The following is a 136718-nucleotide window of genomic DNA, read 5'->3' as shown; positions in this document are numbered from 1 at the left end:
GGCACAGGGCGGCGGGGGAAGAGCAGGGACGCCCTCCACCTGCCTTATGCTGGGGCAGCGGGAGCTCATCCATTTTCCTTTCTCCATCAGTCCACCATCTTCTGACGACGACGGGGCGGATGCAGCAGTCAATGAGAGGCACAGGCGCTGCAATGCCAGCGAGTGCCTTTGTCCAGGAGGCAGAAAGCAGGCAGAGCGAGAGGGGTAAGTGTCCAACGCTGCACCCCGGGGCTCTGCACGGGATCTCTCTCTGGCCAAGGGCTTGAAGCCCAAAGACTGAGAGCAAGAGCTCCGCCAGACAATCCCGTGCTGCTGCGGTCGCTCTGTCCTCACAGCCACGGTCCCTTTTGCTTCCCCAGGCCCTGGCAACTGCTCCTCTGCTCCTCCTGCGGTGCCGAAAGCACCCACCGGCGATGCTCCTTTTTGAGCAGGAGCAGGGCCAGCTGGGAGTGCGACGGCTGTGCTGGCCTGGGCACCGGTAAGAGGCAAAGCACCCGGCTGCCCCGGGGCTGGGGCCAGGGGCCAGGCAAGGCCTGGCAGCGCGTGCCCAGGGTGGCCTTGGCAGAGACTCTCAGCTCCAGAGCCTCTCTGCTCCAGTGGTGGTCTGCCCTGACCACTCTGGCCTGCCCTGACCCATTCCTGGGCAGCCGTGCCCTTGACCTTCCTGCTTCCCCCTACAGCCTCCAGTGCCAGCTCGCAGATCGCCAGAGCCAGCACCGCCAGACAGGGGGGAGCGAGGCCTTCCCGTGGCTCCCCAACACCCAGGACCAGCAGCCCTAGCACCAGTAGCCAAGAAGCATCAAGGCAGTCCCACAGCTCTCCAGCGCTCGACAGCGGCAGCTGCTCCAACCCCCCTGGTCCTGACCGCACGCGAAACCGCTCCAGGTTGCAGCGTCGAGCCCAAATTCCATACAGCCGGCCTAGAGGACGCCATGAGAGCAGTCGCGAGCAAGCACGAAGCACTGAGAGCAGCACTCCCAGCCAGGCAGGGCTGGGGCCATCCCACGGCTCCCCGGCACCCAACACCAGCAGCCCCAGCACGGCTCCCCAGCTGCCATCGGGGTCCTTCGCCGACTCCACAGCAATCGAGAGCGGCAGCCGCTCCGGCCCCTCTGGGCCCGTGCGGATTAGAGAAAGCTCTCGCATGCAGCGTCGGGCCCAACTTCCCTACAGCCGGCCCAGAAGACGCCGTTCCAGGAGCCGTGTGCCAGGAGCAACTGAGGAGAGCAGCGCCTCCAGGCAGGCTGGGCTGCGGTCGTCCCACCGCTCCCCAACACCCGGGACCAGCAGCCCCAGCACCACCAGGCAGCTGCCATCACGGTCCTCCTCCGGCTCCCCAGTGCTCGAGAGCGGCAGCCGCTCCAGGCCCTCTGGGCCCGTGAGGACTCGAGAAAGCTCCCGTGTGCAGCGTCGGGCCCAAAATCCCTACAGCCGGCCCAGACGCTGCCGCCGGAGCAGCCGTGCCCGGTCCCCGAGTGCTGGCCCTGATCCCCCTCCTCCGGCACAATAAAGTTGGCCGTTAATCCCTGCACTGGGAGATGCCACGCTCATTTGTCAGCTTCCTCCTCCTCCTCCTCCTCTCCCTTTCTGGAGGGGCAGCGTTAGGGCTTGGCCCAGAGGGTTGTTCTCTCCCCGGGGCTTGGCAGCCCCTTCCCCAGACCTCCCTCCTGGCGGGCTGGCCTTGGCCGCCTGCCCAGCGCCATGGCCGTGCCCTTGGGGCCTCGCCGGCCCCACAGCCTGCTCGGTTTCCCCGGGGGAAGCTCACACCCAGCCCTGGGACCGGGGGTCTCTGCCCCTGCCCCCAGGAGAGCCGCCTGGCCCAGCACGGCCCAGCGGGTGCAGCCATCCTTCTCCCGGCAATGTGGGCTGCGCCCGCCCACCCGGCATGGCCTCGCGCCTCCCTTCCCAGCACCACGCACCCCGGGCCCTGCCACTTTGCACACGCTTCAACTGCTCTGCTCTGGACACGGCTCCAAACAATTCCCATCCTCGCTGCCCAGGTTTGATAGAAGTGTGGCAAAGCGGCAAAGCTGCTTTTCTTCCCATTTGCGTTCAGCGTCACGTCTGTGCTTGTGACGTGAAGATTTCTGTAGACTCTGTTTGTACGGTAGCCAGAGGGCGTTCCCCATTGCCCAGTTCCAGGGCCTCCTCACAGAATCACAGAAAGGCAGGGGCTGGAAGGGACCTTCAGAGATCATCTAGTCCAAGCCCCTCCCCAAGCAGGGTCACCCACAGCAGGTTGGACAGGAACGCGCCCAGGCGGGTTTGGAATATCTCCAGAGAAGAAGACTCCACACCCTCTCTGGGCAGCCTGTTCCAGGGCTCTGGCACTCTCCCAGTAAAGACATTTTCCCTTGCATTCAGATGAACTTTCCTGTTTTGCAGTTTGTGCCCACTGCCCCTTGTCCTGTCACCGGGCACCACTGAGAAGGGTCTGGCCCCATCCTCTTGACACCTGCCCTTTACATGTTGCTCAGCATTGATGAGATCCCCTCTCAGTCTTCTGAGAGGCTAAACAGCCCCAGGTCTCTCAGCCTTTCCTCATCAGGGAGATGCTCCAGTCCCCTGGTCATCTTTGTAGCCCCCCCCTGGACTCTCTCCTGTAGCTCCTTGGCTTTTTTGGACTGGGGAGCCCAGCCCTGGACACAGAACTCCACAGGTGGCCTCACCAGGGCAGAGTAGAGGGGGAGGATGACGTCCCTTGACCTGCTGGCCGTGCTCTTTTTAATTCACCCCAGCATACCCTTGGCCTTCTTGGCCACAAGGGTACAGCGCTGCCTCATGGTCCACTTGTTGTTAACCAGGACGCCTGCAGAGCTGTCTGCAGAGCTGCTCTCCATCAGGTCAAGCCCCAGCCCGGACCGGCGCACGAGGTTATTCCTCCCTAGCCGCAGGACCCGAGACTTGCCCCTGTTGAACTTCTTTAGGTTCCTCTCCGCCCAGCTCCCCCGCCTGTCCAGGTCTCACTGAAAGGCGGCAGAGCCTTCTGGGGTGTCAGCTGCTCCTCCCGCTTTTGCGTCATACAACACAAAACTGCTCCCCAACATGATTGCTGCCGTACCAACTGAAGGCTTCCTTCTTGCAGCGTAAGCCAAGGAATCCTTTTCAATGGAGATTCCAAACACCCAGGAAGGAATTTTCTCCACGGAGTTCAGGAGAGTCAGAAAGCAGTGCCTCTTCCCGAGGGCTTGAGTTCTGCCACACGCCCTCCAGAGCACAAAAATCCCATGTGCTCTACAGGGGGGCAACAAGGGGCCTGGGAAATGTCGGTCATCCAAAAGGATTTCCCTGCTGTCGGAGACCAGCAAGTGCCTTTCGAGTGCAGGAGGGAGAAAAGAGTTGGTTGCAGAGTGGCTGCTGAAGAGTTCTGTGGAAGCTGGCGGAGAGCTAGAAGGCGGAATCAAAGAATCATGGAGACCAAGCATGGAGGAAGTCTCACGGGGTTGCTGCCCAGACACAAAGAACCCTCTGCTCTTCAGGCAAACTACGCGTGGTCTTACGCTGTGCGCGTTAAGGGCCTTCCTGAGAGGGAGGCCTTGATGCCGCATGGAAGTTGACTCCTTAACCTAGGGAGCAGCTGTCCTCTCCGAGGAAGGCAGGGGAACCTGGGAGACCTGAGGGGCTTTTCTGCCAACGAAGAGGCAATGGGGAAGGAAAGGAGGTACACAGGGCCCAAAAGAGGACTCGCGGGCAGCACTTGGTCCTTCTGTTCTCCGCTGCCGTGATTGGGAAGCCGTGAGCTCTAGACAGGGCCACAAGAGGTAGCGCTCTTCAAGGAATGCATGGCGATGTGACCTCCGAGGCACTCCCGAGCAATGGAGCTCAAACGGAGCTGGCCAAAGAGCTGTGGCCACGCACAGCCTCCCTGCGAACCGAGGTGCTTGTTCCCTGGCACCGCTGGCCTCTGTCGGCATCCAGCTAACGCAGCTCCGTAAGGCCCTGGCGCCGGAAGGCCGAGGGACATCTCGGACAGCCTGGTGAGAAGGAAACCCAGAGTTTGGCTGGGAAGGGGGTGTTGCGTCAGGAGGCAAAATAGTTTTGGCAGAAAATAAACCCCCTTGCGTTCTAACGCTCCTCACCGAGGCGGGAGGCTAGGGGCGGCTGGGTTTAAATTCTGAGCGATGCCCAATTCACCGCTATCAGTCCAGTCGCGTTTAATATATATTAAACTACCGCGATTCGGGATGCAGCAAGAGTGGACTGCACCTTCAGTCTAGTCGTGCTCATGAACTAGCACGGCCGCACTTTAGTGTTCGGTCGCGTTCCATGAGAAACCGAAACGGGTAGCTACTTAAGCAGTGCGGTTTATTTAAGCAACAGGTCTAAAGGTTCTTACGGTTTGCTGGCGATAAATACACTGTCTGCAAAGCACGTGCAAGTGAAAAAACAATTGTTAATGGTACAAAGCGCGCAACAAAGTTACAAACAATACAGCCTGGCTATAAATGTAACAGGTAACCCTCTAGAGAGATTTCTAAGTTCCCCGAGGAAGCACTCAGCATAGTCTAAGTCTTACCCACCGGCGTCCCTATGGGGGGGAAGAAAGTCTCAGCCCGTCAACCGGTCCCAGGAGTCAAAGGCAGTCCGTGATGGGGTCCTCCCTGACTTGTTTACGATGGTGTCTTCCCTAGCACCCCCCCTTTCTCAGGCTATTTTTATATTATTTCTTACCTTCAGGGTGGAGTTTGAGTGACTTTAGTCATAAATACCTTTATTCTGATTGGTGTAAAATTCTCTCGCCTCGCGTTTAAAGGTATAGTTTACGAAAAATTCAGGGCGCAGGCTCAAGGAGGAGTGGTCGCACCTCGGAGGCGGGTAGCCTTCGGGCTGGAGGGGTGTTTTGGTATTATAACGACATTATAATGAGCAAAGTTCGCACAAAGGACAGCATTTCATCAAAATCTGACAGGCTGTTGGCTCAGGGTAGCAAGCATGCCGCTTACCAGTTCCATAGGATCACCTTGTTCCCATATCTGCTGTGTAATCACAGAGCTTGGCCGTGGAATCTTCACTCCACTCCATGCTCCGTGTTGCTTTTGCAAGCATTGTTGTTCAGGGAGTCATAGGTGTAGCGGATTCATCACATACCGGCTGCCGCTGTGTTCCACCCTGGAAACGTTTCCATTTTATACCTTTCCTTAATGTGTGAACAATGCCATATATTTTTAATAAAAATTACATTTTAGGAATTATTCCACAGGGGGCTGGGAGAAGAGGATGGCTGAGGACCCTCTCAAAGCCCTCCAGGCATGGGGACTCAACCACTTCCCTGGGCAGTGTATTCCAAGGCTTGACAGCCCTCAGCCCATGGACCAGACCTGTCCACATCCCTCGGTAGGGATGTTCCGCCCTCAAACGGATCCACACTCCCACCCACGGCCTCCAAAGCTGCCCCACAGCCTCTTCCAGTTTCCTACCCCACCAAGGAAAGGCTCACACTGACTCTTCTTTTTTTCCCATGGAAAAAGGCCAGGGTTTATTGCCGTGGAAGAAGGCCGTTTCTGCCGCGACTCCCCAGCTTGTGGTCCCGCTGCTTTTTCATCGGGAGGCAGCACGTCCCCAAAGCGCTGAGGAGTTCAGCAGAAAGATGTTGGGGTGGGACACCGAGGTGCCGTCCCGAGGAGCTGCGCTGTGCCCCGGCCACCCCCGCCTCGGCACTTCACAGCCCCGCTGTGAGGCGGTGGCCGTCTCAGAGTGGGTGGCGAGTGGCCGAGGGCGTCCCTGTCCATGTTTGGGGCGCACGCTGGCCAGCGGTGCTGACGTCACAATGGCCATTGTGACGGGCGGGAGCAAGCCCACAAAAGGGCTCCGTCGGGGCCTCAGTGCGACCTGGAGAGGTGAGGAGAGGGCAGGGGAGGGACGGGGCTTGCGAGGGGCTGCCGAGGGAGGAGGGGGTCCCACACCTCGGGGCTCTGGGCCTGCGCTGCAAGCTCAGCCGCCTCCTGCTTCTCCCGCAGGGTCAGCAGAGGAGCATTTGGAGGAGACAGCCCAGCGCTGCTGGGACACGGACTCTCCCAACGCTCTCTGTGGATGTGCGCCATGTCTGCTACGAAGGAGAACGCCCCCAAGTCGATGGAGCATGGTGAGAGCAAAGTGTCCCTCCCAGAGCCTGGCAGAGGGGCTGTCGGGGCGGTCAGCGTGGGGCCGAGGGCGGTGGCCGGGGGAGGCAGGAGCTCCCCGAGTGCCCCGGGGCAGGGCCCCCCCCCTTTCCTCAGCAAGCGGGGACCAGGCTGGGCAGTGGGCACCTGCTGGGACACCCCTGCCTGCCATGCCCCCTTCCTCCCCACGGCCTCCAGCCCTGCCCTTCAGCCGGCCGGGCAGGGACAGACAGGCCCTTGGGGGCAATGCCTCAGGGACGCTGCCCCCGGCCCCGCAGAGGTGCTCATTCCTGCGGCCATTTGCTCTCTCCCCTCCAGCGTGCATGCTGTGTCGACGGGCAAAGGCTGACCCCGACATCTGCGGGGCCAAGCTGGAGAGAGAAGGGATCTGTGCCCATGAGTTCTGCGTGGTGAGTTCCTCGGGGGCTCCCTCCAGCTTTCCGACAGGCAGTCCCTGCCCCTCTCCGCTTATCAGCTCCTTGTCTTTCCCTTCTGCAGGTTTTTGCCAACAAGGCTTTTCACCAACGGGCCAAGCGTGTAAGATTCATGGGAGACATCCCTGAGGATATTCGATATGTAATCGAGTGGGCAGAACAGAAGGTGAGCACCAGAGAAGAGCAGGGAGATTTGTGCCAGGAGACGTTTGCCAGAGCTTAGCCCAGACCCCAGGAAAGAAACCCCAGCCCTTCCAGGCAGCTCTGGCACAAACGTCTTGCTCCCAGCAGCTCCGCAGAGGCTGCAGCACAGGAGCCTCCTCCGCCAGGCGCATCTGCGGGCTGTGACCCAGCCATGGCCACATCCCACACCCTGACCGGAGGTGTGGGGTGGCTGTGGAGGCCCTGAGGCTGCCGCTGATGGGAGCTCCTGTGCTTTTTGCAGCAATGCTTTGTCTGTGGCGAGAGTGGGGCCACCGTCACCTGCCGGGAGACGGGCTGCGAGCGCACCTTCCATCTCCCCTGTGCCATGGAGGGAGGCTGCATCACCCAGTACTTTGGGTGCTACAGGTAAGGCCAGCCGGCCCTCGTGTGGGGAGGCCCTTTGCCCTCCCTCAGTGCCCTTCCTGCCAGCATCAGCCAAACCAGAAGGCAACCCCCAGTGAGAGTCCTATGCTGAGCCGGAGCAGGGCAGTTTCTGGGGCTCCTTCACAACGCCTCCAGCCTCATTGCCACCACTGGGGAAGAAGGACACAGCACTTCTCACCTCGCCCACCCCTTTCCTCTGCCCCCCAGGTCCTTCTGCTGGGAGCACCGCCCAGAGCAGGCAGTGGAGGCTGCGCCGGAGGAGAACACCGTCTGCCTGATCTGCCTGGACCCTGTGGGGGACACAAAGTCCTACAGCACCATGGTGTGCCCAGTTTGCAAAGACGCCTGGTTCCACAGGGGCTGCATCCAGGCTCACGCTTTCCACCTCGGCTACTTCAGCTTCTGCTGCCCGCTTTGTCAAAATGAATATCAATACCGGAAAGAAATGCTCACCATGGGCATCCGAATCCCTGAAAGGTTGGTGTCCTTCTGCCCGGCTCTCCAGACAGGAGGGCGCGAGCTCTGTGCCGTGCCAGGGCCGGCCCCAGCAGTCCTGGCCCTCCGCTCTCCCGTGACTCTGGGCTTCAGCTTCACGGAGGAGGTGGCACAGGGCGGCGGGGGAAGAGCAGGGACGCCCTCCACCTGCCTTATGCTGGGGCAGCGGGAGCTCATCCATTTTCCTTTCTCCATCAGTCCACCATCTTCTGACGACGACGGGGCGGATGCAGCAGTCAATGAGAGGCACAGGCGCTGCAATGCCAGCGAGTGCCTTTGTCCAGGAGGCAGAAAGCAGGCAGAGCGAGAGGGGTAAGTGTCCAACGCTGCACCCCGGGGCTCTGCACGGGATCTCTCTCTGGCCAAGGGCTTGAAGCCCAAAGACTGAGAGCAAGAGCTCCGCCAGGCAATCCCGTGCTGCTGCGGTCGCTCTGTCCTCACAGCCACGGTCCCTTTTGCTTCCCCAGGCCCTGGCAACTGCTCCTCTGCTCCTCCTGCGGTGCCGAAAGCACCCACCGGCGATGCTCCTTTTTGAGCAGGAGCAGGGCCAGCTGGGAGTGCGACGGCTGTGCTGGCCTGGGCACCGGTAAGAGGCAAAGCACCCGGCTGCCCCGGGGCTGGGGCCAGGGGCCAGGCAAGGCCTGGCAGCGCGTGCCCAGGGTGGCCTTGGCAGAGACTCTCAGCTCCAGAGCCTCTCTGCTCCAGTGGTGGTCTGCCCTGACCACTCTGGCCTGCCCTGACCCATTCCTGGGCAGCCGTGCCCTTGACCTTCCTGCTTCCCCCTACAGCCTCCAGTGCCAGCTCGCAGATCGCCAGAGCCAGCACCGCCAGACAGGGGGGAGCGAGGCCTTCCCGTGGCTCCCCAACACCCAGGACCAGCAGCCCTAGCACCAGTAGCCAAGAAGCATCAAGGCAGTCCCACAGCTCTCCAGCGCTCGACAGCGGCAGCTGCTCCAACCCCCCTGGTCCTGACCGCACGCGAAACCGCTCCAGGTTGCAGCGTCGAGCCCAAATTCCATACAGCCGGCCTAGAGGACGCCATGAGAGCAGTCGCGAGCAAGCACGAAGCACTGAGAGCAGCACTCCCAGCCAGGCAGGGCTGGGGCCATCCCACGGCTCCCCGGCACCCAACACCAGCAGCCCCAGCACGGCTCCCCAGCTGCCATCGGGGTCCTTCGCCGACTCCACAGCAATCGAGAGCGGCAGCCGCTCCGGCCCCTCTGGGCCCGTGCGGATTAGAGAAAGCTCTCGCATGCAGCGTCGGGCCCAACTTCCCTACAGCCGGCCCAGAAGACGCCGTTCCAGGAGCCGTGTGCCAGGAGCAACTGAGGAGAGCAGCGCCTCCAGGCAGGCTGGGCTGCGGTCGTCCCACCGCTCCCCAACACCCGGGACCAGCAGCCCCAGCACCACCAGGCAGCTGCCATCACGGTCCTCCTCCGGCTCCCCAGTGCTCGAGAGCAGCAGCCGCTCCAGGCCCTCTGGGCCCGTGAGGACTCGAGAAAGCTCCCGTGTGCAGCGTCGGGCCCAAAATCCCTACAGCCGGCCCAGACGCTGCCGCCGGAGCAGCCGTGCCCGGTCCCCGAGTGCTGGCCCTGATCCCCCTCCTCCGGCACAATAAAGTTGGCCGTTAATCCCTGCACTGGGAGATGCCACGCTCATTTGTCAGCTTCCTCCTCCTCCTCCTCCTCTCCCTTTCTGGAGGGGCAGCGTTAGGGCTTGGCCCAGAGGGTTGTTCTCTCCCCGGGGCTTGGCAGCCCCTTCCCCAGACCTCCCTCCTGGCGGGCTGGCCTTGGCCGCCTGCCCAGCGCCATGGCCGTGCCCTTGGGGCCTCGCCGGCCCCACAGCCTGCTCGGTTTCCCCGGGGGAAGCTCACACCCAGCCCTGGGATCGGGGGTCTCTGCCCCTGCCCCCAGGAGAGCCGCCTGGCCCAGCACGGCCCAGCGGGTGCAGCCATCCTTCTCCCGGCAATGTGGGCTGCGCCCGCCCACCCGGCATGGCCTCGCGCCTCCCTTCCCAGCACCACGCACCCCGGGCCCTGCCACTTTGCACACGCTTCAACTGCTCTGCTCTGGACACGGCTCCAAACAATTCCCATCCTCGCTGCCCAGGTTTGATAGAAGTGTGGCAAAGCGGCAAAGCTGCTTTTCTTCCCATTTGCGTTCAGCGTCACGTCTGTGCTTGTGACGTGAAGATTTCTGTAGACTCTGTTTGTACGGTAGCCAGAGGGCGTTCCCCATTGCCCAGTTCCAGGGCCTCCTCACAGAATCACAGAAAGGCAGGGGCTGGAAGGGACCTTCAGAGATCATCTAGTCCAAGCCCCTCCCCAAGCAGGGTCACCCACAGCAGGTTGGACAGGAACGCGCCCAGGCGGGTTTGGAATATCTCCAGAGAAGAAGACTCCACACCCTCTCTGGGCAGCCTGTTCCAGGGCTCTGGCACTCTCCCAGTAAAGACATTTTCCCTTGCATTCAGATGAACTTTCCTGTTTTGCAGTTTGTGCCCACTGCCCCTTGTCCTGTCACCGGGCACCACTGAGAAGGGTCTGGCCCCATCCTCTTGACACCTGCCCTTTACATGTTGCTCAGCATTGATGAGATCCCCTCTCAGTCTTCTGAGAGGCTAAACAGCCCCAGGTCTCTCAGCCTTTCCTCATCAGGGAGATGCTCCAGTCCCCTGGTCATCTTTGTAGCCCCCCCCTGGACTCTCTCCTGTAGCTCCTTGGCTTTTTTGGACTGGGGAGCCCAGCCCTGGACACAGAACTCCACAGGTGGCCTCACCAGGGCAGAGTAGAGGGGGAGGATGACGTCCCTTGACCTGCTGGCCGTGCTCTTTTTAATTCACCCCAGGATACCCTTGGCCTTCTTGGCCACAAGGGTACAGCGCTGCCTCATGGTCCACTTGTTGTTAACCAGGACGCCTGCAGAGCTGTCTGCAGAGCTGCTCTCCATCAGGTCAAGCCCCAGCCCGGACCGGCGCACGAGGTTATTCCTCCCTAGCCGCAGGACCCGAGACTTGCCCCTGTTGAACTTCTTTAGGTTCCTCTCCGCCCAGCTCCCCCGCCTGTCCAGGTCTCACTGAAAGGCGGCAGAGCCTTCTGGGGTGTCAGCTGCTCCTCCCGCTTTTGCGTCATACAACACAAAACTGCTCCCCAACATGATTGCTGCCGTACCAACTGAAGGCTTCCTTCTTGCAGCGTAAGCCAAGGAATCCTTTTCAATGGAGATTCCAAACACCCAGGAAGGAATTTTCTCCACGGAGTTCAGGAGAGTCAGAAAGCAGTGCCTCTTCCCGAGGGCTTGAGTTCTGCCACACGCCCTCCAGAGCACAAAAATCCCATGTGCTCTACAGGGGGGCAACAAGGGGCCTGGGAAATGTCGGTCATCCAAAAGGATTTCCCTGCTGTCGGAGACCAGCAAGTGCCTTTCGAGTGCAGGAGGGAGAAAAGAGTTGGTTGCAGAGTGGCTGCTGAAGAGTTCTGTGGAAGCTGGCGGAGAGCTAGAAGGCGGAATCAAAGAATCATGGAGACCAAGCATGGAGGAAGTCTCACGGGGTTGCTGCCCAGACACAAAGAACCCTCTGCTCTTCAGGCAAACTACGCGTGGTCTTACGCTGTGCGCGTTAAGGGCCTTCCTGAGAGGGAGGCCTTGATGCCGCATGGAAGTTGACTCCTTAACCTAGGGAGCAGCTGTCCTCTCCGAGGAAGGCAGGGGAACCTGGGAGACCTGAGGGGCTTTTCTGCCAACGAAGAGGCAATGGGGAAGGAAAGGAGGTACACAGGGCCCAAAAGAGGACTCGCGGGCAGCACTTGGTCCTTCTGTTCTCCGCTGCCGTGATTGGGAAGACGTGAGCTCTAGACAGGGCCACAAGAGGTAGCGCTCTTCAAGGAATGCATGGCGATGTGACCTCCGAGGCACTCCCGAGCAATGGAGCTCAAACGGAGCTGGCCAAAGAGCTGTGGCCACGCACAGCCTCCCTGCGAACCGAGGTGCTTGTTCCCTGGCACCGCTGGCCTCTGTCGGCATCCAGCTAACGCAGCTCCGTAAGGCCCTGGCGCCGGAAGGCCGAGGGACATCTCGGACAGCCTGGTGAGAAGGAAACCCAGAGTTTGGCTGGGAAGGGGGTGTTGCGTCAGGAGGCAAAATAGTTTTGGCAGAAAATAAACCCCCTTGCGTTCTAACGCTCCTCACCGAGGCGGGAGGCTAGGGGCGGCTGGGTTTAAATTCTGAGCGATGCCCAATTCACCGCTATCAGTCCAGTCGCGTTTAATATATATTAAACTACCGCGATTCGGGATGCAGCAAGAGTGGACTGCACCTTCAGTCTAGTCGTGCTCATGAACTAGCACGGCCGCACTTTAGTGTTCGGTCGCGTTCCATGAGAAACCGAAACGGGTAGCTACTTAAGCAGTGCGGTTTATTTAAGCAACAGGTCTAAAGGTTCTTACGGTTTGCCGGCGATAAATACACTGTCTGCAAAGCACGTGCAAGTGAAAAAACAATTGTTAATGGTACAAAGCGCGCAACAAAGTTACAAACAATACAGCCTGGCTATAAATGTAACAGGTAACCCTCTAGAGAGATTTCTAAGTTCCCCGAGGAAGCACTCGGCATAGTCTAAGTCTTACCCACCGGCGTCCCTATGGGGGGGAAGAAAGTCTCAGCCCGTCAACCGGTCCCAGGAGTCAAAGGCAGTCCGTGATGGGGTCCTCCCTGACTTGTTTACGATGGTGTCTTCCCTAGCACCCCCCCTTTCTCAGGCTATTTTTATATTATTTCTTACCTTCAGGGTGGAGTTTGAGTGACTTTAGTCATAAATACCTTTATTCTGATTGGTGTAAAATTCTCTCGCCTCGCGTTTAAAGGTATAGTTTACGAAAAATTCAGGGCGCAGGCTCAAGGAGGAGTGGTCGCACCTCGGAGGCGGGTAGCCTTCGGGCTGGAGGGGTGTTTTGGTGTTATAACGACACTATAATGAGCAAAGTTCGCACAAAGGACAGCATTTCATCAAAATCTGACAGGCTGTTGGCTCAGGGTAGCAAGCATGCCGCTTACCAGTTCCATAGGATCACCTTGTTCCCATATCTGCTGTGTAATCACAGAGCTGGGCCGTGGAATCTTCACTCCACTCCATGCTCCGTGTTGCTTTTGCAAGCATTGTTGTTCAGGGAGTCATAGGTGTAGCGGATTCATCACATACCGGCTGCCGCTGTGTTCCACCCTGGAAACGTTTCCATTTTATACCTTTCCTTAATGTGTGAACAATGCCATATATTTTTAATAAAAATTACATTTTAGGAATTATTCCACAGGGGGCTGGGAGAAGAGGATGGCTGAGGACCCTCTCAAAGCCCTCCAGGCATGGGGACTCAACCACTTCCCTGGGCAGTGTATTCCAAGGCTTGACAGCCCTCAGCCCATGGACCAGACCTGTCCACATCCCTCGGTAGGGACGTTCCGCCCTCAAACGGATCCACACTCCCACCCGCGGCCTCCAAAGCTGCCCCACAGCCTCTTCCAGTTTCCTACCCCACCAAGGAAAGGCTCACACTGACTCTTCTTTTTTTCCCATGGAAAAAGGCCAGGGTTTATTGCCGTGGAAGAAGGCCGTTTCTGCCGCGACTCCCTAGCTTGTGGTCCCGCTGCTTTTTCATCGGGAGGCAGCACGTCCCCAAAGCGCTGAGGAGTTCAGCAGAAAGATGTTGGGGTGGGACACCGAGGTGCCGTCCCGAGGAGCTGCGCTGTGCCCCGGCCACCCCCGCCTCGGCACTTCACAGCCCCGCTGTGAGGCGGTGGCCGTCTCAGAGTGGGTGGCGAGTGGCCGAGGGCGTCCCTGTCCATGTTTGGGGCGCACGCTGGCCAGCGGTGCTGACGTCACAATGGCCATTGTGACGGGCGGGAGCAAGCCCACAAAAGGGCTCCGTCGGGGCCTCAGTGCGACCTGGAGAGGTGAGGAGAGGGCAGGGGAGGGACGGGGCTTGCGAGGGGCTGCCGAGGGAGGAGGGGGTCCCACACCTCGGGGCTCTGGGCCTGCGCTGCAAGCTCAGCCGCCTCCTGCTTCTCCCGCAGGGTCAGCAGAGGAGCATTTGGAGGAGACAGCCCAGCGCTGCTGGGACACGGACTCTCCCAACGCTCTCTGTGGATGTGCGCCATGTCTGCTACGAAGGAGAACGCCCCCAAGTCGATGGAGCATGGTGAGAGCAAAGTGTCCCTCCCAGAGCCTGGCAGAGGGGCTGTCGGGGCGGTCAGCGTGGGGCCGAGGGCGGTGGCCGGGGGAGGCAGGAGCTCCCCGAGTGCCCCGGGGCAGGGCCCCCCCCCTTTCCTCAGCAAGCGGGGACCAGGCTGGGCAGTGGGCACCTGCTGGGACACCCCTGCCTGCCATGCCCCCTTCCTCCCCACGGCCTCCAGCCCTGCCCTTCAGCCGGCCGGGCAGGGACAGACAGGCCCTTGGGGGCAATGCCTCAGGGACGCTGCCCCCGGCCCCGCAGAGGTGCTCATTCCTGCGGCCATTTGCTCTCTCCCCTCCAGCGTGCATGCTGTGTCGACGGGCAAAGGCTGACCCCGACATCTGCGGGGCCAAGCTGGAGAGAGAAGGGATCTGTGCCCATGAGTTCTGCGTGGTGAGTTCCTCGGGGGCTCCCTCCAGCTTTCCGACAGGCAGTCCCTGCCCCTCTCCGCTTATCAGCTCCTTGTCTTTCCCTTCTGCAGGTTTTTGCCAACAAGGCTTTTCACCAACGGGCCAAGCGTGTAAGATTCATGGGAGACATCCCTGAGGATATTCGATATGTAATCGAGTGGGCAGAACAGAAGGTGAGCACCAGAGAAGAGCAGGGAGATTTGTGCCAGGAGACGTTTGCCAGAGCTTAGCCCAGACCCCAGGAAAGAAACCCCAGCCCTTCCAGGCAGCTCTGGCACAAACGTCTTGCTCCCAGCAGCTCCGCAGAGGCTGCAGCACAGGAGCCTCCTCTGCCAGGCGCATCTGCGGGCTGTGACCCAGCCATGGCCACATCCCACACCCTGACCGGAGGTGTGGGGTGGCTGTGGAGGCCCTGAGGCTGCCGCTGATGGGAGCTCCTGTGCTTTTTGCAGCAATGCTTTGTCTGTGGCGAGAGTGGGGCCACCGTCACCTGCCGGGAGACGGGCTGCGAGCGCACCTTCCATCTCCCCTGTGCCATGGAGGGAGGCTGCATCACCCAGTACTTTGGGTGCTACAGGTAAGGCCAGCCGGCCCTCGTGGGGAGGCCCTTTGCCCTCCCTCAGTGCCCTTCCTGCCAGCATCAGCCAAACCAGAAGGCAACCCCCAGTGAGAGTCCTATGCTGAGCTGGAGCAGGGCAGTTTCTGGGGCTCCTTCACAACGCCTCCAGCCTCGTTGCCACCACTGGGGAAGAAGGACACAGCACTTCTCACCTCGCCCACCCCTTTCCTCTGCCCCCCAGGTCCTTCTGCTGGGAGCACCGCCCAGAGCAGGCAGTGGAGGCTGCGCCGGAGGAGAACACCGTCTGCCTGATCTGCCTGGACCCTGTGGGGGACACAAAGTCCTACAGCACCATGGTGTGCCCAGTTTGCAAAGACGCCTGGTTCCACAGGGGCTGCATCCAGGCTCACGCTTTCCACCTCGGCTACTTCAGCTTCTGCTGCCCGCTTTGTCAAAATGAATATCAATACCGGAAAGAAATGCTCACCATGGGCATCCGAATCCCTGAAAGGTTGGTGTCCTTCTGCCCGGCTCTCCAGACAGGAGGGCGCGAGCTCTGTGCCGTGCCAGGGCCGGCCCCAGCAGTCCTGGCCCTCCGCTCTCCCGTGACTCTGGGCTTCAGCTTCACGGAGGAGGTGGCACAGGGCGGCGGGGGAAGAGCAGGGACGCCCTCCACCTGCCTTATGCTGGGGCAGCGGGAGCTCATCCATTTTCCTTTCTCCATCAGTCCACCATCTTCTGACGACGACGGGGCGGATGCAGCAGTCAATGAGAGGCACAGGCGCTGCAATGCCAGCGAGTGCCTTTGTCCAGGAGGCAGGGAGCAGGCAGAGCGAGAGGGGTAAGTGTCCAACGCTGCACCCCGGGGCTCTGCACGGGATCTCTCTCTGGCCAAGGGCTTGAAGCCCAAAGACTGAGAGCAAGAGCTCCGCCAGGCAATCCCGTGCTGCTGCGGTCGCTCTGTCCTCACAGCCACGGTCCCTTTTGCTTCCCCAGGCCCTGGCAACTGCTCCTCTGCTCCTCCTGCGGTGCCGAAAGCACCCACCGGCGATGCTCCTTTTTGAGCAGGAGCAGGGCCAGCTGGGAGTGCGACGGCTGTGCTGGCCTGGGCACCGGTAAGAGGCAAAGCACCCGGCTGCCCCGGGGCTGGGGCCAGGGGCCAGGCAAGGCCTGGCAGCGCGTGCCCAGGGTGGCCTTGGCAGAGACTCTCAGCTCCAGAGCCTCTCTGCTCCAGTGGTGGTCTGCCCTGACCACTCTGGCCTGCCCTGACCCATTCCTGGGCAGCCGTGCCCTTGACCTTCCTGCTTCCCCCTACAGCCTCCAGTGCCAGCTCGCAGATCGCCAGAGCCAGCACCGCCAGACAGGGGGGAGCGAGGCCTTCCCGTGGCTCCCCAACACCCAGGACCAGCAGCCCTAGCACCAGTAGCCAAGAAGCATCAAGGCAGTCCCACAGCTCTCCAGCGCTCGACAGCGGCAGCTGCTCCAACCCCCCTGGTCCTGACCGCACGCGAAACCGCTCCAGGTTGCAGCGTCGAGCCCAAATTCCATACAGCCGGCCTAGAGGACGCCATGAGAGCAGTCGCGAGCAAGCACGAAGCACTGAGAGCAGCACTCCCAGCCAGGCAGGGCTGGGGCCATCCCACGGCTCCCCGGCACCCAACACCAGCAGCCCCAGCACGGCTCCCCAGCTGCCATCGGGGTCCTTCGCCGACTCCACAGCAATCGAGAGCGGCAGCCGCTCCGGCCCCTCTGGGCCCGTGCGGATTAGAGAAAGCTCTCGCATGCAGCGTCGGGCCCAACTTCCCTACAGCCGGCCCAGAAGACGCCGTTCCAGGAGCCGTGTGCCAGGAGCAACTGAGGAGAGCAGCGCCTCCAGGCAGGCTGGGCTGCGGTCGTCCCACCGCTCCCCAACACCCGGGACCAGCAGCCCCAGCACCACCAGGCAGCTGCCATCACGGTCCTCCTCCGGCTCCCCAGTGCTCGAGAGCGGCAGCCGCTCCAGGCCCTCTGGGCCCGTGAGGACTCGAGAAAGCTCCCGTGTGCAGCGTCGGGCCCAAAATCCCTACAGCCGGCCCAGACGCTGCCGCCGGAGCAGCCGTGCCCGGTCCCCAAGTGCTGGCCCTGATCCCCCTCCTCCGGCACAATAAAGTTGGCCGTTAATCCCTGCACTGGGAGATGCCACGCTCATTTGTCAGCTTCCTCCTCCTCCTCCTCCTCTCCCTTTCTGGAGGGGCAGCGTTAGGGCTTGGCCCAGAGGGTTGTTCTCTCCCCGGGGCTTGGCAGCCCCTTCCCCAGACCTCCCTCCTGGCGGGCTGGCCTTGGCCGCCTGCCCAGCGCCATGGCCGTGCCCTTGGGGCCTCGCCGGCCCCACAGCCTGCTCGGTTTCCCCGGGGGAAGCTCACACCCAGCCCTGGGACCGGGGGTCTCTGCCCCTGCCCCCAGGAGAGCCGCCTGGCCCAGCACGGCCCAGCGGGTGCAGCCATCCTTCTCCCGGCAATGTGGGCTGCGCCCGCCCACCCGGCATGGCCTCGCGCCTCCCTTCCCAGCACCACGCACCCCGGGCCCTGCCACTTTGCACACGCTTCAACTGCTCTGCTCTGGACACGGCTCCAAACAATTCCCATCCTCGCTGCCCAGGTTTGATAGAAGTGTGGCAAAGCGGCAAAGCTGCTTTTCTTCCCATTTGCGTTCAGCGTCACGTCTGTGCTTGTGACGTGAAGATTTCTGTAGACTCTGTTTGTACGGTAGCCAGAGGGCGTTCCCCATTGCCCAGTTCCAGGGCCTCCTCACAGAATCACAGAAAGGCAGGGGCTGGAAGGGACCTTCAGAGATCATCTAGTCCAAGCCCCTCCCCAAGCAGGGTCACCCACAGCAGGTTGGACAGGAACGCGCCCAGGCGGGTTTGGAATATCTCCAGAGAAGAAGACTCCACACCCTCTCTGGGCAGCCTGTTCCAGGGCTCTGGCACTCTCCCAGTAAAGACATTTTCCCTTGCATTCAGATGAACTTTCCTGTTTTGCAGTTTGTGCCCACTGCCCCTTGTCCTGTCACCGGGCACCACTGAGAAGGGTCTGGCCCCATCCTCTTGACACCTGCCCTTTACATGTTGCTCAGCATTGATGAGATCCCCTCTCAGTCTTCTGAGAGGCTAAACAGCCCCAGGTCTCTCAGCCTTTCCTCATCAGGGAGATGCTCCAGTCCCCTGGTCATCTTTGTAGCCCCCCCCTGGACTCTCTCCTGTAGCTCCTTGGCTTTTTTGGACTGGGGAGCCCAGCCCTGGACACAGAACTCCACAGGTGGCCTCACCAGGGCAGAGTAGAGGGGGAGGATGACGTCCCTTGACCTGCTGGCCGTGCTCTTTTTAATTCACCCCAGGATACCCTTGGCCTTCTTGGCCACAAGGGTACAGCGCTGCCTCATGGTCCACTTGTTGTTAACCAGGACGCCTGCAGAGCTGTCTGCAGAGCTGCTCTCCATCAGGTCAAGCCCCAGCCCGGACCGGCGCACGAGGTTATTCCTCCCTAGCCGCAGGACCCGAGACTTGCCCCTGTTGAACTTCTTTAGGTTCCTCTCCGCCCAGCTCCCCCGCCTGTCCAGGTCTCACTGAAAGGCGGCAGAGCCTTCTGGGGTGTCAGCTGCTCCTCCCGCTTTTGCGTCATACAACACAAAACTGCTCCCCAACATGATTGCTGCCGTACCAACTGAAGGCTTCCTTCTTGCAGCGTAAGCCAAGGAATCCTTTTCAATGGAGATTCCAAACACCCAGGAAGGAATTTTCTCCACGGAGTTCAGGAGAGTCAGAAAGCAGTGCCTCTTCCCGAGGGCTTGAGTTCTGCCACACGCCCTCCAGAGCACAAAAATCCCATGTGCTCTACAGGGGGGCAACAAGGGGCCTGGGAAATGTCGGTCATCCAAAAGGATTTCCCTGCTGTCGGAGACCAGCAAGTGCCTTTCGAGTGCAGGAGGGAGAAAAGAGTTGGTTGCAGAGTGGCTGCTGAAGAGTTCTGTGGAAGCTGGCGGAGAGCTAGAAGGCGGAATCAAAGAATCATGGAGACCAAGCATGGAGGAAGTCTCACGGGGTTGCTGCCCAGACACAAAGAACCCTCTGCTCTTCAGGCAAACTACGCGTGGTCTTACGCTGTGCGCGTTAAGGGCCTTCCTGAGAGGGAGGCCTTGATGCCGCATGGAAGTTGACTCCTTAACCTAGGGAGCAGCTGTCCTCTCCGAGGAAGGCAGGGGAACCTGGGAGACCTGAGGGGCTTTTCTGCCAACGAAGAGGCAATGGGGAAGGAAAGGAGGTACACAGGGCCCAAAAGAGGACTCGCGGGCAGCACTTGGTCCTTCTGTTCTCCGCTGCCGTGATTGGGAAGCCGTGAGCTCTAGACAGGGCCACAAGAGGTAGCGCTCTTCAAGGAATGCATGGCGATGTGACCTCCGAGGCACTCCCGAGCAATGGAGCTCAAACGGAGCTGGCCAAAGAGCTGTGGCCACGCACAGCCTCCCTGCGAACCGAGGTGCTTGTTCCCTGGCACCGCTGGCCTCTGTCGGCATCCAGCTAACGCAGCTCCGTAAGGCCCTGGCGCCGGAAGGCCGAGGGACATCTCGGACAGCCTGGTGAGAAGGAAACCCAGAGTTTGGCTGGGAAGGGGGTGTTGCGTCAGGAGGCAAAATAGTTTTGGCAGAAAATAAACCCCCTTGCGTTCTAACGCTCCTCACCGAGGCGGGAGGCTAGGGGCGGCTGGGTTTAAATTCTGAGCGATGCCCAATTCACCGCTATCAGTCCAGTCGCGTTTAATATATATTAAACTACCGCGATTCGGGATGCAGCAAGAGTGGACTGCACCTTCAGTCTAGTCGTGCTCATGAACTAGCACGGCCGCACTTTAGTGTTCGGTCGCGTTCCATGAGAAACCGAAACGGGTAGCTACTTAAGCAGTGCGGTTTATTTAAGCAACAGGTCTAAAGGTTCTTACGGTTTGCCGGCGATAAATACACTGTCTGCAAAGCACGTGCAAGTGAAAAAACAATTGTTAATGGTACAAAGCGCGCAACAAAGTTACAAACAATACAGCCTGGCTATAAATGTAACAGGTAACCCTCTAGAGAGATTTCTAAGTTCCCCGAGGAAGCACTCGGCATAGTCTAAGTCTTACCCACCGGCGTCCCTATGGGGGGGAAGAAAGTCTCAGCCCGTCAACCGGTCCCAGGAGTCAAAGGCAGTCCGTGATGGGGTCCTCCCTGACTTGTTTACGATGGTGTCTTCCCTAGCACCCCCCCTTTCTCAGGCTATTTTTATATTATTTCTTACCTTCAGGGTGGAGTTTGAGTGACTTTAGTCATAAATACCTTTATTCTGATTGGTGTAAAATTCTCTCGCCTCGCGTTTAAAGGTATAGTTTACGAAAAATTCAGGGCGCAGGCTCAAGGAGGAGTGGTCGCACCTCGGAGGCGGGTAGCCTTCGGGCTGGAGGGGTGTTTTGGTGTTATAACGACACTATAATGAGCAAAGTTCGCACAAAGGACAGCATTTCATCAAAATCTGACAGGCTGTTGGCTCAGGGTAGCAAGCATGCCGCTTACCAGTTCCATAGGATCACCTTGTTCCCATATCTGCTGTGTAATCACAGAGCTGGGCCGTGGAATCTTCACTCCACTCCATGCTCCGTGTTGCTTTTGCAAGCATTGTTGTTCAGGGAGTCATAGGTGTAGCGGATTCATCACATACCGGCTGCCGCTGTGTTCCACCCTGGAAACGTTTCCATTTTATACCTTTCCTTAATGTGTGAACAATGCCATATATTTTTAATAAAAATTACATTTTAGGAATTATTCCACAGGGGGCTGGGAGAAGAGGATGGCTGAGGACCCTCTCAAAGCCCTCCAGGCATGGGGACTCAACCACTTCCCTGGGCAGTGTATTCCAAGGCTTGACAGCCCTCAGCCCATGGACCAGACCTGTCCACATCCCTCGGTAGGGACGTTCCGCCCTCAAACGGATCCACACTCCCACCCACGGCCTCCAAAGCTGCCCCACAGCCTCTTCCAGTTTCCTACCCCACCAAGGAAAGGCTCACACTGACTCTTCTTTTTTTCCCATGGAAAAAGGCCAGGGTTTATTGCCGTGGAAGAAGGCCGTTTCTGCCGCGACTCCCCAGCTTGTGGTCCCGCTGCTTTTTCATCGGGAGGCAGCACGTCCCCAAAGCGCTGAGGAGTTCAGCAGAAAGATGTTGGGGTGGGACACCGAGGTGCCGTCCCGAGGAGCTGCGCTGTGCCCCGGCCACCCCCGCCTCGGCACTTCACAGCCCCGCTGTGAGGCGGTGGCCGTCTCAGAGTGGGTGGCGAGTGGCCGAGGGCGTCCCTGTCCATGTTTGGGGCGCACGCCGGCCAGCGGTGCTGACGTCACAATGGCCATTGTGACGGGCGGGAGCAAGCCCACAAAAGGGCTCCGTCGGGGCCTCAGTGCGACCTGGAGAGGTGAGGAGAGGGCAGGGGAGGGACGGGGCTTGCGAGGGGCTGCCGAGGGAGGAGGGGGTCCCACACCTCGGGGCTCTGGGCCTGCGCTGCAAGCTCAGCCGCCTCCTGCTTCTCCCGCAGGGTCAGCAGAGGAGCATTTGGAGGAGACAGCCCAGCGCTGCTGGGACACGGACTCTCCCAACGCTCTCTGTGGATGTGCGCCATGTCTGCTACGAAGGAGAACGCCCCCAAGTCGATGGAGCATGGTGAGAGCAAAGTGTCCCTCCCAGAGCCTGGCAGAGGGGCTGTCGGGGCGGTCAGCGTGGGGCCGAGGGCGGTGGCCGGGGGAGGCAGGAGCTCCCCGAGTGCCCCGGGGCAGGGCCCCCCCCCTTTCCTCAGCAAGCGGGGACCAGGCTGGGCAGTGGGCACCTGCTGGGACACCCCTGCCTGCCATGCCCCCTTCCTCCCCACGGCCTCCAGCCCTGCCCTTCAGCCGGCCGGGCAGGGACAGACAGGCCCTTGGGGGCAATGCCTCAGGGACGCTGCCCCCGGCCCCGCAGAGGTGCTCATTCCTGCGGCCATTTGCTCTCTCCCCTCCAGCGTGCATGCTGTGTCGACGGGCAAAGGCTGACCCCGACATCTGCGGGGCCAAGCTGGAGAGAGAAGGGATCTGTGCCCATGAGTTCTGCGTGGTGAGTTCCTCGGGGGCTCCCTCCAGCTTTCCGACAGGCAGTCCCTGCCCCTCTCCGCTTATCAGCTCCTTGTCTTTCCCTTCTGCAGGTTTTTGCCAACAAGGCTTTTCACCAACGGGCCAAGCGTGTAAGATTCATGGGAGACATCCCTGAGGATATTCGATATGTAATCGAGTGGGCAGAACAGAAGGTGAGCACCAGAGAAGAGCAGGGAGATTTGTGCCAGGAGACGTTTGCCAGAGCTTAGCCCAGACCCCAGGAAAGAAACCCCAGCCCTTCCAGGCAGCTCTGGCACAAACGTCTTGCTCCCAGCAGCTCCGCAGAGGCTGCAGCACAGGAGCCTCCTCCGCCAGGCGCATCTGCGGGCTGTGACCCAGCCATGGCCACATCCCACACCCTGACCGGAGGTGTGGGGTGGCTGTGGAGGCCCTGAGGCTGCCGCTGATGGGAGCTCCTGTGCTTTTTGCAGCAATGCTTTGTCTGTGGCGAGAGTGGGGCCACCGTCACCTGCCGGGAGACGGGCTGCGAGCGCACCTTCCATCTCCCCTGTGCCATGGAGGGAGGCTGCATCACCCAGTACTTTGGGTGCTACAGGTAAGGCCAGCCGGCCCTCGTGTGGGGAGGCCCTTTGCCCTCCCTCAGTGCCCTTCCTGCCAGCATCAGCCAAACCAGAAGGCAACCCCCAGTGAGAGTCCTATGCTGAGCCGGAGCAGGGCAGTTTCTGGGGCTCCTTCACAACGCCTCCAGCCTCGTTGCCACCACTGGGGAAGAAGGACACAGCACTTCTCACCTCGCCCACCCCTTTCCTCTGCCCCCCAGGTCCTTCTGCTGGGAGCACCGCCCAGAGCAGGCAGTGGAGGCTGCGCCGGAGGAGAACACCGTCTGCCTGATCTGCCTGGACCCTGTGGGGGACACAAAGTCCTACAGCACCATGGTGTGCCCAGTTTGCAAAGACGCCTGGTTCCACAGGGGCTGCATCCAGGCTCACGCTTTCCACCTCGGCTACTTCAGCTTCTGCTGCCCGCTTTGTCAAAATGAATATCAATACCGGAAAGAAATGCTCACCATGGGCATCCGAATCCCTGAAAGGTTGGTGTCCTTCTGCCCGGCTCTCCAGACAGGAGGGCGCGAGCTCTGTGCCGTGCCAGGGCCGGCCCCAGCAGTCCTGGCCCTCCGCTCTCCCGTGACTCTGGGCTTCAGCTTCACGGAGGAGGTGGCACAGGGCGGCGGGGGAAGAGCAGGGACGCCCTCCACCTGCCTTATGCTGGGGCAGCGGGAGCTCATCCATTTTCCTTTCTCCATCAGTCCACCATCTTCTGACGACGACGGGGCGGATGCAGCAGTCAATGAGAGGCACAGGCGCTGCAATGCCAGCGAGTGCCTTTGTCCAGGAGGCAGGGAGCAGGCAGAGCGAGAGGGGTAAGTGTCCAACGCTGCACCCCGGGGCTCTGCACGGGATCTCTCTCTGGCCAAGGGCTTGAAGCCCAAAGACTGAGAGCAAGAGCTCCGCCAGGCAATCCCGTGCTGCTGCGGTCGCTCTGTCCTCACAGCCACGGTCCCTTTTGCTTCCCCAGGCCCTGGCAACTGCTCCTCTGCTCCTCCTGCGGTGCCGAAAGCACCCACCGGCGATGCTCCTTTTTGAGCAGGAGCAGGGCCAGCTGGGAGTGCGACGGCTGTGCTGGCCTGGGCACCGGTAAGAGGCAAAGCACCCGGCTGCCCCGGGGCTGGGGCCAGGAGCCAGGCAAGGCCTGGCAGCGCGTGCCCAGGGTGGCCTTGGCAGAGACTCTCAGCTCCAGAGCCTCTCTGCTCCAGTGGTGGTCTGCCCTGACCACTCTGGCCTGCCCTGACCCATTCCTGGGCAGCCGTGCCCTTGACCTTCCTGCTTCCCCCTACAGCCTCCAGTGCCAGCTCGCAGATCGCCAGAGCCAGCACCGCCAGACAGGGGGGAGCGAGGCCTTCCCGTGGCTCCCCAACACCCAGGACCAGCAGCCCTAGCACCAGTAGCCAAGAAGCATCAAGGCAGTCCCACAGCTCTCCAGCGCTCGACAGCGGCAGCTGCTCCAACCCCCCTGGTCCTGACCGCACGCGAAACCGCTCCAGGTTGCAGCGTCGAGCCCAAATTCCATACAGCCGGCCTAGAGGACGCCATGAGAGCAGTCGCGAGCAAGCACGAAGCACTGAGAGCAGCACTCCCAGCCAGGCAGGGCTGGGGCCATCCCACGGCTCCCCGGCACCCAACACCAGCAGCCCCAGCACGGCTCCCCAGCTGCCATCGGGGTCCTTCGCCGACTCCACAGCAATCGAGAGCGGCAGCCGCTCCGGCCCCTCTGGGCCCGTGCGGATTAGAGAAAGCTCTCGCATGCAGCGTCGGGCCCAACTTCCCTACAGCCGGCCCAGAAGACGCCGTTCCAGGAGCCGTGTGCCAGGAGCAACTGAGGAGAGCAGCGCCTCCAGGCAGGCTGGGCTGCGGTCGTCCCACCGCTCCCCAACACCCGGGACCAGCAGCCCCAGCACCACCAGGCAGCTGCCATCACGGTCCTCCTCCGGCTCCCCAGTGCTCGAGAGCGGCAGCCGCTCCAGGCCCTCTGGGCCCGTGAGGACTCGAGAAAGCTCCCGTGTGCAGCGTCGGGCCCAAAATCCCTACAGCCGGCCCAGACGCTGCCGCCGGAGCAGCCGTGCCCGGTCCCCAAGTGCTGGCCCTGATCCCCCTCCTCCGGCACAATAAAGTTGGCCGTTAATCCCTGCACTGGGAGATGCCACGCTCATTTGTCAGCTTCCTCCTCCTCCTCCTCCTCTCCCTTTCTGGAGGGGCAGCGTTAGGGCTTGGCCCAGAGGGTTGTTCTCTCCCCGGGGCTTGGCAGCCCCTTCCCCAGACCTCCCTCCTGGCGGGCTGGCCTTGGCCGCCTGCCCAGCGCCATGGCCGTGCCCTTGGGGCCTCGCCGGCCCCACAGCCTGCTCGGTTTCCCCGGGGGAAGCTCACACCCAGCCCTGGGACCGGGGGTCTCTGCCCCTGCCCCCAGGAGAGCCGCCTGGCCCAGCACGGCCCAGCGGGTGCAGCCATCCTTCTCCCGGCAATGTGGGCTGCGCCCGCCCACCCGGCATGGCCTCGCGCCTCCCTTCCCAGCACCACGCACCCCGGGCCCTGCCACTTTGCACACGCTTCAACTGCTCTGCTCTGGACACGGCTCCAAACAATTCCCATCCTCGCTGCCCAGGTTTGATAGAAGTGTGGCAAAGCGGCAAAGCTGCTTTTCTTCCCATTTGCGTTCAGCGTCACGTCTGTGCTTGTGACGTGAAGATTTCTGTAGACTCTGTTTGTACGGTAGCCAGAGGGCGTTCCCCATTGCCCAGTTCCAGGGCCTCCTCACAGAATCACAGAAAGGCAGGGGCTGGAAGGGACCTTCAGAGATCATCTAGTCCAAGCCCCTCCCCAAGCAGGGTCACCCACAGCAGGTTGGACAGGAACGCGCCCAGGCGGGTTTGGAATATCTCCAGAGAAGAAGACTCCACACCCTCTCTGGGCAGCCTGTTCCAGGGCTCTGGCACTCTCCCAGTAAAGACATTTTCCCTTGCATTCAGATGAACTTTCCTGTTTTGCAGTTTGTGCCCACTGCCCCTTGTCCTGTCACCGGGCACCACTGAGAAGGGTCTGGCCCCATCCTCTTGACACCTGCCCTTTACATGTTGCTCAGCATTGATGAGATCCCCTCTCAGTCTTCTGAGAGGCTAAACAGCCCCAGGTCTCTCAGCCTTTCCTCATCAGGGAGATGCTCCAGTCCCCTGGTCATCTTTGTAGCCCCCCCCTGGACTCTCTCCTGTAGCTCCTTGGCTTTTTTGGACTGGGGAGCCCAGCCCTGGACACAGAACTCCACAGGTGGCCTCACCAGGGCAGAGTAGAGGGGGAGGATGACGTCCCTTGACCTGCTGGCCGTGCTCTTTTTAATTCACCCCAGCATACCCTTGGCCTTCTTGGCCACAAGGGTACAGCGCTGCCTCATGGTCCACTTGTTGTTAACCAGGACGCCTGCAGAGCTGTCTGCAGAGCTGCTCTCCATCAGGTCAAGCCCCAGCCCGGACCGGCGCACGAGGTTATTCCTCCCTAGCCGCAGGACCCGAGACTTGCCCCTGTTGAACTTCTTTAGGTTCCTCTCCGCCCAGCTCCCCCGCCTGTCCAGGTCTCACTGAAAGGCGGCAGAGCCTTCTGGGGTGTCAGCTGCTCCTCCCGCTTTTGCGTCATACAACACAAAACTGCTCCCCAACATGATTGCTGCCGTACCAACTGAAGGCTTCCTTCTTGCAGCGTAAGCCAAGGAATCCTTTTCAATGGAGATTCCAAACACCCAGGAAGGAATTTTCTCCACGGAGTTCAGGAGAGTCAGAAAGCAGTGCCTCTTCCCGAGGGCTTGAGTTCTGCCACACGCCCTCCAGAGCACAAAAATCCCATGTGCTCTACAGGGGGGCAACAAGGGGCCTGGGAAATGTCGGTCATCCAAAAGGATTTCCCTGCTGTCGGAGACCAGCAAGTGCCTTTCGAGTGCAGGAGGGAGAAAAGAGTTGGTTGCAGAGTGGCTGCTGAAGAGTTCTGTGGAAGCTGGCGGAGAGCTAGAAGGCGGAATCAAAGAATCATGGAGACCAAGCATGGAGGAAGTCTCACGGGGTTGCTGCCCAGACACAAAGAACCCTCTGCTCTTCAGGCAAACTACGCGTGGTCTTACGCTGTGCGCGTTAAGGGCCTTCCTGAGAGGGAGGCCTTGATGCCGCATGGAAGTTGACTCCTTAACCTAGGGAGCAGCTGTCCTCTCCGAGGAAGGCAGGGGAACCTGGGAGACCTGAGGGGCTTTTCTGCCAACGAAGAGGCAATGGGGAAGGAAAGGAGGTACACAGGGCCCAAAAGAGGACTCGCGGGCAGCACTTGGTCCTTCTGTTCTCCGCTGCCGTGATTGGGAAGCCGTGAGCTCTAGACAGGGCCACAAGAGGTAGCGCTCTTCAAGGAATGCATGGCGATGTGACCTCCGAGGCACTCCCGAGCAATGGAGCTCAAACGGAGCTGGCCAAAGAGCTGTGGCCACGCACAGCCTCCCTGCGAACCGAGGTGCTTGTTCCCTGGCACCGCTGGCCTCTGTCGGCATCCAGCTAACGCAGCTCCGTAAGGCCCTGGCGCCGGAAGGCCGAGGGACATCTCGGACAGCCTGGTGAGAAGGAAACCCAGAGTTTGGCTGGGAAGGGGGTGTTGCGTCAGGAGGCAAAATAGTTTTGGCAGAAAATAAACCCCCTTGCGTTCTAACGCTCCTCACCGAGGCGGGAGGCTAGGGGCGGCTGGGTTTAAATTCTGAGCGATGCCCAATTCACCGCTATCAGTCCAGTCGCGTTTAATATATATTAAACTACCGCGATTCGGGATGCAGCAAGAGTGGACTGCACCTTCAGTCTAGTCGTGCTCATGAACTAGCACGGCCGCACTTTAGTGTTCGGTCGCGTTCCATGAGAAACCGAAACGGGTAGCTACTTAAGCAGTGCGGTTTATTTAAGCAACAGGTCTAAAGGTTCTTACGGTTTGCCGGCGATAAATACACTGTCTGCAAAGCACGTGCAAGTGAAAAAACAATTGTTAATGGTACAAAGCGCGCAACAAAGTTACAAACAATACAGCCTGGCTATAAATGTAACAGGTAACCCTCTAGAGAGATTTCTAAGTTCCCCGAGGAAGCACTCGGCATAGTCTAAGTCTTACCCACCGGCGTCCCTATGGGGGGGAAGAAAGTCTCAGCCCGTCAACCGGTCCCAGGAGTCAAAGGCAGTCCGTGATGGGGTCCTCCCTGACTTGTTTACGATGGTGTCTTCCCTAGCACCCCCCCTTTCTCAGGCTATTTTTATATTATTTCTTACCTTCAGGGTGGAGTTTGAGTGACTTTAGTCATAAATACCTTTATTCTGATTGGTGTAAAATTCTCTCGCCTCGCGTTTAAAGGTATAGTTTACGAAAAATTCAGGGCGCAGGCTCAAGGAGGAGTGGTCGCACCTCGGAGGCGGGTAGCCTTCGGGCTGGAGGGGTGTTTTGGTGTTATAACGACACTATAATGAGCAAAGTTCGCACAAAGGACAGCATTTCATCAAAATCTGACAGGCTGTTGGCTCAGGGTAGCAAGCATGCCGCTTACCAGTTCCATAGGATCACCTTGTTCCCATATCTGCTGTGTAATCACAGAGCTGGGCCGTGGAATCTTCACTCCACTCCATGCTCCGTGTTGCTTTTGCAAGCATTGTTGTTCAGGGAGTCATAGGTGTAGCGGATTCATCACATACCGGCTGCCGCTGTGTTCCACCCTGGAAACGTTTCCATTTTATACCTTTCCTTAATGTGTGAACAATGCCATATATTTTTAATAAAAATTACATTTTAGGAATTATTCCACAGGGGGCTGGGAGAAGAGGATGGCTGAGGACCCTCTCAAAGCCCTCCAGGCATGGGGACTCAACCACTTCCCTGGGCAGTGTATTCCAAGGCTTGACAGCCCTCAGCCCATGGACCAGACCTGTCCACATCCCTCGGTAGGGACGTTCCGCCCTCAAACGGATCCACACTCCCACCCACGGCCTCCAAAGCTGCCCCACAGCCTCTTCCAGTTTCCTACCCCACCAAGGAAAGGCTCACACTGACTCTTCTTTTTTTCCCATGGAAAAAGGCCAGGGTTTATTGCCGTGGAAGAAGGCCGTTTCTGCCGCGACTCCCCAGCTTGTGGTCCCGCTGCTTTTTCATCGGGAGGCAGCACGTCCCCAAAGCGCTGAGGAGTTCAGCAGAAAGATGTTGGGGTGGGACACCGAGGTGCCGTCCCGAGGAGCTGCGCTGTGCCCCGGCCACCCCCGCCTCGGCACTTCACAGCCCCGCTGTGAGGCGGTGGCCGTCTCAGAGTGGGTGGCGAGTGGCCGAGGGCGTCCCTGTCCATGTTTGGGGCGCACGCTGGCCAGCGGTGCTGACGTCACAATGGCCATTGTGACGGGCGGGAGCAAGCCCACAAAAGGGCTCCGTCGGGGCCTCAGTGCGACCTGGAGAGGTGAGGAGAGGGCAGGGGAGGGACGGGGCTTGCGAGGGGCTGCCGAGGGAGGAGGGGGTCCCACACCTCGGGGCTCTGGGCCTGCGCTGCAAGCTCAGCCGCCTCCTGCTTCTCCCGCAGGGTCAGCAGAGGAGCATTTGGAGGAGACAGCCCAGCGCTGCTGGGACACGGACTCTCCCAACGCTCTCTGTGGATGTGCGCCATGTCTGCTACGAAGGAGAACGCCCCCAAGTCGATGGAGCATGGTGAGAGCAAAGTGTCCCTCCCAGAGCCTGGCAGAGGGGCTGTCAGGGCGGTCAGCGTGGGGCCGAGGGCGGTGGCCGGGGGAGGCAGGAGCTCCCCGAGTGCCCCGGGGCAGGGCCCCCCCCCTTTCCTCAGCAAGCGGGGACCAGGCTGGGCAGTGGGCACCTGCTGGGACACCCCTGCCTGCCATGCCCCCTTCCTCCCCACGGCCTCCAGCCCTGCCCTTCAGCCGGCCGGGCAGGGACAGACAGGCCCTTGGGGGCAATGCCTCAGGGACGCTGCCCCCGGCCCCGCAGAGGTGCTCATTCCTGCGGCCATTTGCTCTCTCCCCTCCAGCGTGCATGCTGTGTCGACGGGCAAAGGCTGACCCCGACATCTGCGGGGCCAAGCTGGAGAGAGAAGGGATCTGTGCCCATGAGTTCTGCGTGGTGAGTTCCTCGGGGGCTCCCTCCAGCTTTCCGACAGGCAGTCCCTGCCCCTCTCCGCTTATCAGCTCCTTGTCTTTCCCTTCTGCAGGTTTTTGCCAACAAGGCTTTTCACCAACGGGCCAAGCGTGTAAGATTCATGGGAGACATCCCTGAGGATATTCGATATGTAATCGAGTGGGCAGAACAGAAGGTGAGCACCAGAGAAGAGCAGGGAGATTTGTGCCAGGAGACGTTTGCCAGAGCTTAGCCCAGACCCCAGGAAAGAAACCCCAGCCCTTCCAGGCAGCTCTGGCACAAACGTCTTGCTCCCAGCAGCTCCGCAGAGGCTGCAGCACAGGAGCCTCCTCCGCCAGGCGCATCTGCGGGCTGTGACCCAGCCATGGCCACATCCCACACCCTGACCGGAGGTGTGGGGTGGCTGTGGAGGCCCTGAGGCTGCCGCTGATGGGAGCTCCTGTGCTTTTTGCAGCAATGCTTTGTCTGTGGCGAGAGTGGGGCCACCGTCACCTGCCGGGAGACGGGCTGCGAGCGCACCTTCCATCTCCCCTGTGCCATGGAGGGAGGCTGCATCACCCAGTACTTTGGGTGCTACAGGTAAGGCCAGCCGGCCCTCGTGTGGGGAGGCCCTTTGCCCTCCCTCAGTGCCCTTCCTGCCAGCATCAGCCAAACCAGAAGGCAACCCCCAGTGAGAGTCCTATGCTGAGCCGGAGCAGGGCAGTTTCTGGGGCTCCTTCACAACGCCTCCAGCCTCGTTGCCACCACTGGGGAAGAAGGACACAGCACTTCTCACCTCGCCCACCCCTTTCCTCTGCCCCCCAGGTCCTTCTGCTGGGAGCACCGCCCAGAGCAGGCAGTGGAGGCTGCGCCGGAGGAGAACACCGTCTGCCTGATCTGCCTGGACCCTGTGGGGGACACAAAGTCCTACAGCACCATGGTGTGCCCAGTTTGCAAAGACGCCTGGTTCCACAGGGGCTGCATCCAGGCTCACGCTTTCCACCTCGGCTACTTCAGCTTCTGCTGCCCGCTTTGTCAAAATGAATATCAATACCGGAAAGAAATGCTCACCATGGGCATCCGAATCCCTGAAAGGTTGGTGTCCTTCTGCCCGGCTCTCCAGACAGGAGGGCGCGAGCTCTGTGCCGTGCCAGGGCCGGCCCCAGCAGTCCTGGCCCTCCGCTCTCCCGTGACTCTGGGCTTCAGCTTCACGGAGGAGGTGGCACAGGGCGGCGGGGGAAGAGCAGGGACGCCCTCCACCTGCCTTATGCTGGGGCAGCGGGAGCTCATCCATTTTCCTTTCTCCATCAGTCCACCATCTTCTGACGACGACGGGGCGGATGCAGCAGTCAATGAGAGGCACAGGCGCTGCAATGCCAGCGAGTGCCTTTGTCCAGGAGGCAGGGAGCAGGCAGAGCGAGAGGGGTAAGTGTCCAACGCTGCACCCCGGGGCTCTGCACGGGATCTCTCTCTGGCCAAGGGCTTGAAGCCCAAAGACTGAGAGCAAGAGCTCCGCCAGACAATCCCGTGCTGCTGCGGTCGCTCTGTCCTCACAGCCACGGTCCCTTTTGCTTCCCCAGGCCCTGGCAACTGCTCCTCTGCTCCTCCTGCGGTGCCGAAAGCACCCACCGGCGATGCTCCTTTTTGAGCAGGAGCAGGGCCAGCTGGGAGTGCGACGGCTGTGCTGGCCTGGGCACCGGTAAGAGGCAAAGCACCCGGCTGCCCCGGGGCTGGGGCCAGGGGCCAGGCAAGGCCTGGCAGCGCGTGCCCAGGGTGGCCTTGGCAGAGACTCTCAGCTCCAGAGCCTCTCTGCTCCAGTGGTGGTCTGCCCTGACCACTCTGGCCTGCCCTGACCCATTCCTGGGCAGCCGTGCCCTTGACCTTCCTGCTTCCCCCTACAGCCTCCAGTGCCAGCTCGCAGATCGCCAGAGCCAGCACCGCCAGACAGGGGGGAGCGAGGCCTTCCCGTGGCTCCCCAACACCCAGGACCAGCAGCCCTAGCACCAGTAGCCAAGAAGCATCAAGGCAGTCCCACAGCTCTCCAGCGCTCGACAGCGGCAGCTGCTCCAACCCCCCTGGTCCTGACCGCACGCGAAACCGCTCCAGGTTGCAGCGTCGAGCCCAAATTCCATACAGCCGGCCTAGAGGACGCCATGAGAGCAGTCGCGAGCAAGCACGAAGCACTGAGAGCAGCACTCCCAGCCAGGCAGGGCTGGGGCCATCCCACGGCTCCCCGGCACCCAACACCAGCAGCCCCAGCACGGCTCCCCAGCTGCCATCGGGGTCCTTCGCCGACTCCACAGCAATCGAGAGCGGCAGCCGCTCCGGCCCCTCTGGGCCCGTGCGGATTAGAGAAAGCTCTCGCATGCAGCGTCGGGCCCAACTTCCCTACAGCCGGCCCAGAAGACGCCGTTCCAGGAGCCGTGTGCCAGGAGCAACTGAGGAGAGCAGCGCCTCCAGGCAGGCTGGGCTGCGGTCGTCCCACCGCTCCCCAACACCCGGGACCAGCAGCCCCAGCACCACCAGGCAGCTGCCATCACGGTCCTCCTCCGGCTCCCCAGTGCTCGAGAGCGGCAGCCGCTCCAGGCCCTCTGGGCCCGTGAGGACTCGAGAAAGCTCCCGTGTGCAGCGTCGGGCCCAAAATCCCTACAGCCGGCCCAGACGCTGCCGCCGGAGCAGCCGTGCCCGGTCCCCGAGTGCTGGCCCTGATCCCCCTCCTCCGGCACAATAAAGTTGGCCGTTAATCCCTGCACTGGGAGATGCCACGCTCATTTGTCAGCTTCCTCCTCCTCCTCCTCCTCTCCCTTTCTGGAGGGGCAGCGTTAGGGCTTGGCCCAGAGGGTTGTTCTCTCCCCGGGGCTTGGCAGCCCCTTCCCCAGACCTCCCTCCTGGCGGGCTGGCCTTGGCCGCCTGCCCAGCGCCATGGCCGTGCCCTTGGGGCCTCGCCGGCCCCACAGCCTGCTCGGTTTCCCCGGGGGAAGCTCACACCCAGCCCTGGGACCGGGGGTCTCTGCCCCTGCCCCCAGGAGAGCCGCCTGGCCCAGCACGGCCCAGCGGGTGCAGCCATCCTTCAATGTGTTCCCCATTGCCCAGTTCCAGGGCCTCCTCACAGAATCACAGAAAGGCAGGGGCTGGAAGGGACCTTCAGAGATCATCTAGTCCAAGCCCCTCCCCAAGCAGGGTCACCCACAGCAGGTTGGACAGGAACGCGCCCAGGCGGGTTTGGAATATCTCCAGAGAAGAAGACTCCACACCCTCTCTGGGCAGCCTGTTCCAGGGCTCTGGCACTCTCCCAGTAAAGACATTTTCCCTTGCATTCAGATGAACTTTCCTGTTTTGCAGTTTGTGCCCACTGCCCCTTGTCCTGTCACCGGGCACCACTGAGAAGGGTCTGGCCCCATCCTCTTGACACCTGCCCTTTACATGTTGCTCAGCATTGATGAGATCCCCTCTCAGTCTTCTGAGAGGCTAAACAGCCCCAGGTCTCTCAGCCTTTCCTCATCAGGGAGATGCTCCAGTCCCCTGGTCATCTTTGTAGCCCCCGGCTGGACTCTCTCCTGTAGCTCCTTGGCTTTTTTGGACTGGGGAGCCCAGCCCTGGACACAGAACTCCACAGGTGGCCTCACCAGGGCAGAGTAGAGGGGGAGGATGACGTCCCTTGACCTGCTGGCCGTGCTCTTTTTAATTCACCCCAGGATACCCTTGGCCTTCTTGGCCACAAGGGTACAGCGCTGCCTCATGGTCCACTTGTTGTTAACCAGGACGCCTGCAGAGCTGTCTGCAGAGCTGCTCTCCATCAGGTCAAGCCCCAGCCCGGACCGGCGCACGAGGTTATTCCTCCCTAGCCGCAGGACCCGAGACTTGCCCCTGTTGAACTTCTTTAGGTTCCTCTCCGCCCAGCTCCCCCGCCTGTCCAGGTCTCACTGAAAGGCGGCAGAGCCTTCTGGGGTGTCAGCTGCTCCTCCCGCTTTTGCGTCATACAACACAAAACTGCTCCCCAACATGATTGCTGCCGTACCAACTGAAGGCTTCCTTCTTGCAGCGTAAGCCAAGGAATCCTTTTCAATGGAGATTCCAAACACCCAGGAAGGAATTTTCTCCACGGAGTTCAGGAGAGTCAGAAAGCAGTGCCTCTTCCCGAGGGCTTGAGTTCTGCCACACGCCCTCCAGAGCACAAAAATCCCATGTGCTCTACAGGGGGGCAACAAGGGGCCTGGGAAATGTCGGTCATCCAAAAGGATTTCCCTGCTGTCGGAGACCAGCAAGTGCCTTTCGAGTGCAGGAGGGAGAAAAGAGTTGGTTGCAGAGTGGCTGCTGAAGAGTTCTGTGGAAGCTGGCGGAGAGCTAGAAGGCGGAATCAAAGAATCATGGAGACCAAGCATGGAGGAAGTCTCACGGGGTTGCTGCCCAGACACAAAGAACCCTCTGCTCTTCAGGCAAACTACGCGTGGTCTTACGCTGTGCGCGTTAAGGGCCTTCCTGAGAGGGAGGCCTTGATGCCGCATGGAAGTTGACTCCTTAACCTAGGGAGCAGCTGTCCTCTCCGAGGAAGGCAGGGGAACCTGGGAGACCTGAGGGGCTTTTCTGCCAACGAAGAGGCAATGGGGAAGGAAAGGAGGTACACAGGGCCCAAAAGAGGACTCGCGGGCAGCACTTGGTCCTTCTGTTCTCCGCTGCCGTGATTGGGAAGCCGTGAGCTCTAGACAGGGCCACAAGAGGTAGCGCTCTTCAAGGAATGCATGGCGATGTGACCTCCGAGGCACTCCCGAGCAATGGAGCTCAAACGGAGCTGGCCAAAGAGCTGTGGCCACGCACAGCCTCCCTGCGAACCGAGGTGCTTGTTCCCTGGCACCGCTGGCCTCTGTCGGCATCCAGCTAACGCAGCTCCGTAAGGCCCTGGCGCCGGAAGGCCGAGGGACATCTCGGACAGCCTGGTGAGAAGGAAACCCAGAGTTTGGCTGGGAAGGGGGTGTTGCGTCAGGAGGCAAAATAGTTTTGGCAGAAAATAAACCCCCTTGCGTTCTAACGCTCCTCACCGAGGCGGGAGGCTAGGGGCGGCTGGGTTTAAATTCTGAGCGATGCCCAATTCACCGCTATCAGTCCAGTCGCGTTTAATATATATTAAACTACCGCAATTCGGGATGCAGCAAGAGTGGACTGCACCTTCAGTCTAGTCGTGCTCATGAACTAGCACGGCCGCACTTTAGTGTTCGGTCGCGTTCCATGAGAAACCGAAATGGGTAGCTACTTAAGCAGTGCGGTTTATTTAAGCAACAGGTCTAAAGGTTCTTACGGTTTGCCGGCGATAAATACACTGTCTGCAAAGCACGTGCAAGTGAAAAAACAATTGTTAATGGTACAAAGCGCGCAACAAAGTTACAAACAATACAGCCTGGCTATAAATGTAACAGGTAACCCTCTAGAGAGATTTCTAAGTTCCCCGAGGAAGCACTCGGCATAGTCTAAGTCTTACCCACCGGCGTCCCTATGGGGGGGAAGAAAGTCTCAGCCCGTCAACCGGTCCCAGGAGTCAAAGGCAGTCCGTGATGGGGTCCTCCCTGACTTGTTTACGATGGTGTCTTCCCTAGCACCCCCCCTTTCTCAGGCTATTTTTATATTATTTCTTACCTTCAGGGTGGAGTTTGAGTGACTTTAGTCATAAATACCTTTATTCTGATTGGTGTAAAATTCTCTCGCCTCGCGTTTAAAGGTATAGTTTACGAAAAATTCAGGGCGCAGGCTCAAGGAGGAGTGGTCGCACCTCGGAGGCGGGTAGCCTTCGGGCTGGAGGGGTGTTTTGGTGTTATAACGACACTATAATGAGCAAAGTTCGCACAAAGGACAGCATTTCATCAAAATCTGACAGGCTGTTGGCTCAGGGTAGCAAGCATGCCGCTTACCAGTTCCATAGGATCACCTTGTTCCCATATCTGCTGTGTAATCACAGAGCTGGGCCGTGGAATCTTCACTCCACTCCATGCTCCGTGTTGCTTTTGCAAGCATTGTTGTTCAGGGAGTCATAGGTGTAGCGGATTCATCACATACCGGCTGCCGCTGTGTTCCACCCTGGAAACGTTTCCATTTTATACCTTTCCTTAATGTGTGAACAATGCCATATATTTTTAATAAAAATTACATTTTAGGAATTATTCCACAGGGGGCTGGGAGAAGAGGATGGCTGAGGACCCTCTCAAAGCCCTCCAGGCATGGGGACTCAACCACTTCCCTGGGCAGTGTATTCCAAGGCTTGACAGCCCTCAGCCCATGGACCAGACCTGTCCACATCCCTCGGTAGGGACGTTCCGCCCTCAAACGGATCCACACTCCCACCCACGGCCTCCAAAGCTGCCCCACAGCCTCTTCCAGTTTCCTACCCCACCAAGGAAAGGCTCACACTGACTCTTCTTTTTTTCCCATGGAAAAAGGCCAGGGTTTATTGCCGTGGAAGAAGGCCGTTTCTGCCGCGACTCCCCAGCTTGTGGTCCCGCTGCTTTTTCATCGGGAGGCAGCACGTCCCCAAAGCGCTGAGGAGTTCAGCAGAAAGATGTTGGGGTGGGACACCGAGGTGCCGTCCCGAGGAGCTGCGCTGTGCCCCGGCCACCCCCGCCTCGGCACTTCACAGCCCCGCTGTGAGGCGGTGGCCGTCTCAGAGTGGGTGGCGAGTGGCCGAGGGCGTCCCTGTCCATGTTTGGGGCGCACGCTGGCCAGCGGTGCTGACGTCACAATGGCCATTGTGACGGGCGGGAGCAAGCCCACAAAAGGGCTCCGTCGGGGCCTCAGTGCGACCTGGAGAGGTGAGGAGAGGGCAGGGGAGGGACGGGGCTTGCGAGGGGCTGCCGAGGGAGGAGGGGGTCCCACACCTCGGGGCTCTGGGCCTGCGCTGCAAGCTCAGCCGCCTCCTGCTTCTCCCGCAGGGTCAGCAGAGGAGCATTTGGAGGAGACAGCCCAGCGCTGCTGGGACACGGACTCTCCCAACGCTCTCTGTGGATGTGCGCCATGTCTGCTACGAAGGAGAACGCCCCCAAGTCGATGGAGCATGGTGAGAGCAAAGTGTCCCTCCCAGAGCCTGGCAGAGGGGCTGTCGGGGCGGTCAGCGTGGGGCCGAGGGCGGTGGCCGGGGGAGGCAGGAGCTCCCCGAGTGCCCCGGGGCAGGGCCCCCCCCCTTTCCTCAGCAAGCGGGGACCAGGCTGGGCAGTGGGCACCTGCTGGGACACCCCTGCCTGCCATGCCCCCTTCCTCCCCACGGCCTCCAGCCCTGCCCTTCAGCCGGCCGGGCAGGGACAGACAGGCCCTTGGGGGCAATGCCTCAGGGACGCTGCCCCCGGCCCCGCAGAGGTGCTCATTCCTGCGGCCATTTGCTCTCTCCCCTCCAGCGTGCATGCTGTGTCGACGGGCAAAGGCTGACCCCGACATCTGCGGGGCCAAGCTGGAGAGAGAAGGGATCTGTGCCCATGAGTTCTGCGTGGTGAGTTCCTCGGGGGCTCCCTCCAGCTTTCCGACAGGCAGTCCCTGCCCCTCTCCGCTTATCAGCTCCTTGTCTTTCCCTTCTGCAGGTTTTTGCCAACAAGGCTTTTCACCAACGGGCCAAGCGTGTAAGATTCATGGGAGACATCCCTGAGGATATTCGATATGTAATCGAGTGGGCAGAACAGAAGGTGAGCACCAGAGAAGAGCAGGGAGATTTGTGCCAGGAGACGTTTGCCAGAGCTTAGCCCAGACCCCAGGAAAGAAACCCCAGCCCTTCCAGGCAGCTCTGGCACAAACGTCTTGCTCCCAGCAGCTCCGCAGAGGCTGCAGCACAGGAGCCTCCTCCGCCAGGCGCATCTGCGGGCTGTGACCCAGCCATGGCCACATCCCACACCCTGACCGGAGGTGTGGGGTGGCTGTGGAGGCCCTGAGGCTGCCGCTGATGGGAGCTCCTCTGCTTTTTGCAGCAATGCTTTGTCTGTGGCGAGAGTGGGGCCACCGTCACCTGCCGGGAGACGGGCTGCGAGCGCACCTTCCATCTCCCCTGTGCCATGGAGGGAGGCTGCATCACCCAGTACTTTGGGTGCTACAGGTAAGGCCAGCCGGCCCTCGTGTGGGGAGGCCCTTTGCCCTCCCTCAGTGCCCTTCCTGCCAGCATCAGCCAAACCAGAAGGCAACCCCCAGTGAGAGTCCTATGCTGAGCCGGAGCAGGGCAGTTTCTGGGGCTCCTTCACAACGCCTCCAGCCTCGTTGCCACCACTGGGGAAGAAGGACACAGCACTTCTCACCTCGCCCACCCCTTTCCTCTGCCCCCCAGGTCCTTCTGCTGGGAGCACCGCCCAGAGCAGGCAGTGGAGGCTGCGCCGGAGGAGAACACCGTCTGCCTGATCTGCCTGGACCCTGTGGGGGACACAAAGTCCTACAGCACCATGGTGTGCCCAGTTTGCAAAGACGCCTGGTTCCACAGGGGCTGCATCCAGGCTCACGCTTTCCACCTCGGCTACTTCAGCTTCTGCTGCCCGCTTTGTCAAAATGAATATCAATACCGGAAAGAAATGCTCACCATGGGCATCCGAATCCCTGAAAGGTTGGTGTCCTTCTGCCCGGCTCTCCAGACAGGAGGGCGCGAGCTCTGTGCCGTGCCAGGGCCGGCCCCAGCAGTCCTGGCCCTCCGCTCTCCCGTGACTCTGGGCTTCAGCTTCACGGAGGAGGTGGCACAGGGCGGCGGGGGAAGAGCAGGGACGCCCTCCACCTGCCTTATGCTGGGGCAGCGGGAGCTCATCCATTTTCCTTTCTCCATCAGTCCACCATCTTCTGACGACGACGGGGCGGATGCAGCAGTCAATGAGAGGCACAGGCGCTGCAATGCCAGCGAGTGCCTTTGTCCAGGAGGCAGGGAGCAGGCAGAGCGAGAGGGGTAAGTGTCCAACGCTGCACCCCGGGGCTCTGCACGGGATCTCTCTCTGGCCAAGGGCTTGAAGCCCAAAGACTGAGAGCAAGAGCTCCGCCAGGCAATCCCGTGCTGCTGCGGTCGCTCTGTCCTCACAGCCACGGTCCCTTTTGCTTCCCCAGGCCCTGGCAACTGCTCCTCTGCTCCTCCTGCGGTGCCGAAAGCACCCACCGGCGATGCTCCTTTTTGAGCAGGAGCAGGGCCAGCTGGGAGTGCGACGGCTGTGCTGGCCTGGGCACCGGTAAGAGGCAAAGCACCCGGCTGCCCCGGGGCTGGGGCCAGGGGCCAGGCAAGGCCTGGCAGCGCGTGCCCAGGGTGGCCTTGGCAGAGACTCTCAGCTCCAGAGCCTCTCTGCTCCAGTGGTGGTCTGCCCTGACCACTCTGGCCTGCCCTGACCCATTCCTGGGCAGCCGTGCCCTTGACCTTCCTGCTTCCCCCTACAGCCTCCAGTGCCAGCTCGCAGATCGCCAGAGCCAGCACCGCCAGACAGGGGGGAGCGAGGCCTTCCCGTGGCTCCCCAACACCCAGGACCAGCAGCCCTAGCACCAGTAGCCAAGAAGCATCAAGGCAGTCCCACAGCTCTCCAGCGCTCGACAGCGGCAGCTGCTCCAACCCCCCTGGTCCTGACCGCACGCGAAACCGCTCCAGGTTGCAGCGTCGAGCCCAAATTCCATACAGCCGGCCTAGAGGACGCCATGAGAGCAGTCGCGAGCAAGCACGAAGCACTGAGAGCAGCACTCCCAGCCAGGCAGGGCTGGGGCCATCCCACGGCTCCCCGGCACCCAACACCAGCAGCCCCAGCACGGCTCCCCAGCTGCCATCGGGGTCCTTCGCCGACTCCACAGCAATCGAGAGCGGCAGCCGCTCCGGCCCCTCTGGGCCCGTGCGGATTAGAGAAAGCTCTCGCATGCAGCGTCGGGCCCAACTTCCCTACAGCCGGCCCAGAAGACGCCGTTCCAGGAGCCGTGTGCCAGGAGCAACTGAGGAGAGCAGCGCCTCCAGGCAGGCTGGGCTGCGGTCGTCCCACCGCTCCCCAACACCCGGGACCAGCAGCCCCAGCACCACCAGGCAGCTGCCATCACGGTCCTCCTCCGGCTCCCCAGTGCTCGAGAGCGGCAGCCGCTCCAGGCCCTCTGGGCCCGTGAGGACTCGAGAAAGCTCCCGTGTGCAGCGTCGGGCCCAAAATCCCTACAGCCGGCCCAGACGCTGCCGCCGGAGCAGCCGTGCCCGGTCCCCGAGTGCTGGCCCTGATCCCCCTCCTCCGGCACAATAAAGTTGGCCGTTAATCCCTGCACTGGGAGATGCCACGCTCATTTGTCAGCTTCCTCCTCCTCCTCCTCCTCTCCCTTTCTGGAGGGGCAGCGTTAGGGCTTGGCCCAGAGGGTTGTTCTCTCCCCGGGGCTTGGCAGCCCCTTCCCCAGACCTCCCTCCTGGCGGGCTGGCCTTGGCCGCCTGCCCAGCGCCATGGCCGTGCCCTTGGGGCCTCGCCGGCCCCACAGCCTGCTCGGTTTCCCCGGGGGAAGCTCACACCCAGCCCTGGGACCGGGGGTCTCTGCCCCTGCCCCCAGGAGAGCCGCCTGGCCCAGCACGGCCCAGCGGGTGCAGCCATCCTTCTCCCGGCAATGTGGGCTGCGCCCGCCCACCCGGCATGGCCTCGCGCCTCCCTTCCCAGCACCACGCACCCCGGGCCCTGCCACTTTGCACACGCTTCAACTGCTCTGCTCTGGACACGGCTCCAAACAATTCCCATCCTCGCTGCCCAGGTTTGATAGAAGTGTGGCAAAGCGGCAAAGCTGCTTTTCTTCCCATTTGCGTTCAGCGTCACGTCTGTGCTTGTGACGTGAAGATTTCTGTAGACTCTGTACGGTAGCCAGAGGGCGTTCCCCATTGCCCAGTTCCAGGGCCTCCTCACAGAATCACAGAAAGGCAGGGGCTGGAAGGGACCTTCAGAGATCATCTAGTCCAAGCCCCTCCCCAAGCAGGGTCACCCACAGCAGGTTGGACAGGAACGCGCCCAGGCGGGTTTGGAATATCTCCAGAGAAGAAGACTCCACACCCTCTCTGGGCAGCCTGTTCCAGGGCTCTGGCACTCTCCCAGTAAAGACATTTTCCCTTGCATTCAGATGAACTTTCCTGTTTTGCAGTTTGTGCCCACTGCCCCTTGTCCTGTCACCGGGCACCACTGAGAAGGGTCTGGCCCCATCCTCTTGACACCTGCCCTTTACATGTTGCTCAGCATTGATGAGATCCCCTCTCAGTCTTCTGAGAGGCTAAACAGCCCCAGGTCTCTCAGCCTTTCCTCATCAGGGAGATGCTCCAGTCCCCTGGTCATCTTTGTAGCCCCCCCCTGGACTCTCTCCTGTAGCTCCTTGGCTTTTTTGGACTGGGGAGCCCAGCCCTGGACACAGAACTCCACAGGTGGCCTCACCAGGGCAGAGTAGAGGGGGAGGATGACGTCCCTTGACCTGCTGGCCGTGCTCTTTTTAATTCACCCCAGGATACCCTTGGCCTTCTTGGCCACAAGGGTACAGCGCTGCCTCATGGTCCACTTGTTGTTAACCAGGACGCCTGCAGAGCTGTCTGCAGAGCTGCTCTCCATCAGGTCAAGCCCCAGCCCGGACCGGCGCACGAGGTTATTCCTCCCTAGCCGCAGGACCCGAGACTTGCCCCTGTTGAACTTCTTTAGGTTCCTCTCCGCCCAGCTCCCCCGCCTGTCCAGGTCTCACTGAAAGGCGGCAGAGCCTTCTGGGGTGTCAGCTGCTCCTCCCGCTTTTGCGTCATACAACACAAAACTGCTCCCCAACATGATTGCTGCCGTACCAACTGAAGGCTTCCTTCTTGCAGCGTAAGCCAAGGAATCCTTTTCAATGGAGATTCCAAACACCCAGGAAGGAATTTTCTCCACGGAGTTCAGGAGAGTCAGAAAGCAGTGCCTCTTCCCGAGGGCTTGAGTTCTGCCACACGCCCTCCAGAGCACAAAAATCCCATGTGCTCTACAGGGGGGCAACAAGGGGCCTGGGAAATGTCGGTCATCCAAAAGGATTTCCCTGCTGTCGGAGACCAGCAAGTGCCTTTCGAGTGCAGGAGGGAGAAAAGAGTTGGTTGCAGAGTGGCTGCTGAAGAGTTCTGTGGAAGCTGGCGGAGAGCTAGAAGGCGGAATCAAAGAATCATGGAGACCAAGCATGGAGGAAGTCTCACGGGGTTGCTGCCCAGACACAAAGAACCCTCTGCTCTTCAGGCAAACTACGCGTGGTCTTACGCTGTGCGCGTTAAGGGCCTTCCTGAGAGGGAGGCCTTGATGCCGCATGGAAGTTGACTCCTTAACCTAGGGAGCAGCTGTCCTCTCCGAGGAAGGCAGGGGAACCTGGGAGACCTGAGGGGCTTTTCTGCCAACGAAGAGGCAATGGGGAAGGAAAGGAGGTACACAGGGCCCAAAAGAGGACTCGCGGGCAGCACTTGGTCCTTCTGTTCTCCGCTGCCGTGATTGGGAAGCCGTGAGCTCTAGACAGGGCCACAAGAGGTAGCGCTCTTCAAGGAATGCATGGCGATGTGACCTCCGAGGCACTCCCGAGCAATGGAGCTCAAACGGAGCTGGCCAAAGAGCTGTGGCCACGCACAGCCTCCCTGCGAACCGAGGTGCTTGTTCCCTGGCACCGCTGGCCTCTGTCGGCATCCAGCTAACGCAGCTCCGTAAGGCCCTGGCGCCGGAAGGCCGAGGGACATCTCGGACAGCCTGGTGAGAAGGAAACCCAGAGTTTGGCTGGGAAGGGGGTGTTGCGTCAGGAGGCAAAATAGTTTTGGCAGAAAATAAACCCCCTTGCGTTCTAACGCTCCTCACCGAGGCGGGAGGCTAGGGGCGGCTGGGTTTAAATTCTGAGCGATGCCCAATTCACCGCTATCAGTCCAGTCGCGTTTAATATATATTAAACTACCGCAATTCGGGATGCAGCAAGAGTGGACTGCACCTTCAGTCTAGTCGTGCTCATGAACTAGCACGGCCGCACTTTAGTGTTCGGTCGCGTTCCATGAGAAACCGAAACGGGTAGCTACTTAAGCAGTGCGGTTTATTTAAGCAACAGGTCTAAAGGTTCTTACGGTTTGCCGGCGATAAATACACTGTCTGCAAAGCACGTGCAAGTGAAAAAACAATTGTTAATGGTACAAAGCGCGCAACAAAGTTACAAACAATACAGCCTGGCTATAAATGTAACAGGTAACCCTCTAGAGAGATTTCTAAGTTCCCCGAGGAAGCACTCGGCATAGTCTAAGTCTTACCCACCGGCGTCCCTATGGGGGGGAAGAAAGTCTCAGCCCGTCAACCGGTCCCAGGAGTCAAAGGCAGTCCGTGATGGGGTCCTCCCTGACTTGTTTACGATGGTGTCTTCCCTAGCACCCCCCCTTTCTCAGGCTATTTTTATATTATTTCTTACCTTCAGGGTGGAGTTTGAGTGACTTTAGTCATAAATACCTTTATTCTGATTGGTGTAAAATTCTCTCGCCTCGCGTTTAAAGGTATAGTTTACGAAAAATTCAGGGCGCAGGCTCAAGGAGGAGTGGTCGCACCTCGGAGGCGGGTAGCCTTCGGGCTGGAGGGGTGTTTTGGTGTTATAACGACACTATAATGAGCAAAGTTCGCACAAAGGACAGCATTTCATCAAAATCTGACAGGCTGTTGGCTCAGGGTAGCAAGCATGCCGCTTACCAGTTCCATAGGATCACCTTGTTCCCATATCTGCTGTGTAATCACAGAGCTGGGCCGTGGAATCTTCACTCCACTCCATGCTCCGTGTTGCTTTTGCAAGCATTGTTGTTCAGGGAGTCATAGGTGTAGCGGATTCATCACATACCGGCTGCCGCTGTGTTCCACCCTGGAAACGTTTCCATTTTATACCTTTCCTTAATGTGTGAACAATGCCATATATTTTTAATAAAAATTACATTTTAGGAATTATTCCACAGGGGGCTGGGAGAAGAGGATGGCTGAGGACCCTCTCAAAGCCCTCCAGGCATGGGGACTCAACCACTTCCCTGGGCAGTGTATTCCAAGGCTTGACAGCCCTCAGCCCATGGACCAGACCTGTCCACATCCCTCGGTAGGGACGTTCCGCCCTCAAACGGATCCACACTCCCACCCACGGCCTCCAAAGCTGCCCCACAGCCTCTTCCAGTTTCCTACCCCACCAAGGAAAGGCTCACACTGACTCTTCTTTTTTTCCCATGGAAAAAGGCCAGGGTTTATTGCCGTGGAAGAAGGCCGTTTCTGCCGCGACTCCCCAGCTTGTGGTCCCGCTGCTTTTTCATCGGGAGGCAGCACGTCCCCAAAGCGCTGAGGAGTTCAGCAGAAAGATGTTGGGGTGGGACACCGAGGTGCCGTCCCGAGGAGCTGCGCTGTGCCCCGGCCACCCCCGCCTCGGCACTTCACAGCCCCGCTGTGAGGCGGTGGCCGTCTCAGAGTGGGTGGCGAGTGGCCGAGGGCGTCCCTGTCCATGTTTGGGGCGCACGCTGGCCAGCGGTGCTGACGTCACAATGGCCATTGTGACGGGCGGGAGCAAGCCCACAAAAGGGCTCCGTCGGGGCCTCAGTGCGACCTGGAGAGGTGAGGAGAGGGCAGGGGAGGGACGGGGCTTGCGAGGGGCTGCCGAGGGAGGAGGGGGTCCCACACCTCGGGGCTCTGGGCCTGCGCTGCAAGCTCAGCCGCCTCCTGCTTCTCCCGCAGGGTCAGCAGAGGAGCATTTGGAGGAGACAGCCCAGCGCTGCTGGGACACGGACTCTCCCAACGCTCTCTGTGGATGTGCGCCATGTCTGCTACGAAGGAGAACGCCCCCAAGTCGATGGAGCATGGTGAGAGCAAAGTGTCCCTCCCAGAGCCTGGCAGAGGGGCTGTCGGGGCGGTCAGCGTGGGGCCGAGGGCGGTGGCCGGGGGAGGCAGGAGCTCCCCGAGTGCCCCGGGGCAGGGCCCCCCCCCTTTCCTCAGCAAGCGGGGACCAGGCTGGGCAGTGGGCACCTGCTGGGACACCCCTGCCTGCCATGCCCCCTTCCTCCCCACGGCCTCCAGCCCTGCCCTTCAGCCGGCCGGGCAGGGACAGACAGGCCCTTGGGGGCAATGCCTCAGGGACGCTGCCCCCGGCCCCGCAGAGGTGCTCATTCCTGCGGCCATTTGCTCTCTCCCCTCCAGCGTGCATGCTGTGTCGACGGGCAAAGGCTGACCCCGACATCTGCGGGGCCAAGCTGGAGAGAGAAGGGATCTGTGCCCATGAGTTCTGCGTGGTGAGTTCCTCGGGGGCTCCCTCCAGCTTTCCGACAGGCAGTCCCTGCCCCTCTCCGCTTATCAGCTCCTTGTCTTTCCCTTCTGCAGGTTTTTGCCAACAAGGCTTTTCACCAACGGGCCAAGCGTGTAAGATTCATGGGAGACATCCCTGAGGATATTCGATATGTAATCGAGTGGGCAGAACAGAAGGTGAGCACCAGAGAAGAGCAGGGAGATTTGTGCCAGGAGACGTTTGCCAGAGCTTAGCCCAGACCCCAGGAAAGAAACCCCAGCCCTTCCAGGCAGCTCTGGCACAAACGTCTTGCTCCCAGCAGCTCCGCAGAGGCTGCAGCACAGGAGCCTCCTCCGCCAGGCGCATCTGCGGGCTGTGACCCAGCCATGGCCACATCCCACACCCTGACCGGAGGTGTGGGGTGGCTGTGGAGGCCCTGAGGCTGCCGCTGATGGGAGCTCCTGTGCTTTTTGCAGCAATGCTTTGTCTGTGGCGAGAGTGGGGCCACCGTCACCTGCCGGGAGACGGGCTGCGAGCGCACCTTCCATCTCCCCTGTGCCATGGAGGGAGGCTGCATCACCCAGTACTTTGGGTGCTACAGGTAAGGCCAGCCGGCCCTCGTGTGGGGAGGCCCTTTGCCCTCCCTCAGTGCCCTTCCTGCCAGCATCAGCCAAACCAGAAGGCAACCCCCAGTGAGAGTCCTATGCTGAGCCGGAGCAGGGCAGTTTCTGGGGCTCCTTCACAACGCCTCCAGCCTCGTTGCCACCACTGGGGAAGAAGGACACAGCACTTCTCACCTCGCCCACCCCTTTCCTCTGCCCCCCAGGTCCTTCTGCTGGGAGCACCGCCCAGAGCAGGCAGTGGAGGCTGCGCCGGAGGAGAACACCGTCTGCCTGATCTGCCTGGACCCTGTGGGGGACACAAAGTCCTACAGCACCATGGTGTGCCCAGTTTGCAAAGACGCCTGGTTCCACAGGGGCTGCATCCAGGCTCACGCTTTCCACCTCGGCTACTTCAGCTTCTGCTGCCCGCTTTGTCAAAATGAATATCAATACCGGAAAGAAATGCTCACCATGGGCATCCGAATCCCTGAAAGGTTGGTGTCCTTCTGCCCGGCTCTCCAGACAGGAGGGCGCGAGCTCTGTGCCGTGCCAGGGCCGGCCCCAGCAGTCCTGGCCCTCCGCTCTCCCGTGACTCTGGGCTTCAGCTTCACGGAGGAGGTGGCACAGGGCGGCGGGGGAAGAGCAGGGACGCCCTCCACCTGCCTTATGCTGGGGCAGCGGGAGCTCATCCATTTTCCTTTCTCCATCAGTCCACCATCTTCTGACGACGACGGGGCGGATGCAGCAGTCAATGAGAGGCACAGGCGCTGCAATGCCAGCGAGTGCCTTTGTCCAGGAGGCAGGGAGCAGGCAGAGCGAGAGGGGTAAGTGTCCAACGCTGCACCCCGGGGCTCTGCACGGGATCTCTCTCTGGCCAAGGGCTTGAAGCCCAAAGACTGAGAGCAAGAGCTCCGCCAGGCAATCCCGTGCTGCTGCGGTCGCTCTGTCCTCACAGCCACGGTCCCTTTTGCTTCCCCAGGCCCTGGCAACTGCTCCTCTGCTCCTCCTGCGGTGCCGAAAGCACCCACCGGCGGTGCTCCTTTTTGAGCAGGAGCAGGGCCAGCTGGGAGTGCGACGGCTGTGCTGGCCTGGGCACCGGTAAGAGGCAAAGCACCCGGCTGCCCCGGGGCTGGGGCCAGGGGCCAGGCAAGGCCTGGCAGCGCGTGCCCAGGGTGGCCTTGGCAGAGACTCTCAGCTCCAGAGCCTCTCTGCTCCAGTGGTGGTCTGCCCTGACCACTCTGGCCTGCCCTGACCCATTCCTGGGCAGCCGTGCCCTTGACCTTCCTGCTTCCCCCTACAGCCTCCAGTGCCAGCTCGCAGATCGCCAGAGCCAGCACCGCCAGACAGGGGGGAGCGAGGCCTTCCCGTGGCTCCCCAACACCCAGGACCAGCAGCCCTAGCACCAGTAGCCAAGAAGCATCAAGGCAGTCCCACAGCTCTCCAGCGCTCGACAGCGGCAGCTGCTCCAACCCCCCTGGTCCTGACCGCACGCGAAACCGCTCCAGGTTGCAGCGTCGAGCCCAAATTCCATACAGCCGGCCTAGAGGACGCCATGAGAGCAGTCGCGAGCAAGCACGAAGCACTGAGAGCAGCACTCCCAGCCAGGCAGGGCTGGGGCCATCCCACGGCTCCCCGGCACCCAACACCAGCAGCCCCAGCACGGCTCCCCAGCTGCCATCGGGGTCCTTCGCCGACTCCACAGCAATCGAGAGCGGCAGCCGCTCCGGCCCCTCTGGGCCCGTGCGGATTAGAGAAAGCTCTCGCATGCAGCGTCGGGCCCAACTTCCCTACAGCCGGCCCAGAAGACGCCGTTCCAGGAGCCGTGTGCCAGGAGCAACTGAGGAGAGCAGCGCCTCCAGGCAGGCTGGGCTGCGGTCGTCCCACCGCTCCCCAACACCCGGGACCAGCAGCCCCAGCACCACCAGGCAGCTGCCATCACGGTCCTCCTCCGGCTCCCCAGTGCTCGAGAGCGGCAGCCGCTCCAGGCCCTCTGGGCCCGTGAGGACTCGAGAAAGCTCCCGTGTGCAGCGTCGGGCCCAAAATCCCTACAGCCGGCCCAGACGCTGCCGCCGGAGCAGCCGTGCCCGGTCCCCGAGTGCTGGCCCTGATCCCCCTCCTCCGGCACAATAAAGTTGGCCGTTAATCCCTGCACTGGGAGATGCCACGCTCATTTGTCAGCTTCCTCCTCCTCCTCCTCCTCTCCCTTTCTGGAGGGGCAGCGTTAGGGCTTGGCCCAGAGGGTTGTTCTCTCCCCGGGGCTTGGCAGCCCCTTCCCCAGACCTCCCTCCTGGCGGGCTGGCCTTGGCCGCCTGCCCAGCGCCATGGCCGTGCCCTTGGGGCCTCGCCGGCCCCACAGCCTGCTCGGTTTCCCCGGGGGAAGCTCACACCCAGCCCTGGGACCGGGGGTCTCTGCCCCTGCCCCCAGGAGAGCCGCCTGGCCCAGCACGGCCCAGCGGGTGCAGCCATCCTTCTCCCGGCAATGTGGGCTGCGCCCGCCCACCCGGCATGGCCTCGCGCCTCCCTTCCCAGCACCACGCACCCCGGGCCCTGCCACTTTGCACACGCTTCAACTGCTCTGCTCTGGACACGGCTCCAAACAATTCCCATCCTCGCTGCCCAGGTTTGATAGAAGTGTGGCAAAGCGGCAAAGCTGCTTTTCTTCCCATTTGCGTTCAGCGTCACGTCTGTGCTTGTGACGTGAAGATTTCTGTAGACTCTGTTTGTACGGTAGCCAGAGGGCGTTCCCCATTGCCCAGTTCCAGGGCCTCCTCACAGAATCACAGAAAGGCAGGGGCTGGAAGGGACCTTCAGAGATCATCTAGTCCAAGCCCCTCCCCAAGCAGGGTCACCCACAGCAGGTTGGACAGGAACGCGCCCAGGCGGGTTTGGAATATCTCCAGAGAAGAAGACTCCACACCCTCTCTGGGCAGCCTGTTCCAGGGCTCTGGCACTCTCCCAGTAAAGACATTTTCCCTTGCATTCAGATGAACTTTCCTGTTTTGCAGTTTGTGCCCACTGCCCCTTGTCCTGTCACCGGGCACCACTGAGAAGGGTCTGGCCCCATCCTCTTGACACCTGCCCTTTACATGTTGCTCAGCATTGATGAGATCCCCTATCAGTCTTCTGAGAGGCTAAACAGCCCCAGGTCTCTCAGCCTTTCCTCATCAGGGAGATGCTCCAGTCCCCTGGTCATCTTTGTAGCCCCCCCCTGGACTCTCTCCTGTAGCTCCTTGGCTTTTTTGGACTGGGGAGCCCAGCCCTGGACACAGAACTCCACAGGTGGCCTCACCAGGGCAGAGTAGAGGGGGAGGATGACGTCCCTTGACCTGCTGGCCGTGCTCTTTTTAATTCACCCCAGGATACCCTTGGCCTTCTTGGCCACAAGGGTACAGCGCTGCCTCATGGTCCACTTGTTGTTAACCAGGACGCCTGCAGAGCTGTCTGCAGAGCTGCTCTCCATCAGGTCAAGCCCCAGCCCGGACCGGCGCACGAGGTTATTCCTCCCTAGCCGCAGGACCCGAGACTTGCCCCTGTTGAACTTCTTTAGGTTCCTCTCCGCCCAGCTCCCCCGCCTGTCCAGGTCTCACTGAAAGGCGGCAGAGCCTTCTGGGGTGTCAGCTGCTCCTCCCGCTTTTGCGTCATACAACACAAAACTGCTCCCCAACATGATTGCTGCCGTACCAACTGAAGGCTTCCTTCTTGCAGCGTAAGCCAAGGAATCCTTTTCAATGGAGATTCCAAACACCCAGGAAGGAATTTTCTCCACGGAGTTCAGGAGAGTCAGAAAGCAGTGCCTCTTCCCGAGGGCTTGAGTTCTGCCACACGCCCTCCAGAGCACAAAAATCCCATGTGCTCTACAGGGGGGCAACAAGGGGCCTGGGAAATGTCGGTCATCCAAAAGGATTTCCCTGCTGTCGGAGACCAGCAAGTGCCTTTCGAGTGCAGGAGGGAGAAAAGAGTTGGTTGCAGAGTGGCTGCTGAAGAGTTCTGTGGAAGCTGGCGGAGAGCTAGAAGGCGGAATCAAAGAATCATGGAGACCAAGCATGGAGGAAGTCTCACGGGGTTGCTGCCCAGACACAAAGAACCCTCTGCTCTTCAGGCAAACTACGCGTGGTCTTACGCTGTGCGCGTTAAGGGCCTTCCTGAGAGGGAGGCCTTGATGCCGCATGGAAGTTGACTCCTTAACCTAGGGAGCAGCTGTCCTCTCCGAGGAAGGCAGGGGAACCTGGGAGACCTGAGGGGCTTTTCTGCCAACGAAGAGGCAATGGGGAAGGAAAGGAGGTACACAGGGCCCAAAAGAGGACTCGCGGGCAGCACTTGGTCCTTCTGTTCTCCGCTGCCGTGATTGGGAAGCCGTGAGCTCTAGACAGGGCCACAAGAGGTAGCGCTCTTCAAGGAATGCATGGCGATGTGACCTCCGAGGCACTCCCGAGCAATGGAGCTCAAACGGAGCTGGCCAAAGAGCTGTGGCCACGCACAGCCTCCCTGCGAACCGAGGTGCTTGTTCCCTGGCACCGCTGGCCTCTGTTGGCATCCAGCTAACGCAGCTCCGTAAGGCCCTGGCGCCGGAAGGCCGAGGGACAACTCGGACAGCCTGGTGAGAAGGAAACCCCGAGCGCCAGAGTTTGGCTGGGAAGGGGGCTGGGAGAAGACAGTGGTTGAGGACCCTTAAAAGCCCCTGCCTGCCATGCCCCGTTTCTCCTCACGGCCTCCAGCCCTGCCCTTCAGCCGGCCGGGCAGGGACAGACAGGCCCTTGGGGGCAATGCCTCAGGGACGCTGCCCCCGGCCCCGCAGAGGTGCTCATTCCTACGGCCATTTGCTCTCTCCCCTCCAGCGTGCATGCTGTGTCGACGGGCAAAGGCTGACCCCGACATCTGCGGGGAAAAGCTGGAGAGAGAAGGGATCTGTGCCCATGAGTTCTGCGTGGTGAGGTCCTCGGAGGATCCCTCCAGTTTTCCAATAGGCAGTCCCTGCCCGGCTCCGCTTATTGGCTCCTTCAGCACGGCAGTTTCTGGGGCTCCTTCACAACGCCTCCAGCCTCATTGCCACCACTGGGGAAGAAGGACCCAGCACTTCTCACCTCACCCATCCCTTCCTTCTGCCCCCCAGGTCCTTCTGCTGGGAGCACCGCCCAGACCAGGAGTGGAGGCTGCTCCGGAGGAGGACACAGTGTGCCTCATCTGCCTGGACCCTGTGGGGGACACAAAGTCCTACAGCACCATGGTGTGCCCAGCATGCAAACACACCTGGTTCCACTGGGGCTGCATCCAGGCTTACGCATTCCAACTTGGCTACTTCAGCTTCTGCTGCCCATATTGCCAAGATGGACAGCAATATCGGAAAGAAGTGCTCACCATGGGCATTCGAATCCCTGACAGGTTGGTGTCCTTCTGCCTGGCTCTCCAGACAGGAAGGTGCGAGCTCTGTGCCGTGCCAGGGCCTGCCCCAGCAGTCCTGGCCCTCCGCTCTCCCGTGACTCTGGGCTTCAGCTTCACGGAGGAGGTGGCACAGGGCAGGGAGCGAAGAGCAGGGAGATTTCTGCCAGGAGAGGGTTGCCGCAGATTAGCCCAGACCCCAGGAAAGAAATCCCAGCCCTTCCACGCAGCTCTGGCACAAACGTCTTGCTCACAGCAGCTCCGCAGCGGCTGCAGCGCAGGAGCCTCCTCCGCCAGGCGCGTCTGCGGGCTGCGACCCAGCCATTGCCACATCCCGCACCCTGACCGGAGGTGTGGGGTGGCTGTGGAGGCCCTCAGGCTGCTGCTGATGGGAGCTCCTCTGCTTTTTCCAGCAACGCTTCGTCTGTGGCGAGAGCGGGGCCACCATCGCTTGCCGGCACAAGGGCTGCAAGAGCACCTGCCATCTCCCCTGTGCCATGGAGGGAGGCTGCATCACCCAGTGCTTTGGGTGCTACGGGTAAGGCCAGCCGGCCCTCGTGGGGAGCCCTTTGCCCTCAGTCCCCTTCCTGCCAGCATCAGCCAAACCAGAAGGCAACCCACAGTGAGAGCCCTATGCAGAGCCAGAGCACGGCAGTTTCTGGGGCTCCTTCACAACGCCTCCAGCCTCATTGCCACCACTGGGGAAGAAGGACCCAGCACTTCTCACCTCACCCATCCCTTCCTTCTGCCCCCCAGGTCCTTCTCTGGGAGCACCGCCCAGACCAGGAGTGGAGGCTGCTCCGGAGGAGGACACAGTGTGCCTCATCCGCCTGGACCCTGTGGGGGACACAAAGTCCTACAGCACCATGGTGTGCCCAGCATGCAAACACACCTGGTTCCACTGGGGCTGCATCCAGGCTTACGCATTCCAACTTGGCTACTTCAGCTTCTGCTGCCCATATTGCCAAGATGGACAGCAATATCGGAAAGAAGTGCTCACCATGGGCATTCGAATCCCTGACAGGTTGGTGTCCTTCTGCCTGGCTCTCCAGACAGGAAGGTGCGAGCTCTGTGCCGTGCCAGGGCCTGCCCCAGCAGTCCTGGCCCTCCGCTCTCCCGTGACTCTGGGCTTCAGCTTCACGGAGGAGGTGGCACAGGGCAGGGAGCGATGAGAAGGGAGATTTGTGCCAGGAGAGGGTTGCCGCAGATTAGCCCAGACCCCAGGAAAGAAATCCCAGCCCTTCCACGCAGCTCTGGCACAAACGTCTTGCTCACAGCAGCTCCGCAGCGGCTGCAGCACAGGAGCCTCCTCCGCCAGGCGCGTCTGCGGGCTGCGACCCAGCCATTGCCACATCCCGCACCCTGACCGGAGGTGTGGGGTGGCTGTGGAGGCCCTCAGGCTGCTGCTGATGGGAGCTCCTCTGCTTTTTCCAGCAACGCTTCGTCTGTGGCGAGAGCGGGGCCACCATCGCTTGCCGGCACAAGGGCTGCAAGAGCACCTGCCATCTCCCCTGTGCCATGGAGGGAGGCTGCATCACCCAGTGCTTTGGGTGCTACGGGTAAGGCCAGCCGGCCCTCGTGGGGAGCCCTTTGCCCTCAGTCCCCTTCCTGCCAGCATCAGCCAAACCAGAAGGCAACCCACAGTGAGAGCCCTATGCAGAGCCAGAGCACGGCAGTTTCTGGGGCTCCTTCACAACGCCTCCAGCCTCATTGCCACCACTGGGGAAGAAGGACCCAGCACTTCTCACCTCACCCATCCCTTCCTTCTGCCCCCCAGGTCCTTCTGCTGGGAGCACCGCCCAGACCAGGAGTGGAGGCTGCTCCGGAGGAGGACACAGTGTGCCTCATCTGCCTGGACCCTGTGGGGGACACAAAGTCCTACAGCACCATGGTGTGCCCAGCATGCAAACACACCTGGTTCCACTGGGGCTGCATCCAGGCTTACGCATTCCAACTTGGCTACTTCAGCTTCTGCTGCCCATATTGCCAAGATGGACAGCAATATCGGAAAGAAGTGCTCACCATGGGCATTCGAATCCCTGACAGGTTGGTGTCCTTCTGCCTGGCTCTCCAGACAGGAAGGTGCGAGCTCTGTGCCGTGCCAGGGCCTGCCCCAGCAGTCCTGGCCCTCCGCTCTCCCGTGACTCTGGGCTTCAGCTTCACGGAGGAGGTGGCACAGGGCAGGGAGCGAAGAGCAGGGAGATTTCTGCCAGGAGAGGGTTGCCGCAGATTAGCCCAGACCCCAGGAAAGAAATCCCAGCCCTTCCACGCAGCTCTGGCACAAACGTCTTGCTCACAGCAGCTCCGCAGCGGCTGCAGCGCAGGAGCCTCCTCCGCCAGGCGCGTCTGCGGGCTGCGACCCAGCCATTGCCACATCCCGCACCCTGACCGGAGGTGTGGGGTGGCTGTGGAGGCCCTCAGGCTGCTGCTGATGGGAGCTCCTCTGCTTTTTCCAGCAACGCTTCGTCTGTGGCGAGAGCGGGGCCACCATCGCTTGCCGGCACAAGGGCTGCAAGAGCACCTGCCATCTCCCCTGTGCCATGGAGGGAGGCTGCATCACCCAGTGCTTTGGGTGCTACGGGTAAGGCCAGCCGGCCCTCGTGGGGAGCCCTTTGCCCTCAGTCCCCTTCCTGCCAGCATCAGCCAAACCAGAAGGCAACCCACAGTGAGAGCCCTATGCAGAGCCAGAGCACGGCAGTTTCTGGGGCTCCTTCACAACGCCTCCAGCCTCATTGCCACCACTGGGGAAGAAGGACCCAGCACTTCTCACCTCACCCATCCCTTCCTTCTGCCCCCCAGGTCCTTCTGCTGGGAGCACCGCCCAGACCAGGAGTGGAGGCTGCTCCGGAGGAGGACACAGTGTGCCTCATCTGCCTGGACCCTGTGGGGGACACAAAGTCCTACAGCACCATGGTGTGCCCAGCATGCAAACACACCTGGTTCCACTGGGGCTGCATCCAGGCTTACGCATTCCAACTTGGCTACTTCAGCTTCTGCTGCCCATATTGCCAAGATGGACAGCAATATCGGAAAGAAGTGCTCACCATGGGCATTCGAATCCCTGACAGGTTGGTGTCCTTCTGCCTGGCTCTCCAGACAGGAAGGTGCGAGCTCTGTGCCGTGCCAGGGCCTGCCCCAGCAGTCCTGGCCCTCCGCTCTCCCGTGACTCTGGGCTTCAGCTTCACGGAGGAGGTGGCACAGGGCAGGGAGCGAAGAGCAGGGAGATTTCTGCCAGGAGAGGGTTGCCGCAGATTAGCCCAGACCCCAGGAAAGAAATCCCAGCCCTTCCACGCAGCTCTGGCACAAACGTCTTGCTCACAGCAGCTCCGCAGCGGCTGCAGCACAGGAGCCTCCTCCGCCAGGCGCGTCTGCGGGCTGCGACCCAGCCATTGCCACATCCCGCACCCTGACCGGAGGTGTGGGGTGGCTGTGGAGGCCCTCAGGCTGCTGCTGATGGGAGCTCCTCTGCTTTTTCCAGCAACGCTTCGTCTGTGGCGAGAGCGGGGCCACCATCGCTTGCCGGCACAAGGGCTGCAAGAGCACCTGCCATCTCCCCTGTGCCATGGAGGGAGGCTGCATCACCCAGTGCTTTGGGTGCTACGGGTAAGGCCAGCCGGCCCTCGTGGGGAGCCCTTTGCCCTCAGTCCCCTTCCTGCCAGCATCAGCCAAACCAGAAGGCAACCCACAGTGAGAGCCCTATGCAGAGCCAGAGCACGGCAGTTTCTGGGGCTCCTTCACAACGCCTCCAGCCTCATTGCCACCACTGGGGAAGAAGGACCCAGCACTTCTCACCTCACCCATCCCTTCCTTCTGCCCCCCAGGTCCTTCTGCTGGGAGCACCGCCCAGACCAGGAGTGGAGGCTGCTCCGGAGGAGGACACAGTGTGCCTCATCTGCCTGGACCCTGTGGGGGACACAAAGTCCTACAGCACCATGGTGTGCCCAGCATGCAAACACACCTGGTTCCACTGGGGCTGCATCCAGGCTTACGCATTCCAACTTGGCTACTTCAGCTTCTGCTGCCCATATTGCCAAGATGGACAGCAATATCGGAAAGAAGTGCTCACCATGGGCATTCGAATCCCTGACAGGTTGGTGTCCTTCTGCCTGGCTCTCCAGACAGGAAGGTGCGAGCTCTGTGCCGTGCCAGGGCCTGCCCCAGCAGTCCTGGCCCTCCGCTCTCCCGTGACTCTGGGCTTCAGCTTCACGGAGGAGGTGGCACAGGGCAGGGAGCGAAGGGCAGGGAGCGAAGAGAAGGGAGATTTGTGCCAGGAGAGGGTTGCCGCAGATTAGCCCAGACCCCAGGAAAGAAATCCCAGCCCTTCCACGCAGCTCTGGCACAAACGTCTTGCTCACAGCAGCTCCGCAGCGGCTGCAGCACAGGAGCCTCCTCCGCCAGGCGCGTCTGCGGGCTGCGACCCAGCCATTGCCACATCCCGCACCCTGACCGGAGGTGTGGGGTGGCTGTGGAGGCCCTCAGGCTGCTGCTGATGGGAGCTCCTCTGCTTTTTCCAGCAACGCTTCGTCTGTGGCGAGAGCGGGGCCACCATCGCTTGCCGGCACAAGGGCTGCAAGAGCACCTGCCATCTCCCCTGTGCCATGGAGGGAGGCTGCATCACCCAGTGCTTTGGGTGCTACGGGTAAGGCCAGCCGGCCCTCGTGGGGAGCCCTTTGCCCTCAGTCCCCTTCCTGCCAGCATCAGCCAAACCAGAAGGCAACCCACAGTGAGAGCCCTATGCAGAGCCAGAGCACGGCAGTTTCTGGGGCTCCTTCACAACGCCTCCAGCCTCATTGCCACCACTGGGGAAGAAGGACCCAGCACTTCTCACCTCACCCATCCCTTCCTTCTGCCCCCCAGGTCCTTCTGCTGGGAGCACCGCCCAGACCAGGAGTGGAGGCTGCTCCGGAGGAGGACACAGTGTGCCTCATCTGCCTGGACCCTGTGGGGGACACAAAGTCCTACAGCACCATGGTGTGCCCAGCATGCAAACACACCTGGTTCCACTGGGGCTGCATCCAGGCTTACGCATTCCAACTTGGCTACTTCAGCTTCTGCTGCCCATATTGCCAAGATGGACAGCAATATCGGAAAGAAGTGCTCACCATGGGCATTCGAATCCCTGACAGGTTGGTGTCCTTCTGCCTGGCTCTCCAGACAGGAAGGTGCGAGCTCTGTGCCGTGCCAGGGCCTGCCCCAGCAGTCCTGGCCCTCCGCTCTCCCGTGACTCTGGGCTTCAGCTTCACGGAGGAGGTGGCACAGGGCAGGGAGCGAAGAGCAGGGAGATTTCTGCCAGGAGAGGGTTGCCGCAGATTAGCCCAGACCCCAGGAAAGAAATCCCAGCCCTTCCACGCAGCTCTGGCACAAACGTCTTGCTCACAGCAGCTCCGCAGCGGCTGCAGCGCAGGAGCCTCCTCCGCCAGGCGCGTCTGCGGGCTGCGACCCATCCATTGCCACATCCCGCACCCTGACCGGAGGTGTGGGGTGGCTGTGGAGGCCCTCAGGCTGCTGCTGATGGGAGCTCCTCTGCTTTTTCCAGCAACGCTTCGTCTGTGGCGAGAGCGGGGCCACCATCGCTTGCCGGCACAAGGGCTGCAAGAGCACCTGCCATCTCCCCTGTGCCATGGAGGGAGGCTGCATCACCCAGTGCTTTGGGTGCTACGGGTAAGGCCAGCCGGCCCTCGTGGGGAGCCCTTTGCCCTCAGTCCCCTTCCTGCCAGCATCAGCCAAACCAGAAGGCAACCCACAGTGAGAGCCCTATGCAGAGCCAGAGCACGGCAGTTTCTGGGGCTCCTTCACAACGCCTCCAGCCTCATTGCCACCACTGGGGAAGAAGGACCCAGCACTTCTCACCTCACCCATCCCTTCCTTCTGCCCCCCAGGTCCTTCTGCTGGGAGCACCGCCCAGACCAGGAGTGGAGGCTGCTCCGGAGGAGGACACAGTGTGCCTCATCTGCCTGGACCCTGTGGGGGACACAAAGTCCTACAGCACCATGGTGTGCCCAGCATGCAAACACACCTGGTTCCACTGGGGCTGCATCCAGGCTTACGCATTCCAACTTGGCTACTTCAGCTTCTGCTGCCCATATTGCCAAGATGGACAGCAATATCGGAAAGAAGTGCTCACCATGGGCATTCGAATCCCTGACAGGTTGGTGTCCTTCTGCCTGGCTCTCCAGACAGGAAGGTGCGAGCTCTGTGCCGTGCCAGGGCCTGCCCCAGCAGTCCTGGCCCTCCGCTCTCCCGTGACTCTGGGCTTCAGCTTCACGGAGGAGGTGGCACAGGGCAGGGAGCGAAGAGCAGGGAGATTTCTGCCAGGAGAGGGTTGCCGCAGATTAGCCCAGACCCCAGGAAAGAAATCCCAGCCCTTCCACGCAGCTCTGGCACAAACGTCTTGCTCACAGCAGCTCCGCAGCGGCTGCAGCGCAGGAGCCTCCTCCGCCAGGCGCGTCTGCGGGCTGCGACCCAGCCATTGCCACATCCCGCACCCTGACCGGAGGTGTGGGGTGGCTGTGGAGGCCCTCAGGCTGCTGCTGATGGGAGCTCCTCTGCTTTTTCCAGCAACGCTTCGTCTGTGGCGAGAGCGGGGCCACCATCGCTTGCCGGCACAAGGGCTGCAAGAGCACCTGCCATCTCCCCTGTGCCATGGAGGGAGGCTGCATCACCCAGTGCTTTGGGTGCTACGGGTAAGGCCAGCCGGCCCTCGTGGGGAGCCCTTTGCCCTCAGTCCCCTTCCTGCCAGCATCAGCCAAACCAGAAGGCAACCCACAGTGAGAGCCCTATGCAGAGCCAGAGCACGGCAGTTTCTGGGGCTCCTTCACAACGCCTCCAGCCTCATTGCCACCACTGGGGAAGAAGGACCCAGCACTTCTCACCTCACCCATCCCTTCCTTCTGCCCCCCAGGTCCTTCTGCTGGGAGCACCGCCCAGACCAGGAGTGGAGGCTGCTCCGGAGGAGGACACAGTGTGCCTCATCTGCCTGGACCCTGTGGGGGACACAAAGTCCTACAGCACCATGGTGTGCCCAGCATGCAAACACACCTGGTTCCACTGGGGCTGCATCCAGGCTTACGCATTCCAACTTGGCTACTTCAGCTTCTGCTGCCCATATTGCCAAGATGGACAGCAATATCGGAAAGAAGTGCTCACCATGGGCATTCGAATCCCTGACAGGTTGGTGTCCTTCTGCCTGGCTCTCCAGACAGGAAGGTGCGAGCTCTGTGCCGTGCCAGGGCCTGCCCCAGCAGTCCTGGCCCTCCGCTCTCCCGTGACTCTGGGCTTCAGCTTCACGGAGGAGGTGGCACAGGGCAGGGAGCGAAGAGCAGGGAGATTTCTGCCAGGAGAGGGTTGCCGCAGATTAGCCCAGACCCCAGGAAAGAAATCCCAGCCCTTCCACGCAGCTCTGGCACAAACGTCTTGCTCACAGCAGCTCCGCAGCGGCTGCAGCACAGGAGCCTCCTCCGCCAGGCGCGTCTGCGGGCTGCGACCCAGCCATTGCCACATCCCGCACCCTGACCGGAGGTGTGGGGTGGCTGTGGAGGCCCTCAGGCTGCTGCTGATGGGAGCTCCTCTGCTTTTTCCAGCAACGCTTCGTCTGTGGCGAGAGCGGGGCCACCATCGCTTGCCGGCACAAGGGCTGCAAGAGCACCTGCCATCTCCCCTGTGCCATGGAGGGAGGCTGCATCACCCAGTGCTTTGGGTGCTACGGGTAAGGCCAGCCGGCCCTCGTGGGGAGCCCTTTGCCCTCAGTCCCCTTCCTGCCAGCATCAGCCAAACCAGAAGGCAACCCACAGTGAGAGCCCTATGCAGAGCCAGAGCACGGCAGTTTCTGGGGCTCCTTCACAACGCCTCCAGCCTCATTGCCACCACTGGGGAAGAAGGACCCAGCACTTCTCACCTCACCCATCCCTTCCTTCTGCCCCCCAGGTCCTTCTGCTGGGAGCACCGCCCAGAGCAGGCAGTGGAGGCTGCGCCGGAGGAGAACACCGTCTGCCTGATCTGCCTGGACCCTGTGGGGGACACAAAGTCCTACAGCACCATGGTGTGCCCAGCATGCAAACACACCTGGTTCCACTGGGGCTGCATCCAGGCTTACGCATTCCAACTTGGCTACTTCAGCTTCTGCTGCCCATATTGCCAAGATGGACAGCAATATCGGAAAGAAGTGCTCACCATGGGCATTCGAATCCCTGACAGGTTGGTGTCCTTCTGCCTGGCTCTCCAGACAGGAAGGTGCGAGCTCTGTGCCGTGCCAGGGCCTGCCCCAGCAGTCCTGGCCCTCCGCTCTCCCGTGACTCTGGGCTTCAGCTTCACGGAGGAGGTGGCACAGGGCAGGGAGCGAAGGGCAGGGAGCGAAGAGAAGGGAGATTTGTGCCAGGAGAGGGTTGCCGCAGATTAGCCCAGACCCCAGGAAAGAAATCCCAGCCCTTCCACGCAGCTCTGGCACAAACGTCTTGCTCACAGCAGCTCCGCAGCGGCTGCAGCACAGGAGCCTCCTCCGCCAGGCGCGTCTGCGGGCTGCGACCCAGCCATTGCCACATCCCGCACCCTGACCGGAGGTGTGGGGTGGCTGTGGAGGCCCTCAGGCTGCTGCTGATGGGAGCTCCTCTGCTTTTTCCAGCAACGCTTCGTCTGTGGCGAGAGCGGGGCCACCATCGCTTGCCGGCACAAGGGCTGCAAGAGCACCTGCCATCTCCCCTGTGCCATGGAGGGAGGCTGCATCACCCAGTGCTTTGGGTGCTACGGGTAAGGCCAGCCGGCCCTCGTGGGGAGCCCTTTGCCCTCAGTCCCCTTCCTGCCAGCATCAGCCAAACCAGAAGGCAACCCACAGTGAGAGCCCTATGCAGAGCCAGAGCACGGCAGTTTCTGGGGCTCCTTCACAACGCCTCCAGCCTCATTGCCACCACTGGGGAAGAAGGACCCAGCACTTCTCACCTCACCCATCCCTTCCTTCTGCCCCCCAGGTCCTTCTGCTGGGAGCACCGCCCAGACCAGGAGTGGAGGCTGCTCCGGAGGAGGACACAGTGTGCCTCATCTGCCTGGACCCTGTGGGGGACACAAAGTCCTACAGCACCATGGTGTGCCCAGCATGCAAACACACCTGGTTCCACTGGGGCTGCATCCAGGCTTACGCATTCCAACTTGGCTACTTCAGCTTCTGCTGCCCATATTGCCAAGATGGACAGCAATATCGGAAAGAAGTGCTCACCATGGGCATTCGAATCCCTGACAGGTTGGTGTCCTTCTGCCTGGCTCTCCAGACAGGAAGGTGCGAGCTCTGTGCCGTGCCAGGGCCTGCCCCAGCAGTCCTGGCCCTCCGCTCTCCCGTGACTCTGGGCTTCAGCTTCACGGAGGAGGTGGCACAGGGCAGGGAGCGAAGAGCAGGGAGATTTCTGCCAGGAGAGGGTTGCCGCAGATTAGCCCAGACCCCAGGAAAGAAATCCCAGCCCTTCCACGCAGCTCTGGCACAAACGTCTTGCTCACAGCAGCTCCGCAGCGGCTGCAGCACAGGAGCCTCCTCCGCCAGGCGCGTCTGCGGGCTGCGACCCAGCCATTGCCACATCCCGCACCCTGACCGGAGGTGTGGGGTGGCTGTGGAGGCCCTCAGGCTGCTGCTGATGGGAGCTCCTCTGCTTTTTCCAGCAACGCTTCGTCTGTGGCGAGAGCGGGGCCACCATCGCTTGCCGGCACAAGGGCTGCAAGAGCACCTGCCATCTCCCCTGTGCCATGGAGGGAGGCTGCATCACCCAGTGCTTTGGGTGCTACGGGTAAGGCCAGCCGGCCCTCGTGGGGAGCCCTTTGCCCTCAGTCCCCTTCCTGCCAGCATCAGCCAAACCAGAAGGCAACCCACAGTGAGAGCCCTATGCAGAGCCAGAGCACGGCAGTTTCTGGGGCTCCTTCACAACGCCTCCAGCCTCATTGCCACCACTGGGGAAGAAGGACCCAGCACTTCTCACCTCACCCATCCCTTCCTTCTGCCCCCCAGGTCCTTCTGCTGGGAGCACCGCCCAGACCAGGAGTGGAGGCTGCTCCGGAGGAGGACACAGTGTGCCTCATCTGCCTGGACCCTGTGGGGGACACAAAGTCCTACAGCACCATGGTGTGCCCAGCATGCAAACACACCTGGTTCCACTGGGGCTGCATCCAGGCTTACGCATTCCAACTTGGCTACTTCAGCTTCTGCTGCCCATATTGCCAAGATGGACAGCAATATCGGAAAGAAGTGCTCACCATGGGCATTCGAATCCCTGACAGGTTGGTGTCCTTCTGCCTGGCTCTCCAGACAGGAAGGTGCGAGCTCTGTGCCGTGCCAGGGCCTGCCCCAGCAGTCCTGGCCCTCCGCTCTCCCGTGACTCTGGGCTTCAGCTTCACGGAGGAGGTGGCACAGGGCAGCGGGGAAGAGCAGGGACGCCCTCCTCCTGCCTTATGCTGGGGCAGCGGGGACTCTTCAATTTTCCTTTTTCCATCAGTCCACCATCATACGATGACGACAGGCCAGATCCAGCAGTAAATGAGAGGCACAAGCACTGCAATGCCAGCAAGTGCCTTTGTCCAGGAGGCAGGGAGCAGGCAGAGCGAGAGGGGTAAGTGTCCAGCGCTGCACCCCAGGGCTCTGCATGGGATCTCTGTCAGCCAAGGGCTCGAAGGACATGCACTGAGAATCAGAGCTCTGCAGATAATTTTGTGCTGCTTCGGTCACTCTGTCCTCACAGCCACAGTCCCTTTTGCTTCCCCAGGCCCTGGCAACTGCTCCTCTGCTCCTCCTGCGGTGCCGAAAGCACCCACCGACGATGCTCGTCTTTGAGCAGCAGCGCCAGCAGGGCCAGCTGGGAGTGCAACGGCTGTGCTGGCCTGGGCACCGGTAAGAGGCAAAGCACCCGGCTGCCCCGGGGCTGGGGCCAGGGGCCAGGCAAGGCCTGGCAGCGCGTGCCCAGGGTGGCCATGGCAGAGCCTCTCTGCTCCAGGAGGGCTGGGTCCACCGCTCTATCCTGTCCCGGGCCTAGGGGGCCGTGCCCTTGACCTTCCTGCTTCCCCTTACAGTCTCCAGTGCCAGCTCGCAGATCGCCAGAGCCAGCACCGCCAGCCAGGCAGGAGTGGGGCCTTCCTGTGGCTCCCCAACACCCGGGACCAGCAGCCCCAGCACTCATAGCCAGGCGGCATCAAGGCCATCCCATGGCTCCCCAGCCCTTGAGAGTGTCATCCAGTCAAGAGTGGGGCCTTCCCTTGGCTCCCTGGCACCTGGGACCACCAGCCCCAGCACCATTAGCCAAGCTGCATCAAGGCTGTCCCACTGCTCCCCAGCGCTCAAGAGCGGCAGGTGCTCCAGCACCCCTGGACCTGACCACATTTGAAACCACTCCAGGTTGCAGTGTCGAGCCCAAATTCCATACAGCCGGCCCAGAAGACGCCGTGAGAGCAGCCAAGCACCTGCACCAAGTGCTGAGAGCAGCACCCACAGCCAGGTGGTGCTGGGGCCATCCCACCGCTCCCCAGTACCTGGGACCAGTAGCCCCAGCATAGCCACCAGCTGCCATCGGCGTCCTCCTCTGGCTCCCCAGAAATTGAGGGCAGGAGCCGCTCCAGGCCCTCTGGGCCTGTGCGGGTGCGAGATCTCTCCCGTGTTCCTCCTGAAGCCACTGCACTCGCAGTGTCCGACATTTGCTATCCACTGCTGGGAGTGCGCAGCTTCCTATTGATATAATTGGCTGAGTATAATTCCTGCATATCTTATATCAGTATCGGGATTAATACTGGTTCTTTAGTATTATTGTTAATTATTTAATCTTAGTCTATTAAATCTATTTATATTTCAACCCATGTGTTTGTGTTCCCCGATTCCCCTTTCCGGGTGGAGAGGGGTCATTGGGTGACAGAATAATTGTCTAACGACAATAGATTGTTATGGGTTCTCTCAAACCATAACACCTTCCCAGCACCATGCACCCCGGGCCCTGCCACTTTCCACATGCTTCAACTGCTGTGCTCTGGACAGAGCTCTAACCTTGCGTGTCAAACAGAGGTTTTGCGTAGAAGGGCGTTCAAGAACACTGCTCAAACTCTGCCAACTCAAGAGATGAGTTCAGCTGTTGAGAGGGAGCTTAACTGTGGTTTCCACCTGGCCCAAAGCTACCTCCTCTGCACTTGCTAGAATAGTTGTAGCACTGTGGAAACATGCAGCCACCCAGGTATCAAGCTGCAGGGAGTGTTTGAGCTGTGACCAGTTGGACTTCAGCCTGGTCGCAGAGGAACAGATGAAGTAGAAAGGCCAAGCAGCATTAGACTGTGAGAAAGAAAACAGACTAGTGGAATCATGCTCTGACCTCCCTGAGACAGAAACAGGGACAGACACTAGAAAAAAAACAAGATCAAAGGGATCCCATACCCTCCAGGCGTAAAGGCAGTAGCTTATGGAAAGCTGTGAATGGAGGTAAGTCCATGCTAGGGGTGGCAATGGACCCCCTCCTTGTTCATCTCACCTACCCACATGCCTCTGTACAACATGTATGAGGCTCTAGATATGGCAGGCCAGCCAATGGATGATGTGGATGATGGTCTGACTACACCAGAGGAGTCGCCAGGACCAGAAATGCCTACGCCCCTGTATAACGACTACCTCATTGAGGAGGAAAAGAAGAGTTATATAGTTGTAGGCGACTCCCTTCTGAAGGGAACTGAGGGCCTAATATCTTAGGGAACTGTCTGCTGCCTCCCTGGGGCCTGGGTCAGGGACATTACTAGGAAACTTTATGGCCTGGTATGGCCCTCAGACTATTACCCACTGCTGCTCTTCCAGGTAGATGGCAATGAAGTCACAACATGTAGCCCAAGGGCAATGAAAAAAGACTTCAGGGCCTTGGGATGGTTAGTAAGGGAATCTGGGGAGCAGGTTATTTTTCCTTCTCTCTTTCCAGTTGCGAGCAGTGACATTGGAAGAAACGGAGGCACTCAGTCCATTAATACATGGTTCCGCGGCTGGTGTCACCATCACAATTTTGGTTTTTTTGAGAACAGGATGGCCTACACAGCACCAGGCCTGCTGGCGTCAGATGGGGTTCATCTCTCTTAAAAGGGGAAGAGGGTCTTTGCTCCTGAGCTAGCAGCACTCTTTGACAGAGCTTTAAACTGGGCTTCATGGGGGAGGGAGGTACTGTCAGCCTTGCCCATAACAAGCCAAGGGACGACACACCAAGGTTAGAGGCATGGGGTGCTAGTGAGGGCCCTCAGCCTGTTGCTGTGAGATGTGCTGGGTACACTACAGCACACTCAAAGTCTTACAGAGATGAGCCAGGTGCCCCTGAGGTAACAGGAGCCAACAGGGAACAAGCAAGAGGAGACAGAGATGTGCGCACACCTCCAGGGCTATGATCTCATTGGCATCATAGAGACGTGGTGGGATGGCTCCTATGACTGGAGTGTTGGAATAGAAGGATACAGGCTTTTTAAGGAAGGGCAGGCAGGGGAAAAGAGGATCAATGGCCAGCTGCAGTGTATTGAGCTCCACCTGAGAATGGATGAAAAGCCAACAGAGAGCTTATGGGTCAGGATTAAAGGGAATGCAGGGATAGGTGACATTATAGTGGTGGTCTGCTACAGCCCATCTGACCAGGATGACTAAATGAATAAGGCCCTCTATAGACAGATAGGAGCAGCCTCCCATTCACAGGCCCTGGTCCTCGTGGAGGACTTCAACCACCCGATATCTGTTGGAGGGACAACACAGCAGGACATAAGTGAACCAGGAAGTTCTTGGAATGCAGTGATGACAACTTCTACCAAGTGGTAGAGGAGCCACTGAAGAGAGGAACTATACTGAACCTTGACCTTATCAACAAGAAGGAGCTAGGGGGGAATGTTAAGCTCAAGGGAAGCCTTGACTGCAGTGATCACAAAATGGCAGAGTACAAGATCTTTTGGGCAAGCTCACCATCCTGGAATTCAAGAGAGCAGACTTTGGCCTCTTGATGGGTCTGCGTGGTAGGGTACTGTGAGATAAAGCACTGGAGGGCAGACGGGCCAAAGGAAGCTGGTTAGTATTCAAGGATCACCTACTCTTCCAAACTCAGGAGCAATGCATCCCAACAATGAAGAAGTCAGGCAAAAAAGCCAGGAGGCCTGCATGGATGAACAAGGAGCTCCTGGACACACTGAATAGCAAAAAGGAGGCCTACGGAGGGTTTAAGCAAGGACAGATAGCCTGGGAAGAATAGAGAGAAACCGTCTGAGTAGCCAGGGATCAGGTTAGGCAAGCTAAAGCCCAGACAGAATTAAATCTGGCCAGGGACAGTAGTTAATGATCTGCTTCTGCACCTAGACCCGCCTAAGTCTATGGGGCCGGATGCGATTCACCCAAGAGTACTCAGGGAGCTGGCGGGAGAGCTCACCAAGCCTCTCTCCATCATTTAGCAACAATCCTGGTCAACAGGGGACATACCAGATGACTGGAGGGTGGCTAACATGACGCCCATCTACAAGAAAGGCCAGAAGGAGGATCTGGGGAACTACAGGCCTGTCAGCCCAACCTCAGTACCAGCAAAGATCATGGAGAGGATCATCTTGAGTGAGCTCTCATGGCAAGTGCAGGGCAGCCAAGAGATCAGGGCCAGCCAGCATGGGTTTATGAAAGGGAGGTCTTTCTTAACCAAGCAGGGTCAACAGAGGAGCATTTGGAGGAGACAGCCCAGCGCTGCTGGGACACGGACTCTCCCAACGCTCTCTGTGCACATGCGTCATGTCCGCCAGGAAGGAGAACGCCCCCAACTCGATGGAGCATGGTGAGAGCAAAGTGTCCCTCCCAGAGCCTGGCAGAGGGGCTGTCGGGGTGGTCAGTGTGGGGCTGAGAGCAGTGGCTGGGGGAGGCAGGAGCTCCCCGAGTGCCCCGGGGCTGGGCCCCCCTTTCCTCAGCAATCACGGACCAGGCTGGGCAGTGGGCACCTGCTGGGACACCCCTGCCTGCCATGCCCCCTTCCTCCCCACGGCCTCCAGCCCTGCCCTTCAGCCGGCTGGGCAGGGACAGACAGGCCCTTGGGGACAATCCCTCAGGGACGCTGCCCCCGGCCCCACAGAGGTGCTCATTCCCGCCGCCGCCATTTGCTCTCTCCCCTCCCGCCTGCATGCTGTGTCGCGAGGCAGAGGCTGACCCCCGACATCTGAGGCGTGGCCGAGTGCTCCAACCCCCTCCCTGGCTCCTCCTGCCCAATCCACAACCAGCACTGGGGGTTGTTGTCATGGCAGCACCTGTACTTTGGGGACATATGGTAACATGGTAGCGAAACGCTGCCTGGAACAGGGGCATAGATGTCTCTCTGGTGTGCAAATATGTCTGACTATAGGTCAATTATCTTATTCTTTAAGTAGTGGACACCCCAGGGCCCAATGAGTTCTCCTGCAGGCTCTGATCTCCCCATGAGAAGGGAAGCCTGTCAGGGTTTCTTCTCCAGACTCCTTGCCACGACAGATCTTCATTAACTGGCTTGTACCATGCTAAACTTTGAAATCCTGGCTAAGTGACATAACGGATTGATTGTGACCATACAATCCTTTGGACATAAACCGTTTGTTGTCCCAAATCTGGGTTCTTTACCAGGTGTGCAAGAGGCAGATTTAACACACACAGAGTTGAGGTCTTTGTTTCATGTCTGCACAGAGATGGGTGCTGGGTGGTATCTCCACAAAGCCGGTATTCATACAGTTTAGTGCCTTTGCTATATCTAATATCAGTGCCTCCTAGCTAGCCATGGGCTAGTTTCTTTCCTGCCTCAACTTAAACGTACGGCTTTTTTTAAATTCACTGCGCATGTTCAGCAAGTAAGGGGCTTATTTGGGTAGGGGGCATTTTCTAGCTAGGAGGTGCGGTTTTCACATTGAAATGAGATTATAAAGAGACAATTCAACTTGAGTAGACTTTGTTTTCATACTAATTAGCAAGTCAGCAATGCTGGCTCTTAAGGACCTATGTGATGTACGTCTGTTGTTTTTTAGGAACTTTAGACCTTCAGTACTTCCTTGAGGCTCCCCTGGGCTTATTTTTTTTGTTTGTTTTGTTTTGTTTGCTTGTTTGTTTGTTTTTGTGTGTTGTGGTTTTTTTGTTTGTTTTTTAATGTGGTTGGACTTGATGATCTCAAAGGTCCCTTCCAACCACTAAGATTCTGTGATTCTGTGATTATCTTAGTACACTCTGTCTTAAAGATAACGATGTCAACACAGACTTAAAACATTATTCATCACCAAGTTGACCAAGTCTGGGACTAGGATTGGATCCAGCCACACCTGGACTTCTCTCTGAAAAGTTTAGAAAGCAAGGGGGTCCTCTCTGAACCTCAACAGGAGGGTCTCCCTGACTGTTCTGAGCCTGTCCTCCGTGCAGTAAGTAACCCAGTGTAACTTGCCATGGAATCTTCTTAAAACACTGTCACATTTACTCTCATTTTTTTAAGTCATTGTTTGTATCAATAAAATTATTGCTGCTTCTCTCTTAGAAGCAAAGTGCCTCATTCCTTCCGTGACATGTGGGCCCAAGCTGGAGAGAAAAGGGATCGGTGCCTATGACTCCTGCCCGGTGAGTTCCTCTGGGGCTCTGTGAGAGATGAACTCAGCCGTTTTGCTTCAGCCATTTTGTGGGTTGCGGCCGTTTGCTACAGAGAGGGATGATGTATGGAGGAGGTTGGTTGCTGGGGGGCGTGGGCAGGATTGGGTAATTTAGGAGAACAACTCCTTAAAAGGAAAGGGGGTGGATGAAGCCTGTGATAGGATAACCGATCGGGAAAGAATGTGAGTCCTAAAGTACCGAACCAATGGGAAAAGGGACAGGAAGGCATAAATACCTGAAGTTCTGTAACTGGGTGGGCCTCTTTTTTTTTTTTTTTTTTTTTGGGGGGGGGGGGAGGGAGGCACCTGAGTCCACTGACTCGTTCACTGTGTTTTAATAAATTTTTTCTCTTGGCTTCAAAGACTTTGTCCTCTTTACGTTCTATTTGTAAAGGAGCGAGCCTTTCTCACAGCTCCCTCCAGCTTTCCAACAGGCAGTCCCTGCCCCACTTTGCTCATCAGCTCCTTGTCTTTTCTCTTCTGTAGTTTTTTTCCCCAACGAGCTTTTTCAGCAATGAGTGGAGGATGTAGGACTCATGGGATTCCTCCCTGAGGATACCTGATGTACAATTGAGCAGGCAGAACAGAAGGTGAGGGCTTGACAGTGTTCTTTCCAGGTCTGCTTCAGTTGTGGTGAGAGCAGGGCCACCATCACCTGCTGGGAGACGGGCTGCGAGAGCAGCTTCCATGTTCCCTGTGCCACGGAGGGTGGGTGCATCATCCAGTTCCTGTTTTCTGTACAGGTACTTCCACTCCTTCCCGACACCAGGGAAAAAGGACCCAGCACTTCTCACCTCAACCATCCCTTTCCTCTGCCCCCCAAGTCCTTCTGCTGGGAGCACCTCCCAGATGAGGCACTGGAGGTGGAACCGGAGGAGAACCCCATCTGTCTCATCTGCCTGGACCCTGTAGGGGACAGAAAGTTCTATGGCACCATGGTGTGCCCAGCGTGCAAACACGCCTGGTTCCACAGGGGCTGCATTCAGGTAGGAGCCGTTCCCTCACCCCTGAGGCACGGCAGGCGCTTAGCATCACCATGGCCTTACTTGGGCCCCTTCTGTTTCTCTCCTGCAGGGACAGGCTCTGAATGCTGGAATTTACTGCATCCAGTGTCTGCTCTGCAGAAGCAGGGGTGCATTTCTCTTGGAAATGCTCACCATGGGGATTCGAATCCCCTTGAGGTTGGTGTCCTTCTGCCCAGCTCTCGAGACAGGAGGGTGCGAGCTCTGTGCCGTGCCAGGGCCTGCCCCAGCAGTCCCGGCCTTCTGCTCTCCCGTAACTCAGTTTCAGCCTCACACAGGAGGTGGAACAGGGCAGAGGGGGAAGACCAGGGACGCCCTGCACCTGCCTTATGCTGGGGCAGCGGGAACTCATCAATTTTCCTTTCTCCATCAGCCCACCATCATGGGAGGACAGCAGGGCAGACGCAGCACTAGGTGCAAGGCATAGCCACTGCGATGCCAGTCAGTGCCTTTGCCCCAGGAGGCAGGGAGCAGGCAGAGCGAGAGGGGTAAGTTGTCAACACTGCACCCTGGATCTCTGTCAGGGTTGGGGCCCATCCCACGGCCCCCCAGTACCCGAGACCAGCAGTCCCAGCACCGCCAGCCAGCTGACATAGGGGTCCTGCTGCAGCTCCCCGGCACTGGACACCAGCAGCCCCAGCACTGTTACCGCAAACCAGCAGATAAAACTTTGTAAGTCTTAATTTAAAGTTTAGAAAGCAGGCATTCTTTATTTCGGCGCCGGGTGCACAGGGGATAGCTCCTCCTATTGTGCACACCGAATAATGTTGTCAAATTAAATTTATACACAACAGGTGTACATATTCAATGTAATTCCAAGAAAACATTAGCATATTTGTTATATTTCTGAGAATTCATTTACATATTATAAGAAGCTTTTGGGCATGCGTAGTTGTGCCTTCTGGTGGTCCTTATTTTGAGTGAGGGTCATTTCTTCCTCCATCTTCTTCACCTGTCCTTTGGTTCACTTTTTATGTTGGCAAAACATTCTAACTGCTTAATTGCTCGTTAAAACTAATGATCTCTCTGCTACCACCTGTTTGTCAGGCAATGTCCATATTTATTGCATCCCTGTCTTGGGTCACCGTGTTCTCGGGGCCACAGACATCCTTTCTTATCTTACCAAGTCCTTGAAACCATTTGGGATGGTTGCTAAAATAGCTACATTTCTTCTCTAAAATAAGATTCTCTACAGTTTAACTATTTATAAACTACATGAAATCTGCCTTAGGTATCAGCCAGGTGGCATCCAGGCTGTCCCACGGCAGCACCTTCCCGGCAGCACCTTCCCTCCTGGCGGGCTGGCCTTGGCCAGCTGCCCAGCGCCATGGCCGTGCGCTGGGATACTCGCTGGCCCCGGAGGTTGGTCAGTTTCCCCGGGGGAAGCTCACACCCAGCTCCGGGACCGGGGGTCTCTGCCCTTGCCCCCGAGATGGCCTCCTGGCCCGGGCACGTCCTGAGCGCGGAGCGGGAATCGCGGCGCGGCCCGCCCGGCGCCGCCGCCGCCCGTCTCCCGGCAACGCGGGGCGCGCCCGCCCGCCCGGCATGGCCCTCGCGGCTCGCCGTAGCGCGGCGGCGGCGCGGCCGGGCCGGCGGTGAGTGCGGCGGCTGCCGAGCCTGGGCCGCTCCGGGCTCCCCCGTTGTCCAGCTCCGACAATGCGGGGCCCGGCCCGGGGGCTGTCCCTGCCGCTGCGGGGCTGAGGGACGGGCCTGGGGGTCTGGGGCGTGAGGCCGGTCTCGGGGAGTGTCGTCCCGTTTTGGGAGGGGGGAGGTGCCCGATTGGGGGGGTGCTTCCGCGCCTGTCGGGGATTTCTGGGCTTTGGGGGTTGTGGGCAGGTGTAGTGTCGGCCCCCGGGGTTTGGGGGTGTTTTGGGCACGGAGGGTGCCGCCAGGGTTGTCGGGGTTTGTGGACATGGTGGGTTCCACCGGGTTTGGGGGGTGGCTGCAGAGAGTGCTGCCTGGTTTAGGGGGTTTCTCTGGGTTTGGGGGTGCCGCTGGGCATGCCGCCAGCTTTGAGGGTGCTGTGGGATGTGCCTGGTTTTAGGGTCAGTTCCTGGCTTTGGGCAACGCTGCCCAGTATTTCTGGTGTGGGGGTGCTGCCGGGTTGGGGGTGCCACAGCAATGAAGGCAGGGCAGCCTCCCGAGGGGTGCCGGGCCTCTGCCACCCGGCTGCCTCCCGGCCGGCTTCATCCCCGCTGCCCTGGTGAGAGCCCGTCGGCAGCTGCTGGACCAAACTGTGTTTGCTGGCCCAGGTTCTCGGCCTCCTTGCCTGCCTCCGGATGGCTCCCCCGTGTTGTTTATTCTGCCCTTCTGCTGGAAGCTGTTTGCCATTGCCCAGAGAAGGGAGTTTAACCCGTGGCCAGGCTCAGAGCTGGGAGTCTTTGCCAAAGCTGCTGGGGCCAGTTTTGTGAATGGCACGTGTGTGTCCCCCTGCTCTGCCCTTTCTCTGACCTGTTGAAAGCAGCATCTGCTCCAACTGAAAAAAATAAAACCCTGGCACTGCAGCAGTGCCAAAAGTGCGTCTGGTACGTAGGGTGCTGGTGTGGCTGTGCTGCGCTCTCTGCCTGGGCATTCAGGCTGTTTCAGCAGTGCAGGTACCGGGCTGGCCGCCCTTGGGGAGAACTAGGGGCACTCCCCGCCACCCTTGGGTGTTTTTAACTTGTCCTGATAGAGGTTAAATGATGTCTCTCACATTTAAAGTACTTTTAGGATAGTACGCATTGTGCTGTCTACTCTGCTTTGGTTGTAAATGAGGTATTTCTGTTTATAGTTTGTTTTATTCCTTGTTTTGAGTCTCTGATTGCAGATCTTTCAGGGCCATTGATCCAAGTTGGTTTTTGCTTTGTTTTTGCGGTTTTGCTAGGCAATGCTGCAGGAGGGAAGCCGGGCAGTGCTGTGCTGCTGCTGGATGCTGGGGTGGCCCTGAGGAAATCGGGCATTAGGAAGTCCTTTCCTGAGTCTAGTTGAAGCTCAGGTGATCTTCTGCTAGTGGGGTTGCCATGGCACTTGTGTCACTTAGGAAGTTCACTGACTTTTTTTGGGGTTCACCTTAGTTTCTGCTCTGTATGAGACTGCCAGCAAGCATTTAATTCCCATAGCCTTTGCTCCTGTTGCTCTGTGTGTCGCAGAGCGGTTTGTCAGACGGCTCTCTAGTGAATGAGAGACTTCCAGTGATGGTCGGCTGTTGGGGCAGTCAGAAACAGGAGAGGGGTGTAACTTAACATTTTGAAGCTGAGTGGAACTAGCAATTCGAATTTATTCTTTTTCTCCTGGCAAATGTCAGATCAGCTCTGAATCTTTTGCATTCTAGTCATACCAGGAAGGGTCATGAATCTTTAGTCTCGTGGTAGGTTTTCACCTGTAAACACTTTTGTATGCTTCTACTTGCATCTGCTTTTGTCCCTATAAAACTGACAGCTGGTTCTCTTGCTTTGTAGTCAATGATACTCTTTTGTAGTTCAGTTCATCTGCGTTTGTCTCATTCCTTCTCCCTCTCTGTTTTGGATAGCAGAATAATCTAATAACATGTTAAACAGAAGATTAACCAAGTGCACATTCCTATCTTAAAGACTACAGTGTGGGAGATAAAGGCAGAAGTGTCTCATCAGGACATGAGTAGGAATGCGGTGTGGTTACCACTTTTGGGGGTGTTTGGCAGTGGTGGTAGCTGTGGCCATGTGCTGGCTTGGTGCTTCTCCCTCAAACTCGGTGCAAAGGTTGCCTGTGGTTCTGACTTGGTTCTGCCCATGCCTTTGGTTGGAGTGGGGTCTGTGTGGTTGGCTGGAGTGTGGCTTAATGCCTTGTCTGCTTTGGGAAGATTTTGAGGTGTTGGACAGGTGGGACTGAGAGCAGGGTTGGCAGTTAGTTGGCTTTGGGCTCTTGTATGATGTCGTTAGTGCAAGGACTCTGGCTATTTTTTGATATCTCCCTGTTGTTCAATCCAGGTACATCAACCTCCAAGAAAGGGAGAAGTCTGAAGGCAGCATCCTCCCCAGCAAGTTTTGTTCTAGGCATCTGTCTGTCTTATGTCCACTCTGGAAGTGGTGCCTGTGAAGAATGACGTCGAGAGGTGCTGGGACTGCTTTCTCAAGGAAGAACTACAGGCTGAGCACTGAGCCAGAGAAGTCCAAGGTCACAGGTATGGGCCTCTACATGCTGTGTAAAAGCAGGACCACTGTGGCTTGGGGGAGTGCCCCTTGCTGCACTTGAGATCACCTGCCCCTTCCATTGCAGTTACCTTGCTATGTGAGGTGTGGTGGGGCTGGGACTGCGTAAATCCCTCAACTGAGATGAGATTTTGGGAGGGACATTCCTGTAGTATGAAGGACTCCAGAAGCTCATGTCACAGTGCCTATTCTTTGGCACACAGCCCTGTGTCCTGAGGCTGGAGAATGTCCTGTTGCCTGCCTTTTTCCCTTCTGATTCAGGGAGTTCCCCTTCCAGGATGAACAGCTTGTCAAGTTCTCAGGTTAATCCTTTTCGAGGAAATTTTTAGTACCTGCTAGGCAGTCTGTTTTCTCTTGGACTTGCCAATCCAGCAGAATTGTGCTTATGAGACCACAAATCTGGCATTTGAGGGCACTGTTGCACCCAGGAATAAAGCGTGCTGCATCAGTGTGACACTGGGGATTGTTTTGCACGATGAAAGCTGAAGTGAAGCATGCATCATTAAAGAAGGCTGTGGGTTAGACGAGATGAACTGCATCTGCAAGCCATTCTGTCTCAGTGTCTCCTGTAGTGCGATTAAGAGATGTAGATACCAGGTATGAAACGGACGTCAGAAATTGCAATAGTGATAAGATTTCAATTTTTGTTTTTTGGAAACAAAATTAGATTCCCACCTCCAACCTTTGAAGTTACTTTATCTGCTACTTCCAGATACAGCAGGATTCCTGAGGATGTAGTTCCACCTGTGGGGACCAATTTATAGCCTCCCATTTGCTATTGTAGAGCAGCTCACGTTGGAAAGAGCCCTTGTTGCAGAGATGCACCCTGTGATGCTTGACTCTAGGGCTGCTAGTGAAGACAGTAAGACAATGAATGGCTCCTTGAAACTGTGTTTTCCACTGTGCTGATCTGCAAACTTGAACATCGTTTTCCCGTAGTTACTAGTCTCTTGCTTGTCTGTGAAATTAACGTTTGAGTTTTATCCCCTGACTCCCTAAGCTTATTTCCTCTCTGTTTTTTCACAAGGGATCGTAAACAGCAGGCTGCTGAACGATTACCTGCATCGCGTCTTTACCAATGCTGATGGGAACCAGCCTGCAGCTGCTTACAGGTATCGGACTTCTTCTCATTCACTAGATGGCAAGCGATGATGTATCAGTCCCCAGATATCCAGCACTGCGGTGAAAGGAAAGATCTTTTAGTGCCACATACTGATCTTTGTTAAAAGCACAGCAGCACCGTGTTACAGAAACGACGCTGAGGTCTTGTTCTTTAATGGATTTTTCAAATTGCAGGGCTTGCTAGAAAGGATTCTTCAGAGTTTTTTTGCATGAAAAACCCCATGTACAAAATCACCAGGCAATATTTCTGAAATAAATAGGCAAGTAGGCATTTACCTTATTGTTTATGTTCCTCCTTATGTATAAGGAAGTGTAAAATGCACAGGTTTTAGGTACAGGAATGAAAAATAGGTCACCAGTGCCCTGTAAATTAAGGGCAGTAGTTTATTATTCCATGCTGAAGTATGGAATACCATACATTTCTCACATTGTGGAACTCTTGGTACTTTTATTATTAGGAGTCACCAAAGGAAAAGAAACACAGAATTCTTGCTTAGCGTCTGTTTTCTTCTATTAGTTTTCAGTTCTCCTTCAGCTTGTAGCCCAGCAGTTTGTAGCTTTGGATGAGAAGAATTTCCCTTGCATGTAGCTGTGTTGCCAGTGGCAAGTCAGACAGGTTCAGGGCAGGTAGGAGTGTGGCAGAGCGAGGCAGGCGTGTAGCTCCTGCTGGTTGGCGGTGCTGCAGAGTGGCTGGGGTCACATTCCACCGGCTATACTTAGTACTGCCAGCTCAAGTGTGAGCTCAGAGCTGCTAAAAATAGCTCTTGGCCCTCTCCACTCTTGGTGAGATAGGGTTATGGCCGGGGGAGGTAAAGTGGGTCATGTTACTTTGCCGCAAGCTCTCCTGCCAGCATGCCTTGGAATATTCCATCTGCCTGAGCATTTTGGGTCTCAGTATTTCTAATTTCTTTGTCCGGTGATTAATGACGTGAAAGCACAGAACTGACAGTTTGTTGGACTGCTCTCTCTTTCTTCTTTTCCTCCCTTCCATCCTTTTCCCTGGGCTTGGCTGTTTGGTAGAAAGCCCAGCAGCGGTCAAACAGGCCTTGAAAATAACATTTGCCATACAAGAGCAGCTTTTATGCTACGACATCTTGTCTTCAGAGGCCTAAATTCCTCATAGAGGAACTCACTGCAGACACCTCTCTGGCTGTTTCATGCTCTTCTAACCCCCTTCCAGAACTCTTCCTCCATGCTGGCTTCTGATTAAGCTGCTTTGCTGAAACCACCTTCTCTCATGCCAACCGAAACCAATTCTTTGATTCCATTTCTGTGCACCTTCACATCCATCAGGCTTTCAAAAGGTCTCTCACCATAGTTTTAGGGAAATCCCAAGTTGTGGAGAAGTGGGAAGTTATTCCACAGATGACTTTGGAAATGGGAAACAGGGATAGCAGCAACTAGTGATTCTCATGGTAGAAGGATGTCCTGCTATGGTCCCTCAAAGACCTGCAACATGACCTGTGTTCCATGTATCCTTGCAAGACTTGGAAAGGGAGAGAGCATGAGGTGGGAAGGTTTGCTGCTGTTACAAAGCTATTTAGAACAAAGTAAATGTAAGATGGTTGTGAGACAATGACCAGATAGTGAAATGGTCTATGAAACTCAGCGTAGGGAAATTCATAGTGATATATTGGCAGGGGAACAGTCTCACCATTGTGCATAAAATCATGGGCCCTGAGCTGATTTTTACTGCATAGGAATGAGATTGGGGTAGGAATACTAAGTCTTTAGTAAGAAAAAGAGACTAGGAAGTTAGGAATTGTTAGGAAAGGATGTAGGATAAGGAAAATCATTATGCTGCTGAATAAATTTGTGATTTACTCTCATCTTGAGTAACGTGGTTCTGGCTTCACCAACTCCAAAAGGGTATTTTAGAGCTGCAGAGGTTTTGAGGAGGGGTAAGAGCAAGTCAGATGTCTGGAGTGGCTCTTGTACAAGGAACAGATAAGTAAACTGACCTTGAAAAGAGAGAACGAGGGGAGGGCAGTATGAGAAAGTTCTCTAAAATAGTGGCCCAGAGGGGGTGTGTGAGAGTCTTCTCCTCGGTATGAAAATAGAATGTTTTTGGCTGTTGTCAGAGAGAGGATGCTGGTCTAGCCTGACCTTTGTCTGAACTGCTACAGATGTTGCTGTGGTCTTCTCCCTTCTTTTGTCTTATGAAATACTTGGGGGGGTAAAAAACCCAAATCCTGACTTATGCCATGTTTGTATGATGCTGACTGCAGCAAAGTCGTGGTCCACAGCTACTGGTAGTACAGCTGGTGTCTTCCTGCCACTGTACTGCAGTATGGTTTTCTTCCTGCCACAAAATATTCCCAACTGACTGAAGACTTTAAGATCCTTTGTTAACTACTTTGCTTGTCCATGCTACATTTGGTCCTTGGTTCATGCATTGCCCCAGCGCAGTGGGCAGCAAATTCCTCAGATTCATTACAAGAAACTCAGATGGACAGAACTTCCCGGTTCATGTCTCACAGCGCAGAAATGTGTAGATGTGTGTCTGAGCTGCAACTCTTTAAAACTTGGAGATAGAGTTTTCTGAAGAGCTCCTGTGCATTTTTATTCCCTAGAAAGCACCTGACGTTCCAGAACCTGCAGGAGCACCTTGAACGGTTGCTAGCAGAGGAGAATGGCTCCGAAGACAGTCGAGGTAGGAGACTGAGCGTCTGTCCAATTTGTGCTTCTGCTTGTGCTGCCTGATTGGGAGGACAAGTTGTATCATGAAAGGCAGTTCCCTGAGTGAGCGTTTCTGCCCTCCTGTGCTCTAATTCATTGTACCTTTAAATCATGCTGTGAGGGGCTCATGAGCAGGTCTCCTTGCAGATGGAAGAGGCTTATTTCCAGGTGAAAATGCCTGGAAAAGCAGTTTTGGGGGAAATGTTGGAGATATTTCACTGATAGTGGTATGCAGAGCCATTGCTGTGACCAGCAGTGTGCAGTGCTATCCTTGGTGGGAAATGCAGGGGCTTGTTGACAATTTTTGCAGACTGGTCTCCACTGTAGGTATTCACTTTGGGCCTCAGGCTGCTGCCTGTATTCTTGGTAGCATCCGTTTCCCTGAATGAGTCGGGAGGTGGCAAGATACAACCTGGCTCCTTTCCTAAAAAGAAGAATTTTTCTTGCTGGCTGCAATCAAAGTGCGATATGTTAACCAAACATTTGGCTCAGAGTTTAGTTTCCTCTTTGAATTTTGCCAACATAAAACTTTCAGGCAATGTGGAAAACTTAACATGTGACCTGTAGCGTGGCCAGCAGGACTAGGGAAGTGATTGTTCCCCTGTACTCAGAACTGGTGAGGCCCCACATTGAATACCGTGTTCAGTTTTGGGCCCCTCACTACAAGAAAGACATTGAGAATCTGGAGCGTGTCCGGAGAAGGGCAACAAAGATGGTGAGGGGTCTGGAGCACAGGTCCTGCACGGAGCGGCTGAGGGAGCTGGGGGTATTCAACCAGGGGAAAAGGAGACTGAGGGGAGACCTTGTTGCTCTCCAAGGCTACCTGAAAGGTTGTAGAGAGGTGGGGGTTGGTCTCTTCTCCCAAGGAACAAGTGATAGGACAAGAGGAAATGGCCTCAAGTTGTGCCAGAAGAGGTTTAGATTGGATATTAGGAAAAATTTCTTCACTTAAGGGTTTGCCAAGCATTGGAATGGGCTACCCAGGGAAGTGGTTGAGTCACCATCCCTGGAGGTATTTAAAATGTGTGTAGATGTGGTCCTGAGGGACATGGTTTAGTGGTGGACTTGGCAGTGCTAGGTTAAGGGTTGGACTTCATGACCTTAAAGGTCTTTTCCAACCTCAACGATTCTATGATTCTATGACCTGAATGCTGCATAGCTAAGACCTTGTGTGTTGCTGTGAAAACTTCCTTTTGAATCTCACTGGTGTCTCCTTTCCTGAGGTTCTCATGGTCTAACATGGTTAACACTGTTTTGTTCTTCCTCCACTGTAGTGGGATCGAGGTGCTGTTGGAGTCTAGTTGGAGGCACTCATCAGGTGTACTGATAAATCCTGCACAACTTTTCCTAACAGGTTTTTTTGCAACTCTTGTTTCAGATCAGGTAGCAGAGGGCCGGCTTGGTCCCTCTACTGTGGTGTTGGACCACACGAGCGGTTTTGAGGGGCTCCTGCTGGTCGATGATGACTTACTTGGGGTGAGTGTGATGCTGGGTGCAACAGAAAATGGTCTTGTGGGACTAAAAGCACTTTGGGCTTCTTGGTTTGTTCTTCATAACAGATCCCTGTGACTGGCTTTGTAGTGTTTTGTAAATGGAGTCTACCCAGAAGCTGCAGGATCCTGGAGGAAATGAGCTCTCCTGGGAAAAGGTCTAGCAGTACCTTAAGTCTCAGCAAGCTCTGAGAGGAGCTGCGAGGAAGTGAAAAGATGACCCTGGCCCAGGGGCTCACTGAAGAGCTCGGCTAAGCAGAGGAAGGGCCGGCAGCCAGCTTTTCTGTCCCTCCCTCCAGCAGCCTGCCTCTTCCTTCCTTCCTTCTGGTCTTCTCTAATGGTGGCAAGAGGCTGAAGCTGAGGACAGGCCCCACCACTGTATTGACTTGTTGCTTTCTCCTTTGCTCCCACCAGCTCCCTGCTTGCTCCTTAGCTAATGTTCTTCATGCAGAAGATTAGCTGAAGGAATCCACTGGCATTTAATCCTTTCCTGCTTCAGTAATTTCTGCACTCCTTTCACCCTGTCACTGAGCATGCACATCCTGTGCTTCTGTGCTCATTCCCTCCTTAATCTATGTATCCTCTTTTAACTCTAGCAGAGGAGACTGCCCTGGTCCCCCCTTTCCCATTAACCGCCCGCTGTACCTTACCTCTGTAGCTGATCTCTTACCAGATCAGACTGGTTTTCCTGTGAATTCCATGTTGCTACCTTCATTTATTCTTCATGGTCTGTCCTGAGATGGAGAGAGTCAGGAGTTAACAGGGTTCAGTTTCTGGGCAGCGTGTTACCTGCCAGTCCTGAGCTTTAGTCTGAACACCCTGAATCTATAGTTTTGTTCTAACTTGTCCAGGATTCAGATTCTTTCCTGTATAATAGCCACTTTTGTATACCTGTCACAATTCGCTGGGAACCTGTCTGTCGCCACGTTGCCCTTGTAACTGCTCCATGCTGCATGCTTCACTGGGGTTTATCAAGTAGAGATGAGCTGTAGGGAGAACCTGGATGGTTTCCCTAGGGCCTGTTGGCTCTGAGTGCAGCTGCTGGGATGGGGAAGATGTTCCTTCTCTTCCCTGCACTGTGCTTGTGAATAGCTCTCCATCTTGCTCTGGTTTTGAGGGCTAGGAAGGAGAGAATGGGTAGGGCTGAGCTAAACTACCTTATTGCCTGACTTTAAAATACCTTTTGTTTGTTGATCCAGGTGATTGGCCACAGTAACTTTGGGTCCATCAGGGCCACGACGTGTGTGTATAAAGGTAAGGAGATAAACCAGCGATGCTTTGAGAAAAGACCCCGGGAAGAGTGCATGTGCATTACAGAACTAGAGAGCTCAGGAAATCTTGAATGTGTGCCAGATCTTGAGCCCCTTCTTCCCAAGTTCATCCACTGGCTTTTTCAGGAAGTCAGAAGGATGGAGGATTGTGTGATGCTGGAGCGAAGAGGGGGGAGAGGAATGTTAGAGGTGTCTGAAGCTCCTTTGTGTGCCACGCTTATTTCTGTGGGAGCAGTGTCAGGTTCTGCTTCTCTTAACAACGAGCCAGGCGGCAGCTGTTTACTGTGTGGCATCTCTTTTTCTTTCAGGGAAATGGATTTACGAGGTGCTCATCTCCTCCCAGGGACTCATGCAGATTGGCTGGTGTACTCTCAACTGCAGATTTAATCAGGAGGTAGCATAACTGCTGCATGTGGCACAGGGCTGCTCTGTGTTCCTCCACTGCTTTTTAAGTCAGTGTGGAGCATCGCACTGATGCTGTGCTCCTGCCCTGCTGGCATTTCATTTCCACACCAGGTCTGCTGTTTTAAAAATCTTTACTGGACTCTCTGGTCGGTGTTCACAGTATGGTCCACAGTGTGAAAGCCTCGCACACTGGGTGCATTGCTGTCCTCTTGCTGTGTGTAGCCACTGCTATGGCTCTCGGGATGGCCCTCAGCCATGGTGCTATGGGGCTTTCTTGCCCAGGAGAGGCAGGCCCAGGGCAGCTCTTCTCAGGCAGCAGGTGGGATGTTTGATGCTGGGAAGGGATGTTGGCTGCAGAGTTTCACTAACTTGCCAGTCTGTGACATGTGAGAGGGGAAGTGATGGGCATCCTGGGGTGCTGCTTTGACAGAATTTGGAAGTGTAGTGTGCTAGTACTCTTCTGACCCCAAAATGAGTAGGGAGTGGTATATTTCTCTTGAACCAAAGATTGCAGGCCATTGGATTCACTTCTGGTGAGGGCTTTTTCCAGGCAGAACGTGTACACTCTCAGCTGCTCTCGCTGTCTGCTGGTCTCCCCCTTAAAGCCACTTTTGCAATGAGAAGGATCCTGTATGCTTGGTCTGGTCTGAGTCTCCTCTTTCATACTTTGGTGCAGGAAGGAGTTGGAGATACACCAGATTCATATGCGTATGATGGAAACAGGGTGCGCAAGTGGAACGTGACTACCACCAACTATGGCAAAGTGAGTAGCTGTCCTCTCAGGAACGGGGTGTAAAGAGAAGAAAGCAGGTGGCTCCTCCTGCTCTACTGGGCCCCGTAAAATGCCCTCAGGCTGTCCTCCCTGCTTCAGTCTGCTCTCAGGGAGGCTGCCTGCCAGCAATTGTTGGTACTTCAGGGGCGCTGGACATCCTTATGTGGGTGCTTTGTTCAGCAGCCTCAGCAGGCTGATTCCCAGCATAGTGCTGCTGTTGGTCTCTGGAAGGCCCTGGTTCTCTGTAGCACATCAGAGGATGATGCAGCGTTGGGATAAATATATGTTTGATCTTGTGCATGTTCCTAGTGCTGGAGGGGAAAAAAGATCCCAATCAGGGGTTTATGTGCAGCTTCCAGAAGTGTCTGAGAAAGGTATGTGAGCTGCTGTGAGGAAGAACTTTCTCTTCTTCAACGCTGAATCACAAGGGATTGGTTGGGTTGCAGTCTTTCTTCTGATACGGGAACGCCCTGGGTATATGTTTAACCTTTTCTCTCCCTTTACTGCAGTCTTGGGCAGCAGGAGACATCGTCAGCTGTCTGATAGACCTTGATGAGGGCACCATTGCTTTCTGCTTGTAAGCATCTTTTCCCTGTTCCCTGCTTTGTTGATGCCTGCGTGTAACGTACAGGTTTCAGCAGATTGCTGAGCCGTGTTTCTGGCCTCTCCCCTTTAAGTTACTTGGTAGTTCCAGCCTTTGCTTTTCTGCTTTGTGTTTGGAAACCATATAAACAGGCTGTTGAGCCTCCTAAGCTCAGGTGAAAGCATTTGACAGAAAGATATTCAAGCTGTGAAGTCTGTGTAAGGTTTGCTAGGATTTTAGAGGGGAGGGCATCTCTCCTGATGCTTAATATTACAGTTGGCTGAGTCACACTGGTTGCTTTTGAGGTCAGTATAGACCTTGCCTGTGCTAGATACACAAGGAGCTGTGGAAAGGCTGATAGATCTCCAGCCTCCAACTCCCATGGACAGTGAGCAAAGGCCAGTCTGAATAAGAATTGTTCTCTGGCTCTAAACTGCAGCATGCGATAAGTCAGCCAGAATTAAAGATTGTTAGATGCTCCATGTCATCTTTTCAAGAAGAGTAGATTGAGAGCATTATCCTTTTATTTCCACAAACATCAAATGGGTGAGGCCAAAAATGGCACCTGCCTTTAAAAATGTCCTGCTGGTTAGTTATCATGTAAGGATTTAGGTTGCCCTTGAAGCTGGGTGGTCTCTGCATGTTGACTCCAGTGCCTTCCTGTGCCATGGTATGAAAATGGCAGTGCTGCTGTGCTCCTCATGGCCATCGGTCCGCCAAGCTGTGACGTTTGCATGTGTGCCAGGTTAAGAGTGACAGGAGGCATGACTGACTGATGTGTCCATGTTGGCAAGTTGCTGGGAGGGGAACACATATAATTGGATTGCCCAGTTGACCTCAAAATCTTCCTACTGTGACTGAAATCTTGTGGCTTTTCCTTCTTTCAGGAATGGCATATCTCTGGGAACCGCTTTTGATAACATCACAAGGGGTGCTGGAATGGCTTACTTCCCTGCCATCAGCCTCTCCTTCAAAGAGTCCGTTGCTTTTAACTTTGGAAGCCGTCCACTCCGATATCCTTTAGGTGTGGGGAGAGGAGGTCTGAAGGGAGAAGAGCCTGTCCTGAGACCGTCTTTGGAGGCTGTAGAATATACATACCTGACTGCAGTTTGCTTTTTTCTGTTGGCACTTGTGCACAGAGCAGGGTCAAGGAGAGAAAAACCAGATGCCTCCTCAGCTGGAGCAGAACTGCAGGGCACACAAACATGAGTGCTGGTCCCCAACAGTCTCTGAAATGAGATTTGCTTTCAGCTCTGAATCAACAACGACTGCTGCAGCTGGGGGCTGCCTGTTCCTAGGCTCTCAGATTCTGCAAAAATCTCACTCTCCAGTTTTGGAAACCCTAATGCTGCTGGCCTGCTCAGCCTCTTGGCTACTGGTCTTTTCTACCTCCCAGCCACACAGGACCTCTGACATGGTAGGAGCATTGCCTGCTGCCTTCCTATGTGAACACTGAGACCTGCAGCTCCTGTCAGAGCAGTCCTGGGTGTGCGTGTTGATAGCAGCAGTGGAGGCTCCAGTCTGTCTTTCTGATGAGAGCAGAAGTGTGGTGTGAAATACTTGCTGCTTGCCATATTGAGGAAATGGGGATAAGAGCTTGTGGCTTATCATCCATTTAGAAGGCACTGTGGTTTGAACTGACTGAGGCATGTGTGGGTATAAAGTAAAATAGAGACACAGTCTTTTCGTTGCACAAACAAAAGAAGTCCTGTAAGGATCAGATTGCATTTTACCTTAACACTTGCCTACTTATCCAGTGGAAGGTTACCGCCCCTTGCAAGATCCTCCTGCTGCAGACCTAGTGAAGGCTCGCAAGCTGTTAGGCTACCTGAAGAACGTGATACATATTGGAATAGATGTGACGGTAGGCTAATGTCACTGGGTGGATCTGTGGGGCACTGTGCTGGAATATGTGGTTCTGCACTTCTCAGCACATGCTGAGAGCTCAGATGTTTCCATACACCTGAGAGTCTAAATACTTGCATACTTTTGCTTGGGGCGTGCATGTCCCTGGAACTCTTTGGTGTGCAAAATGGGAATCCTGATAGTTCCAGGACTTAAGTTAAATCATACTGGGCTTTGTTGTTCCCGGTCCTATGAAGTTTCATTCCTAGTATGCAAGGGCTGATGTTTGTTGGGAGTCAGAACTGCTGGATTTCAATTTGCAGCTTTGAAAGAAACTTGCTCATATACTAAACTTTCTATTGATGTCCTGGTGATGATGAAATTCTAGCCGGCCTGCCTTGAGAACTATTTTGGCTGTGGCACTGTTTGCTAGAAACCATTTTTTTTCTGCCAGCATGAGAGATGATCTGTTTATGCCCAAAGCATAGGGAACGCCATCTGCTATGGTGTTGGCTTGAGTGGAGGCTGGCTTTACTACCTCCTCTGCAGGGATTCCCATTTACAAATTATCATACACACTTGAACCCTTTTGGAAAAACAGATTGTCAAGGTGTGTGCATGTGGCTGAGAGTGACTGACATCTGGACTGCACTGCAGCTCTCCAGAGGCAAGGGACCTGGCTGCTTTGCCATCCTGAATTCCCATGTTAAAGGTTTTTATTGCAATCAGGCATGAGACAGCAAACAGTGGCTGCTCCAGGCCACCAGTTCACTCGGTCACTGGTGTATGGGTGGATTGGGCTGGATCCAAGCTGTGTGTTTTTCTGGGTTTGTCATTGCAGGAGGGGAAGCTGGTGGAGAAGGACACATCCATGTGGCAGCTACAGGGAGAACCCACAGTGTTGATTACGTTAGCCCACATCTTCAATTATTTCTCCCCTCTTATGGTGAGTTTTGCCTGCCCATTGGAAGCTTCTGTAGGTGCTAGTTATTGTGTTTGCAAGGGGAGGTAAACTTCGGCTTTCACTGGGAAGTGACTGTGCTTTGGAGGACTGTTGACCTGGCTTTCTGTCTATAGTGCAAGGTGTACCTGGTGGAAGATGTGCTCATGACCTTCCTGTTGAGCATCCTTGAGCGAGGAGGGGCAGTAGACGCCCATCCCCTTATTCAGCAGCTGCTGGATCTCATGTGGCTTCTTATGGAGGTGAGTTGCTAGGGTGCTGGTTCCTCCCCAGGGATCGCAGGGAGACCCTGGGAGGTGCTGAGGACAGGAGCCTTCCCTAGAAAATGCTGGTAGTCATCAGTGTCTTTCCCTTCCTGGTGCCAAGATCCCTTTTTTGTGGTAGACCACCCTCTCACCTAGCTCATCTGGCTGGTGCTTTGCATGCAGGGAATGAGGGTTGAATGCAGAGGGATTGGTAATGGTGACACTGGCCATGAGCTAACAAGGCACTTCTAAGCTTCTCCTACTGCTAAAGGAACTGGTGATGTTGAACAGCTTTGTGCTTCTGGGAACATCAAATTCATCAATAAGAAATGAGTTGGTCTCTTGGATATTGTTAATGCTTATGTGACTGTGGAAGTCTTAAATTGCCACCACGTACCCCAAGAGATCAATCAGAGTGTGCAGGACCGGAGTGGAAATGGGCACCACTTCCAGCACTGTTGGGGAAAAACCTCCTCCAGCTTCCTGTGCCTCTTCCTGTCTGAGCTGGATGGGGTCACTCTTTCCTGGGACACTTGTTTGAAACAGTCTTTAAAAGCCACTGGGAAGCTCCTGCTGCTGGAGTGCTGGGGCAGAGCCCGTCGCTGCCAGAGGTCTGCTTGGAGACAGCATGTCTGTCTGTTTGGGTAACAATTAACAGATATGGGCGCTGGCCTGGCCAGCTGTCAAGAAAAGTTTAATTGAAAAATTTCACAACCCTCAGGCCCATCATCTTAGAAATGAAGCTGAACACCCTGGTAGGGCTGCTGCGTTTGTGGAAGAGTTGGCTCTTGTCCTGGTGGTTGGCTATGAGCTGGACTCAAAAAGACAGCTCTTCCATCACCGCATTTACACAAGAATAACTTCTTTCCTTTCTGGGTTGGTTCTGCCAGCACTCTGTGTTTGGTAGGTTCAGGGGATACAGGGATGGGTGACAGCTCAGCTAAATAGGACCTGGGATTTTGGCTTTTTGTAGATTACTTTTGGATTGGTTTTACTAGTCAGAAGGTTGTTTCCCAGTAGCAAAGCGATGGCACCAACTTCTGCTCAGATTTTCTGCTGTGGAGTCAGATGGACAAACACTGTGGGTTCAGAGCACCTGCTTTTTCAGTTCAGAAGTGAATCCTTCCTTCCAAGGTCATGCTCTGGGAACTGTAGCTGTTCTCAACTCCATGCTGTTGCTGTTCAATGTGGTTTTTATTTTCTCAGGAGTATGAAGTGCACGAGTGCCTCAAGCAGCTACTGATGTCCCTGCTGCGGGCTTATAGGTTCTCCCCCATCATCCCAGATCTGGGATTACAAGTGAGTTGTACTTCTGGATCCCCAGGAATCTGTGATTAGCCAGCTTCCGTTATGTCCCTTTGTCCAAAGGTACATGATGTTTTGTATTTTGCTGTTGTTTGATCCAGAGATAGGTACAGTATTACAGAACTGCTATTAAGAGTCCTATCCTCTTGTGTAGATGGAGTTACTTTTGCTTCTCCTGTTTCCCTAGATTCACTACCTCCGGCTCACCATTGCAGTCTTGAAGCATGAGAAATCCAGGAAATACCTACTCAGCAATGTTCTGTATCCTTTGTGCCTCTTCTTGTCTCAGTTCTCCCTGCGCTCAATAATGCAGACAAGGAGACTGCAAGGATCTGCAGGTCCTTAGAGGCAGAAGCCACCCTACCTTTTGAGAGGTCATTTCTAATTTCTCAGGTCTCCTCTGTCTGCCTGACACCGTTCACTACAAAGTCCTGCTTTGAGGAGGGGTAGCGGTGTCATGTAGGTCATATCCTGCTAACACGCAGGACTTCTTTCTGCCTGCCTGACCTCTCTAACGTCCCTAGAGCAAAAAGACTTTCAGAGCAATCCAGCTGCCATGCTAGCATTTGGGCAGCTGCTGTGATAACTGCAGGTTATCCTGGAAGTGATAACTTCCAGGAGAAGGGAGCTCTGGATCTTGCAGAGCTTTCAGTGGTTGTTTGGAAAGAGGTCTCTCACTTCAGCTCTGGAAACATGCCTTGTACCTTCTCCTGTTGTAGCATCTGTGCTTGCTTTAACTTGGCCACAGCTTCGATGTGCTCCGTTCCGTTGTGTTCTTCTACATTAAGAGCCCACTGCGTGTGGAGGAGGCTGGTTTGCAGGAGCTCATTCCCACCACGTGGTGGCCAAACCGCTTCACCAAGGAGGTAAGGGCACATCCGCTAGGGAGGCTGGGGAAATTTTGTGTGCCTTCCCATCACTTTCTGGCTGAAGAAGTTGGATGGCCCATGTTTCCAACTGCATTAGTATTGGTGAACCCTGCAGAGCTGTGTGAGAGTTGTAGCCTCTCTGTTGCCCTTTTTTATCCCTTAGTGGGGATGTTCAGGGTGTGTTGCTCAGGTCAAGGGAAGGGGAAAGTTTTCTGTGGCAACAGATTTGGGAGGGAACTTCACAGCATCTGAGGAATTACAGGTTGACTTCTGTGTCCTCAAAAGGTCTCCCACCCTTACTCATTACGAAGCTAGGGAATGCCTGTTTAGGTGTGCTGCCAGCTGCCGTCACACACTGGCACGTTGTCTCAGGGAGTTTCTGCTCCCCCTTTGGCAAGACATTTTCCCTGTGCAGTGATCTCTTACTAATTGGTGTCTGTCTCCCAACCAGGGCAAGGAGAGTAAGGAGGTGAAGGAGGAGAGTGCTGAGGAGAGACTGCGGCGGCGGGCATATGAAAGAGGCTGCCAGCGGCTCAAGAAACGCATCGAAGGTCTGTGAGGAAGGGGAGGAATTGCCAAGATCCCATACCTTTTGTTCAGCTAGGGGGACCAACCCTTGAGCTGTTTCCAAATCCCCTTCATCCCATTTCCTGCCAGGATGGGCTATGCTGCAGAGGCAGGGGCCAGCCGTGCCGTTATCTGGTATAGGGGTATGAGTTCTGGGACCCCCCTGCAGCATCCCACCACGGGACACAAGCAAACCAAAGTTCCCCTTTAGGGGCATTGTTTCTCATTGTTTAGGGGCATGTGGATGAATTTATTGCTGGGTGGCAGAGAAGAAAATTCTCACAGTGATGGGATTAGCACCGGTTCTCCCTGGGCCCCCTCTCTGCTGAGGAGGTAGCCTTTCTCCTGGGGATAGGGTACTGCACTTGGGGTTAATATAAGTTGCTCTCCAGTGCTTGTTTTCTGACATGTGTCCCTGTTTTAGTGGTGGAAGGTCTCCAGGTTCAGATTCTGAAGCTGCTGCTGAACAACAAGGACAGAGGAGGGGTAAGTGCTCTGTGGATCTTCTGCTACAATATCTCCACATCACAAGGTATAGGTTTACCACCTGCTTTTCCTCCTGACAGGGGGAAGCTTCCAGATACATCTTCCTAAACAAATTCCGCAAGTTTCTTCAGGAGAACGCTAGCAACAGAGGGGTAAGTCAGAGGGCCAGCCTTTCCACAAGCCTTGCCCCGATTGCACTCTGGCACCTTTGGGCTGGGAGCTTTCCCCTTTTAACTGGGCTGTGTCCAGCAGTTGATCAACTGAGGTCTAGATATGTCAGGGAGTGGGGAGGAGGGAGAAGATATGAGGCTAGAAACCAGGCAACTTATCCAAGTCCAACACAGTGATTCATGGGAAGGTGGACCTTGGGAACAGCCTTGGGTGGGAGCTGAACGTCCTCCTAAAACCACTTGGGGAGCATCACTGCCTGGGTGAGGACTGTTCTTCTGGCCCTCGGTCAGGCTGTTTTGGGAGGCAGGTATCTGCTGCTGCAGGAAACCTTTTCTTCACCTGCACCTTGGTGTTCATAAGTAGCCCCATCTTTCGTGGTGGAGCATGTAGTATCTATCCTTCTCTGTCAGACCAGCTTGTTGTTTCAGTGCCCACGACTTTATAGAGGTGGAAACTTGCTGCCTGCTTTCAGGGCTGGGCTCTCTCCCAGTGCTGGAAGCTAAAGATAATAGCAAGGCTGAGAAGAGAAAGTTTCTGCCTGCCCCATGTGGCCACTGGCACTAATGCACTTTCACACCTGCCCTGATGGCTGAACTCTCTCATTCCTGCCCTAGAACTTGACTGTGTTATGCCCGCCAGAGTACATGGTGTGCTTCCTGCATCGGCTTATCGCTGCCCTGCGTTTCTTCTGGGATGGCCACAAGGTGAAGACTCCTGCTGCACTGAACAGTGAAGGTAAGGCCTGGAGGAGAAGCTCTGGGGACATTTCTGTAGTTAGGACAGGGTTTGCCTCTTGGCAGTGCTCTCCAGGATGCTGGAAGTTTTGTGTTTCTCATGAGTGCTGGTGCCTTCTGTCACCCTGTATCTGTAGTTCCCAGTCACCCTGGGAAATTCCTGTGTGCAGATCTGTTCCAGTTAACATCCAGACCTGAGGCTTTGCAAAGGGGCACTGGTACTGTTTGCTAGTTCCCCCTGGATGCTCTGGAGCGGAGTCCAGTATTGATTATGGGTCTGTAGGAGGGCAGTTGAGTGATCCCATTGTCAAAATTTAGGGGAAGATATTAGTCTGTTTTTGTTGTTCCCAGACTGTGGGAATTAAGGGGAAACAAGTAAGTGCCAGTCGCTTTCCCACCCTCAAACCCCTCCTTGGCTGTCCTGCCATGTTCTGCTTTGTAGTCCCCTTTATTACTTAAGGCTGACCCTTTCTCTAGACTCAGTAAGTACCTTACGGTCCCTGTAGGACTGACAGAGCTGGAGTAGGCAGGTGGAGAGCTGCCGAGTTTTCTGATGATGCAGTTTCCCCCAGTGACTGTGGCTGGGAGGGAAGAATTACTGGGAGGCCTGTTGTTGATGGCCATTGGTTACTCCTGTTTCTGTGTGGATGTAATGCTTGGTTCATTGTGGAGATCACATCTGCCTTAATGTCTAGTGCTTTTATGACAACAAAAGTTGTCACTCAGTGGCAGTCCAGTCTGGGCCCAGAGGGTCTATCTTAGGAGGACTTGTGTGTCTGCATGGGTCCTGTGCACGGGACTCAAAGAAACCAATCTCCTACTCTGCTTCAGAGGCATACATCCCTCCTCAACTCTTCTATAATGGGAAGGTGGATTATTTTGACCTTCAGCGACTTGGAGGTCTCCTGTCTCATCTTAAGAAGACTCTGAAAGGTAAGCGCTCATTTCCAATACCTGCATCCAGGTCCTGGCTGGACTTCACCCAAGAGATATCCTGGGGGGGAAGCAGTGGGTAATGAATTGTGATTAAATTTAGAGAGAGGAGACTTGAATTTTAATGAGGTGCAAGTTACACTGAAGAAGACGTCATCCCTCTTGGGTGAAGTGTCCTTTAAGTTAACAGTATACTCTTTCTATCCCTGAGTGGGGCCTGTGGCTGGTGGAGGGAAGGTGGTGGTCTGGGAATACCCTCTGGTGTGGTGCTCTTCCTGCACTACAGCCGAGGGGTGGGAGCTGTCAAAGCACTGACCGTCAGCCTGGCTCTGCTGGGTGTGAAGGATGTCCAGGATTTACTTGCTGTACCACTCCAGGCAAGCAATAGCAGCCCTGCCTATGTACCGCAGCTGCATATTTGTCTGCAGCATGCTAGTCTGGCAACAGACTTTCGAAGCCTCCCTTTTGGAAGGGTTAGAAACCCCTTGCTGTTCAGTCAGACTTGGTTTGTCTGGTTTCTGGCTGATGTGGCACTTGCCTTTGACTCAGACATCTTTTCTCCATCCCCGGTGTGTTTGCAAGATTAGAACCAATTTCCCTGTCTCAAGTTGATCCCTGGCTGTTCAGAATGAGATTACTTAGCTTGAGAACCACATAATCTCCTCTGGTATCTTACCAAGGTCTTCTTGGCCAGCTTTAAAGACAAGGCTGTGGACTAGAGGACATGTTGTTCAGGCTTTGTAAGGCATAACCATCAGCGCAGCCTTCCTCTGGGCTGAGAATGGTTTCTGCTCTGAGTCTTGGAGGGGACCTGCAGTCCTAATGACTTTGGGACATATCGTGGGACAGCGTTGAAGAGCTGGATGCTTAACAAATGGTCTCAGGCCCTGAGTTTCCTTTCCTTCGCTAGTCCAATTTGGCCCTGGCAGTTGTTTCCTGATTCCTCGGTTATTCTCTTTGTTGCTGGTAGGACCAGGAACAGAAATGGGTTCTGAGTGAGCAGCACCTGTTGCTGCTTGGCCTCTGCTGTGTTGACAAGGGCAGACGTATTCCATGTAAGGAAGCTTGGGGAAAGTGAGCGTGTTCTCACCCAGCATCCAACTTTGCTGACTGCTTCTCTACTGCCAAGAAGCAGGAAAGAGGATGAGCCTAGGGCTGCTTTGTGGGAAGCAGAGGGTGACTCCTGCGTTCACAGATGCTTTGGTGTGCTCTGTGCAGATGACCTGGCTGCAAAAGCCAATGTCCTGATCGACCCTGCGGAGCTGCAGGCAGTGACTATGGACGATCTTGATGAAGATGAGGAATCAGCAACATCAGCAGCACAGGTAAACAGTGTACTGTTATTCATCTGTGGGGACCAGGGCAGCAAGCTCAGCCTCTGGCTAGAAAATCTTTGCTTTAGAGGAAGGCAATGTCTGGGCCAGGACTGTAACCAGTCCATGGGCAACCAGATAAACAGCTGCACTTGCCTGGGGATTACTAGAGATCAGCAAGGTCCTGGATGCACCAAGTTTAAGCAGCAAAATTTTCTTTGCTCTGCTCTTTCACTACCCGCTGATCTGAATATGCCTCCTCCCCTCCATGGCAGCTCTTGGTGTTTGCATTTGAAAGGGTGTGAGGCAATTGCAGGCAGAGCAGCTTCTCGCTGTGCAGATCTGCTGCTTGTACCTGGCATATGCCCTTAGAGGAAGGGATATCCATTTGCTAACCTGTCACTGCTATCCCAGCCACGGTAGGAAGGGTATCTGCTCGCCTTCCAGTGGCCACTGTGCATCTATACAAACATCCTTGCAGGGAAATAGCAAGCACCCAAATGTCTAGAACTGTTTCTCCCTTAATTTCTTTCTAGTCTCAGCGTCCCTCTGCTGCCCTGGCCATTGGTGGAGCTCTTGCCAGACCTGGCTGGCTCAGCTCCCCCACCCTGGGCCGCGCCAACCGCTTCCTCAGCACGGCGGCCGTCAGCTTGATGAACCCGCGGCGGCCACTTGGCACCCTGGAGAAGATCAAAGTGCGCACACTAAGTGTGGAGCAGCGGACAGAGGAGGACAGTGAGTACTCTGCTGCGTGCTACCATGGCCCAGGTGGTCCCAGGGAGAATGGTGCCTTCCACCTCCCAGTAGTCTCAAGAGGGATGCAGTGTATTTACGGCATTGCTCCTTCCCATTCCCAGGGCATGCTGACACCCACAGTTAACCACTTTGCCATCCTGAACATGACACTGGCGCTGCTGTCACTCTCTGCATGTAGGAGGATGCTGCCTCGGTTCCTGCAAGTGCAGCGAGACTTTGCAGGGAGGTAGTTCAGAGGCAGCTGTAGCCACGCTTGCTCTGAGCACAGAGCAGCTGGAGGATGACATCTGCAGCAGCAGCACCACTGCTGTTGGGTTGGGGCTGGCAGGCCTCTGAAGCATGTACAGGGCTCGAGGAAGCAGGGCTTGCATGGCCTGGGTCTGTTTGCACAGATCTGGCAGGTCAACCTGCTGCAGCCAGTGAGATGGGAATGGGGTGTTAATGTATCTAGTGAATCCCCATGGGCTGGGAAGGAGCAGTGTGTTACAGAGGCACAGCAGGGCTTGGGCTTCAGGGAGGTGCAGGCAGAAGCTGAGGTGCCAAAATGCCTTGCTGAGAACTTCTCTCCTGTCTTGGGGGTGCATTGCAGTTGAAGGCAGCCATGGAAATGAAGGTCTCTTATTGGGCAGACCCCCAGAGGAGCCAGACCAGCCCATCACAGAGAACTCCCTCCTGGAGATCCTGGATGGAATAGTGATGATGTACAACCTCAGTGTCCACCAGCAGCTTGGGAAGGTAAGCAGCACATGCAATGCAGGAATCCATTCCCCCAGCTTCCATGCTGCTTCTTCTCTATTTTTTGATTATTTAGTGACTCTGTGTGCCCTTTCTTTCTCCTCCCAGGCCCCGTGGGGGATCTGGTTGCATGCTTATGTGTCTAGGGAAAAAAATATCCTCATTTATTGTTGGGATCTGCTTGGTTTTCAGATGGTTGGTGTGTCAGATGATGTGAATGAATATGCCATGGCACTGAAAGACACAGAAGAAAAAATCAGCCGCTGCCCGAAGAGGGTGAGTGGTCTCTGGACTCTGAGCTTTTTTTTCTGGTAGAGCCTCAGTATCTGGCAAAAAGGATGAAGCACAGTGGGTGATTTCTAGCCTCGGAGCAGCCAATGTCTTGGATGGGGTAGTAACCCATGCCTGGAGCTGGCAGCCACATTTCATACTCTGCCAACCCATTGTACCATGGCCTTAAGGAACAGAGGGACTGAAGCAACTGCTTTGGCTTCTCCCAGACGAGCCGTGGCAGCTTGCAAACCTCCATGTGCTGCAGACACCTCAGAGCTGGTCTCTTGGGGTGGGGACCCTCCAGTGCTGAACTGGGGACACATCTGTCCTATTCCAGCTGCCGGAGACCGAGTGTTTCTGATGATGCGTTAAAAAAGTATCTGACAGTCGTTGACCCTTAAGCTGCTGCCCGCGCTGGATCAGCATCTGCATCAGGCCTTGTGGGCTGCAGCTGAGACTAGTGAATACTCTTCATAGCACTGATTCCCACTCCCACAGCAGAAAGGCTGCTGACCCCTTTCCCTCCTGCCACTACTCCCTAACTAGCCCCAAGGTGGTATTTGTTTTCGCATTGTTTGTCCAGCTCTGAAAAAAGGATGCTATAAATGTCAGTGACATCTGCCCTCACATCTCTGTGCTCTTTACAGAGGAGAGACATCCACGAGGAACTACTGAAGAGCCAAAAGGTCTTCTCCGAGAAGCTCAATCACCTAAGCAGACGCCTTGCCTGGATAAATGTCACCATATATTCAAAGGTAGGTAGGAGCATCATGTGAGTGGCTCAGAGGAGACCAAGCAAATGAGCCTCTGTATCTGTGCTGCTCGGCTCGTGTCACAAGTGTCATTTTCCCTGGTGTTGGAGCAATGCCGATGATCTATTTGGCTTGTTTTTCCCTTCTTGGGCATCAGAGACTCCTTCCCAGACCTGTACCCCATTCTGTCCCAGGCTTGGTCCCATAGTGTTTGTTAGGACATGGCCCAATCTGTTCTGAGCTCTGCGGGGTTCTGTAGGCTTTTTCTTGGGGTATCAGGCCTCTGCACCGCAGACAGAAGAGTGCAGGTCAAAGGGACATTCAGTTCTCAGGGCATGTCTAGAGGATAGAGCCTACTATGAACCCTTTTTCACTTGGTTGCCACATAGAGAGTACATTCTGCACTTAGTAACGCAGTATCTCTTTGCACACGTTGTCCCTTTTTAACCTGTACTCACCATTTTCCAGGATAAAGTATCTGGTCTGTTTTCTCATGAGCAGTCTTGCTGTTGCGCTCTGCTGATCTCCCCTTCCTGCCTTCCTGTGCACGTTGCCTTGCCCTCTCTCTGTAACAGCTTTTTTGTGCTGCGGGAAGACGACATGTTTCCCTGAAAGTACAGTGGCAGCAGGGTCTCTGCACGTGTCCCGGGATGTAAAGAGGGAGGGGAAGAGTGGTAGTTCCTACAAACACGTCTGGCAGAGCTGCAGTGGCTTATCCTGATGCGTGTACTCTTTGCTCATCCCACCCTTCCCTCCCAGAGTAGGACTCCAAGGCACAGTGCTGTGCTCCAGCTCTCCAGCTGCATTAGCATAGCACATGCTTGCCAGAAAATAAACCTTTCTTCCCAGACTGCTCTTGAAAGGCTGAGGGGCATTAGCAGTGTGCTTTGCGCCAGGGATGGCTCCCATGGCCAGTGCAGAAACACTATTCACGTCTGTAGATGAGCTATTGTCACATTAGACGCAGGTGCCTGCCTCCCGTCAGGAGTGCGGTGTCACCTTGCTGGATGAATCAGCAGCATCTGGGAGTTAAGGTTACAGCCTTGTGCTCCTGCCTTGGCCGTCAGGGAGAGCAGGATGAAATGTGCCCCAGGAGCCGAGTGAGCTTGCTCTGGAGAGGAGTGTGGCTGCACAGAGGTCCCCGTCCATATTGCCTGTACCTTCAGGGCTCCATCTCACAGCCAGCACGGGTCCCTGCTATTTCCCAATGGAGACATCCACCCAGGAGGCTCCTGCGTCCGTGTGCAAGGGAGGGATACATCTGTATGAGTGTTACAGGCTTTGCTGATGGAGAGAAAGAGACTGGTTCTGTCTAGAGGTGAAGTCCTGCCCTGTGCTGAGGTGTCAGAGCACAGGAGAGGCTGCTCCTTCCTCTGGGGAATTAACCACTAGTTCATTCTGAGCTGAGGGAGTCAGGGTTAGATGAAAGGGAACGCTACAGCTTAAAAACACTCTTAGTTTTAACGTAGATAATCCTGCCTTCAAAAACATCCCTATGGGAAGACCATTTCGGCTTATCTTATGACAACACTGTATTTTTCCATCACTCTGTGGGTAATCACATCTTTGTATCCTCTTGGTGTAGGCTTTCTTCTAGCCTGGCAATACCTGAGATGATGTTTTGAGGTTATCAAGTCTTAGTAAAACCAAATGCAGCTTTCTTTACCTTAATGTTGCCTGCACAACTTCTTTTTAGCCTGAAAGCAACAGTTGAGCTGAGATGTGTGTTGGTGTCGAGATAAAGGTATCTTTTAGTCAATTTAGTTGATTTACACTAGTTCAGTCTAATTTACAGAACAAAGCCATGTAAATCTCCCAAAGATGGTAACTACGTACTTTAGAAAAGCCACTAAGCAATGAAATCAGTTATCTGCACCTCTGATTTTATTTTTTTTTCATTAGAAATGTAACCCTCCTCTATCTATTTTTATGCAAATTGCTATTACTTATGATAATGAGTAAGGGTATGAAATAATATTTCCTCTTTTTATGGCTTTTTGGGTGCTGATTTTTACGGCTTAAAGTTATGTAAGATGCCCTTAAATTTCCTGTTTTTAATTTAGGACCCCCTGAGTTTTGCTTAGAGAAGCAAGAGGCTGTTGTTCCTCAGGACAGTAAATCTGGCTGAATGGCTGGCACAGAATCCAAAAAGGCTGTGGCTGCCTGTTGCAAAGATCTGAGTTGGTATGAGCTTTCTGCCTGTTGCCCATTTAATTCCTGCAAAGGACCAGCTTGCTTTCCAGCAGATTTATGCTGGGTTTGCTAGTGCCTACCTTCCTTCAACCAGTGTACTTGGAATAAAAACTAGCGTGCCTTTTTTGCGATCTGGCCTGTGTGGTCAGGTATGTCCTACCAAGGAGTAGTTCTTGGAGGGTTTCAAGGCTCAGTGAGACAAAGCCATCAGATGCCATGTTGGTGATAGTCATGCTCTCAGCTTGAGGCTGGTGTAGAGATCTCTGGTTGTTCCCTCCACTTGATGCTTCTGTGGCTCTATGAAAAGACTGAATGGCACTGATCTGGTGAATGAACTTAGAGCAGTGGTCTGAGGAACATCTTATGACATGAGAGATGTTTCTGAGGTCGAAGCATGGTGCTGACTCCAAAGAGAAACTGGACAAAACTGAATGAGGATTGTTGTGTTCTCTCTGGTCAGGAGAAGATGCAGGACATATATTGGCTGCTGCGGGTGTGTATCCGCACCATCGAGCATGGAGACAGAACGGGCTCACTTTTCGCTTTCATGCCAGAGTTCTACCTCAGTGTGGCTATGAACAGCTACAGCGCACTCAAGAACTACTTCAGCCCCGTAAACAGCATGGAGGAACTTCCAGGTAAGGGGATGGGGAGGTCTTGCTAATTCTGGCCCGATAAAGTCTAAAGTAAGCCACATCCTGACAGTGAAGTGCTGGTAGTTGGGCATCATCCCTTCTGTGTCCTTTCCTGGTTGCAATGTGCTGCACCGTTCTATTGTCTGTGTGCTGTGGGGTGGGTGCTGAGTGCTGTTCCTTGAGTAGGCACCCACTGGTGAGCTGTGGCCATTGCTGAGCTTCTGCGGGGAGCCTGTGCCTTGCCAGAAGCTGTCGCAGTGTTGGCTGTAGTGAAAATCACTGGCAGCTGTGGATTTTGTTTCCAAGGACACACCAGGAATGGGCTGGGATGCTGGAAGGTGTGATTGCCCCCATAATGCCTACCACTGCCTGCTGCTGTCTGGGTGGGGGAAAATGTGCTGTGAGTGCAGGAATTGGGACTGCTTTCGAATCCCCCTGGGATTCGGATACATTCCTATGGAGATGACCACCCACTTGATGCCAAGAGTCTGTGTTTGGATGGATTCCCTCTGTGCATGTTCTGTGCTTTTCCTGACTAAGTGATCCCAGCAAGCTCTTAGCAAGTTGTTCTGTGCTTTCCAAAGCCTGCGAAGGTAAGAAGAGCTTCTGTTCCCGGCAGCAAGACATAGCTAAAGTGTTCACATCCATTAAGTGGGGGCTCTGCCTGCTGTTCGGGAAGCAGCAGAATTAAGCAGGAGCAGATTTAGTTAGCTGTAGCAGGAATGAATCCTATGGCCTATGCCACATCCACGGGAATGCTAGGACCACAGGGCTGCCCATCAGGCTGTTGGTGTGACCCCTGCTCCCTCCTCCTCTTTGCAGGCTACGAAGAGACCCTGATGCGCCTCGCTGCCATCCTGGCCAAGCATTTTGCTGACTCAAGGATTGTGGGCACAGGTAAAGCTGCACTCCTCTGCTTTTGGGTGATGATGTTGCAGGACTGACTAGTCTGTCTGTTGGTGGCTCACCAGACTTCTGTTGGGATCTACCTGCTGAATCCATTGAGTGCTTTATGCCTCCGCGTACAAAGAGAGGCTGGGAACTGCCCTTGTCCAGCGTGTCCTGCTTATTCCAGGGTTAGATAACTGACCTGGGATGAGAGCAGGACTGCTTGCATGTCAAATCTGGGGTTACTCCTTAGCTGCTTGAGCATACACATGCTCTCCCAGTCAGTTGGCCTCTCTGTAAGTGAGGGCAGGTCCCTCCTTGCCTCTGGTGCTCCTTGGCTTGCTGCCTGTCCTTGGGTGCCTGGCCTAGCCTCTTCTCATTCCTCCACAGACATCCGGGACTCCCTGATGCAGGCGTTGGCCAGCTACGTCTGCTACCCCCACTCGCTGCGTGCTGTGGAGAGGATCCCAGAAGAGCAGTAAGTGCTGCCCTGCCTGTTCCTGAGGAGCTGGGGCAGGGCTGGGGTGGTGGCAAGGCTGGGTGGGGGACCACCACTGAGGGTTCAGGAGCTGCAGCAGGGTGCTGGAGTTGATTTGGGGAGTCTCCTAGCACAGTTATACCAGTGGATTTGCTCTGTCCCAGCTCCATGGGTCCTATTTAATCCCCACGTCCTCAAACCCTTTGTGGCTGACCTATGTCCTTCACCTGGCAGGCGCATCTCCATGATGAAGAACCTCCTGGCTCCCTATGAGCAGCGACCCTGGGCACAGACCAACTGGATCCTCGTCAGGCTGTGGCGGGTGAGCATCCTACATCCCTCCCCCTCTCACAGTCAGGGGCTGAGTGTGCACTGAGCATTTTGCTTTCAGTAGCAGCAAAACCCAACTGATTTCCAGCCTCTGAGATCTTTCTTTGTCTCTTTTACCAGGGCTGTGGCTTTGGGTACAGGTACACACGGCTCCCACACCTGCTGAAAACCAAGCCTGAGGATGCCAGCCTCCCCAGCCTGCAGAGTGAGTGAGGCAGGGGATTGGCACTTGGGATTATGATGGGTGGTGTGGGGAGGACTGGCCTCTTCCCTAGGAGCCATCTCTAATATGGGCCAGGCCAGCTGGTGAGATGGCTGCTGAAGTAGGGGGATCCTGGCCAAATATCCAGGCCTGACCTTTGCAGCCAGCATTTCCTTTCCTGGACATCCCCAGTCCCTCTGCACTGGCTGGTGACTCTTTTGTGTTCTGGGTGGTGGGTTAGATCCATCACGAGGAAGGGTTCTGCCCTTCAAGGGAGAGGTGAGAGGCCCTCACCGTAGCTTCAACCCAAAATGTAAGCCTGGGAAAAGGCTCTCTGATATCCGCAGCGAGCAGCTGCTGTGAGGAAGAGTAGGCGAGCAGTAGGAACCCTTGTGAGAGGGAGTGGGTGCCTGCGGAGGCAGAGTACTGGACAAGTTTGCAAGCAGGGAGTCTTCTACTCAGGCATCTCAGAGCCTGGCAGAGCCTGTCCTGCCTTTGGCATAGCAGTTTGGTTCTCAGCACTGTCACTGAACTGAGGGGTTCCTCAGCTCTGTTGAGGCTGAGAAGGATGTGGGAAGGAGAAGGTACCCTTCTTGAGCTGAAGAACAGGGTCCCAGCTTCACCCTTGCAGGGTTTGGGCCTGTCTGGATACATTCTTTACCCCCATTTGCTGTGGAAAAGGCTTTGTGCCAGACCTTGCTCTTGGAGAGCTGCCCGAGGTTTGGGGGACAGAGGGTGCTGCAGCCTGACTTGGGCAGGCGGCATGTGGAGGTGCATGCTGATCCCCAGCTGGTGGGGAGAGTTGCCTGTCTCTGTTTTAACAACACTCTTGTTCTCTTTCTCTCTCCTGCCTGTGGGTGCCCAGGAGATCTCTCTGTTGCTAGTTTCCAGAGTAAGTTTGTTGTGTGACCCTCTCTTGTCTGGTGAAGTAGCTTTAGAGAGCTCCCTCCTTCCCCTCTTCTGTCTAGAGAGACCCTTCTTTCAGGGGCAGAGGGCTTCACACAGTGATCGCTTTTCTCAGTTACATCCCTCCTGCGCAAGCAAGCCCCCAGTCCCGTGGGGTGGTAATGGAGGTGGGCAGGAGCAGAGTTCCTCAGCTTTTGAGGCCTCTCTCCATCCATCTCCAGGTGGCTCCACACAGTCTGAGCCCGGAGTGGGCTGGGCCAGCTACTGGGGACTTGCTCCTGGGATTGCTATTTTAAGGTGCAACCAAATCAATAATGAGTGTTGATTTAATTGAAGAGGGACATGGGACTCGGAGGTGTCCTTGAGATGCTGCCTGGGGAAGGAGGAGGAGATGACCCCCCTGTCTCCCCACCCATCAGTCTTCACCTTGTTGCAATGTGAGCATTGGCAGGGACAACGGGACAGACTGCTGAGCCAAGAAAAATCCCTGTTTGTCTGGGTCTGCTTCTGCGGGCCAGTCTGAAGGAAGCTTGGGCAAATGCCTCTTCTGTGGTGCTCCAGCCTCCTCCAGCTTTGGGGATGCTTTTTGGGATGACTCTGTACCTGTGGTGAAGGTGTGCTGGTGCTGCCTCGCAATATCCATGAAACACGCAGAGCGCAGAGTTTGGCTCCTGAGAGCAGATGGGGACTGTCTTCAGAGGTGGGGGCAGTTCTGGTCGGTGGCTGCTGTAGGAACTTGTTTTGCATTCATCGTGGCTTGTAGGTAAGGCTGGGTGCTGCTACGGCACGCACACGGTGAGCAGCAGTGGTGGCCCCATGCCAGGCCCACCCTGTCTTGTTTTTAGCCAGCTGCAGGGTGGCTTCAGGTTGCAGCACAGGGCTCCTTTGCCCCAGGCCTTCTGCCCACACATCCATCAAGCGGTGGTGGGTAGGTGGATGGGACCATGAGATCATCCAGCTGAGCTGTTGTGCAATGTGGGCCAGAGGGTTCACCCACACCCTCTTCCTGAGTCCAGCAATTTGCCTAAGCTAAAGAGGTCTTCCAGGAAGAAATTGTGTCTTGATCTGACAACAGCATAAGCATCAGCTGGTGGCAGTTGAACTCTCCACGCCCTTCTGATGGTGGTTTCTCACCCTCGGAAATAAAGCCATGACTTTTTCCTGATGGGAGTATACCTAAACTCGTCTTCTCTTTTCCACTACTGCTGCTCTGCCTTTCTCTGCTGGGTTGAACTCTATGTATTACAACATTTTATTCTTCAAAAGTGCTTGTGTACCACAGTAAGCTCATTTCTTTCACCTTTTAATGGTGAAAAGAAAGTGCAGCCTCTTGTGTCTTCGTCAGGAAAGGGGTTTGTTTTTCTATGAGCTCCTGTGTTCACCCTTCCCATGCTTTTAGCAGCACCGGAGATGCCAGTGCCATGCTGGCCAGAATGCCTCCCTGATCTGCCGGTCACGGAGCAAAAGCTTGCATTAGCCTGTTTTCCAGCACTTTGCTTTGGAGGACTCCATGAGTCCCAGCCATGTGCTGGGGTGTCCTGGTGCCTTGCACTCAACCTTATCGAGATCTATCGTCCCCTGAATGCAGGGGGTTTCCTTCCACCTCACCCTGCAACATTCCCTTTGGTCCTTTCTGAATACATCTTTGAACGGGCATGGTTTACAGGTGATGTAGATTGCTGCATCCCCAGCTTAGCTTTTCCACTGCTGTTCCATCAGTCCAACAGCCACAGACACTGAGCGGCAGCTGCTTAACATCTACATCTGGATCCTGTCGAAAACTGGGATTAGCACTGGGTGGAACTGCTTTGCTTCTGAACCTGGGCCATTTTGGGCTTTCCTGCTCTGTGCTCCCAGCTCTACTGTAAGTGCTGCAGCATCCAGAGCCCCCCTTTGGCTGCTGACCAAGAAGTTTCACAGATAGCCCTGTTATAAATCTCCCTGGGTCATTAGCAAACTATAAAGTACATAATTATCTTCCTGTGATGAAAGTACATGACCCTGCTTCTTTACAATTATCCAGTAGGAGCACTTATTGAAGGCTTCCACTTTGTCTGCTTTATTAATTTTTAACTCTTATCTATTAATGGGCCTCTGCTACTGTTAGACTTTCTCCAATTACTACTTTTTTTTTATAATTCTGTTAGAATTTTTTCCCATAGTTGAAGAAACTGTATGTAGCCAAGTTAGTCGTGGATGTTTCCTTCGTCTTCTCCTATTACCCCTTTTCTCCTTTTTTTCATCCACCGCTATGTTTGATTATGTTCACTTTGCCTTTTACATTTGAACTTGTGTCTTTCATGGAATCGTAGAAACATTTAGGTTGGAAAAGACTCTTAAGATCATTGAGTCCAACCGTAGTTTGGAGTGTCATCCTGGTCTCAGCGAACCTTCTAACCCAAGTGCTTGCTGTAAGCACTGGGGCTTTCTGGCTGCCTAATAATCTTCTTAAAGAACTCCGTGGTTTTATTCATTATTTTCCCCCCACCTAGATTTTGGGTTTTTTTCCTCTATGTTGCTTATATTTTTGTGGGGAGGTTTCTGTTGTGGAAGCATCAGATATATCTATAACTGCTTGGGGCCACACTCTGTTGCCCACACTAAATGTATTGAGGTCATAATTTCTGGCCTTGGAAAACCACTGATTTCTGTTCCAATGACTGATCTTTATCCGTCATAATGAAGGCTAAGCCAAGATTGAGTGGCTTTTGTATTAGGGAGTTACAAGGTTTAGAAACGCTGATGACATGCTATTGCCAGGATCAAGAAAGTAACCACATCAGTGAGCATGCACAGGCTCCCTGTGGAACGATGTCCCTGTCTGAAATGGCACACATAAGGACTGTGGTGTCACCAGGAGGGCAGTGGTGACTGAGATGTGAGGGAGGTAGGTGGAAATGCCTCAGCAAAGGTGAACTTCCCGCAAATGAAGATGAACAGAGCATGGGGACTAGGTTTCTGGGTACCATTAATGATTGCCCCATGGAGAACCTCATCTGGGAACGCATGCAGGGGACGAAGCTGCTCTTGCTGTGTTCCAGGGCTGGTTCCTTACGTTGCTTTTGAAGAGTAGCAGCGATCGCAGCATCTTTAGATTCAGAATCCTCTTGGGAGCAACAAAAGCTAAGGAAGTCCACTGTTTTCTGGTGTTAGCTTAAAACCTTACAAAAACCCTACATAACTGTGGAGAAGTTTGACAAGAGGCACCACTTTTGAATGCTTTTATAGACTGGCACAGTCTTTGCCAGCGGCAGGGAGAGCATTTAAGAATCTAGAATTGGAGGTTTGGAGCAAATTCACACCACTTATTGGAAAAAGACCATGAGGAAGTAGTCATTGGCTAAAAATCAGGGTAAAGCAAGTTATTACAAGTGTAAGAGCATCCTTCAAAAAGCCAAAGCTGCCTTCAAATGAGGTAGACTTGGACAATTCATTTTGAGATCTGTCCTGACTTGAAATGTGTGTAAAACAGGCTTTGGCGACAGACCAAGAGGACAGCCCACAGAGCTCATCTGTGGGGAGCGGTGACGCTTGCCTAGGTCTGCTTCGATACTTGAAGGCGGCTAATATGTCAGCAGTTTTAATAAAAAGCACTTTTTACACATTGAGGGGACGCTGGGGGAAAGAAGACAGAAAAAACTTAACCCTACAAAAGGACATTCCAATTCTGAATGACTGGGAGAGACAATGTAGATGGAATTCAGCATCGCCAGATGTAGAGTGGTGAATGTGAAGGGAAAATGGGATTAAAAATCAATGGGGCTGGGAGCTGAGCGTAACCCATAGAGACAAGATTGCAGGGTGGGCTCCCTGGGACCTGTCTCTGTACCCTTCTCAGAAAACAGCCATGGTATTTCAGGTGTGACCTCCCCAGGGCCAAGCAGAGGAGTGACACCTCCTTTTGATCTGCTGAGCACATCCTCCTGCCATCACCCCCCTCTCAGCTGTACTGAGAGCCCTCACCTGTCCCCTCTTCAAGCTGGTATCCTCCATAACCCCTTTAACCATGCTCAGACCGTTGTTTCCCAGCCAGGGCTGATATTCGGGGTCATTCTTGCAGACGTAGTGCTCAGATATATGGTTTATTGGTGGTTTTTGTCAGTGTTGTGTTGATGGTTGGACTCGATGGTCTGAAAGGTCCCTTCCAACCTGGACGATTCTATGATTCTCCCCCAGATACAGAATTTTCTCCTTATTGTTGAATATGATCAGTTTTTTTTGTCCCAGTCTTCAAGTTTCTTAGGGTGCCTCTAGCGCATCAGACAAAGCCCCTTGTTTAGTGTCATCTGTAAATTCAGTAAGGGTGCGCTGTGCCCCATCATCCATCACTGACAGAAGACAACAAGGTGGGCTTCAGTGTTGACTCCTGGGCTTCTTCTCCGCTTGTGCCTTGGTGACCAGCAAGTTCCTGAGGATCTTGAACTGTAATTCTTACAGAAGGGTTATCCTCGAACTGTTACCCTACTGTAATCTTTTGGAAAACATCAGCTTGATGGCCAGTCAAAGGAACAAATTACACAATGGCAATTATGAAGAAAGGATAACAGAACTAAACCAAAACCACATTATGCCTTTGTGCAAATCTGCCATGCGCTTGTGGTTTGGTTGCTGCGTGCACTCCTCCTTCCACCTCTCTGAAGAAAATCTGGGAGAACCGGCAAGGCTTGGGGAGGGATGGTGAAGAGGACAAAGATGTGACGGTTTCTGTATGAGAAACTACACAGGCTGAGGCTGTTCCCATTCAAAAAGCACTCAAAGGTCTGAAATCATGGCTAGCTGGACAAAGTAACTGCAGAGCAGCATCTCTCTGTCTCTCCCACCAGAAGGAGGGGACTGCAAAGAATAAATAGTATGAAATAAAGCAAGTAGGAGCCAAACTCAAGTCCGAATTCCTCCCACTGCACACAATTGAGCTGTGAAATGTTGCTCCAGGACACGTTCAATGCTAAAGGCTTACACAGTTTCAGGGGACACTGGGCAAGAAATCCACTGAGGATCACTAAATACATAAAAAGGACGTCTGGCTTGGGCAGTCCCTGAGCCACGTGTAGCCAAGGGCTGGGAACAGGCTTGGGGGTGGGAGTAGGATATCAAAGACATTTTTCATGATGAAATCCCTCCCAAATATGTGTTCTTAGCCAGGGTCAAAGCCAGGGCGCTGGCCTGCCTGGAGTGATTAGGCACTGTGAGACATCAGCACATGTCCTCCATAACAACAGAATGTCCTTTGCTTATCAGTGGGTATTTACAGAACAATTTATCCCGGTCCCTGTTTGAACTGATGGTCTCCTGCCATTCCTCTCTGGCTTTGCTAATCCCTGCTAGCAATCCAACTGTAGTTACGCCTTGCTTCTCGATCCCTAGGGATGTGATAGAGGTTACCCTGTGTTTCCCTTGCCCATGCTGGCCTTTAGGGCAGACTGCCACCCAAAAGACGTTCTGCCGACGCAGCACAGCTGTGCTGGTGCTTCCAGAGTTTACACCAGCTCTTACTTACTAATAGCTCCTAGTAGAGGGAAAAGTAGTTGGATTTTTTTTTCATAGACTCATAGAACAGTTTGGGTTAGAAGGGACGTTAAAGATCATTGAGTTCCAAACCCCCTGACATGGGGGTTTTCTTTATACTTGGTAAATCTGTTCAAGTTTCTTTCTCCAAGCCCTGAATTTTAGTCTGTGGTTTGTACTCTGGTACCCTTCCAGGTGAGAAGCACCCATCTCATTTGTACCCCCCTCCTTTCCCTGCCCACCCATGGGAACTGATGCCCTACACAGCTCTGACTGTGTTTCCCAGCTGCTGGGTCTGACCCTGTCTGAGCTCTTGGTAGTGAAGAAGCCCAGAGGCAAAATGCCACGTGCCAGGTAGTTGTGTTTGTCCTTGGGGTCAACCTGTCTGGGGGAGTGTGGGCAGCCCTGCCTGAGCCTGCCGAGGGCAGAGCCCAGCCCCAGCTCCAGGCAGAAGCTTCTTGGCAGTGGGATTTGCTAGGTGCCTTGCTCCTGGATTTGGGCAGGCAGACATGTCCACGTGAGGCCAGGGGTGGCCGTGCTGCTGGGCAGCTGCTGCCACACTGGTATCAGGAGCAATTAATGCTGAGCTGACTGTGGAGCTCTGTGGAGGGATGGGATGCTGAGCTGCAGGGCAGCGCTCCTGTGCACGTGAGCAGCAGCAGGCACACAGGGCTCTTCCCTGGTTAATTCAGGCTGGCATTGCAAAAAAAGTGCTTGGAGGCTCGACAGGAGACATCTCTGCTCAGAATAGTCCTTGCCCCCCCACCCATGGCCGTGCCGGGACCAGGCCACTGAAGCTGTCATTGTCTGGTTTCAGAGCCGTGTCCCTCCACCTTGCTGCAGCGGCACATGGCAGACCTGCTCCACAGCGACCGCGACCTGGCCCCCAGCTTCCTCAACAGCGTCCTCAACCAGCTGAACTGGGCTTTCTCCGAGTTCATCGGCATGATTCAGGAGGTGAGTGTGCTACCCCGGGCTGCGGGGTCCATCAGTTGATGGGTGCCCACATCCTGCATGCAGCGAGGTTCAAGACATGACTCTTGGGGGTGAGAGTGCAGTGATTCCTTGGCACACATGAGCTGGGCTGGGGGTCACAGCCCTCCTTTTGGGAAGGGGCACCTTGTGAGGCTGTCTCCATTGTTTGGCAGATCCAGCAGGCAGCAGAGCGCTTGGAGAGGAACTTTGTGGACAGCCGCCAGCTGAAGGTGTGTGCCACCTGCTTTGACCTGTCGGTGAGCTTGCTCAGGGTGCTGGAAATGACCGTCACACTGGCGCCAGAGATCTTTCTCGACTGGAATCGCCCATCGTCAGAGCTGCTGCTTCGGAGGCTCGCCCAGGTATCATCCTTTTTCTGAGGAGTGAAGAAGTGTCCTCCAAAGGGGCACGGGGAACCCTCTGGCCTCTCTGCAGGTGTGATGTGAAGTGGGGGCTCCTGCTGCAAATGCTGTACTTAAAACTGCTACGGCAAACCCAGCTGCTGCAGAACAAGTGGTGCTTCCCAAAATCACTACATGCCAACAGCTCCTCTCCTTTGGAACTAGTCAGGCCACAGCTGATTTCTACCTCTACCAGGAGGGAGGATGAGAGCCCCTTGAATCTTCCTTTAGAGGGGCTGTGGCCAGTTTCTTCCACCCAGTAAATGCTGAATGCTCCTGTAACAAGCAGTGCTGTGAAATGCAGAGAGGAGGTGTGGTACATCTTGGCAAGAGCTGTAGACTGGCTTCACAGGGAACATCTCCCCTTGTTTGGGAAGGCATCTTGGTCCTTTGTCCCTCTGTCGTAGATTATGGTACCAAATGTTTCTGCTTCCTTGCCGGGGTCACAGGGACAGCCTCATTCCAACCCACAACACCCCTTAGGTTCCAGTAAATTAGTTTTTATTGTAAAGCATGAGCAACCCTGAGGACAGACTGTTCTTGTACGAGCCAGCCTGGTGGGGAGCAGTCATATATACCTTGCCTACACCACAAGGGTTGGGTTGCTCCAAGGGTTGAGGCTCAGGGCTCTGACCTGATGAGGCAAAGCAAGACACAGTGGGGTCTAGTATGGCAGTCTTGGGGAAAGTGCTCATCCTGAGATCCCAGGATTTTCCCTGTGCAAGGAGGAAAGCGAGGGGCCCTTAGCAGGTGGGTTGGGCAAGCTGGGGAATAGCCAGCAGAGTGGAAGGTGCTGCGGCATCCCCCTCGCATCCTGGTCCTGCCACAAAGCTGTGCCCCACCACTGATCGTGCCCACAGAGGGGTGCAGAGTTCTGCTCTTCGTGCCTGAGGGTGATGGGAAGAGGGATGTTGCATCTGAGAGCTGGTGTACAGCTTGCAGTGGTTGTGTCGGGCCTGGATCAGTCCCTGCTCATCCCACTGGGGGCTTGGGGGAGAGATAATGGTGGCTAATTAAATGTCTTTACAGCTGATTCCTTCTGTGCTGGTCATAGGCAGAAATTTCTGCCTCTGGTGATGTTCTGTCAAGCAGAGAAGCACATTTCTCTCTGCACTCACGCTGTGCTTCAGGGCTGTCCTGCTGCCAGCTCCAGGCAGGGCAGGACCTGGACTGTTCTTCACCCCGCTGACACTGCTTTTGCCCAGAAGCAGCTGCCAGCTCGCTCTTCATGGGCTGGGGCTGTCCTAGGGACTGTATCTTCTGCTTCCCAAGAGCTTTTATCCACAGACGTAGCTTGGCATCTGTAGGTGGGATTCAGATTTAGGAGGAAGATGCTGAGATTCAAGTGTCTTGACTTCAGACTGACTCTTCCCTGGGAGGTTTGGGTCTGGTACAACCACTGTGGTATGGTGCCACCTCCTTCCATGTGAGGGCCAAGCTACGTCTCTGCTGCGAGCCTCCCTTTGTGCATCCACCAGCCCCTGGGCACCGAGCCTGAGCTGTAAGGACGTGCTGCCCCAAAGCATGATCTTTGGCTGCTGCTCACAGGAAGGCCCATCCAGAAAACACAAACACTCTCTGCTTTTCCCTACACAGCTCTTGAACCAGGTGCTGAACCGTGTGACAGCTGAGAGGAACTTGTTTGACAGAGTGGTCAACCTCCGTCTGCCGGGTGAGTCCATGCATTGACTCTCTGTTCCTCTCCGTTGAAAACATGCCCCTGGGAAGTGAGGGATAGCTTGTACTGAAGGTGGAAGCAGAGGTGTATGGGATCAGACCTCAGGCCTGCCACATCCCTGGCTGGGGAAGCCAGTCTGGTGCCGCGGACTGCCAGGGAGGTGCTGTCTTCAGAAGACATGTAAATCCTCCAGGCAGACCTGAGCTGCTCTTCCTAGGCCCTTAGCCTCTGTCTGCCCAGCAGCTCCAGTTCCCTCCAGGACCTCTGTCCTCACGAGGCAGCTGATGCATGGGTCTGGCTGCATGGTGGAAGCGGCAACCGTGCTGTGCTTGGGCAGGGAGGTGTGTTGCCAGACAGATGTGACACAGGTTAGGTGGGAGCTGTTTGAAAGGCTCAAAGCCCTGCACAGATTGCAGTTTAGGTATCAGGCTTGGTTTCTGTGCTCTGCATTGAGTAGAGAATGCACTGAATTGCTGAGAGAAGCCGTTCTCACCAACATCAGCTCTCTTCCTCCTGGAGGTGACTGTGGGCAGCTGAGGTGGGCCTGTTAGCAGAGACTAGCTCCAGGTGCTGTGTTATGAGCATCCTGTATTTCCTGTACAGCAGCTGGATTTTCTTGCCTGCTTAGGAGGGGACAGAACACCTTCTCCCCTTGAGGCTTGGGAGAGGCAGAGGTGCTCCATCATGAGAACATTGCCCGAGTCTGGGGTTTGCATTAGTGGGGAAGACTTCTCTGTCCTTGATGAACTCTATGGCCCCACCAGGGAGCCCAGGTCACAGTCCCTACCTCCTAGACTGCTCCACCACCAAGTCTGGAAGTAGCTGTGCACCCCTGCTCTGCCTGTCACGTGGTGGCAGCAACTCTGTCTTTCTCTTTTGCTTCCATAGGGCTGGAGAGCGTGGACCATTACCCAATCCTTGTGGCTGTGACAGGGATACTGGTCCGGCTGCTTGTGGACACTGACGTTCAGGGGTGAGTGGCTTTTGACTTCTGAAGCACAGGGTCACTGCATGTGGCACTGCTTTGGGTGCTGCAGTAGCCAGTGCCATGGGAGGTGTTGCAGGAGAGATGTGGGTGCATGGGGAGGTGAGGCGAGGCAGACGTGCATGGAGCCGGCAGAAGCCAAGGAGCTGTACGCCCCTGCAGCAACTGCATCCCAGTGCTACTGCTGGGTGCAAAGCTCCTTCCCGTGGTGTAGCACCTCTCGTGCTCATGAGAGGTGGCTATGAGGTGCTGTACCAACAGGACATGTGCACCTTCCTCCCTGGGATGGGGCCTGGCACTCTGTGTGTGACAGGACAGCTGCTGTCGGAGGTTGTGAGCGCTGCATGTGAAAGATCTGTGCTGATGTGGTGACGCAGGCGAAGTGCTGCAGCACCCAGCGATGGGTGGAAGGGAGGTCATTAAAGCTCCTCCGCTTTGGACCCATCTCAGGGAGGCATCACAATGTGTGCAGAGCTCTCTGGCTGCCTAGACCTGAGACAAATCCTGTGATGTTGATTTTCAGATGAAGCAAATTTTCTTGTCTTTATAGTAACCAGCTATTCAGAGAGACAGCACTGGGGGAATGGTGTGGCTGGACAAAGCCAGAGCTGACCTGGTGGTTTATATGTGTCTGTGCCTGCTTGTACCGAGTCCTGAAAACAGGCTCATGCTGATATCCTCTGCAGCCCTGCCTTTGCGCTCTCCCAGTGTCATTCGTAGGTGTCGTGTCTGGCTGCCGTGCCCTGTAGGATGCTGTGGGAGATAGGGATTTTCTGTCTGTGCTGCAAATTCTGCTTGTTTTTGCATTTGGAGAACATGATAGTCTCTGGCTTTGCGGAGAGCAGAGCCCCATCTGGCCGAGCAGTTCAGCCCTGCAGCCAGTCTTTCAGCTTCTTCTCTCAAGGACTCAAAGATGTACACAAATATATCTAATTATATCCTGCCTCCCGTGGCTGCTGCACCAGTCTCACAGCCCCAAGTGTGACAGCGCCAAGAGCTCAGCACAAGGTCACTGATCAGTGGTCTTTCTGGACTGTGAATGGGGGTGAATTTTGCTCGCCCCAAGAATCCTGCTCCATGGAAAGGGCAAACATCATGAATTTGACGCCACAGCTAGACGCTTCTTCCTGGAGGGAAGGGGGGAGGTGATAAAGCAGTTCCTGCATGCCAGGCAGGACAGGAGGTCCTTCCCTGGCTCCATTGTCCCTTGAACATCTGTCCCAGACCAGGTCACTTGTAGAGTCAAAGAGTGGAAGGGATAAAGCTCTTTCTCTGGCCCTTGGAAGAGCACTGGGAAGATGGTAGTGTGATGAAACGCATCCTTCCCAGCCTGCAGGGAGTCCTGGGGAGACAAAAAGCTTGCAGGCCGTGTCTCCTTTAGCTGAAAAGCCAGTTGTGCCTTGGGTTAGGGAATTGGACATTGCCAAGTGGCCCTGTCCCCTGTCTGCCAACATCATCCTCCACGCCTTGGGCAGCAGCAGGATCACAAATCAGAGGTGCTGTATCCTGTGGTGTGTGGTTGGGAAGTGGCAAGTCTCTGACTGATCTTCAAGGGCTTTGTCGTCATCTCCTTGGGCACTGGGAAGCAGAAATAAATAAGAAATGGGAGAGTGGTGGGAGAAAAGCTGAACAGCAGCAGCACAAGGTGAAATAGGAGGAAGCCCAGGGAAAAATGTCTATAAAACGAAATGCTTCTATGTGATTTTGCAAAGCCCTGCACTAAATCTGAGGTTTGATACGTCACTGATCTATAAAAGGCAAGCCAAAATTGCAGAGGAGCATTTAGGTCAATCAAGACAAAAGAACCAAGGCTGGTGGTTAAAGACCCCCTACCGCTACCTGAGCAGAGGGGATGGGCAGTCTGATGGTAGAGATCAGCGTGGCTGCAGGCAGAGAACCTCACATGGAAGGGAAAACTGAGTCACCCACCCTCTTTGCCACGCTCTGAATTGAGGGTGCGAGTGTTGTACCCCGTTTTCAGAGTGGTTCCATTCCGTGCACGCACGTCCAAAAGCAGCAAACAGGGACAGGATGGAGAAAAACAGCAGACAGGAGAGGAAATGCAGAGGCTTTCCTGCTGCTTTTGCATTCCTCGAGGGTTCAGTCCTGGTTTGATCCTGTGTGCAAATCTCTTGGCCCCATTGCCGCAGGGTGCTGAAGATGGGGAGGTGCAGCTGGGGTGAGCAGAGCCCCGTGGGGATCTCCTCCCCACAGTCGCCCAAAAAACGGGGAGATGGTACAGGTCAACAACATTGGCCTGGAGCAGGGCGATGGGTAGCATCTGTCTCTGAGCGAATGAGTAAGAGGATGGTCTGTGGAATGGAAAAGGAGAATTCAAACCTTCCTCAAGTCTGAACACTCCCATGGGAGATGATTGCCATGGGTCATGTTGCTGGAGGAGGTAACTGAACTGATGAACTGGAGAACCCATGTGTAACTGGGCTCTCCAGAGCACACCTAGTTTATATGAACTTAAAAGGAGACAGCTTTCCTTTTTCCTTTTTCGCTTCCTCTCAGTGCAGTGAGCAGGATAACAAGATGGATTTTTTTCCTTCCTTGGAAGTGCTCTGCCCAGGCAATACTTGGAAGCAGGTAGAAATCTCTTCCAGGTCCCATTTGGCAACTCCCAGGTTACCAAAAATCATTTACAGAGCAAGATTATACAACCCACATTTGCACGTAGGAACTTCTCTGTGGGAATTGCCCAGGACACTAGTTACCCTGACTGGTTCCCTGTGAGGAGGCTTTGCTCCAGCGGATGAGGACGGGGGGCAGGACCTTGGGTGACTTTCATGGCTTGGCTGTGGTTTTTCTGGTTGCCTCTAACCCAGCGAGCCAACGCTGTGCCAGGTGCTTGCTTGGAAGGTGCTGCAAGCTTTGCCCTGGGACAGAGAGGATGGGTTCATCTCGGGGTGGAGGAGGGAGGTCCCATTTATGGGGCTAAAACGTTCCAGTGGGGAAGGGTGGGAGTAAGGAGAGCCAGAGCCATGCCGACTCATCCAGCTGCGTTATCAGGATGCAGTCAGATGCTTCGGCTGCTCCTTGCCCAGCACAGGACGCTCAGCCAGGCATCAAGTCCTCTCGCTACGGACTCCTGGCATCAAACAGAGCCATTAAGCACCAGAAAAGGGAACATTGCCCAGGCTGGGATGTGATGAGACAGTTGATACATCATACGCCTTAGTCCCTGGACGGAGCGGGCTGTGCTTTTGAGAGAGAAGAAATACATCTCCAATCGGGTCCAGCAGGAGGGCTGGTGCTACTCGCGGTGAACCGAAGCTTCAGTGCCCACCTCTTCCAGGCCTGCTGATCTTTGTAAAGCCTCCATGGGTCACTTACCACAACTCCCAAATGCTTGCTGGAGGGTGGGAAGGAAGACCTTGTGCTGATAACTAGAGCATCATTAGAGAGCAGAGGGCTTGAACCAGAGCGGGGCCTGGGGATTTCATGCCTCGCCTCCCTCGCTGAATGTAACGAACTTTGCAACAGGGGCAGAGAAGAATTAGTGCAGGGTGCAGACGGGGAGCTGGTAGCTCAAGCTGGGGTCCCTCAGCAGAGGATCTTCTAGTTCCCAGGCAGGAGCGTGGCAGTTGCCCTGTGTTTCTCAGCAGAGATGCTGCCTGTCCCTCGAGAGCTTGCTTTCCAGAAGGCAAGAGTGGGGCAGCCTGGCGCTGGGGCTGGGCTATCTCACGAACAGGCAACAGCTCCTTGGTTTAAAGCCCAAAAAGCTAACTGCATCCTGGGCTGCATCAAAAGAAGCATGGCCAGCAGGGTAAGGGAGGTGGTTCTGCCCCTCTGCTCCACTCTGGTGAGACCCCCCCTGGAGTACTGTGTCCAGCTCTGGGACCCCAACATCAGAAGGACATGGACCTGTTGGAGTGAGTCCAGAGGAGGCCATGAAGATGCTCAGAGGGCTGGAACATCTCTGCTATAAGGATGGGCTGAGAGAGTTGGGGTTGTTCAGCCTGGAGAAGAGAAGGCTCCGGGGAGACCTTAGAGCCCCTTCCAGTACCTAAAGGGGCTACAGGAAAGCTGGGGAGGGACTCTTGATCAGGGAGTGGAGCAATAGGAAGAGGCGTAATGGTTTTAAACTGAAAGAGGGGAGATTTAGATTAGATCTTAGGAATAAATTCTTTACTGTGAGGGTGGTGAGACCCTGGCCCAGGTTGCCCAGAGAAGCCCCATCCCTGGAGGTGTTCAAGGCCAGGCTGGATGGGGCTTTGAGCAACCCAGTCTGGTGGGAGACGTCCCTCTGATGGCAGGGGGTTGGAACTGGATGATCTTTAAGGTCCCTTCCAACCTGAACCATTCTATGATTCTGTTTTGTTCTCTGCACTGTTGTTGTGGGACTGCTCGGGCTTCCAGCCTTGCTGCCCCCTCCCAGCCTTCGGGTCTGACAGCAGTTGGGCAGCACCTTCGTGGTGGGAAGTCTCAGCACCTGGCAGGGGCCAAGGAGGCAGGGATGCCCACGCTTGCCTCTCTGCCAGGCTCTAATGACTGAGCCTTGGTTTTGCAGGGAGCAGAGGGAAGGCAGGATCTGGCAGGCTGAGCCAGGAGCTGGGCTGAGTCGTTGGGTCCACGCCAGAGACCCTGGCTGCCTTCAGCCGGTATCATCCCCCCCATTTGTCTGCTAAATAATTGAGCAGATTTTCTATCAAGCCTCCTTTGGAATGAGCTAATGGAGTGGCATTGGCCAGAGCTTGTGTAAGGAACCTGGCGAGAGCGAGGGGCAGGGGAAGGGGCGAGGCCCGACGGTGAGGCTGTTGGTCCCCTGCGTGCACCTTGTAATTAGGACTGGGCATATAGGTCATTATATATATATATATATAGGTCATAACACAGATTGAAACAGGCTTTGTGGAAAGCGAGTAGCCATCCCAGAATGGACATGAGCCATGTTGTGCCAGGGCTCGGCTGCCACTCTGCTCCTTGGTCTTCCCCCATGCCCCACAGGCACCATCCCCTCAGAGGCAGGGGGAACGAAGCCAGGCAGCATGTTCCCCAGCCCTGCCCATGGCTGATGCTCTTCATGTGAGTCTGGAGGGATAGGACACATGCAAAGTGCCAACGAACTTGTCTGCAGCGTGACTGTACAAGGAAAGGCCTAAGCAGCCTTCAGGGTGCATCTCCTAGGGACTTTTGCCCAACAGATGGAGAGGATAGAGGGAAGGGCACTGTGGTCACCAGGAACATGGTGGTACCAGCCAGCAGAACACAGGACGGGTATCCTGGAGCAGAAACAACCATGCTGTCCCAGTGGAGTGCTGAGCATGAGCCAGCAGGACCTGCCAGGAGGAGTGTCACTGGGCTGACATGATGTTGGGGGAATTCTGGCTGGATCTCTGCACTCTTCTCCTTTGCACAGTACAGATGGGTGCAGAGGGATGGACTGGCAGGAGGGAGGAGATAGAGAGATTCTCTGGGCCGAAGTAACGTGTCGGTGAGCAGGCACAAGGCCACGTGGGGAAGGCTGGCAAAGCAGACTGTTCAATTGCTTGATGGTTTTGGGGTTGCCTCCACTGGAAAAGTCACAGAAGATCCCAGTCTCCAGGTTCCTGAACTCATTCTGGCCACGCACCCGTGTGCTCGAGCCCTGCTGGGACCCTGGGGACTTGGCTGGTCCCCACTGGACGTGGTAGTTCTCTGCAGTCTTGTGTAATTACTGATCATGTAAACAGTAATGCTCCTTCAACACGTGTTAATGAGTGAGCTGTGGTGGAAGGAGGTGTGGGAGTAGACATTTCATGGACCACTCAGGCTATAGGAGTCCTTTCTACCTTGCCCTAAAAACTTAGAGAATGAGTGATACTTGAGTCTTGCAGTGTGTAACGTATCTGGGTGAGGGTGAGCCGGAGCACAGTGGCGTGACTAGCTCAGACCTAGGTTTCACGGTTAAAAAAGGAGTCTGGCCTTACTGATCTTACTGTTTTTACAAGCTGCCAGCTGCAAATGCTGTATCCTGGGCAGTGGGAGTGCCAAAGCTGGAATCTCCTGGCCCCTAGGGTCCGTCGGGCACACGCTGGGAGGCAGGAGCAGGCATCGTGCTGGCAAGCAGCAGGCATTGCTGCTTCAAGCTCTTTGGAAAACCATGAGCATCTTAAGGAAAAGATCCAGGTCCAACCTGGATTGTGTGCATCGTGTGTCCAGCCCCGGAGGAGACAGGAGTCAGCGTTGGAGGCTGGTCCCCAAAGCTAGTCCTTATCCCCGCATGCACAGGCGTGGGTCCCTGCATGCCGGGGATGCCGTACTTTGTGCTGACCCATTGCTTTGCCTGGCGGAGTCAAGAAGCGAGAGGCCGGTTTGGCAGCAAGCCGGGGCTGTAATGGTGGAGATGGCTGCCGAGAGAGGATGGTGTATTCCTCAGGGACCATCCATTACGTTACCCAACTCCCGTCTGTCGGGGAGGCGGTGCTCCTGGCTATGTTTTTCCTTGTTGAGATGATTTGCCTTCCAAGCTCCTTAATGAACTGCTTCAACAGTTCAAACTGCCTTGCCTTGCTTGTTGGAGCAGCACTGTGGTGTGAGGTCCTTTCCGAGCACCAGAAAGGTGTGAAAGGCAGCAGCAGGATTTTCCTGGGTAAGGCAGCGGGGAGCTGTTGGGGGAAGCACTGATACAAACCTCAGAGATGCTGTCCTGGCATAGTGGGCCTTAGCCTTCCTGTAGGGACAGGAGGATTGTAGCCAGCCAAGAAGAGCTCTCCTGGGCTTCTCCAGGCTGGTGTGTCCCCAAAGAGGCCCTTGGGAGCTTTTCTTACACTCTAGTTGGCCTGAGCTTTCCCCGAGCTTCAGTTGTTAGCCTCAGCTGAGGATGGAGGTTTGGTGGACCACTAATGCCTGGGAAGCTGATGTTGGCACCAGGGAGGGGAAAGGTTTGCGAGGAGACCTACAAGGATGGTGACAGAAGAGCTGCAGGTGGGTAACACCCACTCTGAGTGCTGAAGCCCAGAGCAACACCTTTCCTTTTGGAGGAAGACACAGTGCGTAGATGCAGCAACGGGCTCAACTCTGTTTTGGCAGGCATGAGCCATGCTCAGGGTGGTGCCCTCGGTGGGTTTGGACCTGGGTCTCTTCTCTTTCCCAGACATTCCCAGGGCAAATTCAAACCATCTTTCCCATGGGATCCCTGCCTGGGTGCAAAGCCAGGGGATGGCATCGCCTCAGCTCCATCCTCGAGGGGCAGGGTGCCTCTCACCTATCCACCCCGCACCTCGCCAACCCCCAGCAGCACCCCGGCGCGGCCAGCTCGGTGTCCCAGGCTCGTCAGGAATGCTGTACTAATGCGAGGTGACGGGGCCGGCAGCGGCAGGCGTGCGGGGAGCGAGGGCGCAGGCCAGCGGGGCCTGTCGCTCCGCATCCCATCACCTTCGCCGGCCGCGGGGCAGGTGGCAGCAGGCCACGTATTGCATGGAGCTGTGCACAAGGTCGGTGTCAGGAAGGGCGCTGGGCAGCTGCAGTTGTCTCGGGATAACTGCTCTCCCAAACATTGTCCCCTCCTTCGATGGCAGAGGGGGTTCTGACAAGCGTTTTGGGCACAGTTGACTTTTTGCTGGGAAAAAAGCTGTTTGTTTCCTGGCTGAGATAGTTGAAGGATGGGTGCTAGCACTGTCTCAAAGCCACAGGGACTTTCCCATCCCACCGGTCGCAGGGCTGCCAGCAGCTCTTGGGACTGGGGCACAGCTGTGGGGGGCTGTGGGTTGGGGGAAAGGTCTGCAAAGGGTCCTAGTCCCTATTTTTGGGTTGTGCTTGAGCTGTGCTCCTGCCTGTAGGGTGTCCCCAGCATCCCCCGTGCTGCGGGAACCTGCTTGCTCCCTCTCCAGCTGTGGAGAGGGCAGTGGTGGCTGGCAGACTGGGGGGGACAACCTTATCCCTCTGCAGAATCAGGCAGGTGTTATGGGGGGGCAGAGCCGCTCCCTGTGCCGGGGGCGATGCAAGGCTGGGTGCTGGGAGAAGCAGCGCAAGCGTCCAGTGAGGTGGGGGCCTCTGTCTGCAAAGGTTGTCAGGACTTACCCAAAGACCAGGCCAGTCTGACCCCGACTGGGTCTTCCCCAGGTGCCTCTCCCCACATCTAAATCCTCCTCATCCCTATTGGGGTCTGGATATGCCCTTGTGTTGGCTGGCGCTGCTCCCTCCCCAGCTCCCAGGTGTCACCAGAGACCTGCCCTCCTGGGGACAAGCCACCGGACGCTCCTCTCGCACCAGCCCCAGGCCATCAGCACATTTAACCCCCTTGCCAAGGCTGCCCTAACGCCGTTTGATGGGAACAGAAGCTGCCAATCACCTGGCTCTGTGTGCCAGGTCAGCGGGAATTCAGGGCTCCCTCAGACCCCCGGAGACCCACCACAGTGCCCGTGGGTTGCAGGGTGGCTGCACGCCGCTGCCCTGCGAGGGCAAGGAGACACTCAGCCCAGCGTGAGCTTAAAAAAATAGGCATTTTTATTCCAATGTAACTAGAGAATTACGACCCAAGAGAGGAGAGGATTACTCACATTTATCGATAGGCTTATTAGATTACTGCCTAAATAGCTGTGCTTTAGCAGCGCGTTTGTCCGCCTCAAGGAGAAGCGGCGAAGGAAGGTGGTGCATCTGAGCCCTCATCGTCCTTGGTGGCACGGGGACCGCTGAGCGATGCGGGCTGGGCGCTGTATGGCATCACCTAATCCTGCCTGGACTATTTACAGCTTCTCGGGAGGCAAAAGCTTGTCATGTTTGCTTGGCTGCATGGCTGGTCAGGCGCTGAGCTCCATCCCTCCTGCGTGGCCACACTCAGAGAGGTGGCATGTACCCTCCTTGTGACAGGGTCACGCTCCCCCCACTCCCAGCCATGGCATGGTGATGGGGACCAGCACGGGCTGGGAGAGGACAGTGGCACCATCATCCTCTGGCATGAGCGAGGACACAGCCCCACGCATCACAGCTATTCCTTGGCCTGGGGTGTCCGTGGCAGTGACAGCCGGGTCATGTCTCCTGTGCCCAAGGCCATGGCAGACCACCATCCCAGTGTCACCATTAGGGAGTTTGCCCAAATGAAGCAGAGATTTCTCAGGTGTCCTGTGTTTGTCAGTGTTACCCTTGTGCTAATGAGGCTGTTCCCAGTGGCTTATGCAAGGAGCTCTTGCCAGGCACCGATGTTCCCCCAGCCCAAAACCCACCAGCAGCTCATGGCTGAAGCGGTTGTGGGTGATGCCCATCACCCTTGAGGGTCACAGTCAAGCCGGGAGTTCGGGGTGCCAAATAATCCTGCTTCTAGCAGCAATGGAGGAGAACGGCTCTCAGGAGGCCCGGCACTCCTCCCAGCTCTGCCCCACTACGACACGATGGGGGTGTCCGAAAAGACAGAACTGATGGACTCCGAGTCTGACTTGAGCTGCAGGACCTTGGGGTGCTTGGCATCCGGGAAGTCCTCGCTGAGGGCCAGGCGGATCTTGCCATTCTGCGTCTCCCTGACAGGCTCGAGGAAGACCACGTGCTTGTTGGCGCTAGCCTTGCGGTTTGGCCCGTCGGTGGCAGGGGGAGTGGTGCTGAGGATGGAGGACTGGGCGCTGCACTCCTGTGGGGGGCTGAGAGGAGCTGGCTTCTTGCAGCAGCTCAGGCAGCGGCAGGGCGTGAGGTACAAGTAGATGATGACGAGCACCAGGCTCACAGTGCACCCCAGCAGGGTCGTGAGGCCGGTGCTGAAGGTCTCCCCGTCCGGCTTGGGGTAGTGGACCGTCACGTTGATTTCACACAGCCTGCTGAAATTGTGGGGGCTGTTGATGGCCAAGCCCACATAGACCCCCGAGTGCCAAGGCCTGGCCACCGCAATCTTCAGGCTGCCGTTGTGGTAGACCTCCAAGGAGCGGTTGCTGTTCCCCGGGTGTTTGATGGGCTCGTGGTGAGGGGAGATCCACATGTAGGTGGTGGCCATGGCCGGCCGGCTGGTGTTGCAGGTGAGCAGGAGGGTCTGGCCCACCATCACGGGGAAGGGCATGGGGTGCACGTCTTCGGGGCCTGCCGAGCAGTTCTCAAACATTTGGCTGTATTTGAGGAACTTGATCAGGGACCGGGGCACGTTGTCGGACACCTTGCAGGTGTGTTCCTCGAAGAAGTCCTTCACCGAGCTGAAACCTCGCTGCTTCCAGCGCTGGAGCATCAGGTAGAGCTGGCAGCTGCACCTGATGGGGTTGTTGTGCAGGTACAAGCCATTCCTGATGTTTTCAGGCAGAGCCGCCAGCTCTTCCACGGGGATGCTGCTCAGGCTGTTGGAGGAGAGGTCCAGCGTGCGGAGGCTGTAGTTGCCCAGCCCCTGGACCGAGTGGAAGGGGAAGGTGGTCAGGTTGTTCCAGCTCAGGTAGACTTTCCGCAGGCCGCTCAGCTTGGCGAAGGCGTTTTCATCCACTCGCGTAATGCGGTTGTTGTAGAGCAGCAGCTCCTCCAGGCTCACCAGCGCATTGAAGTAGTGCGTCTCGACAGTGTGCAGGTGGTTGGAGGACATGTCCAGGTGCCGCAGGTAGGAGGCATTGTGGAAAGCTTGCGGAGAAAGGTCCTTTATCTGGTTGTGGCTGATGTGGAGGGCCTCGAGGTGCGGGAGGGCGGCCAGCCAGCGGTCGTGGAGCTGGGTGAGGGCGTTGTGGCTGAGGTCCAGCGTGGTGGCGGTGGGTGGCAGCGCCCGGGGCACGCGCTGCAGCATCTGCCGGCTGCAGCTCAGCAGGTCGGAGGTGCAGATGCAGGCAGGGGGACAGCTGTGGGGCACCGGGGAGGCACGGGGTGCGCGGCCATGGTCACACAGTTGGAGCAGCAGCAGCAGCTTCACCACCCGTGCCCACAGCGGGTCTGTGGGTGCCCACGGGGACATGGTGCCCGGCAGGAGCCTCTGTGTGGCCCGGCGGAGAAAACGTGCTGTGGTCCTCCCTGCTTTCCCCCCTGTGCTGTCTTGGGCGGGGGTGGGCTCTACCGAGCATCCGCAGACGCCCCTTTGCACCCCGCAAAGGAGGATCCCGATTCCAGCCGAGGGGCTTGAAAAGAGTTAACGGGGGGCATCGCCCTGCCCGGTGCTGCCGCCTACCTGTGCTCCGGCCGGCCGGGGGCTGCCCGGGGGCGGCTGGGGGCCGGTGTCCGGCATCGGTGGGGTTGAGCGGCTCCGGCGTTTCGGGCTGGGCGAACGCCCGGCTGCCTCCCGGAGCCGCTCCTCCCCGGGGCGACAAGTTTTCTCAGGGCTCCGCTCCGCCGCGGCGCATCCCCAGGCTCCGGTTACCGGTTGAGCCCCCTTCGGCGGGCGGCTGCTTCCCGGTCCACATCTCCCGGGGAGCTGGGCTGGCTGCGGGGGCGCCGTCCCGCTCCGGCCCCTATTTAGGCGCTGGCGGGGGGGGGGGGGCGGGGGGGCGGGCGGGATCCCATTGGTCCCGGCGCGGGGAGTGGTGGCCACAGCGGTGGCCCCGTGGCCCGTCTCGCCGGTGGGCAGGGCGATGCGCAGCCGGTACCGGCCCCCGTCGCTTGTCCCCGGTGGTGGTGGTAGTGGTGGGGCAGGGAATAAGGACCACTTCGCCCACCTACCCTCCCGCCTCGCCGGCGCGCAGCCACCCTCCCTCCCGGCTGGAGAACGGCAACCTCCACCGGCTGTCACCCCACCGGCTGCTCCGCCACCGACCACCCTCGGGGAGGGTGCTGGAGTAGACCCACCCCGCTGTCACCTTCGGGTGCCCCTCCTGTCCCATCCTGCACCTAGGCTGGGAGCGGGGATGGCACTCACCCCCCTCCACCCCCCCACCCTGCTGCTTAGCACCCAGTCGTGGTCCTTCCCGCTGCTCTTGTCCCCACCGCCCCCTGAACAAGCTAGCACGGACACACACACACACACCCCCCAGGACCCCTGGCTGTGGGGTGAGCCCGGTGGGGAGTCCCCACGGCAGAGGTGGGAGGTGGCCACAGGATGAAGGACACTCAGGAATGTCATTACCCGGTGCCCGGGCGCGTTAGTGGGAAGCAGAAAGCCGGGCTGGGGAATTGGTTTCCATTAGGGCAGCAAAAAGCTAATTTGGCGGCTGTGGCTGCTGCGCACTGAGGGGCTGTTAACCCCCTGCACCCCAGCCCCGGCTCAGTCTGCGCCAAAGGGCTTGCCCGATGGTGGCCACAGAACCACCTCTGCTCCTTGCCAAGGGCTGTGGGCAGAAGCCACAGCACTTGTGGCCGATGGAGACACCCACTAAGGTGCCCTTCATCTGTCCTGGTCATCCCTGCTGATGCTTGAAGGTGGGGAGACCCACAACCTTTTCTTTCTGCTTTGTGGGGGCACCTGCTTGCTTGGAGGGGGGGCCACCTTGAGCCGTCCCCACAGTGTAGGGGTGCCAGAGCCCCCAGCAGGAGGCTGCTGCATGGCACCTCTCCTTTTACCCTTGCTATGCTGGGCTGCCAGGGGGGTGCTGGCTGCTCCAGCCCTGCAGCTCCCCAGGCTCAGCCGGGCACCACTGCAGCCTCAGCAAGTGCTAATGCACCGTATCGATCCCCGGAGCCTCTGAGACTGGGTGGGGTGGCGGAGGAGGAGGAGGAAGAGGAGAAGGAGGAGAGGGACAGCTGCCCTTTGGTTGCATTTGAGCACCACTCAGTTCTGCCAGGAACATAGAGCCACCAGGCTGGGTGCTGTATGTGCCCAGCTGTGCCCTGGGCTCGTCCCCATGGGGCACAGGAGCTGGGGGGATTCTAGAAGGTTGTGGACGCCCCGGGTCACCTGCGGGGGCCTGGCCCCACATCACCACTGCCATCACACTCCATGCCGGGCACAGTGTCCCTGCAGTCTGCAGGGTGATGCCACCATCCAGCTGTGTGGTAGCTGGGGACCTGGTGTCCCTGTGACCCATCATGCCCAGGGAGGCCCAGCCAGCTCTGGGGGGTGGTGTGATGTTGGGGGGACGGGACAGAGGCCTGACTGTGTCCCTTTCCAGGGCCGAGCGTGCCACAGCGGTGCTGCTGGCGGACCCCTGCTTCCAGCTGCGCTCCATCCAGTACCTGCTGGGCCATGCCGAGCCCTTGGCCCTGGCAGCTGCTGCCCCGGCCACCGACAAGCGCCATTTCTCCCTGCACACCTGTAAGTGTCAGCTCTGTGCCAGGAGCTGGGCTCTGCTCACCACCAGCCCCTGACCATGGTTGGCTTGGGGGGGGACGGGGCTGCCAGCATCTGTGTCCCCTGTGACATGTCGCAGCCCCCTTAGCCCTGGGGACAGGGATCCATGCCTCCCCCATTGTCCCCCAGCGGTGGCACTTGGGATGGGGCTGTGTCCAGTGTCCACTTTTGGCAGCAGTTTTATCTTCTCTCGTTGCCCAGTGTTCAGCTTGCTGTCCCCAGCATGGAGATCTCTGTCCCCAGCAGCAGGCTCCCTGTCCTGGCTGGTCCCTGAGGACAGCTGCATCATCCCCCCCCCCGCCATGCATCACCCAACAGCCTCGGGGCAGCCCGAGGGTCACTTTCACCCCCATTTTATCCCTACAGACACAGAGTACATCAGTGCTGAGGAGCTGGCAAAGGTGGACAAGATGCTGAGCCACCTGAGCGAGGAGTCCAAGCAGGCAGCTGCCACCACACTGGTGAGTCCCCCAGCCCGGTCCCCATGCTCAGCAGCAGCCCCGGCTCCCGGCACACCTGCCCTGGGACACGGGGCTTTTGCTGCCACCACTAACCACCTGGTGACACCCCACCCCCCCCCAGCCCACCAGTGAGGAAGACCTGTGCCCCATCTGCTACGCACACCCCATCTCCGCTATCTTCAGACCCTGCTCCCACAAGTCGTGCAAGTGAGTACCATGCATGTGTGGTCCCCACTGGGGTCACTACCAGCACCTGCCCCGTGTCCGCCCCCGCCCCAAACTGTGCCAGGGGCAGCTCACGCTCTTTCCTTCTCTGTCCCAGAGCCTGCATCAACCAGCACCTGATGAACAACAAGGACTGCTTCTTCTGCAAGGCCACCATCACGGGGGTGGATGACTTCACCAAGCCGCCCAGCTCGTAGCACCCAGCCCTTACCATGGGCTCCCCCAGCTGAGCAGGGCAGCCCCCTGCCCTCCACCTTGGCTTCTCCCCTAACACAGGGCCAGGACCCAGCACGGGGCCGCAGTGTGGGGCAGGGGGCTGCAGGGTGGGGGGGAAGGCCCGATGCCAGGCTCTGGGGCCAGCGACCCCCTTGCCCAGCACCTGGGCCACAGCAGCCCCTCTGCCCCATGGGCCGTTCTCAGGGAGGGGAGCCCAAGGCCTGGGCTCTGCTGGGGGGACGCACAGCAGCCCCGAGGCCAGGGCGGGGTGGGCCGGGGTGGGCGTTCGGGCTGTTAACTTGCCCCTGGCTGGGGGCTGACTTCATGAAATGCAGCATTAAATTATTCTTCCTTATGTGGTGCCCTGAGACGTGGGGAGAGGAAGCCAGGCTGGCCATGGTGAGCAACCCAGCGCTGGGGCCACACTCAGATGACACTCAGCGGTAGATGGAAATATAAATATTTAATCAAAGCAGAGCCAGGAGTGCAGGGCCCACCGGGGGCTGCTACATGATGATGCGCGGCTCTGGCACAGACTCGGCGATGGACTTGTGCGGCAGCACGTTGGCCCCATTGAGGTAGAGCTCATCGTTGACGATGACATCCTCGCCCAGCACGGTCACGTTCTCCATGCGAACCTGCCCCAGAGAGGCTCTGTCATGCCTGCCCCGGCTCAGTGCCACGCTCCTGCCCCCAGCCCCTGCGCATCCCTCCATCCCTTGGGCTGCAACCTGAGGAGGCAGGAGGGCAGGAGCTGAGCCCTGATCTCCCCCACGGGGGCACCCACATCCTCACCCACTGCCCCACGGAGCAGCTCCAGCCCACGATGCAGGATTCCAGCCAGGAGTGGGAGCGGATGCGGGCTCCCTTCAGCACGGTGCACCGTTTGATGCGCACCCCGTCCTCCACCACCACGCCAGCCCCGATCGTCACATTGGGGCCGATGACGCAGTTTGCCCCAATCTTGGCACTGGGGTCCTGCAAGGAAGAGGGGCTGTGCCGGGGCCGGGAGGGCAGCCAGAGCTCTCGACACAGCCTGCACCACTTGGCCAGAGTGGGGACAGGAGGGCACAGCTCGAGCACAGCAGCGAGTACAGCGGTGGGAGGATGGGGAGAGCCCGTGACCGATGTGCTGGGGGCTGGCACTTACCACCAGCACGTTCCCTACGACACCGGGCCCCGAGTGTAGCTTCTCGGGGTGCTGAGCCCTCAGCGCCTGCAGGTACATGCACATGCCCGTGAGGAAGTCCTTTGGCTGCCCGATGTCCATCCAGAAGCCTGTGGGGATAGAGCTGCGGTGACAGCCCCCAGCGCAGGGGCGGCAGTGCAGGCAAGACACCACCCCACTGCTACGCTGCCCACACCATACGCGGGGCCTTACCCTGCAGCTCCATGGCGTAGAGCTGCCCCTCCTGTGCCATGGCTGGGAAGATCTCCTTCTCGATGGAGGTGGGACGCAGCTGCGGAAACAGGACTCAGGGCTGAGCTGGGGGCCTGCTCCCCCGCCATCCTGGCTCTGCCCAGCACCCTGGTCCCTACCTGGATGCGTTGCAGGATGCCGGGGCTGAAGATGTAGAGCCCGGCGTTGATCTTATTGGACACGAAGACGCGCGGCTTCTCCACGAAGCGGCAGATGCGGCCAGTGTCAGCCTCGCTCACCACCACGCCGTACTTGGCTGGCTCCTCCACGCGGGTGACCACCAGCGAGCCCTCGCCGCCGTGCTGCCGGTGGAAATGGGCCAGCGCCGCGAAGGGGAACTCGCAGATCACGTCGCTGTTGAGGACAAAGAAGGGCTCCCCGTCCTCGGCCAGCAGGTCCCGCGCCAGCGCCAGCGGCCCCGCTGCCCGGCCATGAGTGATGCCGCAGGGACAGGGTGAACCCAGTGCCCAGGTCCTCCAGGTCCCACCTGTGCCTGTCCCAGTGTCCCTGCTCCCCACCGACCCTCCCAAGCCCCCAGTCCCTGGTCTTCACCCAGCCCTGCTGTCCCTAGTCCTTTCTGTGCCTGTCCTGATGTCCCCAGTCCCTAATCCTGCCCATGCCCATACTGGCATACCCCTCCCACTGCCCACGGTGTCCCCCTCCCAGTGTCCCCCATATCTCCCAACCCTACCCCTCCATACCTACCCTGCTGCCCAATGTGTCCCCCCCCCAGTGTCCCCCAGCCCTACCCATCCATAACCACTCTGCTACCCATGGTGTCCCCCTCCCAGTGTCCCCTGTATCCCCCCAGTCCTGTCCCTCCATACCCACTCTGCTGCCCATGGTGCCCCCCCTCCCAGTGTCCCCAGTATCCCCCAGCCCTACCCCTCCATATCCACTCTGCTGCCCAATGTGTCCCCCTCCCAGCGTCCCCAACCCTACCCCTCCATACCCACCCTGCTGTCCACGGTGTCCCACTCCCAGTATCCCCAGCCCTACCCATCCATCCCAGTGTCCCCCTCCCCAGCCCACCCTGCAGTCCCCGCACCCTACCCGTGCCCAGCGGCTCCTTCTCGTGGGACAGGGAGATGCGGATGCCGAGCTGCGGGCACAGAGTTAGCGGCGGGTGCGGGGCGCGTTGAGGGGGGGAGGGGGACGGACACGGACGGGACAGGGGGAGGGGAGGGACGACGACCCTTACCCTCTGCTCCTGCTCCCGCATGGCGGCTCCCAGCGCCTCCGACATGTAGCTCACCGCCAGCACCACGTGGCTGACGCCGGCCTGCGGGAGTGCGGGTCAACGGGCGGCGGGGAGACCCCCGCGACCCCCCTCCCCCGCCGCCACCGCCCCCACCTGCCGCAGGGCCTCCAGCTGGTGCAGCAGCAGCGCCTTGTTGCAGAACTCCACCAGCGGCTTGGGCCGGCTCAGGGTCAGCGGCCGCAGCCGCGTCCCGAAGCCGCCCACCAGGATCAGCGCCCGCATCCCCCCGCGCCCGCGCCGACACGTCAGCGCCCGCCGCGCGCCACTTCCGCGTCACCGCCGACCGCCACGCCCCCAGCCCGCCCCGGGCCCCTAGCGCCCGCCCCGGGTCCTAGTGCCCACCGTGGGTCCTCCGACCGCCCCGGGTCCTAGCGCCCGCCATGGGTGCTGCCACCCTCCTTGGGTCCTAGCGCCCACCGTGGGTCCTCCGACCGCCCCGGGTCCTAGCGCCCGCCATGGGTGCTGCCACCCTCCTTGGGTCCTAGCGCCCACCGTGGGTCCTCCGACCGCCCCGGGTCCTAGCGCCCGCCATGGGTGCTGCCACCCTCCTTGGGTCCTAGCGCCCACCGTGGGTCCTCCGACCGCCCCGGGTCCTAGCGCCCGCCACAGGTCCAAGTGCCCGCCCCGGGTCCTAGCGCCCGCCATGGGTGCTGCCACCCTCCTCGGGTCCTAGCGCCCACCGTGGGTCCTCCGACCGCCCCGGGTCCTAGTACCCGCCACGGGTTCCGCCGCCCTACCCAGGTCCTAGCGCCCACCGTGAGTCCTGCCGACCGCCCCGGGTCCTAGTGCCCACCATGGGTCCTCCGACCGCCCCGGGTCCTAGTACCCGCCACGGGTCCTTGCCCCGCCCGCCCCAGGTCCTAGTGCCCGCCACAGGTTCCAGGGCCCTCCACAGGTCCAAGTGCCTGCTCCGCGTTCTGCCGTCTGCCCCAGGTCCTAGCGCCTCCCGCCTCCCGAAAAGCAAGCGGAGATCAGCAGCAGAGCGGGCACCCACAGCGCCGCGGGGGCAGAGGGGTCCCGGTCCCACTCAGCTCCCACCCCGGGAGCTGCTTCTGTGCTTTCCCCCGGGGCAACGACGGAGACGACCCCCCATGAGAAGAAACGTTTAAGCCGCCTGCAGAGGGGTCCTGCCCGAGCCCCCCACCCCGGTCCCCGGCAACAGGCAGGCACAGCACACCAAGGACAAAAACTGATCCTTTAATGGTGGTTTTTGGTTCTCTGTGAAGCACAAACAGGGTGATTATTCATGTAAAAACAAACGGGGGTCAAGGCTATGTACAAGCTGTGGAGTCCCACGGCGGTGGTCCAAAGGGAAGGGGCTCAAGGCTCTGACGGAGCAGCGGCAGCAGCCCTCATCCATCGCCCCCGGCCCAGCGAGGAGGGGAACAGCCGGGGTGTCCCCAGGAGGAAAGGCCCTGCCCGCTGGGGACATGCACAAGGTGGGCTGGGCCAGGGAGGGTAACGCGGATGTTTTGGGGACCTGGGGCAGCCGCTGCTCACTCAGCTCCATCCCTCCTGCAAACCTGTTCCCTGAAACCCCCCTGAGCCCCGCCTGGGGGGCAGAGAGGATGGAGCAGTAACCCAAGGCAGGGGAGAGTGGTGCGAATGAAGGTCCTTGTCCAGAGAGCAGTGACCTGGGCAAGCTGGGGGACAGGCAGAGAGGTACGATGTAGGACAAAGCCAGCTCTTCCCCTGCCCCTTTCCCCACCTGGTGCCGCAGACCTGTGCCCGCTGGGGCAGCTAGGGCCACCAGCCAAGCACCAACACTTTCCAAGCAGAGTGTGCGCACATGCTACATGCAGGGAGAGTATTCCCCAAAAAAGCTTTCCTGAAGTAAAAAACAAAACAAAACAGAACAGAACAGAACCAAACAACCCAACCCTGGCCTCACAGGTACCCAGGCAGAGTTTCTCAGGCAGCCGGGGTAATGGTAACGCCATGGAACGAGTCAGTGACACTGGGGAGGGAGGAAGCAGGGGGTCCCAGCACAGAAACACAGGGTGGGGGGGATGATGCAAGGGGTGGGGGGGAGGGTTTGGTACCACCAGGCCACAGTATCAAACATTAATGCCCTCATCAAGGGAAGCCACGGGTAAAGCACTGGCTCCAGGAAGGAGCCCAGCTGGCTCTTTCATTTATTTTGGGAAAGACTTGACCCCCTGAAGCACAGCTCAACAGTCAGGTGGTGGCACCTATCCCTCAGCCAGGTCCTCACCTGTCCCCATAGAGACCCCCAAGGAGACAAAGGGGAGTCAGCCCTTACCCACAGCCTCCCCTTCCACGATCCCCGTGCAGGGACCTGCCAGGAGAGCAGGGGCTGTGGGGCAGGAGGCCCACTGTGGGACAAGAGCAACCTTGCGCTGGAGGGACACACTTGCGTGCAACCTGTGGGACCAACATTACACGAGGGGAAGGGTTGAAATGGTCCGAAAGGCCCTGCTGCACAGCTGGGGCCACGTTAACTGCTACAGATACTATTGCTAGCCCACGAGCTGAGTTCTTGCTTGGTCAGTGGTCCAGGGCAGAGTTACTCCTGCAGAGCCCCCTGCCTGCCCCTACGCAGCCCTGCCCGTGCCACCCGGGGCTCGAGCACAGCTCCAGGTGCCCAGCCTTCCCTTGGGGCCACAGCTCTGCCGGGGGTTGCATTTGGTCATTTATATTTCCGTGTTTGGGGTGGTTATTCACAGTGCCCAAACAGCAAAAAAAAAAGGCAGCATCAAAAGCTGAGCCCCACCGGCAAAACCCAGGGCAGAGCCAGCGCCACCGAACACCGAGACCAGCACCTGCGCTGCTCACCGTCAGCCCCACTGAGGCTGCCACCTGGTAGTCGAGCACCCTTTCCAAATAACTCAGGAGAATTTCAAAGGGAAGGCTCTCCCCGGGGCTCCCAAGGCTGGAGGCTACTCACGCCACAGATCCAGCCCCCCCCAAAGAGGCCCCATGCTTTCCTGCTTCCTCTTCCCTATGTCCAGGTCCTCCCTCCAGAACGCACACAAGACAAGCGAAGAACCGATACACCCAACACCCAGGGGGCATCTACAGAGCCTCCTCCAGCAGGCAGAGCTAGTGCGGTCAGAACCATCTGGTTGGCACGAGGAGCTCTTCCATCCTGCCTCCCCTCAGCTCTTCTATCCAAGTACATTTAAAAACAATGGAGCAATACAATTGTTTAAAACCAAAGTTGTCTGCTTTTTTCTGTGGTAGTAGGTGGTCTTGTCTGCTCCTGCCACCAGGACAAGAATAAGAGGCCGTAGCCCAGGGCTACTGGTTTTCCTCACGCATCTGTTCCATGATGTTGATGAGGCTTTCCAGCCCGAACACGTAACCCATGTCGGGTCCGTCGTGCACAGTGGGGTCATCACGAAAGCCTTTGAAGGTGCTGTGCGCAAAGTCAATCATACGCACGTCCACCTTGGGCTGGGCTGAGGAGCCAGGCTCGGTGCCACCGCCGTCCTGAAGGCTCTCCGGCAGAGAGCTGTCAACCCGCTTCAGGCGCGTCTCTGGCCGGCGCTCCACAAACATCCCCGCCCTGCTGTCCTTCCCATCATATATGATGAGGAGGGAGCTGGAGTAGAAGCGGTAGGAGGCCTGTCTCTCCAAAACCGCCTTCAGGCTTCGCAGTTTGGCGAGGATAGGCTCAAAGAGGTCCTTGCGCAGCTCGATGCCGTTGTGGAGATACTGGTAGAGGGCGTTGCGGAAGCCCTCAATGGAAAGACCGCGTCCATAGTATTTATTCCTGCATAAGTAATGCCCCGTGTCCAGCTGATAGACCTAGAAAGCCAAAGGAAACGCATGTCAAGTGGGAACACCAGGTGAAGGCCACGCAGAGAGCCCTGAGCTGTCCTGGACCAACAGGGCAGAGGGAACTAGTTCTGTACCCACCATGCCCAAGAGGGAGCAGGAAGCAGCTCTGCCTGCTCCCTAAATCCCTAAGCAGCTCATGGGAGCATTCCACAGGCACAGCCAGGGCGCCCAACTACCAGTTCTCTCCCAGGACACCAAAAGGGCAGCTCGTCAGTCCAAGCCTCCATAAAAAGTGTGACACAACAGGCCCTGAGGCTTAAAAAGTCACGTCTTACAGCAACTCGGACAATGCTCTGGCAGAGGGAGCTGCTGGCACGTATTGCCGTTATTATGTGGCATGTGATTAATTAAGGGCCCTCATTGCCTCAGAGTCTGTGGGCAGACTCTGGGTTACAAAATCCTCCCGCGGGTGGGGAAAGGAGCGACTGTTGCACAACAGCACCAGCCGCAAATCCTTGTGCACAGGGCCCATCCTCAAGGGGAGAGCAACTTCTTAACACCCAGTACACCACGGAAGCAAGTGTCAGCTGATGCCGGGACGGAGGGACACCTCCCTCCCCAGGCACCGCAATTCCAGCCGAACACTAAACCACAAAAATAATTTTATTGGAAAATCCCCTAATTGTCTGTGAGCAGAACAGCTTTGGATAAAGCAGGCTCTCTCAGAAGAAGCAGGTTCCTTTGTTCCAGGACTAGAAATGAAGAGAAAAAGCATATACTGTGAACGCTGATGTACCCACCTGAAGTGGAAGACTCCGTAACCCAGTGCTCAGCAGAAGACACTAACTGGGAGGTCTAATGGGGCTGCGAAAGGGAACGTGCAGCAACCGCAGCCTTGGGGATCCCTACCTGCATCCCACACACACGCACGCCCAAGGTGGCAGAAGTGCTCTGTTCACACTTCTTCATCTGCCGAGCAGCCTTCTCCTCAGACGCATCATCTCCGTGCTGTCTGGTCCCCATCTTCAGATCAAGTACGCAGGGAAGCTTGAAGTGATGCACCACGTTCTCCAGCAAAAGGAACTCTGGGAGATGCGTCAAGGAGAGCTCACCTGTCAGAGACACTCCTCCCCAGGGCCACCAGACAGGGACTTGGGCCAGCATGAGATAGGGCTGGGCAACAAACAAATAGGAACCCAAAGAACAGAGAAAACTGTTTGGGGATGTGAAGAAAAGGACAAAATCCCAACAGAGGCACCCGGGCTTTGACACTTGGTAGAAAAAAATCAGCCTGGAAATGGGAATGGCCACCAGTAATCAAGGAGGTGACATGGGCATACTGGAAACTCAGCAGGGGGAACTGAAGAGCAGAGCAGTGTCAGGAAAGACGGGGTCTACCAGTAAGAATTGCTGATACATTAAGGAAGAGCTTAAAGTCTAATCAAATTAGCAATTTAACCATATGGATAAACAATACAATCCCCACGGACTGAAGACTCGGGGCTCAGCGCTGTTGGCCTGCCCAGAAGAGCAACGCTGCCCAACACACGGGGGGGAGGGGGGGAACCGAGGAGGAGCTACAAAGGCAGGAAACAGAACAGTTACGGGATTCTTCAATTACCGCCATGCACAATGGGCAAAGCCTCCATTAGGGCACAGCGCTGGGAACAAACCCCAGACAATCAGTGCAGCAGCTGGTCCCAAAGGGGAAAAAAACAACCCTGATGTTTGCCCCAAGAACCCCTGCAGGGCAGGGTTCAACACGTTACGCTGAAACAGCAACCAGAAGACTGCTAGATCAAACCTGCGAGGAAGTTCAACATTTAGAAAAAAAAAAAAAAAAACCACACTATCATCAACTATGGTTGATTTTGAAAGAGGAACTCGATAAAAATAAGGAAGCGTGATTAAAAAGGCCAGCCAAAAAGAATTACTTCTCTGCAAGTGATGCAGGCTATTTAAAAATAAAAGCTGGAGGCTCAAAGCACACGTTTGAGAATAGGAAAAGGAAGCCCACACAGTTAAAAGGGTGAAGAATACAGCTATTAAAAGCAAGTTTGTTTCTACGTGTGGGAAACAGAATCAAGCTCCAGCAGGTGAAACAAAACCAGCCCACAAGTGGGCAAGTTCAAGACAAAAGCAAGAGCAGTCATTTGTGAAGGCACAGAAAGTAACAAATCCATCTTCAACCACAGGAAGAAGCCAGTCAGACTGCCCGAAGAGTCTGAAGGCAAAGTACAAAAGGAGCTACAGGGGAGGAGGGTGGGATGGGGGTGTGTGAAGAGGCTCCCCAAAAAGAGAAATAAGATTAATATTTTGCTTCTTTGTTTACTGGGGAAGAGCTTAAGTGATTCTCAAGCCAGAACTCTCCTTAAGAGTTCAGAGAAGTCTCAAACTGAAATGAAAAGGGAAGAGATCACACGTTAAACAGAAAATAAGAGACGTGTAACTCGTTTAACATCACCTTAGTACCAAGCGACTGAACAGGGGCTACAGCAACACTGATTTGTTGAGAACTGAGGAACTACAAACCAGCCTGACTGGTCCCACAGCCAGTTGCCAGCAGGGTCTCTCTGTTGAAGAGTGTGGATCTGCACAAGTGATCGAGAAAAGCGAGTGAAGAGCGAGATGACAAATTCACTCTAAGCACCAAGTTACTCAAGATTGCAAAAATAGGGAACAGTAGTGGAAAAACTCCACACTCCTTGTGGAGTTTTTCCACTACTGTTCCCTATTTTTGCAATCAACCATTAAACGGGCGGGCAAAATTCACTAAAGTTTACACGCAAGACGATAAACATAAGGAGAAAATGATTCTTAATGCATAAAGCAATGTGTTTTGAGAGAGCCATTACCAGTCAGAAATGGGATCTGGGGGTAACGAAACAGCATTTGGAACAAGAGAGTATGTTAGGGATTATGAGGGAGAGGAGAGAAAACAGCATTGGACACCAGTGGAAACCTCTGATTCACCTGCATCTTCCCTGTTGTGTGCAGTTCTGGTCATGGTCTCCAGAAGGACACAGTAGAACTGGAAGAGACTCAAGAAAGGTGACAAGGACAAACACAGCTCCCTCCCAAGGGATTACTGATCGGGGCAGACCTGCATCTGCTGCCGGGCAAAGCCTGATGTGAGAAACTACAGTTCAAAACACAAGTCAACAAAGAACCAGAGAAGAAAGCAAGCACGGGATTCTAGTCAGACACATGGCTTCTCTGAGCTTCAGCGTCAGACATTAGTGTCACTGCATGGAAAGCAGGAAGGAATAGTAAAAAGAAACATATAATACAGTTTTTCTTGTGCGAACGATGAGAAAGCCAAAGGAAGTAAGTAGCCTTGGGCACAAACACGAAGGCCAGGGCAGACTCTGCTTCCCAAAGGATACTGTAGAGTTTTCGGTCCTTGGACTCTGACCGCATGCGGCTCAGCTGCTGCTTATGACAGCGCAGGCTCCAGGGGTTGTAGCTGATCTTTTCAGAGCTCAGACCACTGTTCCCATCCAACATCTGAAATGGAACATCTGAATGGATGTGCAAATCCACCCTGGGACTCTTCGTTTCCTGGATGCTGCTGGAATAAAGACACAACAAAGTTGCCTGTTAGAATCCATGCCTTCTCCAGGTACTTACAACTGCCACATCCTCCCCTTGCACGTGGCCATCTCCTGTTCCTTCTCCTGCCACCTTCTTAACAGCAAATCCTCGCTAATACCCCTCGCTGTGGACCCACACTCAAGGATTTGGTCTATCCAACATCTCTGCCAGGTTGCACTGCAACTGATAAGAGTAAGCAGGAACACTTGTTTCTCAGGGAGCTCTGGCTGGTGTGAGAAGGTAGAAACCCATATTCAAAGTACCTTTGGGAAAAATCCTCTGGGTTAATAACCAGGTAGACCAAAGAGTGTTTGAAACTGCTCCACAGACTTTGGTTCCACATCCAATAAACTGCCAAGGGTTATCCTGTGGATGAGTTTGCCCTGAACGTGGCAAAACTGACACAGTTTGCTGGACTCGTTAGTCCACGGTGTGCTTGGACTAGCACGTGCAAGACAGCCTGGCTACTGTATGGAAACGCAAAATGTCCTCAACAAAAGGAGCACCAGAGATGAAAGGGGACGAGAGATTTCGGCTCATCACCTTGTCACTGGGCCCTCTTTACCTTTCAGTGCTGTCACTGGCCAGGCCAGGCTTTTCCTCCTTGTGCTCTGTGCCGCTGCTTGATCTGTGAAGGCTCCGACGCGAGTGCTTGCGTCGTGGCTGGTCCCTCTCTGGCAAATCATCCTGCTCTAGTGCCTCACTCTCCACATAGGGATAGGCCACCAGGTTAATGTAGCCATCACTGTCTCCCTCAAAACAGACAGATACCACACCTGTAGAGAGAAGTGACACCTCAGTTCTGTTTCCCACAACCACCAGCACCCAAACGTTCAATGGGAGACAGTAAAATGTAACTCTCAGAGCACCAGAGCAATGGAAGGAGGTTTAAGACTACAAGAATCCAGATGTTTTTAGGGCAGAACAGAGGAGAAATCCCCCAAACAGTGCTCTGTGTCGCTACCTGATCGAACAGTCAGCAGCAGTGGGGGAAGCTCTGCCAGCCACAGGAAATTAAGGACAAAAGCGCAGCTGGTAGGCTGAGGGGTGGGATTATTTCCTTCCATTCACTCTCACAGCAAATGTCGTCAAACTGGAGAAAGTAAAGCACAGGCTACCAAGATGCTGAGCAGGGCAAAGCACACAAAATATATATATAGTTCATTTGGGGAGGTATTGATGTCCTGCAGAAGTGTTCCTGCTGCTGACCTCCTCCAAGCTCAGGAGTGATGCATCCCAGTGAAGAGGAAGTTGGGCAAAACCACCAGGAGGCCTGCATGGATGAACAAGGAGCTCCAGGACAAATTCAAACAGAAGAAGGAAGCCTAAAGAGGGTGGAAGCAAGGACAGCTAGCCTGGGAGAAATACAGAGAAATTGTCCAAGCAGCCAGGGGTCAGTTTAGGAAAGCTAAAGCCCAGATAGAGTTAAATCCAGCCAGGGACATCAAGAGCAACAAGAAAAGCTTCAATAGGTATGTTGGTGACAAAAGGAAGACTAGAGAAAATGCGGGCCCTTTCTGGAAGGAAACAAGAAAGGAAGACGCAGGGAACTACATGCCGGTCAGTCTCACCTCTGTGCCCAGCAAGATCATGGAGCAGATCCTGCCGGAAACTCTGCTAAGGCACATGAAAAATAAACAGGTGATCGGTGACAGCCAACATGGCTTCACCAAGGGCAAATTGTGTCTGATAAATCTGGTGGCCTTCTACAATGGGGCTACAGCATTGGAGGAGGAGGGAAGAAAAACTGACTTAATCTACCTGGACTCCAAGGAGAGACACTGGAGTGGCCTTCAGTATCTAAACGGCCTACAGGAAAGCTTGGGACAGACTCTTTATCAGGGAGTAGAGCCATAGGACAAGGGGTAACGGTTTTAAACTGAAAGAGGGGAGATTTAGATTAGATATTAGGAAGAAATTTTTTACTGTGAGGGTGGTGAGACACTGGCACAGGTTGCCCAGGAGTTGTGAATGCCCCATCTCCAAAGTTCAAGGGCAAGCTGGATGGGGCTTTTGAGCAACCTGGTCTAGTGGGAGGTGTCCTTGCCTATGGCAGGGGGATGGAACTGGATGATCTTTAAGGTCCCTTCCAACCCGAACCATTCTGTGATTCTCCAACAAGGACATTGCTCGCCAAGGAGGAGTGTGCTTTCTCTGATAAAGGATCTCTCCAGCATCTGAGCTATGAAGAACAGAGCGAGGTTGAGGTGACACCTGCCATTTATGGCAAGTCAGCCAGCATTGCAGAAAAGGGATCTGCAAGCTTCCAGGGCTTCCTAGCAATAAAAACAGGGGCTCCTGGAAGTAAAACTACCTCATCCAGGTGCAGGCAATCAGGACCATTTGTGTCCCATCCAGTTTCACCTTCTGAATGCTACTGGGAAGCACCATAGTCCAAGGGAACATATAAACATTTCTCAGCACAGACTGGCTATATCTAGCTGGCCAGCCACAGAGCAGGACAGCTGACACTTCTAGTTAGGGCTGACATCTTCATCTTTGGGAGTCCCTCAGCCCTGAAAAGGAGGCTATCAGCTCATGTCCCAACTTGCAATGGCCAAAATCTTTCATTAGCTTGTCACCAGCATTGAATAGCTGCCAGGAGTATCAGATGCTAGATGCAGACAATCAAATGATTCATCACAAACGTAAGGAAACCTTGCACTGCTCAGCTGATGCAGCCCATCACGTTACTGTCCTTCCTTTTCCCTTCTCTGCATGTGACAATGCTAACACAGTTCAGGTGGCTCAACACAACTTCAGCGCAGCTCAGGACTCCAGCATGTCACTACAGAAATGCCACTCCAAGCACTCTGGCTGCCTGGACATGCTCCTCACGACACCCCTGTGGAAGGCAAGCTTATAGTAACACCCGAGTGCTCAGACAGGAAATATCCTCCCCAGTACTCCCCTCCTCGGAACAGTAAGAGCAACTTCTGGGACTATCAGGAAATTGCACGGGACTCTCGGATGAAGCCCCACACTAGGGTGGAGGTGTATGTCCTATGCCTTTAGGCTACCAGGAAGTATCTGACTTCAAGACGACAGGTCTCCATCTGGACTCTCAGCTTCATCAGTTTTAAATGTATCTCCCAAGGAAAGCCTGATATCAGGTCAATTCTAGTAATTACACAGGCTTCAGCTGAGATTTCTGATGGGTCACTAGAGCCCTGTGTGGCTCCAGAGTGGCTCGAGCGTACAGGAGGACCTGTCTGTTGGAGACTGTATCTTTCATTCACGGTCCGCAGACAGACACCGGTAGGTAAGCTGACACTGCTTTGAGACCCTCAGGCTGCAGCCAGATCAAACGGCAAGACCCTGAACAGATGGTGGTCCCAGCTGCCTGAAGCACTGTCCTCCCAATGCCACGTGGTGACAAAGAAGCAGAGGCCACAGGAACACCGAGTCCCCCAGAAGGCTACCTGCCAGTGTCACCATCCTGAATAGAAACACACATGGCCGAAAGCATATCCAGCTTCCGGAAGACACAGATGAGTTGCCGAGCTCCTACAACGATACAGGCACTGGAAAATTCCATTCCTGCAAAGCGGCTGGGGACAAGGCTTCACCTCAGTGCTGGGAAAGCAGCACTTCCTGCTTCAGCAGCTTTCTGAGACGGGCCCATAAGAGAGATGTGATGAGGAAGCAATAAATTACGGGACTGGAATGTGCAAGTGCTCAGTGTATGATTTAACTTCATTTGCTCAAGGTCAAGGCTGTAATTGACAATAACTTGGTAGTAAAATTACTTCAGTTACACGTCCATAACCTTAAGCTTCAGACTGCAACTGTCACACTGCATATTCTCTGCCTAGAAAGAGAAGCACATTAAACCCCGAGTGCCTACAAAAAAAAGACTTCCTCCTTTCCAAGGGCTCCTATCAATTTGCTAGCCTGCAAAAGAGAAAGAATTAAAATCAACAAAGAAGATGACACCAAAAGACAGCAGAGCTGCAGAAGATGAGAGGGCTGGTTCTTGAAGCAGGTAACTGCATTCTGGAATGACAACAGGCCTCACCTTTGTACTCGGGTGTGAACTCCTTCATTTCTGGGGGCAGAGATTCATAGAAGCGCTGCTCTCTGGTAATGAGGGGTTTGCAGACAGTATGGTCGTCGTAGCGCATCATGCTGCTGTGGCCGCCCACCTGGTGAATGAAAGGCTCCAGCAGGACCCCCCGGTCTCCAGATCGAGTGGCATTCTTGCCATACTTGCCCACTTCCATGGTTTGACAAACACACATTGCGTTGGGCACCAGTTGCACTCTTGGAACATGGGGAGAGCCACATGGGCTGGGAGGGGTAGCTCAGCAGTGGTCAGGCAGCCACAGGGGAGAAATCCCAGCAATCTGCTTCCTTACAATGATCTGAAAAAGCAAAAGGAGATTCCTGTAAAGAGAGGACCACTGGCATTCACTCCCTATTTTCTAGGAAAAGTTTCTGGTATTTATTTATATCCCTAACTGCTCCTCTTCTGTTCTCTGTTTACCTCCCACTTGTTCCAGCACACTTCTCACCACCTCTTTAGTCTTACAGGTAAACACACACTCATTTGGAGGCAGTCTCATCCAGAGCTGCTCCAATAGGGTTGACAGGAGACAAGGAAAGGAGGAGATAGAAATATTTTGAGCCGCCTATCTTTAGAAAATACTACTTCCTTCCTTTAGTTCA

The 136718-nt window shown here is 56.6% G+C and overlaps 5 protein-coding genes and 1 pseudogene across 9 annotated transcripts; 3 read left to right on the top strand and 3 right to left on the bottom strand.

Annotated features, from left to right (window-relative positions):
* Positions 1–44384: 44384 nt before the first annotated feature.
* Positions 44385–46848, top strand: LOC141467246 (E3 ubiquitin-protein ligase PHF7-like). The gene is made up of 6 exons (XM_074151702.1): positions 44385–44427; positions 44762–44853; positions 44942–45043; positions 45323–45447; positions 45673–45942; positions 46749–46848. Exons 1-6 carry the CDS (start codon positions 44385–44387, stop codon positions 46846–46848), a joined length of 732 nt encoding a protein of 243 aa, XP_074007803.1.
* A 16457-nt stretch (positions 46849–63305) lies between these two features.
* LOC141467245 (G2/M phase-specific E3 ubiquitin-protein ligase-like) lies at positions 63306–68919 on the top strand (annotated as a pseudogene).
* Positions 68920–72371: 3452 nt separating this feature from the next.
* RNF123 (ring finger protein 123) lies at positions 72372–122385 on the top strand. 3 transcript variants are annotated; one of them, XM_074151288.1, is made up of 38 exons: positions 72372–72565; positions 73621–73705; positions 76289–76368; positions 77773–77870; positions 79084–79138; positions 79464–79549; positions 80237–80323; positions 80842–80909; positions 81803–81939; positions 82673–82779; positions 83602–83706; positions 83838–83963; positions 85173–85265; positions 85459–85532; positions 86020–86137; positions 86592–86691; positions 87132–87193; positions 87274–87345; positions 87979–88099; positions 88930–89031; positions 90250–90356; positions 90881–91079; positions 91690–91835; positions 92028–92111; positions 92756–92863; positions 95514–95691; positions 96511–96585; positions 96967–97054; positions 97289–97376; positions 97505–97589; positions 104815–104954; positions 105146–105334; positions 106970–107045; positions 107940–108024; positions 120951–121093; positions 121496–121590; positions 121712–121797; positions 121913–122385. In XM_074151288.1, exons 1-38 carry the CDS (start codon positions 72484–72486, stop codon positions 122010–122012), a joined length of 3930 nt encoding a protein of 1309 aa, XP_074007389.1. In that variant the 5' UTR covers positions 72372–72483; the 3' UTR covers positions 122013–122385. The 3 variants fall into 3 exon arrangements, with proteins under 3 accessions (XP_074007389.1, XP_074007391.1, XP_074007390.1); XM_074151290.1 differs by having other exon boundaries at positions 72484–72565; positions 81803–81928; positions 82665–82779; positions 90887–91079; XM_074151289.1 differs by having other exon boundaries at positions 72484–72565; positions 81803–81928; positions 82665–82779.
* On the bottom strand, positions 117341–118867 carry AMIGO3 (adhesion molecule with Ig like domain 3). The gene has a single exon (XM_074152550.1). The coding sequence runs from the start codon at positions 118865–118867 to the stop codon at positions 117341–117343; it is 1527 nt and encodes a 508-aa protein (XP_074008651.1).
* An 89-nt stretch (positions 122386–122474) lies between the features above and the next one.
* Positions 122475–124971, bottom strand: GMPPB (GDP-mannose pyrophosphorylase B). 2 transcript variants are annotated; one of them, XM_074151794.1, is made up of 8 exons: positions 124806–124971; positions 124653–124733; positions 124505–124553; positions 123571–123872; positions 123413–123491; positions 123182–123309; positions 122827–123009; positions 122475–122669 (listed from the first exon to the last, which is right to left on the bottom strand). In XM_074151794.1, exons 1-8 carry the CDS (start codon positions 124932–124934, stop codon positions 122538–122540), a joined length of 1083 nt encoding a protein of 360 aa, XP_074007895.1. In that variant the 5' UTR covers positions 124935–124971; the 3' UTR covers positions 122475–122537. The 2 variants fall into 2 exon arrangements, with proteins under 2 accessions (XP_074007895.1, XP_074007894.1); XM_074151793.1 differs by having other exon boundaries at positions 122538–122683; positions 122763–123009.
* Positions 124972–125894: 923 nt separating this feature from the next.
* Positions 125895–136414, bottom strand: IP6K1 (inositol hexakisphosphate kinase 1). Of its 2 annotated transcripts, none has more exons than XM_074151961.1 (5): positions 136069–136414; positions 132616–132826; positions 131843–132027; positions 129366–129541; positions 125895–128483 (listed from the first exon to the last, which is right to left on the bottom strand). In XM_074151961.1, the coding sequence occupies exons 1-5, from the start codon at positions 136289–136291 to the stop codon at positions 127974–127976; spliced, it is 1305 nt and encodes a 434-aa protein (XP_074008062.1). In that variant the 5' UTR covers positions 136292–136414; the 3' UTR covers positions 125895–127973. The 2 variants fall into 2 exon arrangements, with proteins under 2 accessions (XP_074008062.1, XP_074008063.1); XM_074151962.1 differs by having other exon boundaries at positions 131843–132024.
* Positions 136415–136718: the final 304 nt, after the last annotated feature.

The sequence above is a fragment of the Numenius arquata genome, chromosome 8 (assembly GCF_964106895.1).
Source record: "Numenius arquata chromosome 8, bNumArq3.hap1.1, whole genome shotgun sequence".
Taxonomy (NCBI): Eukaryota; Metazoa; Chordata; class Aves; order Charadriiformes; family Scolopacidae; genus Numenius; species Numenius arquata.
Note: the sequence above shows the minus strand (reverse complement) of the source record. Positions and strands in the feature narration are given on the sequence as shown.

Bases quoted from the DNA above. Each gene is read 5' to 3' on its own strand.
- LOC141467246 (XM_074151702.1), top strand. From the start codon at position 44,385: ATGTCTGCTACGAAGGAGAACGCCCCCAAGTCGATGGAGCATG. The intron at 45,448-45,672 runs GTAAGGCCAGCC...TCTGCCCCCCAG, and splicing joins CAGTACTTTGGGTGCTACAG to GTCCTTCTGCTGGGAGCACC. The intron at 45,943-46,748 runs GTTGGTGTCCTT...TTCCCCCTACAG, and splicing joins GGCATCCGAATCCCTGAAAG to CCTCCAGTGCCAGCTCGCAG.
- GMPPB (XM_074151793.1), bottom strand. From the start codon at position 124,934: ATGCGGGCGCTGATCCTGGTGGGCGGCTTCGGGACGCGGCTGCGGCCG. The intron at 123,010-123,181 runs GTAAGTGCCAGC...TCTTCCTTGCAG, and splicing joins TCGTAGGGAACGTGCTGGTG to GACCCCAGTGCCAAGATTGG. The intron at 122,684-122,762 runs GTTGCAGCCCAA...GGCATGACAGAG, and splicing joins CTGCCCTCCTGCCTCCTCAG to CCTCTCTGGGGCAGGTTCGC.
- RNF123 (XM_074151288.1), top strand. From the start codon at position 72,484: ATGACGTCGAGAGGTGCTGGGACTGCTTTCTCAAGGAAGAACTACAGG. The intron at 85,266-85,458 runs GTGAGTTGTACT...CTGTTTCCCTAG, and splicing joins TCCCAGATCTGGGATTACAA to ATTCACTACCTCCGGCTCAC. The intron at 91,836-92,027 runs GTAAGCAGCACA...CTTGGTTTTCAG, and splicing joins TCCACCAGCAGCTTGGGAAG to ATGGTTGGTGTGTCAGATGA.
- AMIGO3 (XM_074152550.1), bottom strand. From the start codon at position 118,867: ATGTCCCCGTGGGCACCCACAGACCCGCTGTGGGCACGGGTGGTGAAG.
- IP6K1 (XM_074151961.1), bottom strand. From the start codon at position 136,291: ATGTGTGTTTGTCAAACCATGGAAGTGGGCAAGTATGGCAAGAATGCC. The intron at 129,542-131,842 runs GTATCCTTTGGG...CGCATCTCCCAG, and splicing joins CAAGGACCGAAAACTCTACA to AGTTCCTTTTGCTGGAGAAC. The intron at 128,484-129,365 runs GTAGGGATCCCC...TTGGCTTTCTAG, and splicing joins TGCGTGTGTGTGGGATGCAG to GTCTATCAGCTGGACACGGG.